This window comes from Brachionichthys hirsutus, chromosome 9 (assembly GCF_040956055.1).
Source record: "Brachionichthys hirsutus isolate HB-005 chromosome 9, CSIRO-AGI_Bhir_v1, whole genome shotgun sequence".
NCBI lineage: Eukaryota > Metazoa > Chordata > Actinopteri > Lophiiformes > Brachionichthyidae > Brachionichthys > Brachionichthys hirsutus.
In genome coordinates, this window is record NC_090905.1 from 11488980 (window position 1) to 11633158 (window position 144179).

The 144179-nt window shown below is 43.3% G+C and overlaps 7 protein-coding genes and 1 pseudogene across 7 annotated transcripts; 2 read left to right on the forward strand and 6 right to left on the reverse strand.

Moving 5' to 3' along the window:
- Positions 1-188: 188 nt before the first annotated feature.
- rai2 (retinoic acid induced 2) lies at positions 189-1757 on the reverse strand. Its single transcript, XM_068743869.1, has one exon. The coding sequence runs from the start codon at positions 1755-1757 to the stop codon at positions 189-191; it is 1569 nt and encodes a 522-aa protein (XP_068599970.1).
- Positions 1758-11462: 9705 nt separating this feature from the next.
- nhsa (Nance-Horan syndrome a (congenital cataracts and dental anomalies)) lies at positions 11463-55354 on the reverse strand. The gene is made up of 9 exons (XM_068743363.1): positions 55075-55354; positions 20979-21131; positions 20114-20247; positions 19448-19510; positions 17542-17734; positions 15862-15993; positions 12852-15686; positions 12141-12264; positions 11463-12066 (listed from the first exon to the last, which is right to left on the reverse strand). The coding sequence occupies exons 1-9, from the start codon at positions 55352-55354 to the stop codon at positions 11463-11465; spliced, it is 4518 nt and encodes a 1505-aa protein (XP_068599464.1).
- Positions 55355-59558: 4204 nt separating this feature from the next.
- reps2 (RALBP1 associated Eps domain containing 2) lies at positions 59559-72992 on the reverse strand. Its single transcript, XM_068743875.1, has 19 exons — positions 72813-72992; positions 69699-69822; positions 69094-69269; positions 68685-68793; positions 68166-68272; positions 67945-68086; positions 67794-67857; positions 67287-67455; positions 67133-67216; positions 66908-66953; positions 66574-66657; positions 66124-66172; positions 65914-66041; positions 65593-65645; positions 65384-65458; positions 62286-62372; positions 62022-62155; positions 60656-60761; positions 59559-59627 (listed from the first exon to the last, which is right to left on the reverse strand). The coding sequence occupies exons 1-19, from the start codon at positions 72990-72992 to the stop codon at positions 59559-59561; spliced, it is 1986 nt and encodes a 661-aa protein (XP_068599976.1).
- A 1994-nt stretch (positions 72993-74986) lies between these two features.
- Positions 74987-78516, forward strand: cltrn (collectrin, amino acid transport regulator). Its single transcript, XM_068743862.1, has 6 exons — positions 74987-75053; positions 75367-75425; positions 76543-76628; positions 76750-76866; positions 78101-78295; positions 78378-78516. The coding sequence occupies exons 1-6, from the start codon at positions 74987-74989 to the stop codon at positions 78514-78516; spliced, it is 663 nt and encodes a 220-aa protein (XP_068599963.1).
- Positions 78517-83141: 4625 nt separating this feature from the next.
- Positions 83142-97848, reverse strand: LOC137899541 (cadherin-24). The gene is made up of 14 exons (XM_068743579.1): positions 97797-97848; positions 96811-97052; positions 92034-92328; positions 90767-90886; positions 90256-90423; positions 88282-88463; positions 87519-87775; positions 87295-87431; positions 87017-87138; positions 85855-85972; positions 85446-85754; positions 85150-85342; positions 84672-85059; positions 83142-83957 (listed from the first exon to the last, which is right to left on the reverse strand). The coding sequence occupies exons 1-14, from the start codon at positions 97846-97848 to the stop codon at positions 83142-83144; spliced, it is 3399 nt and encodes a 1132-aa protein (XP_068599680.1).
- Positions 97849-103629: 5781 nt separating this feature from the next.
- LOC137899543 (proteasome subunit beta type-11-like) lies at positions 103630-105636 on the reverse strand. Its single transcript, XM_068743581.1, is given in 4 exon segments — positions 103630-104087; positions 104939-105180; positions 105182-105251; positions 105600-105636. Coding segments are annotated over 4 exon segments (807 nt in total).
- Positions 105637-106779: 1143 nt separating this feature from the next.
- LOC137899544 (protein sel-1 homolog 3-like) lies at positions 106780-114575 on the forward strand (annotated as a pseudogene).
- Positions 114576-121387: 6812 nt separating this feature from the next.
- On the reverse strand, positions 121388-126260 carry LOC137899110 (sodium-dependent phosphate transport protein 2B-like). Its single transcript, XM_068743122.1, has 12 exons — positions 126215-126260; positions 126001-126123; positions 124976-125104; positions 124695-124838; positions 124490-124601; positions 124205-124400; positions 124008-124103; positions 123594-123705; positions 122872-123039; positions 122482-122598; positions 122258-122382; positions 121388-121927 (listed from the first exon to the last, which is right to left on the reverse strand). Exons 1-12 carry the CDS (start codon positions 126258-126260, stop codon positions 121388-121390), a joined length of 1908 nt encoding a protein of 635 aa, XP_068599223.1.
- Between the last annotated feature and the right edge of the window lie 17919 nt (positions 126261-144179).

Consider the following 144179-nt stretch of genomic DNA (forward strand, 5'->3'; position numbering starts at 1 on the left):
GCCCACTGGAAACCGCCGTTCCACACGGCCATTTACAAGCCCGTCGAACCCGCGTTCGGATCCGCAGTCTGTTTCGACTGGACGTTGACGTGTTTAAGTTTGGTTTGATTACTGAATGTCCCCACATGTGTTTTATGTTACACCATCTGGAGGGATTACCACCCCCCCCCCCCCTCTGCTGAGTGCTTTCACTTCCTTGGTAGCAGTGCTGCGAGTTTCTGCTTCTTCATGGGAAGGAAGTGGATCTCTTGCGAGCTGACCTTCTTCAGTTTGATAGCTCTGCTTTTAGAGACCTTCTTAAGCGTGATGTTGGGGTCGTTCTGCTCCCCCTGGGATGACAGCGGCACGCCGTAGAGCTTCTGGCTGCCATCTCGTTTGATGGAAAAGTTCTTGGTGGAAACCCCCGAAAGTCCTTTTATCTTCCCACAAAGGATGGCAGGGATGGCGTCCTTCACCGAGACAATAACCTTGGCCGTCTGCGAAGTGCTGACTATCTCAAGGTTTCCGGCTCGGCTGAGGGATGCTTCCTGACTCCGGGAACTCGACCCGCCGGTGCTGCTGTCCAGCACCCATCTATGCTGCCTGCTGAACTCCAGCGATGCCAAACTGCCCAGGAGTTTTGAATCCAGACTCTGGGTACATTCAACACCCAGAGACAAAGATGTTCCGCCAGTTTCTTGACCAGAATGGAAAACTGCTTCTCTGTCTGACTGAACACGCCGTTTCCTCACACCAGGCACCGACAAGTCAAGAACCCCGTCCGGTTGTGGACTGAGGTACTCCTGTTTCAGTTTGACGGGACACGCTCTGACAGAAAGGTCCAGCGCCTGTCCTTCATCGAGAGGAAGTGGGGATGGGGAGATGCTCTGTAACTGGAACAACGGCAAACATCTGCTTGAAGACAAAAGAGAGGAAGCGTCTTTTGGACAAGTCTGAGTGCTCTTACTCGCAGTGCTAACTGCTTTTGGCACGTTCCCCTTTGAGTCCTCCGTCTGCCGGACAGGAATAGGGAGGGGAAGCGGGACAGGTAGAGGCACTGGCAGGGGGATGATGACGGGATAGGGAACCAGTAGAGTGGCAGGGGGGACTAACGGTGCCAGAGGGGAGGTGTAGGAAGGTGCGAGGGGAGGTAGAGGGAAGAAGGTAGAGCCTGGAGACTGGCACGCCGACGAACCCGCCTGAGACGGAAAGAGATCCTGAATGATGGCGGCGAAAGCCGGATTCTGCAGCAGAGAGAGCAGATTAGCATCCTGTGTCTGTCCTACTGTCTTCTGGTCACCTGCTTGAGGTAAACCCAGCGTCAACGGACTCTGACACAGGACATTGTTCTGGAGAGGCAGCTGAGGGCAGTTAGTGGTCTGAGGGATTACAGCAGGATTTACGTGCTGGATGACCTGCTGATCCAAGACCAGGGGAAGTGACACTGGGCTTTGGCCTGTCAGCAAGTACGGCGCCGCCCCCAGTTGGCCGAGCTGAGGCCCGGCTGCTCCGGCCATCTGGAGGTGGATGGGCAGCACCAATGGGCTCTCTCCCAGGCACACAGGGTGTAAGACTGTTGCGGCAACCTTAAGCGCCACACCTCCCGTCGGTTCAGCAGCGGGAGGTCCCACCAGCCCCGCCGCGCTGCTGCTACAGGAATCAGCAGGAAAGGGCGGATCCACTCCATGCTCCACCTTATTGGGGGGTTCTCCTCCAACCTCGGCGCTGGACACATCAGTCTGAGAACGTGTCAGAGACACATCGCCGCTACCCTCCATGGTTCAGTTTGAAGAGTCGGTCCAAATCCTCATCAAGTGCTAGTGACAGGTCTCATCCATTATTCTTTGAAGCGACCCTAAAACACAGGAAACAAAATGTTAACCACCTTAAAGATCTGTAGCCGGAACGGCGCACAGTTGTTTGGCTTCCCTGGAATTTGGCCTTTACGCCATTTGAAGGACGTTTGCTCCGTGTTGTGTCTAATGAAGCTCAGATAAATGCGGGCGTCCTTGATTCGTAGCGTTTCAATAAATCACTCTCTGAGGTATAAACACAGTATACTACTGTATACTCCGTGTACTGAGCCCGCTCATTAAGGTCTGTTAAAAAGTGAGCGACTATATACAGTAATAAACCCTGAATCAAATCTGAACTTGTGGCCGTCTGGCAATCAGTTGTTTCTTCATGACCTCACTGGACACACAAAAACATAATTCTACATATCGTCAGCTTCAATGTGGCGCAAACGTCTGTCAGTCACAGTTTTATTTTCCTGAAGGTGCCGAATGCAGCAATCAGCGGTTTCTGTGTCTGCTTGAATGACTTGTTTGTCCGTTAATGTCTGTGGGAATGAAACACCCTCTGCTTGTGCACACCCACGTGTGTGAAACTCCACACCTCCAGGCTGTAACACAGGCTCTCTATAGTAAATGATGTCAAATCTGAGGCCAGTTTAAGAGAACTGTGATGTCATCAGTATGACATCATCAACTTTTAAAAAGCTCCTTTAGCAGCACAGAGGTCTAAAAGATGAGAGGAGCTCTCCTGTATAAAATTAGTGGCACAGCCCTTTAATAACGTCTCACAATGGTTCATTCAGGTTTGTTGTGTAGCTTTCCACTGTTGGTAAAAGATTCCCACTGTGGAATTGGAAAAACCAAAATACAGGATTGAAATGCATGAGTGGGAATTAAAACTCACCCTAGACAAATAATTAGAGTAAACTTGAGGAGGGGGGGGGGGGGTCTGTCGACAGATCCGTCAATAAAGTTTACAGCTGCAGCCGAGAAAGAAAACAAAAGAGACTAATAGGTACTCAGCGGGACAATGACCGAAGCATCAGGGCATGTGTGCTTTTAGAGTTCTCACAACAAAGCCAACATGGCTCCACCCCATAATCCAGCTCTACGCGAGATCTTTACTCGTTTTCCTGCCCCGTGTCCATCTCTTCAAAGGTTTTATCAAAGATCCCTCAGACAGTTTATAGAGAATAAATGGAAACGCATTCTGTAAATGCTTCCCATTGTTCCCCTCCTCCACTTGAAGTGTGTTCATCCGGGGGGGGGGGGGTAATACACCATACCCAGCTGAAGGTACCCGAGAACATCAAAGGCTGCAAGACGGGTTTATGATCGATCACCGATCCATTCATGCATCTATCGCTCCAGTGCTGCATCTCTGTCACGTTGCTCTTAAATCTAAAATCTTTTTTTGTCATTGCTGATGGAAATACAGTACAGTACACACACACACACACACACACACACACACACACACACACGTCCTGGTTGTCAGCTCTGATCGATGGTGACACTCCTCCTGCGTGTCTGTCTATACTTCCTACTGATGAAAGCAGCAAGGAGCCACTTTAAAACAGCCTCAAATAAAACAACCAAGTAAACTAAATTAAATTCACGCATGTAGCGAGACGCTTCTTTCTGCGAGCAGCCTTCATGTGGTGTGGGGTTGCCTCACTGAGCGGCGAGGAGGAGCTCAGTGAGGCTTTTATATGGTTCTGAGACTTTGTAATATGGTTCTGATGGATCACACTGGGGGGGGGGGGGTTCTACAGCCAGCCGTTAACCTTGTTGTTGCCTTACACATGGGGAAACGTCTGGGAAGTGTGTGCGCGGGGGGGGGGGGGGGGGGGGGGTTAGCAAAACATAAACGTGCTAAAACATATATTTTAAGAGCTCAATGAAAGATGGTGCTGTTGTAGCTTCAGGCTTCTGTTCATCGTCTCGCCGGTTCTCAGAGCAGCAGGCCGACAGGCCGCGGCCGTCTGTATGAACAACACACACACACACACACACGCATGAAGAAATCTCCTTCATCAGAGCTCCTCTTCAGATCACTAATACCACCGTTAGGAGGACGTGAGCCCCACTAACATCGCGGGTCATGAGGTCTGCGGCACGATAAACCCTCGCTGACCGATATGAAAGAAGTCTTTCTTGGTTGATAATCCTCTTCTGTCACAGACGAGTAGTTTGACACAAAGTCTGTCAGGCACAAAGACGACAAATAAGATAAACTCAATCTAATGGTCTCTCTTAGTTAAGCTGTCAGGATGAAGAAATAGCAAGCGCTTTACTCCGGGCCTTCAGATCAGCAGCCCCGATGCTCGCCGCCAGCGTGAGGCGCCGCCGTCCTCCACTTCCATCACGAGAGCACAGCGTCAAACAGACGAGCAGCAGGAGCGGGAAGTTCAGCCAGCGGTCGTCTTTGTGTCGTCCCTGTTTACACCGTGTGACGGTGCACGCTTGCTTCGTCTCGGCGTTGTCACGGAGAGGGAAGGCCGACGACGGAGGTCACATGAGCGTCAACAGACATCTTGCCGATGTCCAAAACAGTCTGTTTAATCTTTCTTTTCTGGGACGGGTTCAAAGACAAACTCCTCTGGGTAAATCCGACGCCTTTCAAACAGTCCAGTCAGGCCAATAGGGGACTGCTAAGACGCCACCCCATAAATAACTGTCGGTTAAACTTGCCCATCTCCCCAAATCCAGCTCATTAACAGATTTAGACGTTCCCTTTATCGAATTATGACGGGTTATAAATAGCACCAGTGTGTTTGACATGAGCTAATGTTGGAAACGTGCAACAGAAATGCAATCGTGTTGTAGTTGTTGAATGGATGCAGATAAGGCAGAGCAGCACACCCAGCACTGCTCACGGCTTCATCTGTAAGAGGTTAATGTTCGCCAGCCAGTAACGTCTAATTGACTAAATAGCAAGAAGAGACCCGACACGGAGCCAAATGAAATCCCTCCCCTGTCCCCGTTACTGTAATCATTCCCACATTTCCTTTTTTCCTCCGTGCCTCATTGATGGAATGTATGCTTTACTGAGTCAATAGCGGAGAGAAAACAACAAGGCCTTGACTCCAGTTTAGAGCAGTCGAAACGCGTCAGGAAAAGCTCACTAGAATATTCCCTTGGTTTAGGTTTGATTTAGAGCTCGGAGAGAACAGAGCAGCACGGATGGAGCACGGATGACGATCTAAAGGTCGTCACCCTCAACGCCCCTATGCTCCAATAGCCAATTACATCTCATTATGGGGACACCTGGAGCAGAATTCATGAGCTGCACATCCTTAGGCAGATGCTGGCCGCGCTCACATCACGCAGAATTGCTTTAATTCAGCCGGTCCAGCTGATCTCAGTACTCAGTCAAATATAATGAATAATTGAACACTGCTAATTTGTTTATCCATGATTATGACTACTGCACGGTCATCTCACGGAAGTAAAACAACTGAACGGGTTCCATGAATACCGATGGGAGGACGCGTCCTGGGCCAGAATAGACCCCAATCAATTTTGATTGATCTGAATAAAGGGGAGGATGAAGGCTTCGGGGAATGATTTGGCTTTGAATAATGGATGAATCTTGATGGAAAACAATCTGGCATATTTAGGGTCTTGGTATCTCTATGAGTTTTCTGTGTGGGTCCAGATACAGATGTGGAGCTACGAGATGTACATGGTGTTGTTGTTTAACATCCAGTCACATTCAATTATGGATATATGGCAAAGAGTTGATCTTATATAGAATGTGATTACATTTAAAAACAAAATCAGATTCATAGCCTATATGTTTATACTAAGGCTTAAAATATTGAATCGTGTACTTTAAATATATGTATGTAATTACGTTACGGGCCTTCTAGGGAAAATGAATATTTATTTTAAGGTTGCTGTAATAAATCTACAATTTCCCTCAGTAAAATCAGAATGAAAAAAGATTAGAAACAAAAACAGCAGCAGATTAGCATATCGATTTGTCTACCCATTCGTCATAAATCTAGAGCTATTGTCTTACGCCGGTGACGTCATAGCACATGTAACAGGACAATAATGTAAGCAAATGTCCAGATTTTTAAAAATCGATGCATTTAAATGTCTCGGCCGTCCCACCCACGCACAAACACGCACAAACACGCACAAACACACCACGGGCCCGGTCACCGGACGGCCGGTTCGCCCCGGGCAGCGGGCGCGTCACGGATGAGCGTCTCCGTAGCGCACGGAGGGGGCTGCGGGCGCGTCACGCAGGGCAGAGAGGCTTCACGTTGAACTGGCGTGTATTTAAAATAAAAAGCTGACAGGCGACACAAGCTGTCGCAATAGCGAAATAATTACCAAATGAATTCACGTGCACATTTGTGAGCGCGTTAATATTTCGTGTCTGAGAGGCGCTGGAGGCGCGCTCGATCAGCCGCTTTCATCTCCTTCCTTCAGCGTCATTCTCCTATAAAACGGCAGCATTTACTCACCTATCAAGCAGACGAGCGCGTTAGCAGCCCGTCAGACCGGCGGGCCTCTCCCCGGAATCAGTAAATGACGGCCGTAATTCTTTACAATAAATAGATACGGCTTCTATTTATCTCTTTAATGCGGCGCAGTCGCAGCGACTCCAGACTGAAGCTGCGCGCGCAGCCGCGTCGGCGGGTCCTCCCCCCTCCCGTCGACGCCAGACTGTCAGAAAACAAGAAATATAGAAAATAATAAAAATAATAGGTAAAATCCTAACATAAAACCATCTTTATATCTGATTATGTCATCTCTGTTGAGGTCGGGACCCTCACAAGTTCAAAGGGTCCTCACCTTACCTCAGGACAAGGAGGTAAAATACTAATGTTTGAACTAAAGGGTTCATTTATCAAGCTTTCCTCCTGTATTTACATTCGTGTTAAAATTTGCCATATAATTGGGTTTAAATGGATATAGCTTCTCCAAGGCAACATGGGTATCCTTACGGTCTCCAAATTACAGACCGGTATAATGTGTCCCGTGTTATTAAATAATTTTGCATAAATGAAGATGTGACATTTTGCTGGTTTCTGTGGGAGGAGCATAGTAATAGATGGCATGTGATTCCATTTCATCCTTTTATTTCTTTAATAGTACTCTCGGCGGTATCAGCCTGGTGACATATGACAGAAGGAGAAGAGAATAGACTTTGGCAGCTGTGGATGGAGGTCTGGTGGTGACGGGCCCGGCTGAGCAGGATCCCTTGGGTATCCATATCAGTCCTCGCCAGCCTGGGGCTGTGCCTCGGGCCACGGGCCCCCGGGGCCTCTTATTGTTCCGCAGGGAGTCTGTTTAATGCACTAATGAGCCTCACAATACACCCTGGTGTCCTGGTGCTGACGTTAGTGCGGTTTCCTCCTCAGCGGCTCTACCCCCACCCTGCCAGCATTATGACATTTTTATGGAAATTAATTCTATGTGAATTGGAGAATGTGACATTAAAAAAAATTCAAATGTGATGATTGAATAATCGTCATTGTTTACCACTAGTCTCTTAATATGAATTCAACACAACGATATAGAATTGCATTTACTATACTTATACATATAAATTCGTAATCTGGAGGCCGTTTGATTGCTTATTGCATTTGGGGGTTGGGTTACTGGGTTGGGATTAGAGACCCTCCCAAGGGTTATCAATAATCCTGGACCCTTCTGACTCAGAAATAATCTCGCTGCACCCCTCAGATGACTGAAAATATCAGCATGACAAAGTAAATATTGGGAAGGCAGCGACTCTGAATGAAGTCCAGTAAAATAAACAGTGCACACAATGAAAAGGCATGAGAGGCATCAGCTGTGAAGGCTTGAGGGGCTCAATTAGAGCAGTAACTATGAACTGAGATGATGAAGTGCTCTACCTCTGGATTGGGTAGAATAAACACAAATCAGCATGAAGGCCTTTGTTTTCTGCACAAACATATATCCCAGACAGACGGGTGAACGGTCGTCTGCAAATGTTGACTTCAATTCCATTTATTTTGTCAACAGGCTTCACGACAAATAGTCAGACGAAAATATCATAGCTGTAAACTTAATTAACGTCGATTAATTTGTATAACTGAATTGAAAATGTAAAAAAAAGTGCACAAACTCCAAGTTGTTTAAAAGCCCTCCCCCCCCAAAAGTATGAATATTTTTATTACTATTACTGTAAATGACACTAGCTACCTGATAACTTCCCCTTGCATTTGTAACAAGCGCTGAGCAGCTGTGTTTGCTGTTTTTGATTTTTGTCTTTCATCCATTCTTCATACTCAGACAATGATAAAACGAAGTTGGGCTGACTTCCTTTTGAGGACTGTACAATATCTTCAGTGCTTTGTTGAGAGCTGCAGAGTACAAAGCGTTTCGCACCACTCAGAGTCCAACGATGGCAGAAAGACGTCTCCGTTGTCATCCGGCTTCAAAGCCAGCTGTCTTTGTCTGACCTTAAATCAGCCTTTTCCCATTTGTTCTCCACATTGTGATGCATCCCATATTTTTCTACTAAGAGTGAAAACACTTGATTTCTGCACCACCGAGCACTTATGCCAAGGCATTATGGTACTTGAGATCTGGGTCACAGTCAGTGTGCTTTTTTCATGGGTACCCACTCGGGCTGCCAAACAGTCCCAAGCTCTGTTTACCTTTCCCCCCCCTCTTCTCTTACAATCTCTGCTCTGTTTACATAAACCAACCGAGAACAAGGAGTTTTTTGTCCATTTTCTCGCCTGCCTGACATTAGCCAGAGCAACAAAGAGAATTCACACCGACTTTGGATCTGGATCCTGAGCATGAAAGTGATATAACACATGCATAGCTGGAGCTGAGCCTTAGATGGAAACTGGTTCAGATGAAATCTTAAAGAATCGTCATCTGTGTTTTTTTTCTCTGTGACTGAGTAGCTTCATCAAAATTCACCAGAAGAGTTTAACGTGAACTGAGCTGAATGGGCGCCCTCTAGTGGCCATCTCAAGTCAATGCAGCTACGTATTCTTCAATGAACTGTATAAGAGTTTATTATTTAATCTAATAGGATGATTAAATATGAATATATGAATAGGCCCCCGACATGGCAACACTATTTTGCATGATACAGGAATTTCCCTGCGATGCCAACAATATATTTTTATTTCCAAACATTGTATATATTGCATGGCTTTCTGATGATATCCACGGATGAACAGACGATAAAAGGGACGACGACTCCTGTGAAGATTGCAATGGTTCTTGGGGTTAGGTCTTTGTGTCATATTTACTTCAAAAGAGAAAAACTAGGGATTGTTCTTCGTATTCCTAGGTGCCGGTACTGGTGCATTTATTAGAGGTGGCTGAAATGAACAAATTTGAGCTATTATGATGCTTTCCAATGTGTTTGAACTTCTGTTTAAAATAAAATCCTAGAACATAACGTAATTTCAGCTGTAAAATAGTGGAATACAGGCAGAAAGCAACATGTATAAATACTTCAGGTACGTGTCACAGGGGGAGTCGAGTAACACGTGGCGTATTCTCATTATGTATTTATTACGTCACCCTCAACCTAAGGACAATGCCCATCACTGACGCGGAGCCATTTTCAAAGCAATCACATTTATTTGTCTCATTTAAAAACATTTTCTAAGCAGCCTGTGCTGCTGCTGCAGAACTCGGCTTCGATTCGGTTTACACAATGCTTACTAAAAAAATAAATACGAGACAAGTGTTTCACAACTCAAAAATATACAAAGGTCTGAAATTAATGTAAACTCTGAAACTTTTTTTTTGTACACAAAGAAACAATTCAACAACCGTTGACACAGTTCCAAAACTCATCGTATTTACAGGTTTTTATACAAAAGAAATACACAAAGTGGATACCTATGGAGGGCAATCTGGAGTGAAATGCAACTAGTACCATGCGCCACGCTGTAAATCTTCTTTAATAGTGTTTTCATGAACGCTTCAGTCAAGTAAATGAGAGGAGAAAAAGAGTTCGATGCCATTCTAGTATGTGCATGTTCTAGCCTTTGGCAGAAGCATCTGTTCCACTCCTGAGTGTACTCAGAGAGTGGATATTATCGAAGGAAAGTCAAACAGCTCCATGTAAAGATCTACAAATATCTCTCCAGGTACAGCAAGAGACAAATGAAACTTCACAAACATCAGTGTATCAGTGCAAAAAGGAGAATAATGGGAAATACAAAAGGTTGGAATGATGGTTTACAGACGAACCCTTTGTGTACCCTGTTCTGTGACATTGCTTTAGTACGGAGAACCATTAAGGCCAAAATTAAGCTATTTACAGAGCGTACCGAGGGACAACGACTGCCTTCACTTTGCATAATAGTTATTAGAGTTACTGCAGCAATCCTGCAGTAAACACCATGTACTTGGCATTATGGTGAATCAGGGTCAAAACTAAAACCTCATTTGTAGCTTATAATGGTTCTTGTCAGCCTTTAATGACATTATGGTGTTGCTTTCCTATTTGTCTCTGCAACCATTGTCTGAAATAAGATTTAAAGTTTGTCCCTTACAGGCAAAATAGGCATCTGGCCAGGTATAAAACATAAATAGAGCTTTTAATGTTTGTTTGTTTTGCAAGACTGTGAAAGGCTAGAGCTCAAAGGGGAATTAAATAGAAGTGCATATGTAAAAAAAATAAAAATAAATGAACAGCAGCAAACGCTACTTCCCTAAATCCGTAACTTGCTCCGTATTTAACACCACGGCCTCCATCTGAACCCAAACGTCTCACAAACACTTGCTGAGGCCCAACTAAGCTGCTTCGTCACTTGCTGAGTAAAATAAGGCATATTAGATCCTGCTGAACACGTTCCACAATCCCTCCTCGCACCACGTCAGCAAACCAGGAAAGACCATTGTTACATTTATGTTGAAAAACACAAACATCTTGTTTCACAACCTCCGACCTTTTTGACCACTTTGCATGTCAACCTGCAATTTCTGTCTCTTGTTTACATTAGAGCTTGGCTTTGACATTTCATCTCATCTCGAGAGTTATTCTTCTTATTGCATGAGAATGAAACGACGTTCGAGTAAGTAACGATTTAAAACGCTTGTGTAAAATATGAATTGATGCATTGAGGCTTTACATTTATTTCCGCTGTTTCTCACAGTGTTAGTCCTGATGTTCTGGATTTAAAATAATCTGTGTAACTGGCTTCAAGAGATGCAAAAGTGTGTCTGGTTGCATAGGTATTCACAGAATACATAGTTAATCCAATATATTTAAGAAGCTAAAAAAAATGTTTTATTTTGTATTCTAAAAGATAAATCAGAGAGCAGACCTGTTCGGATTAAACGTTGGGCTGAAGGAAGGCAACCATTGGAGTGTGGTACAGGGCCAGGAACTAATATAAAGGTTTTATGGGACCATGAAGGGGTTAACTAGAGTAATGTTCTGCTCATCATTTGTATTTGATCCTATTGTTTCTACAGAATGCATGTCTGGGTCCCTCTTCCTCATGTTAAGTGTTCTATCAGGATAATATTTATAAAAAATCTATGTATAAAATAGCTTGGAACCCAGGTGACAGTATCAAAAGGAAACAGCGTTAAACTCTGCTCCAATCACTAAATTCATGATTATTGATAACATAGTTTGACAAACTCATTCTGGTCCATTTGTGATTTTTTTTTTTGTAAACTATCCAAATAATTTCAACGCTTCTACTCTGTCTTCTATGTGGAGCCCTGTGATGAACGGTCGTCATGAGGACTTCCATCCGAGTTCTCCGTCTCTCCCTCAGAGATGGCTTGCATGGGCGCAGAGAAAAGTCTGCCGCGCATGCCGTAGCGGCTGCTGTTGGCGGGCGGGGGGATTCTGGAGCGGCCCTGCCTGGAAGCAGCAGCAGGAGAGGTCAAGGACTTTGGGGAGAAGCTCTCAGCGCTGGCTTTGGGGTAGGGGCTGTAGAGCTGATCTGGTCCTGGTGGATGCAGGGGGGATGCGGAGTCTTCAGGCTGTCTGGGAGACTCTTCCAGGGAGTCTCCAGGAGCTTTAGGAGTGATGGGACTTTTGAGAATCTCTGTAGCAGACATGCGGTAGCTCGAGTCGGAGCGGCTGCCCTTTTTCAGCAGCAGCAGTTTGAACTCCTCGTTGGAGGTGCTGGACTTCTTTACATTTCTGTAGATAGACCCGCTGACCCTCTGCGGGCCGGGTGGGGTCGCCGTGGAGACTGGGGAGCTCACGGCGCTGCTGGGTGGCGTGTTCCCCGACGAGGCACCGAGGCGGTTCCTCATGCCCACCTCAGCAGAATCCTTCCTGCCCAACACTTTCCTTTTAGACCTGAAGATGAAGAAATGCAGCTCAGAGTCTACATGCAGAGCGAACATAAGGATGCCGCCGGTCAGACTGCTCACCTGTGTATCATAGCAAACAGATCCTCGGTGGTTCGAGACTTGGTGGGGGACAGAAACACGCCGTCATCCTCCGGCTTTGACTCATCGCTCAGAGCAGACACAGCGTTATCGGCGGACTTAAAGTCTGCAGGAAGAAATATACCAATGATTAACTTGTGATCATTTTCATTGCTGATCAATAACAATGTGATTCTTTTTATGTCGGAGATGTAAGTCTGTTTAGTGGCCAAAAGATCTTCGGCTAAAACTGACATTAAGGACAAAACGTAGCACAATGTGAAAATTGGTCTCAGGGAATTTTGTTTGCTTTCACAATGAATTACTTTAAAGAGCAAACTGCTATAAAACATATTTTATGCAAACCCTTGAATCCTTTCAAATTTGTCAAGACTGTAAAAATGTTTTACTTTGATATTTACTTACGGTATTTAATCATGAACATTTCCTGGTGCAGCGAAATAATACTGCTGCCCAGTATTCGGGGGGCTTCTAGAACAATCTTGAGAACTGATTGATCGCCCCTCTACATCAATGTAACTGTTGATCTGATCCCTGAAAGGCATTGCTACTGACTTCGACCCCAAAGAGAGAGTTGGCCAGGAGTCCAGAGAGGAAGCTACATATGCTTGTGTGCTCAGAACCAGTCCAGAACCTGGAGGGTCGTCACCTTTGCATGCTTGACCTCCAATAAGAGAAAGACTCGCTCTCTACCTTTACTGAAGTATTCCTCCGTCTCTGCCGTGGACTCCTCGTGGCCGTCCTGGGAGGCACTTTGAGCTGAAACACCCGACGACTCGCTTGATGTTTCTGCTTCTGGGATACTTTCATTACTGATTGAACTCATCATCTCTGATTGTCCTTCAGTAGCAGGCACTTTAGGAGGACTGCTGGGTTCCTCTGGTGAACTGTGCTGGCCCGAGAGCGGAGGTTGTGTCTCACACGGCTCTACTTCAAATGGCTCAGGCGTTTGCTGCTGTAAAGGCTCTGTTGACGGGGGCCTTTGGCAGACAGGGGCCCCCGGAGACTCTCTGCACACCTGTCCTTCTTGACAAGTGGCGCTCCCTGGGATGTCTAACGATGGCTCCGACTGCGGCATGAAAGCAGCCTTACTCTCAAAGGGAGCGTCTCTGTCCTGATTGGTCCACTGTTCGCACTGAGGTGTTGGTTCTCCATCTGCAAGCTCTTCGTTTGAGGTAAACATGGATTCAGACGAGCCCTCTGAGGACGCGCGATGCTGATGTGAGTTGTGTAACAGAGGACTCTTCAGCTCGAAGGATTTGCAACCAGAAAGTGTGCTGACTATGTTCACAGCGGGACACGTGGAGGTTTTTTTGTCCTCACGACTTCCTTCGGGATCCTTGCTGATAGATCGGAGCTGCACTGAGCTGAGCGCCGCAGGCGTGATGGACATGGAATGGACATTAAACGAATGTGAGCTAGGTGGCGCTGCAGCGCCGGCTGACGCTGCTTCTTTACATTTATTTTGGTGGAGGTTTTGAATGTGGGGCCGGTAAGTTGAGGCCTTGTTAGCGACATTCTGAAAAGCACATAAGTTGAGGTGTGAAGGAGGAATTATCGGTAGCTCCAGGTCTCGTTTCGAGTCGGTTCCATCCCTACACGGGAGTGGCTGCAGTGACAGCGACGAGAGGGACGACTTCCTCTCGGGGACTTTGGGCTTTCTCTTTCCCCTGGATGGTGACAGCGGTCCAGGAAAGAAGGCAGAGGGGAGAGACGAGGTGGGGGTTTCGGACTGACTGGAGTAACCGCTGGACGGGCTGGCCAGGCCCGCCAGCGTCTCTGGCGACGCCAGCTTGAAGTCTCCCTCTACCGATGGCAGTGAGGGGGTGGTGGCTCTGGAGCCAGGCTGCGACGTCTGAGACTCGGAGCTCTCCTGTGACTTGACGCATTCAATAACAGTGGTACCCGTCGCCGTGCTGGAGTTTGATAAAGATCGATAAGGATCACTGGATTTTAAATCGTTCAGCAACCACAGATCTGCATAGTCTGACTGTACAACCCCTTCATCCTTAAAGGAATGAGCATCTGTGCAGCTAAACGCACCCAGATCTGGTAGGACAGAGTCTCCCACCCCCCAAACCACAAGGGGCTCTCGGACAACTGAAGAGTTTTCTAAAAGTGTGGGGGAACCGGACAAAACCAGTTTCAGGTCCCTCTCCTTGGAAGACCGTGGGAGTTGCTGCCCGCATGAAATCTTTGGTTGGGTCTTGTCAGGGATGTTTCCCTCGCTGCATATTTTTCTTAAGGACGAGCTCCTCTTAGGTGGACACGGCTTCGCCTTCTGCTTCCGTAACGAGAGGCAGTTTCTTCCCAGAGTCACGCGACGACTTAGGTCGGATAGGCCACAATCGGCGCCGGGTTCTGCATAGTTGTAAGTGAAGCTTTTGCTGCCTTGTAGCCCACAGTCAAAGTGCATGGATGTGTAGTACCCCTCGGTGTCAACGGAGTAGTGCGAGACGGTGTCGGCTTTCTCTGACGGAGGCTTGTCGGAGAAGCTGCTCTCACAGGTGGCCATGCTGGTGAAGCTGGGACAGCCCAGGCTGCTCTCCGCCTCTCTGCTCGGCTCAGGGCTGAAGCCCTGCGAGCGAGGAGGGCCCGGGTGCGGGTATCCCCACTCCCTCTCTATAGGAGTGCTGACTCCTGCGTCCTCTAATATATCCATGGCTGTGGAGGAGAAGGAGCCCGTCCGCTGGGCCCTGAGGCCCTGGTACTGGTCCAGCGTGAAGCTGGTCTGGTCATCGCTGTGGTGGGTGGCGGCGTTTAGGGAGAGCTCAGAGTCGCAGTGGGAGGAGCCTGTCAGCGGTGGCGAGGCTGCTGGAAGGATTGTTTCTGAGGTCTGTGAGGGGCAGGTGGAGCTGCTCCCACTCCAGTTACCACTTGAAGACTGGTGGTCGTCCTTGTGGTCCACCGGGCCTCCCAGAACCCCTGCGACGGAGACGGAGTGGACGGGGCTACTGAAGGTGTCTGAGCTGGATGAGATCTCACAGCTGCCCATGTCGACATTCCTCGGCAGCTGGGATCTGGTCCTCGCCATCCAGCTGCACTCTGGGCTTTCCGACAGCTGCTTGTACTTCAGGCCCAACTGGAGTTCGGACATGGCCTGGTCGTCTGTGCTCTCTTCATCTTTAAGAAGCAACTGTCCAGGTCCAGACAGGAAGTTCCCAGTGTCAAAGCGGGAGGTCTCATCGTCGCTCTCATTATGTCCGTTGTCTATAATCCGGTTCCCGTCTCGGGGAAGACTCCTGGAGCGCAGGTGTGCGTCCACCGAGGAGGCAAACATGGCGGCGGCGCTGTCCGGCAGATACGAGATGTTGCCTGCAGAATAGGAAAGAGAAAGGGAGAGTCCCTGGCCTCTCTGGGATCTGATCCGTCTCCTAGATGGCGCTCCTGAGATCAGAAAGTCTTCTGTCTGACAGCCTGAGTCTCTGGTGCTGAGATGGCCGGCCAGCTCCTCGCCGGAAGGCGTGATGTCAAGACTGGCATGAACAATCACCGTCCGGTCTCTAGAGCCAGGGGAGTCATCAGAGTCTGAAGGAAGCACACAAAACAACAAATATCTCAACTGCTGTGATGTGATTTATGTTGTCGTTGTTTGACGCTGATCTCTTCATTAACATTAACATTAAATTACCTTCAGTCTGAGCTAACTGTCAGGTAAGCTGAGTGTTTGTCTCATAAATGCACACGACAGTAAGTCACATACCTAGATCTCGGTGCACTTGTCTGGGAATGCCGGCGACAGTCCTCCGTCTCCTCAGCTTCCTCCTCCTCTGAAGAACCGACTGTGAATGAACTAGTGAGCAGCGCACACTAGCATCTCTGTCAAAGCCAACCCCTGCAACGGAGAAGGGTACATCTGAAGAATCTTTGTCTGGTGGCTGCTGCAGCCGTCCCTTCTTTAACTGCCTCGTTGTCTCATGAAGAATATCTGCAGAGATCTGATTATTGTCTGATTATCTGAACGCAGTAGGCAATCTAATGCTGTTGGATTAAAATGTTGAGCTGTCACAGTATGAAAGTAGAGTACAGAAATAAATAAAATATACAGTGGAATGTATTACCCCAGAAAGGACCCTGAACTAAGGTAAAAATCATGTTCACTTCCTCTTCAGTTTTGTTGTTTCATCCTTTCCTGCCTTTCACCACCCAACAAAACGGTCACGTGATTTAAGCACCATAGCAATCTCTGGACTTGACTCTCAATGTGCCCCTAAACCGTGCCTTACTCAGCCAAAGTAGGCGCATAACTCTTCCTCTGAGTCACTGAGTCACTGTGTGCAACGCAAATGAATTAAATAACATTGCGCAACACTTTTCAACACTTTGGGGAAAAAACACTAATTGGCATTCGGATCACATTGTCTCACAATCCCATGCACAAAGCTTTGAAGCGCGAGCCGGCTAACCGGCCACAGAACATGACTTGCACACTGAGAAGACTGTCTGCGGGAACATGATCAAAAGGACGAGAGTTCAATCACTGCAAAAAAAAAAAAAAATTTGCAATGACAAATGAGAATGAAGAAAACTCAACCCGACAACTTTTCAGCGTGAATTTCAGCAAAGAGAGCAGCAGGGCGTTTGTTTGGTAACTTCTGTCTTCTTTTAGTGTACGGTAAATAGCAAACAGACAATGTTAAGCAAACACTAGATTAGATTGATGCCACGCGCAGGTCTGAGCTTACTGGTTAGACTGGAAACAGGGAGACACAGCAAACACGGCTTTGTCAAGCAGCTGCTTGATTTAGAGTTTGGCTCTAAACCTAAATATTTATCTGCACGGTGACTTCCCTTGAGACTGGGCCTGGGGTAGTTTTGTCATTTACCTGATTGACTATAGGCTTCCTCTAACTGAGGTGCTGCTTTGCTGTCGTTTGTATTTTGTGTAAGAGGCTGACCAGGCAAAGAGCTTTCTTTTACAAGCTTGTAGCTCTAGTTTTGTAAGATTATTTTCTTAAAATTAAATGTCTGCTTGTCTGTTCTTGACTGCAACTCAAAACAAAACACACAATTGAAAAAATATTTTCCGTGGATGAGCTGGGTCATAGCATGCGACTTCATCTGAGGTTAATTTATAAATCTAAAACGTGCTCGGTTGCGGTTGGACACTTTTGGACAGAACGGGCTAAATGTTTTCACTTGACCTCGCTGTGAACCTCAGTTCTTGTTATGCTTTCTCAATATTCCCATTTATCTGCAGGGAAGAAAACAAACAAGAGTTTGTCCTAAAATACTTAAAAAAAAAATATATATATAGAACAGTTAGAAACAGCTGACACCGCTGAGGGAAAGACTAACAAAGCAGTTTCAGAAATCTGTGCCACATCAAATTCATATCATAATTAGTGTATCACGAGATAAAACAGTGAATGCTTTCAATTACCGGTCACATTAATGGGGATGAGACATGAGTTGATGACTTGAGAATTGCTTTTCATTCTCTCTTCTGGGGTCGGCAGTGGCAGGGCTTTAGACCAGTTAGTCTGCTTGTCCAAGGTGGAGGGGGTGTTAGGGATGGGGAACTTAGACCAGTGGCCTATAGCCACCCCGTCAGGGTCTGGGTCAGAGGGCAGAGCCTGCAACAGATGGATATTTGCATGGTTATGGTGTTGAGGTTAGGTGGCATTACATGAGAAATAGTACAGAAGAGTTAGGAATGATCAAACTCAGTTCCTGTAGCGTAAATGTGTCGAGTGAAGTGATGTCAGGCAGGTATTCTAAACATGGTCATCTGGGAAAGAAGATGAAGGCTACATGCGGGTATTTTATGAAACTGCAGAGCAGTGACAACCCACACACACACACACACACACACACACACTCTTCCAGGAGCTCCGTTTCATGTTGGAGTCAAAGACATCACTCAGAGATTAAAATAAAAAGCATGCTTTAAGAAGAGAATGGAAAGCACAGGGAGAAACAACTCAGTTGGTTTCATGCAAAAAAGAAAAGAAAAGATTTGCAACATTATTCAAGAGGCATCTGGAGTTTTTCCAGTTTCAGAAACACAAAAAACCCGACGGTCTGACAGAGCATTTAAAGACATATCACTCAACACATGACAGGATAAATCATCATTCTGCTTGAAGACTAAGGCGTCTCCCTCCCTCAACAGCTACAGCCTTGGGCAGAAATATAAAAAAACGGTGTAAACAGTCATTTCTAGTCTCAAGACTTGTTTGCTCTTGAGTTCATGGTCTGACAGTCTGTGGCACCTAACCATAAACCGGAGTCTGCTGCACGAAAACAACACGACGGAAATGCTTCACGACAGCATTCCAGTGAGCAGCAGCTCACGCATGGATGCAGTCCTCCCCTCTGATCCTCCCTAACTCCCCCATCCCTCCTCAAACTTTCAAAATTGAATACTGTAGGTGACCTTTCAGGGTTTTCTCTCCCTGTTGAACAAATTTAAACAGCTCTTACCTTCGGCGTCCTATAAAGAGCCACATGTGAAACTGGGAGTGATTCCCTGGCTAAACTGGTTCATACTTCCACAACCCCGACAACCTTCCACCCCCCATTTAAAGCCAGCTCGGAGCCTTTGTGCTCTCTGTTCCCAGCAGACCAATGAGACACTGACAAAACCCCAGCCACAAAAGAAAACCGGTTTCCTTGGAGACTTCTCTCAACTAGTAGAAAAAAAAAAAATCAAAGGAAGAGCCTTTACAGCGGAGTTGACAACACAGAGGAAGTTTTAGAGGCGACTCTGTGAGGAAGGATGACAGGAAGGAAAGAAGAGAAGACCGTGTTTGGAGTCTGGCTTTGAGATCAGGCTTATTTCTGTCTCATGCTCTGCATTAGAACGATATATTCAGAGACAAAGCGCCACACTGAGAGAAACTATGCGCTCTCTCACGAATGGGTGCATGGAGGAAACCGCTGCACAGATGCATCATGGGTAATGGCAAACTACCAGAAGTTGACCCTATCATCAGAGAAACGCTGACTGCTGTGACTGTGGTTCACACAAACACATTCCTCGCATACGTGCAAAACTTAAAGTCCGTCTTTCCCGTCAAGCCCAAACAACAGCGACTGTCTGCGGGCACAAATGTGTGACGTGCCCCATGTGGATGAAACGTAAAGTGCTGCTTCAGTTTCACAGCAAACATGTTGTCAAAGGATGAAACCGGCAGAGACCATCTGCATCAGGAGGGCATGCATTTCAAAAGAGGCTCATGTGTAGGCTACAAGTCAGACAAAGGAGAACAGGCGAGGTGTTAAAAGGTGCAGGAGGGAAGGAGGGAAGGAGGGAAGGAGGGAAGGAGGGAAGGAGGGACCACTACCTTTCTGCTCCAGGGAGAGAAGCGGCAACATTCGGTAGGGGATGAGGAGCGGTTGGATTCAAACTAAATACAGGGTGAAAAAAACAACACAAAAACAGAAACGAACATGTTCAACTTAAACACGCAATCAAAAAGACAATGATGCGGCGGCAGACGTCGGATGGGACGTGTGAGCTGGAGAAACACGGGCGGGCTCATAACGACGATAAGATGAACGTTTAAGAAACTTCATTCATTTATTATTTATTTTACACACATTCCACTGACCCTTTACCTGAGTTTGTGCTAAATGAGTCGTTGCATCTTTAACGAGACTCTCTGGCTGCTTGAAGGGGAAAAATATAAACGTCACATCAAGTATATGAAAATCTGTCAAGAGAAAATTCACAATTCCTTTTGCTCAAAATGTAAACATTAAAAATGAACTCAACTCATTCAGTTTTAGTCCATTATTTGTTATCTATTTAAGGCAGTGAGATGAAGGAGAAACTGTTTGAACTCTTGACCAGTTGAAATGATAAGACTAATTACTAAGGACTGTTGGCTCCATCTGTCTGACCTGCTGACTTGCATTAACTAGCTCCCTGGCTTCCTAAGCATCACGAGTACAACACGTGGAGGAAAACTCGTCAGAATCCAAACACAGTACGATGTCAATCATCTCACCGTTGCCAGGTTTATGCCCCTCTTCTCTTGCCTCTGGGGGGTATTTGGGGAGGGGTACAGTGGCATCGGAGGCAATGCCGAGATGGATATTGTTACTCTCCTCTCCCTGCAGTCTGTTCGTCTCCTCTCGTGGTCTGCAGACAGGACAAGCTCACTGTGTCACCACCAGCCACATGAAAGGAGACTATTCACATTATATTATGTAAGACAAAAGTTTATTTTCGATAACTTGCTGATAGTAATCACATGCCACCGGTCAGGATGGTGGCAATGCCAGATATCTCTGTTCAACATGGGCCTGACTCTTTCAAATAAAAAAATCCAGAAAAAGAACACTGGAAATATTGAACTGTATCAACAGCACGGTCACAGATACGTACTGGTTGGACCGCACTTATGATTATTTATGTTTATGCCTGTAAAGGAGTATTTTAAGATCCATCCATCCATTTTCTTGTAGATGAGATGATCGCTTCCGGCTGCTTTTCTGCTTTGTGGGTCACGGTTGTTGTTGCTGGAGCCAGCTGACTAACCGAGAACCTTCTTGCCACCGTGCCATCAATTTTAAAGATCATTAAATCAAATCATTATACTGTATATCTTTCAACCAGGATGTAGTTACAACAACAGTCCAGCAGAGGGCAGAAGGACCCCAGAAAGACCAGGACCCTTCTGGTCAGATGCATCTATCCCAGTGGTGGCTTTTAAATAAATTTAAATTAAGTAGAAAAAAACCTCTAAATAAAGTTATGAGCTGATTACTTAGGAAGGACAGACAGAGAGGGAGGGAAAGCCTTCTTTGTAGCAAACGCTTGGAGTTCCTTCTGTGCTGTGGTCACACTGAGTGACAGGGGGGGGGCCTCACCTCGGTGCTGGGCCCACAGGCTGACATTGGCTTGCCCGTGGAGCTCTTCTACACATGCTGGCCGTGTGGACGGGTGGAAAATGTTTCTCTGCTGGTGCCAGGGAGCTTGGTAATGTGCCGTCAGCTTACTCTCCACATCCAGGTTCGACACCGCTGTCAGATAGAGGGAAACAACGAGGTCAGACGACCACTGAAGGAAAGCCAGCTCTGGTAACAAACAAGGGGTCAATAAAAGCAATAAACAGTCTTAACATACCAGGAGAGTATTTATGTGGAACCGTGGAGTATTTGCCAGGTCCCTTAACCCCTCAGTGACAACTCTGATCAGCTACAATACTGTGCATGCTAAAAAGAGCACGGTAAAGGACCTTGCTTTCATGATGTGGGGCCTGCTGAGCCACACAGGTTTGGGTAAGGAGGCCTTTAAATTTCCGAGATGCTTGCGGTGATGTTCTCTGGTTAAGATCATTAAGCTGAACCACATTGTCTCAGATAAATGTAACTCATGAGCTTTCTATGAGAGACGATGTGCTGCCATGGGAGCAGCTGAGCTTCAAAAATCTACTGGGATCCCAGAATCCCAAAATAAAAGTCTCATGTTAGAACTGTAATGTGAGAAAGAGGATAATCTGAGCCCATGCTGGCAGGACAACGGCATGTTTACTAATGTAATGCTATTAGCTGCAGCTAAACAATAGAAAGTAACCTGACGCTTCGACTTTCATCATCTACACACTGACCTGCACCTGGACTAATCTCACTGCCGCCTCACACACATCCTCACGTTGCAGAGGGAGCTGCTCAGCTATCAGGTTCCTTATGATACATGCAGACACTGGATGAGGGCTGGAAGTTAAGTCCTGATGCACTATGGAGATCTGAATGTGTGGTATTGATTTTAAAAAGCTACTGACCTGGCATACATGCTAAGGTGTTTTCATCTGCTCACTTCAAAAATGATGCCGTGTGAAGGCAAATCTCCGAACACAAAAACACAACACAGCACGCTCTGGTTAATTTGCTCAGCCAGAAGCTAACAATTGATTCTGTTTTGCTAAAAAAAAAAAGGAAGACAAAATTCAGCTGCTGATCACAGCTATCAGGGGTCAGGGAGAGAAAGGGCAGCGCCACACTGAAGTTCAGCCTGTTGCTGCTCAAACTCCATAGGGTTGGTAGTTTGGTAGAAGCACGATGAATGTGCCGCCTTTCATAGTGCCATGCGTGTAATCTCCAGGAGAGGCGGCGTGTTTATCTACCACCCGGAGACAAGTTGACGTTTTCCATAAAAACAGCCCAGTGACCCGAAGGCCCTCTGTGGCGACCCCGCTGACCTGAAACATGCCCTGTGTTCTGTCTCCGCTCCACTTTGGACGATGCTAGTGAGCCAATCAGACAGCAGATACATGCATGTGGAGCAGCTCTGCTTTTTTTTGGTTCTTTGCGATGCTTTGTCATGCTTTGTGCTCATGTGCTCTTCACAGCGCTATAGATAATTAAGTCCATGAGAAAAAAACGTCCGCTTAAATGCACATTTCCCCAATTGTCTAACTAAGTAGATGTGCGGTGAGCCGCTGACCCACATGATAAGTAACCAGTGATGTTAGATACGAACCCATGTTTGCCAGCCTCTGGCTCCCTGCTGAGAAACGAACTCTTGGCCTTTCTCTGACGCCCTCAACGTCTCCAGTAAACACAAAAACTCATCTGACAACAATAACAGCAAGTGGGACACTGACTGTGCTCTCTGGGCCCGAGTCCATTTTACTCTCGCTGCTTTTGTCTCACAGACCCATCAGTACTTCCTTTCTCATTGGTCAAATGTGTGACTTTTGTTTGAGTGGGGTTGTGCATGCACGACATGTCATGAGAGGAGACATGTGGGGAAAAGTCAGCTGGTAGCCCAAATGAGGCCAAAGAAAACACACGGTTCCGCCTTCAAGCATCTCATTGACCTCTTGCTCAGTTTCATTTTCTCTCTTTAGCGTGGCTGCAATTGGCCAAAACGAGCCACATGGCCTCAGAAGAGAAGAACAACTTTCAACGAGTCTTGCTTTGATAGATTTCCTGCAACACTTTCTTTTTCCATGCTTTTTAAAATGCCACACGTCTTTATTCTTCTTCCTCGTGATTCCCAAACAGAGTCATCCTGTGAACTTTACCTGGAAGGTGAAATGAAGCACTACAGTATATCATCCACACCGTGACACAACCCATCAATCACCCCTCCTCTTCCTCTTCATCTGGAGAAGGATCATCCCCTCCGATAACCACTGCTATAAGCCTTGCCAGCAGGCCCGCAGGCCAAGGGGGGGTCTGCATCCTCAGACTACCGCTGCCTTGTAATTTAGTCAATGCTGGCTCAGACAGGGGCCAAGCCAAACACCCACATCTACACACACCTACAATTTACCATCAGCCTGGGAAAACACAGCTACAGATGCCCAACATTAGGATGCAATTCTTCTGAACTCCTTAGAGTGGACAGACAGTTGGTATGCAAAAGACCCTTGCAAGAAATAAAGGGGCAATTAAAAGAAATGCATGAAAACTGAAGAAAAATAAGCACAAAAATTCGTTTTGAAAGATTTGTTATTCAAGAGCAAAACTCACTGAACAGAAATTGTAACAGCTGGGTGTCTGCCGGTAAGGATTCTACAGCTGGGAAATATTTAAACTTAACAGGTTTGTCCATCGAAGCAAACACAATCTGAAGAACATTTCCTCTCATCACCGCTCAAACAAAGTGCAGACGTTGTTGTCTAGCTGCTGTCCAGCTGCCGTGGTCGAGGTCGGACTGTGAGTTGGACATAGAGAGCAATAAGAAATGGGCAATGCATGCAGCTCGATGAGAGCCACAGTAAGTTGCACAGTACCTTGGGATGTGAGTGCAAGGCAGCATCTTAGAGCCATGGCAGAGGTGCGTGGTTTCAACTCAGAGACAGTCATCATTCAGTGTTTCCCCATCAGCTGTATCAATGCTAATCCTGTGTCTATCATGTCTTTGAAGCCGTGTCCCTCGGCTCTACTCCCACACTGACCCGCGGATCCACTGAAACATCTGTTCACACTCCTCCCCCCCCCCCTGTCCTCATCCCTTCACCCTCACAGCGCTGGGTACAGATGGTCTAACCAGGCCCTGACTTCAGCTACCACTAATCTGTTTATGGTGTGCTAGAGGAGGGAGGAGTGTTGATCCAAACCACTGAAACAACAACGACCACTCACCCCAGGATGCAGAGGAATGCCCAAAGACGTGACAGTAAGTGAGTGTTACTGTATTCCAGCATCAGTGTGTTATTTGTCATTGAGTCTCGGGTTGACTGATATACTCTGAACAATGCTGTATATTAAAGACAATCACATCTAGAAAGCGCTAAACCTAAAAAAAGCAGAACTCCACAATAATATCCAGATACATTTCACTCCACTCGACAGTGCAAAAAAATATAAATCTAATGATAAAATAAAAGTAGCTCACCTGAATCGGGCAAATGAAGGATGCAAATAGATAACCCCCAAAAAAACTGAAGACAGCTTGTTGTACGTCCCCTCTGAGCTGTGATTAGTAAAACACAAAGAGCAGAGACCCAAAGCCAGCATCTCCTCGGTAATCCACTGGGAGCAAATATCCTCCTAGCGGATAGCGATGCTGCTGCCGCACCAGACCGTTTACACCCAGAGCAGAGCTGAGGGCTGTAAAATAACGCAAATGAGTGTTTTCATGTGCAGCCAGTCAGCTGCTTTTATGGATAAACACTGAACTATTGTTTCTATGTGACAATAAAATACCAGGATACTTATTAATACAAGTATAAATCTGATCAATCAATCTTTTTTAGAGAGGAAGCATACACAGTAAATATATAAGACAAAGAACTTTCTATTAATCGTCAATCACAATTAATGATTCAAGTATACGAGTGTTATCTTGACTCTTGTTTTTTTTTAACATTGAACCAAACAGTTTCTGAGAGCATAAAATGCTCATTGTGTTTATTTAAATGCAGAAATGCACTTTAAAACATGCAAAGGGGAATGATAGATGTAACTATGGGTGAGGAACTAGACCTCATTGCTTCGCTATGCGTTCATGCCACCACACCTTTTCAAACGCCTACCCTCTTCTCACCTGGAGCTCTGTGAAGTGGGATAGCAGGTGGGGTCCGTAACCTCTGCTTGGAATGTGATGCTGGGAACTCGGAGGCCTTTTTTGGGGGGGGGGGGTAACCATTGTTGCCCGCCTCTCAGCTGCCTGTAGCTACCCCAGCAGGGCTGGTAAGCTGTAATCAAACCACTGGTGGGGTTTCTGAAGCGCTTTACTGTCTACCCACACCACTAATTTAAATATTGGCTAAAGACAGAATAAAATAGCATCTCCCCCCCCCCAATTACGCTAGATGATTCTATTTATTTTCTCAAAGAAACTTACGTAAAAGGATTAGATCACAGAGCATGAAAATAATCCGGTGGGAGAAGTTCCTGGTTTAATTAAAGGCTGATAGTATTTCCTGACTCGAGGTCACAACGTCAGCCACAAGCCCACACAGAAAAAGCCTTCTGGTGGTTTCACTCTATCAATCTCCTAGGCATTTCCTTTCTTTAGACTCCCAGATCAATACCTGATACTGTATGTAATCCCTGGCAGTAATACAAATCTTACCAAAAGATTTATTTGTTACCTGAGATTTACTCCAAAGAACATACAAAGTACATGTAGGCGCTACATGAATAGCACAACTCGGAAGACACTCCGACCGTAACCCAAAAGTCCACTTTATTTTATTTAAGACCTCCTAAATCACACACACAGCCCTGCAACCGTAAATGCCAAATTCACAGCCAATTAATTACTTAATCAATTAATTAAAAGACAATTTACCCCCCAGAATGGTTTTTAAAATTTAAGTCTGGTGGATTCAGACGTTTACTTGGTTCGAATGCAAATTGTACAACCTCATAAATGCCAACCTCAAAAACATAGTATATCATACCTTTTTTAAAATATCAAGATCTGAGCATTACTCTGTGAGAAATGAAGGAAAATATAATGTTGGAGAGAATCAGTGAAATTTAATGGGTTCCATTCCAGCCAAATCCTCCCACCAAGTTTCATGGAGGAGGTATCCAAAGGAGAAACATTCCAACACACATCACAAATGGTTCGTGACACACTCCAACATCTTTCTAATATTTATCTTTTTCCTTTCCAGACGCACAATGCTTAAACAACTCTAATAATTGCATTGGATAATATCTGAAAGCAAACAGATGGGACACTTCCTCCTGCTGAAATCCTCCAGCACGGCAGAAAAGGAGCAGCGTTCATCTGAGGCCCTCCTCAGCTGCTTCATATTATAACTACAAAGTTGAACAGCAGACTGTGGCGACTTTGAAATACTTTCCATTTGGAAACCTCCAGAAGGGAACGTATTGCTGCGTGGGCAGGATGCCAGCAGAAGATCTCTCGCTTTGATGAGGGGAAAGCGGAGATTCTGAGTTATGAAATACGGAGAATGTGTTAAGCGGCGGCTGAAATGTCGGACATGCTTGGAAACACCTCTTTGTAAAGATTTAACAGCACATGTTTATAAGACTGTGTGGTGTGCTTTACAGCCCAGTAATGAGCAGCAACACGGTTACATCATCAGAACGCGTTTACGTGAACGTAACTTTACATTTGCTCATGTTTCCGAGTTTGTCCTTGTCATCAAATCATATGAAAGCAGAGCTATCTGGAGGAACCAAAGTAAAACCGGATTCACTTACAAACAGGAATCTGCTAATGCGTGGGCAAAGGTGACTCTACAGGTTGGTCTTGTTCTCTGCAGAAAATGAAATACATACTTAAAGCTGCATATACTGTAAATTACTGCGAAAAAAAAAAATTCAAAGGAGTCATCATGACTCGTTAATAATATACCACAGACTGCAGTTTGCTGCAGGACATTTGTCTTTTAGCTCATAATTCTGGTTTTATGGCCCACAGCCTGAATGTTTTGGCTCACTCTCACAATACAAGCTGCTTTCGGTGAACAGCTCTGACGGCATCATGTGTTAGCAGCCAGGTAAGGAACCACAGCGATGGATTTATTATCAGCAAGAGACAAGCGGGTTCTCATCGGTCTGTGATACAGAACAAACCTTAATAATGTGTATTTTTCCTCAGCCATTGATGATAATTAGCTGTTACTCATGGCCGCTAATTTCCCATCTTTGTTGTGTGCTTAGGGAAAGCCAGATATGCAGTGAGTGATGATGAAGGAGCTGATATCCCAGCACTCAACACACAGCAAAGATTGGCTTTGTTAAAGCTGCGTGTTTCCCCCCCCTCCTCTAAGAAGCCTTGCAGAACAAGTACTACAAACTACATTTGTGTGGCCTTCCTCTGAAACTGTAAACTATGTCGACATCGGTATTGATGTTCAGCTCTGCTCCACACGGCTCTATTCAGGTGCAGCAGCTTGAGATCATGAACTATTTTCCAGCGCTTGTGGAAGTTTCCCCAACAACTAAAACAGCAACTAATGATCTTTTCTTTTTTTACTGATTAATCTTATGGACATAGGCCAAAGCCAGAGAGAGAATAAGCCTCAAAATAACAAAAGACTGACTATGACGACACGTGATAATTAAAAAAATAGTTTGCAACAAGTTTCGTGCCAACTAATCACAACAGAATGAGTCAATGACTTGAACAGAAACATTTTCCACTCTAATTAAATTTGGATTTATCTGCCCGAGTGAAAGCAAAGATGAAATTCTCTGTGGCGTTTACGGCAAACAGATATGGTCTGCCTAAAATAAGGCGTTCAATCCATTCCAGCTGGGCTCATGTTTACCAGCATCTGCTCTTTTGATCCAAAGTCAATAAACACTGAAAAGTAAACAGACAAACAAAAACAGTGAATGATGATGAGTCCTCGCTAGCAGTGATGGTCATTTAATTTCCCACTCTTTATGTGGACACTCATCGTGGGGGTCAGGGCCCATATTCAGCACCGTTTTACCTCCTGACCTCTCGTCACCTCATTGTTAGGTCTGCATACAGACTGGGAGGTCAGCTCACAGCAGTAAAGACTGAATAAACACTAAATAAATCACTGCTTCGTCTACTCGCCCTCTTCAATGCCAAAGTAAAAACTGCATGCTGGTTTTTCCATACTCACGGATAAAACCACCATCTTCTTTTAAATACTGATTTTTACAATAATAGGTGTGTGAATGAATAAAAATGAAATTCTTGGCAATAATGCTGAACAAAAGCCGTTCTTGTTAATGCAGTACTTATAGGAAAAACAGAGGAAAACGTCCTCTGAAGTACAAATAAATTCCTTCAGCCCTTAAATCAGCACGGAGTTCATTTTACTGCTTCACCTGAGTTCTATAGAAGCCTTTGGGGGCTGCAGCACGCCCTCTCATATCACATCGTTTAACAAGCTCTGAGGTATTGGGCTGCAATGGCTCTCCTGCTGAGATTGGCCCGGGTCCCTGCTTTCTCCAGAGCTTTGAAGCACTCGCAGTCTCCCAGCCTCAGCTGAGGAGGAAGGGGTGTGTCTGGGACAGCCCCCCCCCCCCCTGTAAAAGCACTCTGGGATTCCATGCCCTGCAGGTAAACCTGGCCTATTAGTCTCACAAGTAAAAATGTGTGCCCTTTGACCTCCTGCTTTTGTTAAGTATACACTCCCTTCTCACAGGTACTCCAGAAAGGAAGGGACTTAAGTAGGAGTGTAAAACCAGGAAAAAAAAAACCTGTTCATGGAAGTAAAATTACTGTTAACCTCAAGGAGGAAGAAAATGAATCCTTGAAGCTATAAAGTAATGTGAGCAGCGTCCGCGTGGTCAGAGCTGTTAACAGCCGTTAGCTGCAGTTACAAAAGGTGAAACAGTCGTGTTTCTTCTGTGGTCAAACGGGATGAACGGCCCACGACTGAAATGACCTTTCAGCGGGTTCAGAGGTAGGAGAAACAAAACAAAAGAGGCAGAGGAGATTAATCATTCATCAGCAACATGCCTCACTGAACCTTTCGTTCCTGCGTGTTACTCGTGAGCTGTGAGATCAAGCTGGAACTTTGCTGCAGACATTCTGTAATTTAAAAACACAACCACGTGCACGAAGCTGCTACTCAGTAACTGGTGACAAACAGAAAACACAACACCTGGACGCTGAAACTGAAGCCGATCGGTGGAGTCAGCCATGAAGAAGGCTCATCAATCATCTCGGGGTAAAAAGACGATTGTAGGCATAATTCCTTCTCTATCAAGGTAGTTAGCTGGTGAAAGGCTAACGACTCTGCCTCATTTGTAATCAGAATATGATGTATCCTTGACAAGTTGAACGTCTTCAAACACATTGTATAACAAAAATGCTTCAGCATGATACATCCTCTAAAACGGCTCAAAGTGTTCAGCAGTTATTTTACTGGCGAAACCTCTGACTTGCAGACAGCGAGAAGAAAGAGAAGTTGTCGCAGGTGATGCAGAGGAGGTGTGAATCGAACGCGACTAAAACATCTGCGTACAAGTGCATTTCCGACATCCTTCAAAGCAGTGCTGACTGACAAACCCACCGCATCGTGCCTTGTACACAAAAGAGATCACTCAACAACAGAAACACTGCTAGTGTTGTGTGCAGCCGCTCATTCATCAGCTTGTTATTCAGAGTGTGGAAGGCTGAAGGGTCAAAGGGTAAACGTCTGAACGTCTCTCCAGAGTCCCAAACAAAGTCACAGAGGTTATAGGAAGAACTGATGCTCCACTAGACGCGTATGCATATGTGTAAATATCGGTCTGCAGCTATATGTGCACAGCGGCACTTAATCACAGTTTGGAGAAGCATCTAACGTTTGGACAGGATCTTTGTGACGTGACTCAGTGAAGACAAGCAGACTGTTATGTAAGTGTCTGAACTGCTTAATCACAACAGGGTTTCACAAGAGAGTAAACACTGGCTGTGTGACCATGAGACTCTGGTTTCATCAGTTTATTTATCACATGGCGCACAATAAGCAGAACAGACTGTGAATTTAGGGAACAAACGAATAAAAAAAGACACCCAGACATGAATGAAGGCGTGGTTCGGAAAGAAGACAACGAGAGGAGAATATTTGCTGGATGACGACACAGGAAAACTCTCTCTCACTGACAAATATGGTCAGACTGAGGCCATTTTCATAGCCCAGTGACCTGTGTGTATCCGGAGGAGTGGCATTAAGCTGAGCTGGCAGGGCTGAGGTTTGGCCATCCGACGCACATCTCTGCCTGATGGTATCCGGCTCAGAGAGAGAATAAACTACAGGACTGTCTGGTTGAACACAAAGCCACATCTGGCAGGAAGAATGGATATACAGGGAGCTAACCCAGCAGCCCGTCCACTGGAAACAGTGGAGAAGCTCAGGCCACACCAGGTCCTTGTGGTTTCCACAACAACGGCCAAATAGCCCTCAAACACACAAACTGTTCAATAAAGTGTTTGAGTCATTTAGGCAGAAAATCCACCAAAAGAAAAAAAGGTGGAATCAGTGTTTATTAAAAAGGCCAATGAGAAGTTAAGACAAAACCTTGCGACTGCCTCCCAGGACACACTAGGAAGGGACCATATCTTCCTATTGGTATCTTTGCTTAGTCAGCATCGGAGATAATTCTGGTATGAACTACTTTCCCCATTGAATGCGTGCAACACAACATGTGTCCTGTCCTGCAGTCTCACCCATTTTACACGGACCTGGCTTCAGCTCTGTTCCTGCCTCTGCTGCCAGCTTCAAGTAGAAACAACAATGTCCTCACGCCGTTTTTGTCTACGGAGCAGTCAGGTTGAATGTCAGCCAATGACATAAAAAGAAGCCACTGTGCTTCATAAAGCTGGAATCACCATGGAAATGGGCACATATGCATGCTGATAGGGCATGCGCTTCAACTTCTCATTAAACCTCAGTCGTGGAAACAAAACTCAATTACGGCCCAGCAGTGAACCGCGAGTCTGCAGATGTGTCTGAACAGCACTTTACAAAAATCAGGTATTGCAAAAGCTCAGACGTCAGAAGAAGATGAACAAGAAAACACACAATACATTGGTTGCAGTAAGTTATTAGGGGTGGGGGGGTTTCACGTCAGTGAATGTGAATAAAAGGTTTAGTCCTTTTCTTTGGTCCACAGAGAAAATACAATCTGCCACAATATGTAGTGAGCCTGGAGTCATGCATCTTCACCTCCCTCTCTTATCTCGCTGGCCTGTGTCCTGGAGATTTTCATTAGCAGGACTTTGCAGGTTCCAACCTCTGACAGAACTCAGCTCACGTTCTGGCAGCCTTTCACTGATTGCATCTCTTTCCTGAGGGAGTTCATAGAAAAATAAAGATATGGTCCTGAATAAAGGCCGTGAAAGAAAGCAGGCCCAACTAAAGAAGAGCCTACCGCCCCTGAGGGCCTCTTTCATGTAAGTGCCTCCTGAATGGCCGCCTGAGGCCTGGATGCCAATAAGTATTATGATGACAATCATGCTGGCCACTGGCCGTACTGCTACGAGGGACAGATGGCATCAGGCCGAAAGAGCAGATATTCTTTACGGCTGTGAAACAGAAGCCGAAGAGCAGCTATGGCTGACAGAGTTTGTATTTCTACAAAATGCACCGACTTCCATTCTCTCACACTGTTGATGTATTTTAGGAGACACAGCGGGTCTCTTTGTCCTCCTGGGATCTGCCATTATGCTCATCTGCACCCATCATTAAACTGCAGTTGCAGCAATTTGGTAATGATGGGTCTTGCTGTTATGTCATAATGCAAAATGAGTGGGTCCAGTCAATGACGTTGTAGCCTTGATGCACTCGAGTGGCGTGTGGCGGCAGCTTTACGTAAGTCAGAGCTCAAGAAAGTGTAGCCCCAAGACCTGCTACAGGAAGAGATTTGCTTCCAGTGATGCATTATTGATTGTATGTCTAATATACCTACTGCATGTACTGGATGCTATAGGTAGATGTACATGGACCCCACCTTTCATGGTTTGGGTTCGGAAAGGCTGATGTTGGGCAGCGCGGTGGCACAATGGATAGCGCAGTTATGGCACAGCAAGAAGGTGACAGGTTCAAATCCAGCTTGGGGCCTTTCTGTGAGGGATTTGCATATTCTCTCCGTGTCTCTGTGGGTTCTCTCTGGGTTCCAATGCTAATGCTAATGGATAATGGATGACCCACAAAGCATCCTGGGCTGGATGTATATAGTATGAATTAGATTTTTAAAGGTTTTTACCTCTACAGGTGGAAATAAGGGATATGATTATGGATGACAACGAGCAGTAGCAGCTCAGGACCACAATAACGTTTGTTTTAGAGCAAAACAACCCCTAAACAATAGACAGAGAACGCGGCCTCGAGCACACTGCTTCTGCATGTGGAAAAATGTCAAGACCTGCTTTGTATAGACAAATATATATATATATATTCAGGTGCAGAACTTTTAAGAGGAAGTTGATGTTTCAGTCTCCCCTTCAGCCCCAGAACCCAAACTAACCCAGACCACATTACCTCACATCATCTGGCCTGCAGGCCGACTGGCAAATTACTCCACCAAACAGCTCGCTGCGAGTATAACCATCGTTATAACACATTTAACAAATCTTTAAGAGCCGATAGTAAAAGCTACCCCTGTCTTTATTTATGTATGCCTTTCATAAATGTTAGCGGTGGATTGTTTTCCTTCTCTGCTCAGTCATGGGTGTGTGTGTCCTCCAACCAATATGGGTGGTTATATACATGAGACCACCGGCACGCAGAGGCGGTGAAGGGAAAGTTATCTTCATGCTGTTTCTCATTGTCCCACCAGATGGATTCTCGCCACAGACTGCAGTCAGAGACAGACCAAACGACGAGTTAGACTGAGGCTAAACCTGCCTTCACAAATCCCAGGAACAAATTTCAGCCCCATTTTCAGCCCTGCTCACATCCACATCCAGTGGTGCAAAGTCAGCATGAATACTGAGCTATAAAATTACATTTTCCAGCAACGGTACAGAAATTCAAACAAAAACCAAATTGTGAAGCAGAGCGTGTGTCATAAAGATAATAAATGAACCTGAGCTGTTATCGCTATTGCTGGAGCCTTTCAAGTCCCACAATGGAAACACACTGTATTTCCTGTAATTTAACACATGATCTCTGTTTGAGCAAAAGCACAGCAAAAAAAAGGCACATTTTCAGGGAAAGTGGGGCCATAATCATAACAAGCAAGTTGGGCTCTTACTCATAAAGCACCTGTGGGAGCTGCAGCAAAGCAATAAAAACACACAAGCCCTTAAATCTGCTCCACATCACTCTTGAGGTCCATGCCCCAAAGAGCAAAATAAGGCTCAAAACAAAACATCTGCTTGCTGCATGTTGTTGCTATCGATGCCCCGGTTCCCAGAGGAGTCTGTGAAAATATGGAATTTAACTTCCCTACTCCTCTGCGTGCAAAGGAGGATTCTCTCTCCAGCTGAAAAAACAGCTCTAGCAGCATATCGTGTTTTGTGAGGGTGGGTCAGTGATAAAGTAGTGTTCTAGACTACAGTATACCTGTATTGTACAACAGAGGAACATATATTATGGAGTTCAAATATTCCCATTAACATTAATGTGGTCAGAAATACTGTATCTTGGATCCTCTGTTGCATTTTCCCAAAATAACAATTTTGAAGAAAGAAAATGTTATGAATTGGGAATTGCATTTGAATCTAACCGAGGACATCCAGCTCCCCTGTATTTGTTTGTATTGTGTGTAATTTTTAACAATATCAAGATCAATTTTTAATTCATTTTTTAGTTTTCATGAGTTTTACTGACACATAATACAAAGGACAATAAATTAAACACTTAATCCAATCAAAGAGAAAAAGTTTGGATCTTAGCCTATTAACAACATGAACGTCATTTGATCCTAATTAAAACCGTAATTTGAATGAATTGAACGAATAATAGTTTAGCATTAGTAAAGACGTAATCAGAAAGAACGACTTACCATAACATGCACAGCACATGGATTCATGGCTGATGGTGAATTCACACAGAAACAAAAAGGTAAATGTATGGCAGCCCAGGAGGACCATATGAAGACACACTTGCTTCATAGAGTGATAAATTGTCTTGTGCAGCAGAGGAGCATATGCAGCCATAAACACTACACCGCCGACTGCCATCACATCTCCAGCTCACACCAGAGGGGAGGCTCGTGCTGAGTTACAGAGCGCCACCAGCACTGCAGTTACATGTTTCTGCTGTAGGCATTTCCATGGAACTGCTGAGGAAGCAACATGGGATCCATGAAGGCCTCTGGGATCTGAGAGTGACTCTACCAGTCCGGTCTGTCATGCAGTGAAACTAAGCCCCCTCCACAAACAACTGGCCATCCTTTAAACATGGCCCACGGCAACCTAACTGCCTGCCTGCCTAAATATCAGAAGTCACGCAGAAGCCTGAGATTTAAATCATCCCAAGGTGAACCTTATCTGAGCAGCTGCAACGTACTTTATAGAGCCATATAGAGTTTCCAGAGGGGGGGGCTATTCCCATAGAGGTACTGTTTCATTTGGATTTAGATGTTCCTTGCCTTTTGTTTATGTTTAACTCCATCTAATCGCCTGTATGCCTGACGGAATGTCCACCATACACACTGGGAGCATGAGTATTTCCTTTAGCATGTAGTAATTACAATCTAGGCCATGAAAACTAGGCCAGTCTATGTTATAATACATGTTTCAGCAGCAGTGGAATGCACTTACTCATCAACTTATCTACTCTTTAAGCCCAATAACCCTCAAACGAACATTATGAATTTGCAGTTTGAGTGAAATTCAAGTGAAGCCATTAGCAACGAAAACATTCTGGCCTCTTCAACCACGTCATCACACAAAGTTAAAACAGCTAATATGTTAGCAGACAATATTAGCTTTCATTGGATGCTGTAATTGTGGCCATCTACTCATTCAATCCACTCTCATAGCTCCTTTTAGCTCTGCTTTGGGCCTCCATCAGTGGCTGCTCTCTAACGGCTAAATGCCACCAGCTCATCACATAACTTGCTTTGTCTGCTGTTTCGGCTACCAGCATACAGTGGATCTATCAGTCTTTTACCTCGGCCACCTGCAGTGATTGGGAAAGTGGCTGAAGAAAGCAGATTCATTATTCGAAAGCTCAACAGAAATTCTGAAAAATAAGCTTCACAGTGTGACTAATCTCGGGACAAAGGGATGGAAAAGACACTCGCCTTAAGAAGCAAACTCATCACCATGGAGTCGATATCTGGAAGCTGACTCATTCAGATTTAGAATTTTGTTGGACAGCCAGATTTCAAAAGAACCAATGAAGAAGAGCGATTGTGTCTCTTTGTGTGCATGAGATGCGTGCACGTGTTTGTGTAAGGAGCTGAGAAATGGAAGATGCTCTTGGAGAGATGGGGTTTTGGTTTCGTCTGCACAGAACAGGCAGAGTGCAGGAGAGGACTGCGAGCATCAAAGTTTGGCACACGGACTTATGTTTGTGTTTCCTTTTTCTTTCATCTGCCGATCAGCTGCTCCTTCCCTCTCTCTCTGCGTGATCTGAGGCTTTCCTTGCCTTATATAGAAAACGCTCAGTCCACTCAGAGCAGGTCTTAACGTGAACTCGGCCTCGGAGGATTCTCCCAGCGGCTCGGCCTGTCCCTTCCCATAATACAGGCATTAGGATAAAATAGGCACAGGGGGCCGCTAAAGGGAAAGAAGGGCATCTATAAAAGGCAGAGAACTGTGTGGATCAGCAGGGAGAATGGAATTTCTTCATTACTTTCTCCACCTCCTTAAGAGCTCTACTCTGCCTTATCTTTGTGCTCACCAGAACCGGCTGACCTCTCTGGTTTTTCGTGGCTGAATATCTGGTAGCTTTTGTATACTGTTTGCACATTAACTGAAATGTGTAAACCACCACTTGTGTCATTATAAATTTAAATCTGTCAGCCACACAGCATTTTGTTGACAAACATCTCAGTTGTCGTTAAACACACACTGGGTTATAATGAATTCCACGGTGCAGGATTTTTACGCCTACTGGGCGAAGCTTGGACCGCTCAGCGCAGTCTAACCACTTATTTCTGCAGAGCGGGCCCAGCCAAAGGCCAAACCCTGAGAGCAAAAAGGCCACAAGTCTGCTGGAAGCCATGTCTCAAGTACACAACAGTTTCAACATCATTCAAGACGTTCAGTGCTGAGAGCCTTCAGAGACGGACAGCTTTATAAACAGCGGAGACCACGAGCAACAAATGTTCTCTCTCTAAAAAACTGACAAGCAAAGTTTAGCCTCCAAGTCGGTCGAGGTTCGGGTGGAACCATGTTGATGTAAGCCTATTCCCACATGGTTTCTGTTTCATCCACACCGGTTCACATCCAACAGAAGAAACACAGCTCTGACCTCTCCACATTGATCTCCTTGATCACAGACCACTTACTGGACCAACATTTGGACAGTGCTGCAGCCAGGAATGAACACAATCCTGCAGTCACGATCAAATCCACGCGTTAACACCTCCCCAGCATACACACACTTCTCAGTTAGTGAGGTTAGCACTTTATCTCTAAATAAAACACACACTAGTGAAAAGAAAAAAACTTAGCATCCAAAGATTCACACATTTCAAGTACAGCATTATATAAATTAATACACTTGCATTGAAACACTGGGCAATCACAGGCTAGACCCATTTAAGCCACGGTGAACACATAAAAAGTAATTTTAAGTTATTTCGTATTTCACTCACTGAAGTTCAAACTACAAGCATCAGAAATATGCAATGAGATCCAGTGCATGGAAATGGTTCTTCCAGACTCATCCCATAATAGGCGAAAACAAACAAAACATGCTGGCATGTGGGAAGCAACTATGATGCAACCCACTATGTCTCTACATGTTCTGTGCAGCAGGATGTTGGGAATTGAGCTATTGTTATTTCCTGTCTGCTACAGGTTTGGCTAATATTAACTGCAGTTTTTTTTCCTTGTGTCTGTATTTGTTCATGCGAAGATTCTCATGAAAGAAAAACCTCTTTAACGCTGACCGACCTTGAAATGCTCGGTTAACTTTTCGCCCTCGGATCTTTTCCAATTTCTTTTTGATGAGGTTGCATCTTACAGTCCTTTTGCATGTCAAAACTCTATTCGGTGTTAACATAGAGGAATCAAAAGTATGTAAATATAAACTGATACTATCAAATATGTAGGATGGAGGCCTCATCCCAGTCAGTGAAACATTCGAACTGACACCAAGGGCAAATGACCTCAGATTATATATATATATATATACTTTCACTGCATGTGTGTAGATTTGAACGGCCCTCAGGCCTGAGTAAACTTGGCTCTGTCTTTTAGTCATTGCACCGTGCTCAATTTCTGGTTTGTAAAGGATTACGGGAATTCTTCAACACTATGAGGTTACTAAAGTAATGGATTAGGGTTGTGTTCATGAATTAGGGGATATTTTCTGAACAAGCTCACACTGGCCATTTTTAGCTTTGCTCATGTTTCAAACACACATTCAACTTGCTAGAAAGTACCTCAGAGGAGAACACGCTCTGCCAAGAGGTGATGAAGTCACCGCAGACCCTTCCCTGTTGACGTTATGTAAGAGAAAGCCGGGAGCAAAACCTTCTAACAACATTCAAACCTTCTTCTCTGAAATGTCAGCAATGAATTATCAATTCATTAGCAGCTGATTGATGGCTTATAACTGTTTTATTACTACATTACATGCAAATAAAAGCCTCTTTTATTGACAGTAAAAAATGATTATCTTTGTTTTTCTTTGTTTATGCTGATGTATGTATGTGTGCTGATTATTTTTGAAGCTTCAACACTTGCAGCTCCACCCATGCCCACTGTGGACTCAAAAGATGCACCGCTCTCTGCGCTACAAACACACTATCACCGCCACGTGTAGCTATTGGCTAGAAGTGCGTGGTATACTAGCCAATAGCGTAGCGGTGCATTGTTTGTGTGTGTGTGTGTGTGTTCAGTGCTCCCCCCTAAATCTGCTGTGGGGTAAGTGGGGGGGGGGGGGGGGGGGGGGGGGGGGCATGGAGAGGGGGAGACTCGCTCAAAACAGAGCCGACCTCAATACTGAAGCCAACCAAGCAAAATGATTTTATTTTGTTCGCCTTTCATTGCCCTTCCTCATTTAGGGATGCAATTTGTCCAATGCAGCAGCACATCCTAATCCACTGTTGCTCATAGTGAATTATCATCTCTGCCTCATCGTTTCTGTCACTAGTAGTGACTTTTTCTCTCTTTATGAGCAACACAATTCTGCAAAGAAAGGAATTCACATTTTTCTGTAGTCACAGAGTCATTATCTCTATCAGCACATATACTGGTCCAGCCTAAACTGGACAGGCAGCATTAGCTCAACTAGACTGACTGCACCACTCTTGAAGATTTGCTCACTCCAATCCAGAATTTGCATGAATCCTGACCAGAGTTTTCTCCGTTCCTCTCCAGCATGGATGACCCTATAACTTGTCTGTGAGAGCAATCCTTACAGACTAAACCATAGGTAGGTTCTTGTAAGTAGCAGCTAGAGTAGTCTGGCTACAATTACACCCACCTTCATTTCAAAATGGGTGCTTTAACGGACAGATGTAATTTTGACTGCCCTTCCAGCTTAATATGAATGCTAACTTCTGCTTGAATCCCACTGCCTGTTTATTCACCCCAGCGTTTAAACTCATCTGCTCCTATCACATTACAGACTTGTCCTAGTTTTTCCTGATAGGTCTTCCATGCCCTTTGATCAAAAGTTGTATGAAGACAAAATATAACTGACGTCATCAGATGCAACATATAATATATATTGATATGGCTGCAAGAGGAACATCTCAACCCATCTGTGAAGTATGACCCACTCAGTACAGTGGAGCTTAGAACTAACAATCTAAACTTGCACTAACACATGTACTTTTCTTGATGACTCCCAAATGGTTGATTTGCTGTGGCTCACAGGACAAGCCGAAAGTACAGTAGTAATAGTAGTAATTACCAGTATTATAGCACTCTATAATACTGGTAATTACGCTTTAATATTCAAACTGTGTGCATTTGTAACTGTGACATATTTCCACAAATTCTCAAGATACCATAAACTTTAAAGCCTTTTTTTGTTCGTTTTAACCACAATTTATTTGAGCAATTTAAAGTGTTAGAATAGAATAGAATAGAATAGAATAGAATATAAAGCCTTTATTGTCATGGCATAGTAGCTACACAATGAGATTAGGAGTGCAGCTCCGAACAGTGCATGCAGAAAGATTGACCAGTATTTAGCATATGTTACCGTATTGTTCCATGAATCTTAAACTGCAGTCTTTGATTTTTTTAGCAACGGTGCATCCTTGAAGACTCGGGAGAAAGACTGATTTAAGGCAGCATCACCCAAAGCCAAGGATTAGGCTTCTTTCAGAAGTTGCAGAGGGTTGAATGCATATATGGTGGGTGTGCGTTAGTGCAGGCGGGGTTTCCGGACGAGGTAAAAGATGTCCTTCCTCCACATGTGAAACATCCCAGACTCGGCAGCTGCCACTCAGTAATGCATGACCACCGACCCCTCCCATTATATGAGATTTTAATTTGTGAAAAGACTCATTGGTTTGTTTGTGCAGAGGGTTCCACATAAACAGTATCTAGGGATGTCTAACGTCACTTCACTTCCAAGAATCAGAAAATGCTCATTAAGTCATTAATCTGCTTCCTGGTGTCCATGGTCCTCACACGCAGCAAACACAGAAACACAAGAATGAATGAGCAAACCATAAATATTTGATAGCCGGCAGACGCCTCTCTCCGTTCGTTCTCCGTTATCCTTCTTGTGTGGTCACAAGGCAGCTCAGGAGAACTGCAGGAATGCCAGAGGCAAGGAAAGCCAACAATGCTTTTAGAGTCACCAGGATCTTGTATACAAGCCACTTGTGCAGTTCCTGTGGTTCTGTGTGCGCTTAATAATCTCCTTTCAAAGAAGAGGCACACAAAGATAAGGAATTTTAATTGCCACAGGTTCAACTGTCACTATAATGAGCTGGGTTAAGACTCAAGCCAGAGGAAATGTAGAAAAAGAGAAGATGGATTAAACTGAAAAAGAAAAAAGCTTAACAAAGTAAGACATTCAGCAAGAAGTACAACCATTAGAGACAGTCCCGCGTCCATAAAATGAACATCCAACAGAGCGTGGGAATGATCCTGGGAAGTGACGGTGATTTGTTAGGCTCCACTGGCCATGATATCACAGCAGGGTGAAGCTGGCTCAAAAAGAACACTCACAGAGAGATGAGGAAGATGGAGTGAGAGACCGACGGAGAGACCGACGGAGAGAGACGAAGAGAAGTCGAGGGAAGATGAATGGTAATTTGTTCTCCACAGTCTGACGGTGATTTCTGAGATGGCAGAGACATCAACTCCATAGCTGAGGCAGAGTGACGTCACTGCAAGCTGCAAGTTCAACCCACCCTGGCAAGCCCGGCTGGAAACTAGTAACTCGACCGAGCCGCTGCATCCCGGGCTTTTGCTGCAGCTCCTATCACCAAGAAGAGGATTTTCAGAATCAAATTATAAATATAAGGTGTTAAAAAGCAGCCATCTCAGTGCTATTAGGTTATAACAACATCCAGGTTATTAATGTTATTGCTACAGTAGATCCTGTTTGAAGTTATACAGTAGCCGTTGATTTACAAGCTACGCAAATTGCGTCAGTTTCACTTTACTACCGCACTTTTTTTTTGTCTGTTTATGACACGTTTTTACGGCATACCAGAAAGCGAGCGAGGGAATCGAGTGTACGGCAGTTTCTGCGGTCTCACCCACGATGTCTACCAAGAATAAATTGTCTCTTTCTCCCCCTGACTTACAGTATCACGACGCAGCATAAAATACTTATGGTAATTTAGCATTCGCCCATTTACGACCAAATCGGCTTACGGCTGATCCCTCGGAGCCCGTTGTGGTCCTAAGTCGACGACCTCCTGCACATTAGTATGTTTGCATGGTCAAGACCTAATCTTTAATGGTAAAGGAATAGTTATGACACTTTCATATCTCTATGCTGCTAAATAATAAAAATATAATAATAATAATACAACTTTTAGACTGTTCCTTTAATAATCCAATCTGATTATTTTAAATGCTGCTAAAATCTAGTGTGTGTGTGTGTGTGTGTGGGGGGGGGGTATAATAATTATTACATATTTGAAATAAGTTTAAGTATTTATAGTTCTATATCTGTGCAATTTAGTAGATATGAATTGAAATACAGGCAACTTGGGTCAGTGAATTCAAACCCAAACAGACCAGATGTCACTTGTGCCTGTGTGGGCGGGGCTCCTGATTGAGATTGAATATTAATAAGGAAGAGGGTTTTTGCACATGCTTTGTCTTTGCCCCAATAAGGTTTACCAGCAGTGACACCAAACTTCACAGGGAATAAAGTGTGTCACATAAACCGAGATACCCTTCAATGAGGGGATTAGGGGCAACCAGTGTCCCAGATTAAAGAGATTGCCCTGAGCTACATATAAATGTATATGTATTATTGTATTGTATTATAGTACAATGTTGCTATAGCGTTAGCTTTGAAACTGTATCTCAGTTCTAAACATCGACATAAACCAGGAGAGAGTTCGTCTTGTTGTTCATCGTCATTAATTAAAAAGAAAATATATCATAAATGCTTTGACAAGAAAACACATGTCTAATAGAGAATTCATAAGAAGGTATATAAGACGTTGTCAGGTGGAAGGATGTGATGCTAAGATCATCAGGGATCAATAAGACTCAGGGTGTGTGGCTGTAGATGTTGCTACCTCAAGATGATATAGAGCCGATTCTCTGATCACATGGTTTAAGGTGAGATTGAGGCCTGCTATGCTGATTTTTCTCGTCTAATTCCTGACAGCAGATGCTTAACTAGTCCAGATCTGATGTGTGTTTATTTTCACACTGAACTTCACAGTAACTGTGGTTGAGACATGTCCGTCCGGAGGAACATCCCATGTTGTTTATGGAGGGAAATGAGGACTGAGGTTTAGGCTTGTCACTCTCTTTGGTGTGAAAACAGTGTATTTGTGGTGTGATCTCTGACAAGAAACACAAAGTGACCTCATCACAACTCCTGTTTCCTCTGTTTTGCTATCAGCTCTGTGACCTTGTATAAGTGTCCAGATGGGATGTTGTTACATCTGTGCTCAGAGAAATGCATCCTCTGTCACGCCTCTCTTCCTTTGCCCTGAGGGCTTTGGGAATGTCTGTAGGGTGACTCAACCTTTTGAGCAACAACAACAACAACAACAAAAAAAGAAGAAATCTAAAAAAAATCTGACAGGAACAAACAGGCCTGAAGCTACTTATGCAGACAAATCCCACAGCGTCATCAAAGAGAGATTAAATAAAACATCATAATCCAGGGGATGAAATGAAAATGCAAAATCATTGCAGTGACACGTTTGTTGCTCTGTCACCATACCAATAACAGTCAGGATTTAAATAAGGCTTCAAACAGTGGATATTTGACCATCCTCACATGTTCCTGTTATATGTGAAATTCCTGTGCGCCGGCCCTGACCTCCTTTTTGACATCTTATCATAAAAGTCTCCTCTGACGGTCTGCTGAAAGCATTCTTTGTGTCAGTGATCACCGCCCTCCCACAGACATCCTCCCATGTCAACGTAGGCCACACACCATCACAAAACTAGTCAGCAACAATCCACGCTGTCACTGCCTGCAAGCAAATGTGTTTCAATACAGGGACAATGTTAATAACATTAACTTCATGAATTAGTCATCCCCAAAATGCCATTGTTTTACATTTTCAGCCATTACTAATGCTGTTTAAACTCTTTTCATGCTTTTACCCTGGCTGCGGTTTGTTCAGACATCGAGTTTCTGTAGCAGAAAAATATTTTTTCTACTGAGCAAGTAACCATAATCGGCTTCACAGATTGTCCCGGCCACTGAGAGGCTGTGATTAATCTCCTAATTACTGAAAAATCTTAGTTGCAAAATGGGTAAAAATAACCAGGGTACTCTTGTGAAGGAGAATGAGAGGCAATATGAAAACACAGTTTGCATGCCCAAAGCTCCTGACTGACTACATCCAGAATAGACAGACTTTTTAATTCATGCCGCTCATAATTTCATTGTACTTGCATTTCATTTCATAAAAGCCACGGGGATGGCACCTGGTCCAAATTAAGGTCATTAAAATGCAATGAGTGTGTGTATTTTCACAATGGGTAGCCACAGTGGGACTCAAACCCCTGACCCTGGGTCAGTGCCATCCACCAGTGAGAAACAAAGGCCCATGTCGCACATATACGTTTCACAGATGGAGAACATGGAAGCAGCTGCCCTGTGCCCTTCAAGGAAGAAGCTCGGCATAGTTCTTACTTAAAGCATGACTGACTGCGCATGACATCACCAGAGAGGCATGCATCCTTGTGTATTGCTATCAGAACTGTATTGTTGTCTGTTGAGAGGAATCTGATGACTCAATTCTACAACATCGTAGAAGCGCTCAGAGAGGTGACTAGGGATGGAGGGGTCGCTGATGGACTAATCCATAAACTAAGGCTGAAATCGTAATGATTTATGTGATCCATCATTGTCACAACTATTCAGTGTGAAATGTGATTGGACTTGGTCGTGTTATGCGATATGATTAAAAGGAACTGAAAGCTTCAGTCAAATGGCGACAGCTTGTAGACCTTTTTCTCCAACCACAGCTTATATTTAAATTTTACATTATTTTGAATATCCTATTTTGTGGACATAGATCAGGAGTGAATGAGTCTGTGATTTAGGTCCATGCAACATGTTGTTTAAATTTAAATGTCACCTATGATACATTTTTGCCTCTGCCAAGGAGGCAAAAATTACTATTTGTTGTTTGTCGGATTATTTGTCAGGATCAACTCTTGGAGAGATTCTGTTAAACTTGGTGAAAAGATGGGGCATGGGTGAGTCGTGTCTAGGGCTGTTCAGTCTGGGTGGAGGTTATGAGCTCAACAGAGTACTATTCTAGTCGGAGACAGTTTCACTCCCTAACATGAAGTCATAAATTAAAAGGTGATTTACGCATGAGGGGGGGGTTTAACCTTAGGGGTAAATCACTCTTGGATACCTTTGACTTGGATCATTCCAAACATATCAGATTTCACAGCAGAGGTCATAAAAAAAAAAGCAGTGGAGAAAAAGAACTAGTCAAGTGAATGTTGGGAAATCATTCTGTATAAAACTAACACATCATTAAAAAAAAAAACAGTGGTGCAATGCACAGATGAGTCCAGCGTTCACCTCAACGTGTCGCGCCTTGCTCAGATCGTGTTTAAACCAAGAGATCAGACACTTGTAATCTCCATTGTCCCGTCCTGGTAGACAGGGTCCTATCATGGCCCACTTTAACAAGCATGGCCATCTGCAGAGTCACAGATGGTCCCGACACTGTCTCCCATGTTCACACATTTAGATAGAGGGTTAACCTGATACGGGATGAAAAAAAGAAAACACACACACAGAGTGAGAGTGAAGAAAACTCCTGCTTTTGATAACTCACCACAAGCCACAGACTGGTATGCAGTTTATTATTTTTTAATGTCCGGAATAACAGGGCAGCTATTTTTCCACACCGTATCTACACCTCCATCAAAGCCCTCTGATTTCAACCTGCATATGCTTTTGATCACGTGTTATTCTCATCTGTAAAACTGAAGTCATGTTTCATCCACCTTTATACACGGCACTGCTATTAAAGCAAACAAAACAAGTACAACTCTCCCACCTCAGGATCCAGTCAGGCCAAAGCACCAGGAACGATCATTTACTGGAGAAAACAAAAATAACTACACCTTTATGATGAATACACAATATGTGGGTAATAAATGTGGGTTTTCTGGTGGCATTTAGTTTATGAGTGGACAAATCACGACCCACCACTACATTTCTTTCTTTAGACACAGTGCAACCAAGGTAACTGTCTAGACATGCAGTTAATGGAGAGACTTAAAACTGACAGCCTCATTCAAACAGGTGCCGTGGTGAAGATCTTTGTTGCTGATTGGCCCTAGTGTGATGAAACTACTGGGCGGCATACCCAGCATGGGAGCTGTGACCTTGAACTCATGTTGAGGTGAAATTGGAGGCTGGGGGGGGGGGGGGGGGGGGACCATGAGCTCTGATGTGTGAGTGCGGCCTCGCTTTGTGTCCTTCAATGTAGAGGTAATGACTCCAACAAAACTTCCCAGCAGCCCGCCAGCTGGCATGCAGCTCACCAGCACAAAAGATCTGCAAAGTAGGCCTTCATCCCGACGCCAGTCTGCTTCAGCATGGCAGCCGCTCAAGCCCTGCTTTCCAATTCATTTGCACCAGCACTTTTATGTCTGGATCTTAGTCTGAATACACTTTGCAATTATTTACAGGCTGGTGGAGATTCTGGGGAGCGGTTCATGCTTGGACGTATCATTCAACTTGAGTTTTCGAGTCTCATAAAGGCCTGGAATGAAGACGCAATGGGAAAGGCAAGTAGCAGGACAAGCTTCGCAAATGCAGATGATAATATGCCAATTCTAATTTTCATAAAAGTGAAAAAATTAATCCACAAATCAGGGTAACGAATAGCATCAACAGTCTACCTCCCTGAAGTTCTGACACACGAGGCCAACGACCGGTTGTCAAGCAATGTTTGAGGTTAACATTGACAGCCCGAGTTTAGTTGTTTACCCCACACTGTTGGCAATATTGCTTGTCAGCCAAATGAGACTAAATTAGATGCGGAACACATTCATGAGAGAAATTACTCTTTTATTTTTCATTTATCAACTTAAAAACAGAAAAAAAGGAAAATAAGGATGTGCAGAAAGCTCTTCCGTTGGTGTGAAGATGATGAACACTGCTTTATCATAACAGCAATAGCTGACAAACAAAGCCTTCCATGTTCCTGTCTGCTTTTAACTGCTGAGCACAGACTACCTACCACAAGCTGCTGTTATGGCGAGCTCTGGCCTCACGAGTGGAGGATCAACATGCTGTGTCTATCATTCTAAACTCTTGTGGTGCAATCAAGGATAATAACCCTGTCGCTGAGGCTGAGCCGATGTAAGAGTCGTCTACATTGTCACCTAGTTCCTTCGTCAGTTTGATGTGTATGAAGTCCAGACTGAGAGAAAATATCATGCAGCAGTTGTAGTTTCCCGAAAACACATTGATACACATCGTGATTAAGGACTAATTGGCCATTTGATGATGTAATCAAACTCTGTGAAGAAACAAATACGAAGCCAGCAGCATCCAAAGAAACCATGCTTAATTTTTTACTGACTCACTCCAATCACCCCGTCTTTAGGTCTTTAGTCAAACCTCAGCAGCGCTTTTAGTTGGTAGGCACTCATTATTTTTATTAAGAGGCGTATAAAATTGGTCTTGTTAAACGCAAGCCTCACACTGTATGCAATTGTTCAGAGATATAAGAGGGTTGGAAAGCAAATGTGAACATTACACACACATTGAGAAGCCCTACACACGCTGATGTGTGGTTATAGTTTTTCTGAGCTTTCTTTTTCCTGAAGATACCACGGCTGACAGCAAATAGATGGGACTAATCAGCTGGTAACAACACAGCAACACCTTCAGGAACTTTCCCCCCATCAGTTCAGTGACGCAATCGACCAGCAGTCCTTGCGTTTCCCATAAATGCCTCATCATGATGAGCTATTTCTAAAAACTAATTCTCCAGGGTCGGACAGTAAAAGTCAAAGCCCAAGTTTAGTTACTAAAACAGATTAAGGCAAATAAATACCAAAATATAGTCAAACTAGAACACGAAAGTGAATGTCTCAACATTACACACGGGGAAACAAAAAAGAACGCTGTGCTTTGTATCATCGATAAATGCCTTTAATGGTCTCACTTTTGTCATTTCAGCTGTGTTTAGATTCACGATTTAAACTGCCGCCCACAGCAATCAAGACTAACAAAAACAACAAGAAAGCTCAGAAGGTTTGCAGGAAATCCTACGTTTCTGCTCCACTCTAAAGTGTCCCTCTATATCCCTTTATTACGAATGTGTGTCCTCCAGAGAATACAAAGGAAGCAACATAAAAAGAAACATGACAATATCATTCTACATATGACTGCTGCTCATTTGGCAAGAGTGGAAACCCAAGGAAAATGCTCATTTGATTTATTCAAAATTGTATACTTGAAAATGAAGCATAAAGTCCAACAGCACATTGGCTTGATGCCTGATGCAAAAGGCTGCCAAGAAAGGACTGGGCAAACCATCAGAGATGTCCAACAGCAGCTATTATGGAAAATGTAAAACTGGATTTGTCCCAGATATTACTTTATTTTTATTTTCTCACAAGTTCACGTTATAGGAATATGAAAACACTCTTTATCAGTAATACACATTCATGCACATGACTTGACGTGTATTTCTGGGCATGTAAAGTGTACAGTAAACATGGGTGTGGTTCGTTGTGGTATAATTACACAATTGTTTCATAGTAAGACTACTACTACTCCAGAATGTTTTGGAGACATAATGCCATGGCGTGTTTGAATCACAAGAGTTGGAGTCTGAGGATTTAAGCATTGATTCACCTTCATTATAGAAAGGCAACAACACAACATGCAGTACATGTTTTCAGTACTCAGATGTCAGTGGAAGTTCCCTTCAAGTCACAACTCCTCATTGAGCGCTGAGGGTACACCCTTTAGATCGGTAACCAGAGCGGCCTTCTGGGTGTGAATCTATTTCTTGATAACAAGTTGGATGGCAAGCTAGAATTTCCTGTTTTCTCATAAGCAAATATCTAATTGCAGAATGAGCTGTGTGCAGTGGAACAGTCACAATAAAAAGTAAAGGAATTTACTTAGAAATGAAATTATTGATTTGACCTAAGTTCAGCAAGTCCAAAGAAAACTGAAAACCCTAAATGAAAAACTGTACTTTCCTAGAACTCCCTGTGCAGTCAATTATATATTAGCAGTAAGAAAGCAAATCAAATATTATCCTATGTAAAAATATCAAGAGTAGCACCAATGAATTCTAGGTTGACTGGTGGCAAGTAAATGTTGAAATCAGACGACTGCCAACTAAATACCAGAATATAATGAAGAGCAGGTTCTCTATTTGTATTACAAAGCACTTTTTGCTGCCAGAGCAGGATGGTCTCTGCTCAGAGGGGCTGTTGGGAGTGGTCTGGCTGAACATCAAAATTGCAAACTGGTAAAAGAGGGATGACTTTGAGAAAGAGTCCCAGAATTTCAGAGATGCTTGTCAGAGGAGGAGAAGTGTATAAAAAAAATGCCTGGGGGAGCATGCACAGAAATTACTGGCTAGGATAAACGATAACTGGATGGCATTAAAATGTCCCGGAGGAGGATATAAAGGAGGGAGGAACAAAAGCCAGTGAGGGTGAACTTACGTGTGCTCCAAAGCACAATGAGCCTGCTGAAGGAGAGGCTTTCCTGTCCAGGAAAGCTTGTGTGAGGGCCTCAGGTCATTCTCAGTGCCACAATTACTACCATCTGGAGCATTAAAATTATGCACATCTGGAACAAAAATCACTGAATGAAATCTTCACTGGGAAAAATATGAAAGAGTGAACTGAGTAAAATTTCCTGACCTGCAAAGAGATGATTGCTTTATTATGTGAGATCGAAGTTAGAAAATGAAACATTCTTTGAGGGAAGGTTAACGTCTGCACTCAGATCAGTGATGCTCATTCACAGACACTCCTCTCATCTGCTACATATGGCCTTGCAATCACTAAAAGCAAGATGAGTGAGTGCTTACAGGATGGAACAGATAAGTCCATGAAGGGACGTTCTGGTCCCTAATGGCAATAGTGTGAGGAGAGCTGTATGCCACCAACACAAAACGTACCATTGGAGATGGTGTCTTCTCTCTGAGGCGGTTGAGATGGAGTTCATTGTTCTTACTGAGTGTCAATCAAGTTAGGAATATAAACATCAAACTCACGTCTGTAAATATGATGAGGAATGATGGGAAAACAGCTTTCCTGTCTCTGAAAAACCTTTTAAATCATTCACCTATCAGCATGGGATGTTGTGTGTACTTGGGTCATACAAATACTGAACTGTAAAGATGACAAGTTGTGGATTTATGGGCAGTTCCATGCCAGATAAACTTTTGGCTGGATGCAGGGAATTAGACTAGAGTCTGAATTCCGTAGACTAGAGTCTGGCTAGCTGCTTCCCAGTTTAATATTGTCCTTTAGCGCTACCGAAGAAGATGTCATTACAACTCAAAACTATTGTAGATCATCTTCTATCTTGAATGAAATGATTACAAATGAAAACCTAATGGCAGGATTTTTTACGTGAAAAGAAATCCAACAGGTCTGAACCGAACTCAATCCAATCTACAGGTGCTTTTTTTTCATCACTTGTGTGAATGTAGGATGATTGATGAAGACTCTCTTTGATCTAGGAAGACTCAACCCAGCTTATCGTCTGGCTCATGCACATGAGGAGAGGTGAGAGCAGTTCACATTCCAGTCAAATCCCAGTCTAAACACCTGCATGAAAAAGACGACAAATTCATTTCCTTCCTGTTCAAACAGTCGTCTTCGCTCACATTTTCCCACCACACAGCAATTTACACCTTGAGTTTGTCTAAATGATAAAAGAGAATAACGTTTATCATTTAGATAAGAATTTCAATTTGAATATTGATATTACTTAAACATTTGACAACAATATCTAACTTCCTACACACAACAAGAAGTGGACTTACCTCATAAGGTTTTTTATATATAGTAGTAATTCATTCTTTGTGTCGCAGGTCTTTTATTTCTCATTTTACTTATTTATTTCTCCTACAACATCGTGAGGCAGTTTCTTATGTGGAGAAAATACTTGTACAAGATTTTTTTAATCTCCTCTTCTTGAAAAGATCCTGAGATGAGTCTTAAGGTTTCCATTGCGTAATATTTAAGTCTCTCTTTGTGATGAGGAGGGATGAGGAAGGTGGGAGATCGTATCGACTGAGTGAGAAAACCCATGCAGGTGGCCTGAAATGCTTCTGGCAAGTGGCCGTGAGACAAAAACCAGCTGAAAACAGCTTAGCCCTCTGAGCTGTCAATAGTTCTAAACTAAAGGTTTCCACGGAGAAGAATGTGGCGCAGGGGGCATACATTTCATGCTACAGAAAAGTTAGCTTACTTTGAAGTTTCATGTGTATTTATTTTTTAGATTTGGCAAAAATATTTTGCTCTGGCATTAAGAATAATAGCTCTGTGTGGGTTCAGACAGACGGCTGAGCAGATGCTTTAAACTTTAAAGCAAGAACAGATGAGCTCAGACCGATCTTTATTCCTAAACATTACGAGAAGGTTTTGTAATTATTTGTTTTTGGTAAAGTTGTGAAGCAGCAACCATTTACAGATACCGCAGGTCATGATAGGTCAAAATACAACCAGCACCACAACATGAAATTGTTTGCCTATAGTTCAAGTGTTCAGCATTTAGAGATAAGATTTAAGACGGAGACCTCTTCTGAAACAGAAAACATGCAGACGCTGTCATGCAGCTGTTGACTGACAACCTGGATTGGAGGACTTTGTTTAGCTAACTGAGTTGACTTTGACAGTTTAATCATGCCTGGCCTTCGAGGGGCTTTTTCCTGGTCCACTGACCTGTTGCTATTCTGTATCATGTCAAACATTAAAGCCACTCTAATTGGCTAGTCAAGTCTTCAGAGGTTGGGTGATAAGCAAGATGGGGGGGTGTGTCAGTGTTTGCTCTCTTGTGTTATAAAAGGGTGTGTTAGAAGGGAGGGGGGGGGGGGGTTGGAGGTCAGCAGGCGTTCGAGTTCAGGGGAGTGGATCCATGATGACTTTACCCCACACCTCCTCTTCAAGACATACTTGAATTGTGTTCCTAAGCCCTCAGTCCCTCACTCAGGAGTGAATAAAGAGAGACAAATGCGTAGGAATGTCATTCAGTAAGTATCAGTGTGTGTATGAGAGGCAGGCACTCGCCTCAGGGCAGGGAGATAGCTTATCACGGTGTCAAGAAGAAATAATCCAGCGCCACCAACAACGAAGTCGAGCTTTACCCCCTCTGGAGGAACCCAGCGTTACAAAAACAGGAATCTTTTGTGTGTACATTCCAGTGCAAGACAAACAACCTCAACACCTATGATACTGAAAATAGACAGAACATCATCAGAGGGATTTTAAATGAGTGCATAGACACCCACCAGCTGAAGCACTTGCTCCCATGGAGGGTCCCACCACAGGAATGTAAAGTGTAATCACTCACACATTTCTCTCATGCAAAGCAATGAAAACCCTTCACCTTAATTTTAACAAAATGTCTCCTTTCATAAACAAACATAGGCTCCAGTTCCCCTCTCCACCTCGCGTAACACCAGCTATCCAGACCAATTTAGGAAGCACGTGTGGGTTGGAAAGTCACAGAAGAGCAGGCAAGAACTGTGGTTTCCTGGTCTCTGTTTTTTTTTTTTTTTTTTGGAATGCTTGACTTGACAGAATGGATCAGAAGGAACCGTTCCTATCAGAGGCAGAGTAATTCACCACGGGCTGAGGTGAGACACACACAAAGTAAACAGACTCCAGCGAAACCTTGAGTTCAACTCGACAGAAACGCAACACTTCCCATTTCAAAGTCAAATCACTGGCATAAAATAACTTGCTTAAAGTAAAATATTTATACAAGCACATCAAGTTACAATACCCAATAATCAACAACGCTATTAGATTGTTCATAGAGAGACACTTTATTTATACTGTGGCATGAAAAATGTAAAAGTTAGAGAACTGAATTTAGCCACAAGATGTACCAGATTTTAAAGGGCTGCATCACGGTTTAGCCCTTTTCAGGGTCTGACTGGGAGGTGGGGGGGAGGTGCCGGAATAAATGAGCAAGTCTTTGAAATGTGCTCTATAATTAGCAGGAGTACAATATAAACTGCAGGTTGTCCAGACCTGCAGAAATATGCTTGGGTTTCTGAAAATGAAAGAGAAAAGATAAGTTGGTGGTCTCCAACCAAGATCTAATATCCATTGGCACATTCCTTTCTTTAGAGTGAACGATATAAAGTTTGGTTTAATTTACGGAGAAAAACGTAATACTGGCGGCATTCGTTTATTTTTAACTCAACTATTTCAGAATAAAAAGGAATCACTGAACACTACCGGCAACTGATGAAACTCTGCTGTGTATCCTAACATGGACCTCAGATGGAGTGCGCATTGACTCTTTGTTGCAGCCTCACTTAATAAATCAAAGTCGCAGTAATGGGCGGTGGGTCAATGGAATGCAGAGTAGTTGGACTGTCAGCAGGCTAATATGTTATCCTGGTTTAACTTGCTCTAGTGGAGTTTATAGGAGCATACACGACATGTTAGATCAGGCCACGAGGATCACAGAGCTGCACAAATGTCACACTGCAGACATGGAGGACTGGCTCTGGTTTACAGTAACAGCAAGAGACAGAAAGGATAGTAACTACTGAATAACATGGACCTCAGTAAATATGATCTCATCTATATGCGCAGTTTTAGTCAAATATTATTCAAGCAAGCAGAAATGCACAGTGGAATGCATAAAGCACATTTCAGCAAGTGAGAAACTGTAATTATTGCAAGCTATTCTCGAATGTCACGTCAGAAGTGATAAGCATCAAGCAAGGTATTACATAATTTAAGTTCTTTGAGCTCAAACATTTCAGCTACAACTACAGTTTGACAGCAAACTTTATTAGTCAGCTGGTTAAATAGTGTGTGCTCTCAGAACAAAATCTCCTAACGCATGAAGGAATTGTGAGTTCTGTACAATTGACCAACCTTATTTTTGATAGCGGCAATATAAAAACAGAGTGTTATCCAAAGATAAGATATGATCCTGGTGGTTGTTTTATGTGATGTCATTTGCAAACACTTTTACTTAGTGCTCGGATATAATTTTTTAATGAGCATTATTATCAACATATATATAACATTTATGTTACATGTCTCTGCATCACTTGAATTTGATTTGTAGGTAACAGTTTCTACATTTTCAACATGGTCTTGCCTCCATGCAGATAATCAATATTGTGGAAAAATAAATACAAAATTCACCACCTTTCAACAAATAAAAGCTCAGCAACTTCAAATCAAATTCAAGCATTGTAATCAATTCATTACTGAAACACAATTGTGCATAAGGTATGTAATTATGATATTATAACTGAAAACATGTTTCATCACTTTCAACTACATACTTGGAACACACGGCCTGCAACACTGAGGCTAATACTGAAGCAAGATGGGTTTAATGAAATCCTTGTTTTGTAACAATAATGAGCTAACACGGTAGATTTGTCCTTTTCCCTATCTGGCATTGTAAGACTGGTTCAGTCTGTATGAGGAATGTGTTGTCCTGCCAGCCATGTGCTCTCGGATCTGAAAAGTCAGAGAGCCACTCGCCGCCACAACTATTACAGCTCCCCCCTCCAACGTGAGCCAGTGTAACTTAAAACCCAGCGGAGTGCTCTAATGTTGGACTGCACTATAGGGCCCGGTCGAGCTGAGGAAGTCCCATGGTAGTCAAACACAGACAGTGACGGGGTGTCACAAGAGAGCTGTCCAAACAGGGCTGAGGGATACATGCCAGACTCATGGGTGTGTAAATACGTGTTGAAGTATGTGTGGGGGTGCGGATAACAGGCCGGGGAAGTGCAAGAAGAGCTTTTTTGGAATGGATTTAGAGGGATTACCAAACATAGTGAGCTTCAAAGTTTTCATTTCCAGAGACACATTTGTTTGCTGTTTGTTTCTTTAGTCTTATTTAGCCGGAGACTATAGTATAGAAACCCATTGTAATCAATTCTGGACCGGAGAAGTGTCACTGTTCGACAAATGGATGTCTCCGAAGCTGGTTTTGTTGATATATAATATAAATCGTGAACAGAAAACTATTATACAGAATTGTTACTCGCTCCAGCTCTTCCAACACTAAGGCTTACAGCGGCAGCACCTCCCCAGTGGATCCAAATCATCTCCTATAAGATCCAACACACCTGCAGCTGTGTTCTTCAGAAGCCCATCCCCACCTTCTGAGCCTACAATACATCGACCTGGGTCATTTACACTAATTGTCATTCAGATGAGGGAGGGTTTTGTTGTTTAAAGCTGCCCCTGAATCTATTAATATGAAAAGCACAATTAAGACTAATTAGACCTTTCCAGGATAAAAGGGGTTTATCTGCCAGCCTTGCATGCAAGACCTCCCGTGCAGCCACATGTGGACCAAAGGGATTAGATATCACCCCAACATATCGGTCCTGGGTTGTAGAGTGTTAGAGCCTTGCTCAGAGAGGAGCACACTTGCAGATATGAAGCGATGGAGCCTCTTCAGATAAGGCTCAAGCAGCAGGATACGACCAGCATGCACATCCGTACTGCAGCTCACTGTGTCTGCGTTTACCCCAAAAATGAACAGGCGAGGAAAACTATTCAGCAAAATTATCCTCAACCAAGATCTATAAAATGCTGGCAAAATCCTGGGGGGGGGGCTGGAGGCAACCCGACATCAGAGCATCACGTTTAACTTGGATAAAGCAAGGTAGAAGACAGAGAGACAGCTGCACCTGGCAGAAGACATGATCAGTGTTTCACTTAGGAATAGGCTGTTTTCATAAATGAAATTGGAGGGAGAAACGCGATGTGCGTCATAAACAAAGTTAGCTGTAATTTCGCTGTCATAAAAGCCTTGAAACGGTGACCGGCATGCTGGAGGAGCCGATTACTCAGAGTCTACTGCTGTAATAGCCGAGTGGCTGCCGGGCTCAACTCCAGGCTGTCATAATACGCTCCTCTGCTGCTCGGGGAGTTCGCGACAGGATGATGAATTAACAGCTCGCGTCTACGGATACAACGGAGAAAAAAAGTTGTGCGTAAAAGTTGTGCGTAAAAGTGAAATCGTCTCGATAAACTCACCGTGTGCGCTGTGGACACTCACCAATGACTTTACCGCACTTTAAAGCACTTTCAGGTGGTTTTGTAATAATGCGTAATAACTGCGTTAACGTTACTCACGCACTGCCTCCTGTTTGGGGTCCAGCCCGGAGCAGGTCAGCTGAAGTAGGGTGATCTTACTCTGCAGCCCCTTGACCCGCTGGCTGGTGGATGTCAGGTCGTGTTCCAACTCCTGGAAGACGGAGCAGGCGTGTCTGGCCAGGTCCGACAGCTGGCGCAAGGTCCGCGACAGAGCCACATTACTGATGGAGACCAGATCCTCGTAATGCAGACCCTCCTCGTTTGGGATTTGATACCTGCACATCAAACGAGGCTCCACGAGTCGTTTGGCAAAGGGCATGTTGCTGTGGACCGGGGAATAAATCCAACAAAAGTGACCCAAGAGTGAGCAGAAAGCGCGTCTCCCTTCTCGCCCCCTGGTCCAGCCTGTCTGAGTTCAGCCGCTCCTGATGCCCCCCATCCTTTCATTTGTTAGAGAGGACTGTGCGGCTCCTGGCTGATGCGCCGGGTCATCTGCTGACTTGCGCTGCTGGTGTGTTTTTCACTGCTCCAAAGTAGAGGTGGTTTTTAAAAAAAAGAAAAAAAAAGAAAAGGCTGGTGCAAAAACCTGGAGCAGAGAATCAGGGCTGAACTGGATCAGGACTGACGAGCCGGCCAACAAAACACCTGGAACACTTCAGAGAGGGACACCGCAAAGGCGTCACACCAGAACTCAAACGACATGTTATTGATCATTAGTCAATTAAAGAAAACCAATTAGCCACAAATATGTGACATGATGAATGATCAAGGTCATTTTTAATCAAAGAAAAAAGAACAAACGGGATCCATCCCTTTTATTTGGTTCCAAATGTGGAGAAACAATGATTTTGGACAGAAATCATTCTGTTTTTTGTGTGTGAACAGGACAAAAAAAAGACATTTTAATATGTTATCAAGGTCACTGTGATGGAAATGTTTTACCATTTGACCAAATAATTAATTACTCAAACTACAATGAGCAGATTTATTGGAATAATGCTTGCTTGTTTCCTTCTTTCTCCCCAAATCTTATTTTTTAGACCACACAGAGAGCTCATGTAACATATTCTGGACAAGCGTCTATGATATAAACTGTGGATCCTCGTGTGTTATTGGTGGAAGTGGAAGATTACTTTGACGGTTTACTCACAGACAATCTTGGGACAGTTAGAGTAAATTTGGCTGGGTATCCGGATAAGCAATCTCTGTGGTATAATATGTAATTTGATAAAAATTTGAATAGAGTTACTCCAAAAACATTTACATTTACAAGGCAGTAATATTCTATTAATTCTTACGCTATGATGAAACAGTAAAGATTTCTGTTTTTGAATCTTTGCCCTCACCTCTGTATGCAGGCCTGACATTCACATAATTTGCTGAATGGGTGTTTAGCTAAATCCTACCATCTGACAGAGCCAGAATTGGCAGAGGTGACAGCCTAAAAGCCCTTCCTGTCGGCGAACTAATGTCCACACCAGAAGTGCAACATTTGCAAAGCCCAGCCTGGGACAAAGGAGAGACGAGAGGAACAGCGTATGTCGTCATCTTTGAGTAATGGTGCTGCAACAAAAGGTCTAACTTTAACGGACAAAAGCTGCTAATCTTTGTTGTGAGAAGGGTCGGCTTTGACTATCAGATACAGGGGGCGTTGCAAGTCATTTAGAAACCCAGCGCACATTACATAGTGATGTGCAGTGATTTCAAAATAGAGAATACAATACATTTTCCATTCAATTTCAGACTAATTTAGAGCTCCTGGCATCTTCAAAAAGAAATCTGGCCATGACTATGTACTGTCTGAGATACAGATTAACACCGAGCTCTGTAGAGGTCCAATTCTGTCCCTGAGGACGGTTTCTATTTATGTCTGAGAACTAAATATCATTCTCTCCAGCGACACAAATCAATAATAGGACTAACCACATAGGTAATAATCCTCTTCCTGCATGTGTGAGGTGGTAATTATATCAAACTGGTGTTTACTTGAGACAACACATGGCTGACACATATAGTTTGCTCATTGTGTGCAGCTGCCATCTTGAAATGCAAACCAAATATTTTTTAAGTGGTATTTTTTTAGTTCAGTGAGCCCTTTTTTTTATTCTGGTTTAATTAATATGCACCGCCAGCGGATGTATAATGAAATACAGCTGTCTGGCATCCCACGTCTGTCTCCCAGACTCGGCTCGTTGACTTCAGCTCATTCATTTTCTCAGATGTGGGAGCGACATATTATTCCATAATGCCAGAGCAGCGCAGGATAAGGCACAGTTCGGCTTCGGTTTTCCTTGGATCCATTTAATTTTACTCTTGAGAAATATGTGATTTCAATCTGCCAAAAGAACTCAGCCCATACTTGTCTTTTGGTTCCTCAGCTTGCCTCGATAAAGTCGTGCAAAATCCTTCACATCCTGAAAATGATTTATGTTCTGCTATTTCCTGGAAATGAGAGGACAAAAAAAAAAAAAACACCATCCATGCAAAACTCAACAGAGCTAAGAGTTGAAAGTCATTCTAGCAGCTTCTAACATGCTCTCTGTGACTATGCAAAATTTAATATTAGGTCTATTGTTTAATTAGATAACACGTCAGCATAAAACATTTACTACTCAGCATTCAATACAAAGTACGGCTGAATGTTTTTAATTCAATGTTTTGATGGGGCTCGATATGGAGTCAGAAGATGACTTAAGTTTGTGAGATTTATTCAAGAATGTCTGCACAAAAAATCTTATGACAATCCATCCAATAGCTTCACTCAAACCCACATTTGTCAGGGTCAGGATGGAGCTTCATGTGAAGTCGAGGGCTCAACAAAGTCACGAGGATGCATTGTCTGAAAATGGGTGATTGCACTGCATTCTCAAAGACAAGTCGCTAGCAAAGGATAACAAGCAGAATGTTAATGCAGCATTTATCACTTGGAAAAATAATTGCTCCGTAAGAGTACTTGTATGAGGCGTAGATTCGAATGCACCACGAATCAGAGAGAGAGAAGTTAGTGTGAAGTGTCTCAATGATGACGAGCGCCAAGTGTGTCAGCCGATATTTTTGGAAGTTGTGTTGCAGGTTCTGGGAACACAGCCATCAGTTGTGATCTTCTGGGCCCACGGTTGTTACGTCTGTCGGAGAACGCACAGCTGTGATGTGAGGGCCAGTGGGTTACGACTGCAGTCTGATCTGCCTTGCTCTCTGATAGCAAGGGTATGATATTGTCTTATAACAAGTCGAAAGCCAAGTTCCAACGCCACCTTCCTTTGGGCCTTAAATGTTAGGGAGCGGTTGGAATTCCAGAGTAGATTTCTCTGCTTTCAGGGAAGCATCTCAAATTTGAGGGACTCTTAATTTCTGGAAACCTCTCAGTGCATGAAAAGGCTGTGTTGTATCTTTACACGGCATTAAAACAATGCTATTAATATTAAAAAAATCCACTTGCATGTCTTATATCAAAAAGACTCAACAAAATCAATGACAAAAAAATAAAGACAACTTTATTGATTCGGTTGATTACTGCCCCAGTCCAGTGCTCTGTTGTGTATGATTTAAGGTGAATTTCCTGTCCGATGCTAGCATAATTTTAGCATGCAATACCAAGTATGTCATCATGTGCTACATTTAGCATCATGAACTGTCACATCTTTGCATAGACAAAATTGAAACAACGCAAGCTTGTACTTGGTTTGAAATCTATCTCACAAAAAATAATAATAATAGGAGAACAGTGTACTCATTTCCCTTTAATTGTTTTCTGGCTGACACACTGTCTTAGTTTTAATGGTTCTAATTGCTGCAGTAGGGAAACAAGTCATCATACTATTGTATGGCGGAAACAGTTTCTAGACTGAAAATGGAGCAAAGTAAAACATTTTTTTTTTTATAAATCCATTATCAAAGTGCCCTCATTCCAGTGTCAGTGCTACAGTTTGATATCAGACAATCAAACATTGTGTGCAGGCTTGCAATCTGCAGCCAGATTAAATTGAATTATATTTAATGTGGTTTTTAAGACATAAAGCAGCTACAATTCATTTTAGTTCAAGACATCAAATCACGGAAATGATCTGTGGCGTCATGACTTGTGTTAGACCACACATGGGTAAATGCTTTCCATCAATAGACTGAAAACCTCACATGATTTAAGAGTCCCATCTTTAACACACTGCATTACAGAGAGGAAATATGTGCACAAACTATTAAATGCATTATAATCGACCAAAGTTTCACAGAGCATCAAAAAAGAAAAATAATTTAGAACTCCACAGTGAAAAACAGAGTATTTTACATGTGCATATCATACAGTGATTAAAAATGAAAGGTTTAATCTTGGAAAGCATGAATAAAAGTATTACAGTAACATTTTCATGTTGGATCACGTCCATGATCGTCCCCTTTTCAACCTTTTTTCTGTTTTATGATGCACATGACAAAAAGACAACTTTCTGGTTTTTGGCTGAAACATTCGCTGCTTGATAGAGATGTGTTCCAGTGAGACACAAGTAACGCTCCCATCAAGACCCGAGTCACGTGGAGGCCAGAGGCCGCTGCAGCTCCAGCTGAGACTCCAGGCTGATCCTCTCCTGGTGAACCACCTGCAACCGAAGCAAGACACCCAGAATGCTCTCTAATCACTGCACAGAACATACAACATGCAGTTTGGCAATTTGGTTTGTTTCATGTTCTTTCATGTCTACAACTTCATATTTCTATATAATCATTAAAGTTATCACAACTCCACTTTTTCCTCTTTAGATATTAAAAGCCAGACACATACCTTGTAGAGCTCACTGAGCATCATTCTAATAAATATCTTTGATTATCTGGGTAAGGTTGAGGGTTTGTTTGGAAGCCACAGAAAAGGTGAGTCGATTTATTGTTCATAATAAAAGGATGTTTCAGCATGAAGGCAGCAAGAAAAGTGAAAAGCCAACAAATTTAAAGTGTCCCTGATTGTGATGCTGGGGGAAAAGGTCACTTTAGCCTAGCAGCCTTCATTTAGTTCACATGTTGCTTTATTTTTAAGAGCGAGGTTCATCCAGCCTCACGTTTCTCCTCACACACCCTGGTGCAGTTGGATGCCTGACCAGTCAGAGCTCTATTTTGAAAGACAGTTGTGGATTCTGTGGCTGTTTGGTATTCCAACAAGGCCAGATTCTATAAAAAGACGCATATGCCTTCCTCTGCAGAATTCCACACATGCATTGATAGTGTAGAATTGAAGCAAGCAAATGACATCCCAGATTAGCAGATTACCAAGCAGCGACGGGGAGAGCAATGCCACAATAGCAAAATAAACCTGGCTTCCAATCAAACGGCATATTTGAACTCTGATATTCGTATCTGTTTGTCTCTGATGTGCTGCATGTGAGTGGGGCGGATTCACTCTTGGATTTACGAGGAGAATGACAGGCACGCAGCATGTGTTCCAACTGTGATCGTGTGTCGCGGGCAGATCCCCAAAGCAAACAGCCAGGCCTGTGCCATGAGGTCAGCCACGAGGGATTGGTGGCAGAGCAACTAAGCACTCTTTTATGAAAATGTCAACTTTATTATTTTATTTTTTTTACACACAATCAAAAGCTATGAAATGGTGTTAACGGCTGAATAAACGATGGCTGACCTTGAGTTGCTGCTGGAGCTCACTATTCAGACGTGTCAGCACCGCGTTAGCTTCCTTGTTTTTCCGGATTGCCATCTGGATCTCCCGCTTCTGTCTGGATGGCAGCCTGAGAGTGAAAGTTAGCCATTTTACACAGCTTTTAAATTCAACTTTGAGATTGCTGAACTGACCTTGTAGAAAGAGAATGACTTAAATAAACACGAGAATGAATGCAAACTGAATTCCAGAGCTATCTCCATTACTTTCAGCGCTTGGTTCTAACCATCATGTTTGGAGATGGGATTAAAGTTAATCTCTGAAACAATGGAAACTGAAATGAGCAGACAAAAGTAACGGGATTTTACATCGACTCTCCAGCCGGCATTCCTTCTCTTATTGATGCTCGACTTCTACCTCGCCGACAGCCTCAACCAGCCGTCTAGTCAATACGGAGACAGAGGCACACATGCTGGAAGCATTATGGGTTAGGATGCGGCTGAATGCCTGTGAAATGCCCCTATCTGAATACCATTCAGGTGTTATTTATCACATTACGATTCTTACATTAGTGCTTAAAGGTCCCTTATTATGAAAAACTCACTTTTTCCATTTTTCTACACTATGATGGTGATTTTGGGCCATTATCGACAAAAAAATAGCTAAATAAACCATCCAGTCAATCCTGCGTAGGTCTGTAATCACTTACTGAAACGCTTCTGGGATGAAATCTCTCTTACTGTGACGTCACAGTACGAAAACGTGCACATGCATGCACATTATAGTTTAGTTTTCAGAGGCCTTTCTGACAGAGCTGTTTGAGACAGAAATGACGGACGCTGTCCTGCAAGCATCTGTTTGCTATTTTGACCAAAGACTCAGTCACATACATTTCATATAAGTGTCCGGGAACTGCGTTAACTTGTGGAAAAAGGGTAGAATACGGAATCTTTAAATCTGAATCAAGGAGATTATTTTTTATCTACCTCGGCCTGGATGACTGGGAACCTACACAGACTTAAATCGGACATGTTTCCATTTGAAGACAATGCAGCAAGTTGTTACCACACCACTGACAGATTGATACCTAAAGTTTATGTGTCTACATGTTACAGTCGACTTCATTTGTAGTTTTCTTCCTACTACAGGTCAGAATTCATTCTCCTTGGAGATCTGTGTTGCTTTCGTCGAAATGCAATGTCAGTATCTTTTTAAATGTTTAAATAGCAATGTTCACTAGCAAGGTTCTAACTTTGTCTTTCTGCTACTCAGTTAAAATTCCAAATATCCAAAGCCACTCCAGAGATGTGCAGAAAAAAAAAGGAAACTGGAAACACTGATCTAATACAAAAATAAACAATGGCATTTTACAACTTAAGAGCGAACCTACTTCTGAGCAGGTTTGGCAGTGGGAGGAAATGGCATGCCAGGGGGAGGCATTGCCTCCAGGTTCTGGGCATCTGGGTGATGCTTCCTGCGGGCCGGTTTCTGTGGTGCCTGACTGTAAGAAGCTCCAATCATATCCTGAGGAAGGTTATCATAAAATGGAAATCAAAATAAAATAAAACGATCGTCCGCACTCCAAAAGGAGACGCAGGCACCCTTGACATAAAGCCGACAGGAGTGTCTCGCGTCTACAGCAGCAAATACAGACCTGCTTTGAAGCATTTGTCAGGTCTTCAGTACTCGGTCCAAAACGAGAGCACGGACCCCGTTCCTCAGGTTTCATAGTGCTCTCCTCCTGCAACAAAAGCAAATGCCCGAGTAAAATTCAACAACACAATGAAATTGCTGGGACATTGGCCACATTGCCTCAAGTATATAATAATAGATATCTCCCAAAAAGACGGTTGATGTCAAGAAGCTGCTAAAGAGGCAGGATGAAGCGCGCATGCCCTGCCCTGGCTGTAAATGAGTATCTTCCCTAGAAGGATCAAGATCTAGTGCTCTCCAAGCGTGGCTTCCTGCGTCCTCGGGGGGGCCGCCATGATGGATTACCTTGCTTTTTATTGCATCGTCTTGTTGCGTTTCAGCCATTATTCTCTTCTAGGCATAATGTATGGTGTATCTGCACCTGCTTTCATTCAGGAGGGGTGAAACATGCAAGCGCCTGAAGACGGGTCCTCATATACAGTTCAATTTCTTAAGTTTAGCTTCTCTGCAATTCCACAGGAAAGGTTGCGAACTTTGAAGGCGCTACTTACTAGTCAGCACCTTCTGGACCTTTTCTGCACTCCATCATTTCCCCATCTGTTAATGCTGCATTTAGTGGCTATGCTCCACTAACTTCTAAGTGCTGCTGTCGCCATTGTGGTGGCACTTGAATGCCTGGGTTCTCCTGATGGTTTGAGCAAGCCAGTGCTGCTTCTGCAGACTGCACCCAAGAAACCTTAAAAATCCATCCTACCGAGCAACGCAAGCAGTCAAAAATAAATGACCCTGAGATTCACTGCTCCGTTGGATGGGAAACACAACCACAGCATGGAAACGTAAAAAAAACAAAAGAGGTACAGTAGTCGATGCCACAGTGGCTGAAAACCACGGCAGCATGTGTGGGCAACACCAGCCGACGTCAGAGCTGTTTCACAGCAGCAGAGAACGAGAGTTGCTGTTATAGTCGCATCTAAGGTCTTTGCGACTGGCCTAACTTACCTGATATGAAGTGACTAGATTATGAACTAAAGCTCCAGAAGAGTTTCAACAAAGAGGGACAGAGGAGGCGACTCTGATGCTTTCCAACTCTCTGTCTGCATGGATTTACAACTTAGTACATCTATGGCAAATGTTTTCGGTGGCCTGGAGCAGACGGCGGGCCTGGGTGAGTGGGTAGCAGTGGGACTGATAGAAATGTGCATGCAACTCTTCAGTTCCCGGGGAAAGAAAATAGAGATGATTAAGTACCGGCTGCATGAATATCACTCCTAACTGTCTGCCCAGTGTCGCACCAAATGCACTGCGGTTTCTCCTGCTGTGGTCACTGGGAAACTATGTAGTTTGGGAAAAGCAAAGTGAAGAGAAGAGAAGGGAAGGGAAGATAAGCAACTGGAAGAGAAGTATGGAGAAGGGAAATAACGTTTAGGTTAACTGCAGAGAAGACGTGAACTAGAATGCAATTAGAAAAAGTGTTGCAGGAGTCTATCCCAGCTTGCTACGGTTGAGAGGCGGGGCACACCCCGGATGCATCGCGGGGCCACGCAGAGAACAGACAATAATTCACGCACACACTCACACCAACGGACAATTTGGAGTGACCAATTCCCCTAAATTACATGTTGTTGGAAGGATTGGAACCCGGTACCTACAGCGCTAACCACTGCGCCACAGTTAAAGTCAAAAGGTGCACAGTAGAATGCATCCTACACATCTGTTAAGGTTGCCTGGCGAAGCTCCACCCATTCAAAATATGTTGTTTCTGTCATTGTAAAATATTTCCCTATAAAGCAGACAGGATCAGAGAAAATATAAGGTTAAAAAAAAAAACCTGGATCAATCCCTTTATATGATCGGCACTAAATTTGACCTGGCTCTTCCTTGCCACATGCCTCTAACAAATTGTCAATTAGGTTTGAAATTGAATTCTGCCTCTCTTCAACGTCCAATAACTCCAGAACACAAAAAAATGGTAGGAACACCTTTGTTTGCCTGACGAAAGAAGATACTTTAATCTTTCATTTGGCATGTTCGGTGTTTGCATAGTCATCGTAAAGAATATTATGTGCGTCTTGAAAAATAGGGCGAAATGAGCAGAAACTGCTGACATTGCATGAGTTAACGTTGCACAGGTCAGTTATGTCTGGGGAAAAGTGGCTGCTTTGAGTTTAATTAGTTGCCACGGTTGGGATCATCCACTCTCTTTGGTTTTAATAAAGATTAAGAAAAACATCTTGTTGGAAGAAAGACTGATGGCGAGACTACACAGACAATAGTTACAGAGAGGAAGAGACCAAACCACTAAAGGAGGAATAAAGAAGATGAGCGGAGCCAGAATGCTTTAATTAAATTAGGAAGTGTGGTAACCTTTGACCTTAAATTTTTATCTGATCAGACAAAGAGAAGTCAGACTCCTTATGTATGACATAAGCAAAACAAAACAAAGACAAGACTGAACAACCAGGAAGCTCTTAAATATGAATGTGACGAGCATCACTAGATTCTATTTATGTCTGAGGCTGATTTCAGGAAGGATCCGGAGGTTAAAATTAAAATTATTTTCATACTTCACTCATTCAGTTAGCTTCATTAATATTGGTTTATTTTATGTTGATTATCTGATATGAACAAATATTAGAACATACTGCTCAGAACTGATTTGACATTGTAAAACTGACCACTTAAAACTAGATCCTAAAACATAAATGGAAACAGGCCTGGCACGTATTCCAGTCACGGCTATTATTATGAGACTGGATGGCTGTGTTGGGCGACAGGGGACAAGGATAAACCAAAATGAAGCAGTAAAACATGTCAGGAAAGACAAATGGAGGACGAAGAGGTTGAAAGTGCAGAGGGAAAGAAAATGCGTTGCATTCACTGGCCCTTTGATGAACGCCGCCGTCACAACCATTCGTGTGTTGGAATTGAGTCCCGTATATTTTACATAGATGACATTGGGGGACACGCTTATGACACGTGGGAGAGGAGGGCGAAGATGAAGGAGTGGAAAGCCTGAATTTGTATCTTTTCAATTTTGTTGCTTACTGAAGAAACTTACTGAAAAACATATAAAAGCAGATCATCAGAGTTCAGTCTCACCTCTTCTCTAAAGTGACCGAAGTCAGCAAAGTTTGGCTGCTGCGTTTTCTCTGCAGCGTTCATAAAATGAGAAACCTGAAAGACAGAGAGCAAGCAGGCGCCGATCCCACGTTTGTGAAGCTGCAGTTCAAGGGAACAATAAAAAGCTTTGTTCGCCTGCTATAAGAGAACAGCAGCATGTACGGCTGCCCTCATCTCAGCAGGCTTACCTGTGAATTTGATGGTCTCGGTGGGAGGGCTGGCAACCATCCACACTTCACCCCTAAAATAAAATAAAACAAAATAACACTGCCTGTTAAGCCATATATTTAGGCAGTTCAATTCTTAAGCTAAATAAAGCACTCGTATTTTCATAAGCAGACACAGACTCGCTCCTGTGTGATCTCCTGAATGAAAGAACCCACCTATCTCAACTTCCCCTTATCATTTCCCATGAAAGAAGAACTGTCATAAACAAAACACAACAGGTGTGAAAACAGGCCCAAGTGGGTAATGGTGTGTAAGCCAGCCGCCAGTCGTACCTGGAGCGCCCTGCTGGAGGAGCTTGTTGAGGTCCAGGGAGGAAGCCCTGGAATGGGTCTTCTGGGGTCGAGGCGGAGGCGTCGGAGGCTCCTCCGCTCTCTTCATGGCGTCCTCAAAAGACGTGCTGGAGTAGGACCTGCAGGTGCAGAAACAACAAGTCGGGGGTTAAATGAGCAAAACAGGATTGTGTTCTTGACAGTTTGTATAATCTGTTTCACCTCGGTCGAGTTCTAGTCCTCATCTGTGGGTCCAGGTCCTGAGGCGGTTCTGTGAGGTGGGGGGATCGTTAAAGTGAGCAAAGCGTCAGACCGCTGGCTTTTATGTTGGAAAATGAGAAGCAGCTACTTCCTAATTTCACATCTGTAAAGTAACAGAGATTTAGAATATATAACCTTCACTCCGCATGGTTTCCCGTGTGTCAGGTGGCGAGGACCCATTACTGATTTTTTTATTTAAATCATGTGATTTTCTTTACATGTGCAAAAAAATGCTAGACTAATGTTTTTATTGGAATATACCAATCCATCCTGATGCACACGAAATACTGTCGTTTCACAGTTTCACAGTGAAGGCACTGATGGTATCTGCGGTACATGAAGTTTCTTTGTACGGCAGCAAAGTCGTCACTTTCAAACATTCCCCCACATCAGGGGAAGTCTCGAAATCACCTGGTCTCATAGGAAAAGCGGCGAGCTGTAGAACGCGCTTATCTTGAGATGGCGCCCCCCTCTTCACGCCTCCATCTTTCGCCACTGAAACGCAAACATCGGCAAGGAGAATAGGACTTGATTATGAACAGCAATCATTAAAAAATACAAAATAAAAATCAATGAATATACAATCATAAAGTATACACTAATTAAAAACCAATACCGGTAGTTTTCAAGACACATTCTCATTTGAACTTTAAAATTCAAAACTAAAGATGTATATTTTGTGATTTTTCTCTGTATTTTGAGTATTGTATTATTATTGTATATAACAGGAATTTACATTGTTTACCTGGTTCCTCGTTCAGTTCCTGCTTTGTTGGGGCCACACTTGGATCCTAAAACAAAAATAAGGGTCTGTTTTATTACCTATAATCGCACATTACTGCTGGAAAAAAATGTCAATGTGTTTTCAGGAGGTTTTGCCCTAAGACGAACACGCTTGACAGGGCAGGAACAGGCTTATGTTTAGCCTAACAGCGCCGCCTAGAGGCGGTGAAGATGAATCATCACCCACTGCTTTAGAAACTGACAGCTTCTGATTTACCGTCTGACCAGGCCTCAGTTCCGCATCCTCAAACACAATGAGAGGCTCCGCACCCTGCCAAAAAGCACAGTTTTAATTTTCTTGTGAAGACAGAATGTTTCAGACTCGCGTCTATTGTCCTCACCTGAGGGGAGTCCGGTACATTCTCCTCCTGCAGGATGAACCCGGGCTGCAGGGTCAGAGGAAGGGTTTCTGGGAGGGGGTAGCCATTCTTACGAGCCACAATCAGGTGAAAGGCTGTGCAGAACTCAGAGAAAGTGAGAGCGCCATCTCTGTCCGCATCGCTCAACTCCCTTAAAAATGAGTTCAGACTTTTAAAAACATCTAGAACCTGAGCGTTGAGATTTAGAAGTACTCCTAAAGCAATAATCCCGATGACTGATGTTATCTGGAATGATTGATTTTTTTAGAGTGTATTTTTATTTTATACTCTCATTTGGGAAAAAACTGCTATTTCCTTGAAGGAAAAAGTAAAATAAGAATTGATCAATAATAATAATACACTAACGAAAGACTATAGGTTAGCAACCTCCTTGAGACTCAGCATTAAATATAACTTTAACTTGCTGGACAATAAGCATATGGATACTGTCAACTAGCTTATCTCATGTGACTGGCGGTCAGCACTCACCAGATGTGGGACAGCTCCGGTATTGGCAGCTTGGACTTTGTGAAAAAGCTCTTTGCAATGGCCCCTAGAGAAGAGTGACGAAGCATTGGCTGTTTGAACGTGACCTTTCCTGTTATAAAAAGGTTCAGCAGAAGGGGGGGGGGGGGCGTACCCAGGATGAGGGCGCCCAGGTCAGGCTGCAGGATCCTGAACTGATTGGTGTAATACTCCAGCTGCTCCTCTGTGATCCTCCAGGGGTCATCCTCAGAATAACAAACTGTGTCCTGCTCCTCGAGCCTCTCTGATGAGGAGGCCTGGGGAGAACACAGAGTTAGATGAGCTTTTAAAAGATTGTAAAAAAAAAAGAAGAATAAATAAATAAACTGGCCTTACCTGAACCATCACAGGAGGCTCCACAGTGGGTTTGGTCCCGTAGTGGCTGGGCGAGGATCTTTTTAGTGGCTGAAAGATCGTCCGTGAGGACCGTTTGCTTTCGTAAGCTAAAGATAGAAGGGAAAAAATATATATATATATTGGAGGAGGAGAAACACACATGCATTGATTTCCTCCTGATCTAAGGGATTTAAAGATCTGAAGACAAGGAGAGTGAAAAGAGATGAGGGAGGAACCAGAGCTGCAGTTAAAGCTCGAGTTTCCTTTCAATTCTGTAGTGCAACATGTGTAGTAACAAGTCGTTATACTTGAGTCAAAAAAATATATAAAAAAAAAAAACACATTTCAAAGTAAAGAAAACAACATCGAAAGGTTTCTCCCTGAAAGCCAATACTCGGATTCCTCTGGCCTGACCCGTAAGACTAAAACAAAAAAACAAACAAGGTGTACTTAAAGACTGCTCTGTTGATAGAAGGCAGCCTTTTCCCATGAGATCAGGTGATTCAAACATTTGCTTACCGGTCTGTGAGTCAGCCCCGTTTCTTTGCTTGCCGTGCAGGCAGCTGCGGCAGGCCAGAGGGGAGTCGGGCGGCGAGCTGCGGGGCGATCGTGGCGGGGACCGAGGTTCCTTCGGGGACAGGATAGTTTTTACTTTTCACAAACTCACAGAACAACAATTCACTTCAGGAAGTAGCGAAAACGCAAAAACGTCACAATGCAAAAGCCCAAAGTACATGTACAATGTCAGCTAAAACTGAATACATTGATTATTCAGAATGGTTAACGGCAATATTGTTGATAAATACAGCTCATTATGAATTACACAACGTCAGTTGCTCAACAGTCTGAGGACACGTTAGATGACGTTGACCCTGTTTGCACCTTTCAGCACCAGTGGAGCCTCTGTGAACTCTCATCCCAAGCTCACCTTCTTTTCTACATTTGTCTCCAGGTGTCTGAAGGCGCTCCTGTCGGCCGGGGTCCTGGAGACGGAGCCAGGCGAGGCCCCACATTGAGCCCCCTGACCATCTGCGCTCGGAGGGACGGCTGAGTATCGCATCTCTGGTTCAATCTTCAACCCAACAAACCTTGGCAGAGGTAGATCTGAAGGGAGACTTCTTTCAGATTCCTTTTTAATTCCTTTTTATTTTATATTGGAATTGTTTCTTTTCTTTTTCAAATATTACAATGTGCAAAAATACTTGTACTTTTTTTTTTTTTGTACGATACATCTAGGATCAATCGGGTTGTTTTATTCTGCTGAGGCGAGCTGCTGCTGAATCACACTGCTGTGAAAATGAACCTTCTGAATGCATTTTTTCCTCATCATCTTGCTGCCTCGGTGGAAAACAGATTTGCTCATTGTTCGGGGTGTGACTGATTGTATGCTCTTCTAATGAGGGCAAACCCACTTAACCCTTTTCCATGCGACTCCCCTTTCATCCAGATTAGACCAAATCCTGCCATGTTAAGATAATCTCCTGATCCCCTTTTGCTCTTGTAGAACGCCTCCTCTCGTAGCAGCGGACTTACTGACTGTCACACTCTCCATGTGGACGGGAAGACCGGCCTGGGAGGCGGCGAGCAGCTTCAGGGCCACAAAGAACTGAGGAGTACCAAAGTAGCCCAGACGCTTTGCTCCACACACCTCAGTCACCTGAAAGACAAGAGTAGCATCTTTTTTTTGAAACGACAGCGGTGGGAAAATGTCATCCTTCCTATTTCCTACAACACCTGTAATCTGTGTTATTTAACATTAACACAGATTACAGGTTCTGCTCGCAGAATAAAAGCTACGTGAAGAATCATCAGGGCAGTTGGTTTGGTTCATTCAGTACTCTTTTGGATTACGACATCTGCTTTGGGGGAGCAAAGCGGATTAGGATTACACAGGATAATGAAATAAATATGTCCCAAAAATATAGATAAAATAAAATAGAGGAACCTTTTTGAACAAAACGTCTGCTTAGAGCCGAGTTTATTGTTGGGTTCATGTGAATCTCCTCTGACTAAAATGTATGGGGCTGATAATTGCATTAATGATGACCATCATTAATCTTTGTTAGGGATTTCATCTGATATAAAAACAAAACACTTTGGTATTCTCCATTGTGGCCCTTCAGATTCAGATACGGAGGCCCCCCTGGGGGCCTCGATGCCGGGTGTCCTAATGTCTGTCGAGGCTGATGCTGGACACACAGACGCTCTCTTGCAGTGTGGGCCTTCGTGTGAGGTGGTGGGAGTGGAATGCATCTGAAAACCCATTTAAACGCTTGCCTTTGCTGCTGGTTGACGCTGAGCCGGGGTGATTTCATTAAACGTTAACTGTATATACTAGAGGTATCTAAGAAGATTATTAGTAGGACTCATCATCATCCCTACAAAATCCAAAGTGTAAACTGAAATGTGGTTTTACCGGCTTAGCAAGCAGACGGGCGAATCCTGTGACTGTCAGTGGAAAAGTAAAGGTGTGAATACGATAACAAAATAAATAAAAAAATAAGTCACCAAACAGGCAGCTGATCTGATTAAATTTAAATTGAGCAGGTAAGGTAGAACTATCTAACAGGTGGAGTGAACTGCATTGTGTTCATCCAGCAGCTTTCATAGGCAGATCCACAACAACTAAAAGCCAATAAGAGGCAGCGCCAACGTTGAACGTTCGGTCTGCAGCGCTGGCGAGTTTGCCCGAGGTCACAAGGTGTTTATTTCAGGCACGCCGGTGAAGGCCGTGAGGGAAGTTATTTAAGGAAGACGTCATCACGTCATCACCGGAATGATTCTCTGGACATGAATAAATGACACATTCCCACACCTGAGGAAATAAAACATGGGGCGCTATTGGTCCTGGATGTGAAAACACCAGCAGAGCAGACACAGAAAGTAATATGTTGATCACAACCACACCTTGGGCAAGCAGACGGGCTCCACAGCGAAGTGTGTCAACATTAAGCTGCTCTAGTCAGAAGTTACACACCAGAGTCCTGCATCTTCAGCCCGACTCATCGAGTAGCAGAATCACGAGACGACTGATCGCACACGCCGAGTAGCTGACACACAAAACAAAACACACCAACGATGAACCGCGTGGCAGAAAACTCCCCTTGTTTCAACAAATAGCAAAGAGTATTTACAGTAAAAACCAAATCGGGTGAAATCCCAACACGACTTTTAATGTTGCGCCAGCTCGTGCAGGAAACGCGTCATTTAGGACGCCGCTGATACCATTGGGCATTTTTTGACCCAGAAGCCAGCTCTGAGCCCAAGAGCGATCGTGCAGGCATCCTGCAGCCCCCCCAAGCACACAGCTCAGAAGGCCGCATGTCAATCACTCCCATGCGGTGGTGGCGTTGGTCCAGGATGGACAGGAAGGAAGCAGAGCTCCATGCCAAACTTCCTGACACCCACACAGAGACACAATGGGCAGCGATGGCCGGGAGCAGGCCCAAGGGGGTGTGATCGAGACGTGAACGGAGGGCAGCGACCTGCTGTACTTGTCTGAGCTGGAAAAATATGTTGATATGCCTGCGGTGGGTCAGCAAAATGATGTTTATGGCTACCATGTGTGGAAAAACGGGGCCTACAAAACAAGAATTACTGCTAAAGGTTGCTCGATTATGATATAAATTAATTGCTGACAAATTTGATAGTTGATCAAAGTATTGTTGAAATCAATTGTCATTTCCAGGTTCCAGCTGAACTGTGAGGTTTAAATGAAAGCGGATTCTTGAGGACGTTTGCTTGACAAAACAAGCTCAGTGTCATTGTGATTTAAAAAACAACTAATTTTAACAGACTCAAGAGTCACACTAACTGACATAATGATTACTTCCAACCAAATCTGTTTGCTTGTTGCTTTGTCAGCAGCATTTATAAAAATAAATAAATACTGAACATCGCTGAACGGATTTCCATGAACCTTGGTGGGACAATTTGGCGCATGTGCAGACAAAAGGCTGAATCCAGTATTTGTTTTCTTTCCAATTTAAATCATTTTACATTTCTTATGGGATTATTCATTGGTTTTGATGAAAAAACTAAACAAAAAAAGACCTCACACTTATCAGGGGGGCTTGGTGGATAATTCACTTCATGGGCTGAAATACAAAAAGGGTGGCTCTTCAATTTAGGAAGATTTTGCAGACGTCTCTCTGGCAGGTGGCAGACTAAATTACAACGCCACAATTTCTGTCCACAGTCGTAAACAAATGACAACAAACAAACAAACAAACAACGGCAAAACGGATGACCTTGACTTGAAATGCAAACATGGTATCCATGTGGGAGCTGACCTCCAATTAGACTCTAAATTAAGCCCCGAGTCGAGGTGTAAGACATGGATTTCCCTCTATGTGGATGAAACTGTGCTGTCACACAGTCACAGCTGATGCAGTGTGGGTAGGTGTGTTAAACCTCTGATCCCCACACACACCTACACACGCACACACACACACACACACACACACACACACACACACACACACACACACACACACACCGTATAGCAAGAGGCGCTGGAGAGGCCAGCCTGCACGTTGGCGGTCAGCAGCTGCAGGCTCAGCCCTTTACGCATGGTGACATGTGATGATCAGGCGGACGCGGATGTGCGTTGCGGCGCGTTGCGGCGCGGTGCGGCGCGGCGCTCACCTTATGCAGGGCTTCGGGCGGCAGCTGAGACGCCTTGAACAGCTCCGCCACTTTGCTGGACGACAGTTTCCCCGAAGTGTCCGCCTGGCACAGGCTGTGCAGCCCCGAGTAATACCGCTGCTCGTGTTCATTCAGGGAGATGAAACTCCCCGCAGACGCCGCGCCGGGTTCCTGATCCATTCCTGCCGCATGGATGGACACGCTGGAGCCGAACTACACGCGCGCAGATCGATGCATGGCGCAGCAAACGCCGGCTCCTGTTTCCATTTGGCAGCACCTCCGGCTGGAGTAGTAAATATTCTCTGAGGCAAATCTGGCCGCTCGGACCAGACGGATCCACTCTTGCTGCCTGACAGCCGGTTGTAGCAGTACCGAGAGGCGCCTGCAGGGGCGGTAGAGAGCAGGAAGAAGAGGGAGTTATTGTCTTTGGAATAAAAGGCCTGCTTTGTTTTAACACCCCATAATAAAGAAACAACTGTCTGTGACATTTAACTGTCTGATTTCTGTCAAGTCAAGTGTTTGGACTATATGTATAAAAAGAAAGATTCATATGAGCTTCCGCTCACTGATAAAGAGAAATCCATGCTCAAGGAAAACCTTTAAATATGTAATTGTCCACGAAAATACAATTTGGAAGCTTAAAAATTCACACAGGTCAATAATGATGCAAGAAGTATTCAGATTATACATTCAAGTAAAAGTACCAACATGTTACATGTAAGAATACTCCATTACAAGTAAAAAAAAACAAAAAAAAAACAATTGCACTGCGTTTTATCCAAACACGCACATTAAATTCCAAAAATCTTTGAACAGAGGGTAAAACGTCCCTTTTGATTGATATATCTCAACATATTATATAATATTAAACTGTATATAATAGTGATGATAATAAATAGTATTTCACTGCCGTCAGTGCAACAGAACCAATGACTCAATTTGAAACCAGTGAGTTATTTAAGACAACTGAACTTATAACTTATACACAACTCATAGTTCTGTATTTGGTAAACTAATTATAGTAAATTAATAAATAAATGCTACTCCTCATAAGTGTCTTAATAAATAACCTGGATGCTGCTGCCCTCATCTGGCCAGAAAACAAATGTACAATCTGTGGCATCGCAGCAAAGCGAAGGAAATGAAGTAAATTATATTGCTTTTATCTTAGATGCCACAGCAAACCAAGCAAATATTATTTTTCCAAATCACATTGGGGGCCCCAGGGATTCTGGAGATGCTCATTTCACCATACTCGCTGTATGGAAGCATTTTATATTTGTAATGTTTTTCTGTTTGTTTTCTCTCTCTCTCGAGTTAAGATAGATCATCATCATCTATCTAACTGGCACAATTAAGCTCAGTTGGTAATTAGGGAGTAAGTGACGTACAGCTGCACATAAAAAAAGGTGCATATTTGGCACATTAACAGAATTGTGCGGTCCCGTGTGTGCTATGCTGGGTCATTGTGTTCTGAAGCTGGAACAGACACAGAAACCATTTAATTTGCCCTGCCAGGTATGCAGCTGCTGGTTTTTATCTTATCTAAAGAGCAGATATGTTCGGACGCTTCTGTCTTACAAACTAAAGTCATGACTCCTTCATAGAAATGTATCCGAGATCCGTGAAATACATGCCATTGAACTGGTCGGTAAGGCATGCCTGCTGGGATTTGACTGACAATCTTATGCCATGGTGCTCAAGACTTTCTGCTTGTTTTGTGTTGTAAAGAAACACAGAGCAGTGTTCCTGCTGTTTAAAAGGGTTTGGCTGAAGACTGCTGAGGCTGTCAGGTGTGAAAGTCAAATTACAGTACTACAAAACTACCGTCCGGCTGCATGGCACACCGGACGGTTACATACTGTTCTGTTCTGAGCAAGCATCAGAAGGCTGAGACGTTGCCTTTTTCTCTGTGTGTGACGTCGATCATATTAGCAGACCTCTCTGGGTCCTTGGGGATTCAAACCAACAGCAGCACACACTTAACCCCTCCCATGCTGTGGCGAGGGGGAGCTGCCCAGCTGATAGGACTTTCTAAAAAAGAGGACGGCTCTCTCAGGTGTTTTCTGGCTTAACCATTAAACCGAGGCTTTTTCCACTGGTCTGCTGACCTGAAATCACTGAGCACTGGGAGTTTCACGCCAGCTTTTCATTGTTCTACTTCCCTTGGGGAGATGTTGGAAAAGATCCTTTTCCTTGTCTGCTTGTCATCTGCTCTGGCAGAGCCCCTTTGTCAACCAGGTACGTGGCAACATGTAATAACCTTTACCCTTCTTGGTTAAATCTTTTGCATTTACATATTTCTACAGAGATACCGTCAGTAAACACAGATACTGTGACGCCGGCGGTATAATCATTGCTCTTTGCTGCCTGTTCAGAGTGGAACGCTGCTTCTAGTCTGACAAAGTCGGATTAGAGGCGTAATAACTCAGAACAATGACTTCCACTTTAAAATACATGCCGGCCTTTATGTCAAACTGTGTGTGACTTTTTGAGGAACTAACTGAAGACGCTTCCATGAACCTAACCTCACAGTGAAGTATTTTATCTGCAGATGCAGTAGAAGGCTACAGAGTACGACTCAGCATTAGAGGTGCTCTGGGACATCAAGCTGTATGTATATATATTTTTTTACCTCTGCCAAGGAGGTTATGTTTTTACCGCTGTTTCTCTTTGTCTGTCTGTTAGAAACATAACTCAAAATGTTACTGACAGATCTTGATGGAATTTACAGGAAATGTTGGGAATGTTATCAGGAACAGATGCAAACATTTTGGTAATGATCCAGAACAGATCCTGGATCCTGGATTGATTTGGAGTTAACGTTGCAGTAAAAGCACTGAATTTCATCTGGATTGGATCAGGATTGCGGAGATTATCAAGATCTTTCTAAAAATGGTGTTACACTTTCATTTCGGCCTACTGAATATTAGACATAGAGATTTCCAACAAGTATCGTCTTATAGTGGTGGCAATTCCACATCCGAACATGCCAACAGATGTGTTCTATCTTTAATACCTGAGGACAGATCCAGTTGAAATCGGGGTAAATTCTCACAACAAAACAAAAAGTTTGTTTTTGGACCCTTTCAATAGTATCTCTCTTATTTCCTCCACAAAGGAAGTTCTGTTTTTTGCTGGCCTTTACCAAGACGCTGTGGAATTACTAGTGGGCAATTGGATTTGTTGTATCTTCAAAATCTGTGGATCCAGATCCAGAAGAACCCGCCATTATGTGTGTGCTGAAAACTAAACTAAACTAAGAATGATATCAATGTGAATCCAATTTCTAAAGGTTTCTTTTCATGGTTAAGGAATCTAAAAATATAGATACAATAAATGTAAAACAATAATCTTTGGTGTAAATCACGATAAATAGGGGGACTGAGCTGCTTGGCGGAGGTCTGTGCTCTCCACGTGCTTTTCTAGATAAAAATTCAGCCACCTGCACAAAACCATCAAAGCCTCTGGTCATAAATAACGCGATTGAAGCTCAGTTCTGACTGTTCAACACGTCGTTTACGATCATCTGATTATTCATACAATTGTCTGCCCTTACTTTTTCTGATTGATAATTGACACACTATACGAATAGTAAATTGTTACTATTTGCCACGATTCATTCCGGTGATGTCTGGTAGCTTTCTCAAAGCACAAGGTTCATCTGGTCATCAGTTAACCTTAAAGTCTTCTGCAGGAAGGACATATATGCTCTGTGTTGTCGTTGCAGTATGCTTGGAATGAAAATGAGATGTTCCTTTTTCGGGCGACGCTGGCTTTTGCCATGAGGAATCACCTCGGCGATCAGGACTTTCAGTAAGAAAACTGTTTGCATTTGATTTAGTGAAACAATGAAGTTCAAGGACTTATTCGTGGAGCTGAAAGATGACCTTCCTGAACACCGATGGAGGCTTATTGTCTTGTGGGACTTCACCAGAGTGTCAAACATCATGGTGTGTGACGAGACTCCCAGGGTGACGTTCTGGTTTGTGGTGACATCGCCGCTGAACGCTTCTGTCCTTGTCGATAAAGACGATGTGGAGCAGGCTGTGAGGTAAGCTGCAAAAGATGAACGCTGACTACAGGGAGGCACAGAATCAAGAGAGGATTTTCCACAGCTACACAAATAGAATCGTTCAAGACGCCAATGATTCCATTTGGAGAACAGATGCTCACTCATTATAGGACTTTACCCTGCTTAACCAGGTAAAACAAAACTGTCTGACTTTTACAATGAAGTGACAATTATGGAATAATGGTAAAAATGGAAACACAATTAAACAGTAGTTATAAAGGCGACAGCACAGCGACGAAGCACGGCAATATTAACTTCAGCAGCGGTGCTGTTTTTATACAATACTGAGATAGGTATGAATGACACAAAAGCAACTTCACAGATTTCTGCGACACTTGGTAGAATAATATTTCATGGTTCAGAATAGACTACTTTTACTTTGTGGAGAGTTTGGGTCAAAGGAGCACATATCTATTAATTAGGTTGATGGGTTGTTTTTAATCAACTTTTTTTTCTCACGGAATAATGCACTGACTTTGGTGAAAAATACAAATCAGGCATGGTTAAACCCAGAAAGAAATGTTTTCATCAGAGGCATCCCGCTCTGATAGTGACGTTTAGGGCCACGCGGTTCTGATATCTGTGTGTATTTTCTTGAAACAGGCAAAATCATCGAGTTCCAGCAAAATAATTCATTGGATTTGTGGTTTTATTAATAAATTGAGTTTTATTTTTTATTTTTTTTACCAGTTACCAGTAAATATTATTTCAGACTTAGGGTAAGTGGGTGTAGAAAGTGTTTGTACTTTTTTCACCAGGCTTCAGTGTATTTGATTGGATTAATTTTCCCTGACCCGGGATCCTGACAGGGTTTAGACCAGGCATGGGCAAACTAAGGCCCAAGGGCCATATACGGCCCGTTGGGCTTTTTAATCCGGTCCGCCAAACTTTATATCAAATTATATTATTAAATAAAATGTTATTATAATTAAACCTCATTCCTTTTCCCTGTAATGCTACCTGTAAACGGCCAAATACTTTTACATGCCATTTATATTAGCTCACACAGATACTCCATCCATCCCTTCCTGGCCCGGCCTCTCTGTAAAATTTTAGAACCCGTTTTGGCCTGCGAGTCAAAAAGTTTGCCCACTTCTGGTTTAGATCCTCCGGGGTTACGGTGACATTACTCCTTGTTCCAATCTTACACATGCGGCAGACTTGAGAACAGCCAGTGTTCCTAACTGAATGTATTTATTTATCCTTGCAACAGAAAGTCCCGGCATCGCATCAACAGCGCCTTCCTGCTGTCCGATCAGACTCTGGAGTTTATCGGCATCATGCCCACCCTAGCGGTTCCGGTTGAACCCGACATCCCTCCATGGCTCATTGCGTTCGGGGTGGTTACGGGTGCCGTGTGTGCCGGCCTCATCGTTGGGATGCTGTCCGTTGTGATCCGAAATATTTGGTACGCGTAATGATCATGGGAGAATTCCATCCGTCATCTGGTAGGCAATATTACTGACATGTTTTTTTTACCCTTCCTCCAGCAACAAGGCCAAGAGAACGTACGACGAGGATGATGACGACGACGACGACGACAAGCTGAACGCGTCGGAAAGTATTCCGACTTACGATGGAGTTTACAACATATCCTTCTCGGATGAAGAGAGATTCACCGAAATGTAAAACACGACTAATTCTAGAGCTGCTCAGGTGGACTTCAATCCATCATCTGCAGAATCACAAGGTCGATGTTTAAATGATTTCATAGGTTCATGATTATGTTTCTTTCTGAACATTTGTGCATTCTTACATTCGTGGTTCTTTTATAACTTTTCTCCTTGCAAAAACATTTTCTGTGTCCTTCTGTGTGAGTTTGTGCACAGCAAAAGAACTCTGCCGAGTGTATTGATAATTTAGCCTTCTGGATTTAGATTGTCTCCAAACATTGATGGATGGAAACACGGATCTGGTTTCATGCAGGCAGGAGCTCTTAGAAAACTTAAATATCTTTCTGTGAGGCAGAAACTAAATCTACATTTGTAGAGTACTGCTTTATTCGTCAATGAGTACCATTTGCTAGAGTAGAGATAATTATTTTCTATATTTAACTTGAATACCGGTAATGTAATCGATTAAGTCCTGAGGTGGCGTCTGCTGCTCGATGTCTGCTCCTGCTGCCATCCTTGTTTCTTCTGTTGCTGCTGTACCGGCGTCCCAAAATGAAATGCTGTCACAGTTTATGACTAATTCCAGCGCTCCAGTTCATTATCACAGTGGCTGGACTCATCGGGGCAGCATCATCGGCGATCGGAGAATCGGTGTTTGATGCTTTTATTTTCCCTTTATCTCAAAGATGTGATTTTAAAGGAGGCGTGTAGGAGTAAATCAATTTCTCTTGATTCTGTTGTGTGCTTATGCTCACATGACGCTTTAGCTCTAATCACTACTGATGCAAAATGTCAAGATTTATATCCAGGCTGTTGTGTAAATGTGGTCTGTCTGACTTTACTGCCTCCTCTAATGCATTTGGAATATTGGAGTAGTGCACATTCATTTTTGTTCTGCCTCCATGTCTGCAGCTGGCAGATCTCCTGGCATCTCTGTTTTTTTTGTAATCTAAGCCGATCTTTAGCACTAGTTTATTATTAAGTCAGTGGTAATCACATAAAGCCCAGACTGGCGTAAACAGTTCCTGTAAGCCTCTGGTGTCTCATTCATGCTCCCTGCCAGAGACGTTGACTGGACTCTGATGCAGTCGGTCAGCATTATGGATCGATCATGTCAGGCCAGTCAGTGTCTCTCTCTGACCCGGGAACCCTCGAGACAACAGATCATCAATCACATCAGTGAACGCATTTGATTGGCACAGGTACCGCAGCAGCAACTATTACGCTATATATTATTATATAACAATATGAAAGCATGATATGATAATGATAATGATTCCAGAAAAATACGTATGACGACAGAAAGCAGTTGTCTGGATTCAGGTATTTAGAAGAGGAGAGAATTAAGGATTTGTCAAAGACATACGATGTAATAATTTGTTATTATTTAACAAAATTGATGAAATTAACAGATTTTGTTTTAAGTGGGTCGGATACTTTCTCTGTAGGCTGACAAAGGATTATTTGGAGGTAATTATTCAGCCAATAACACAAGTGTGTGTGTGTGTATGTGTGCCTTGAGTATGCTGTTGAATCATCTGAATTTAGCTCCGAGGGCATGAACCTAAATGAGCGTTTGTTGAAGTCATATACTGTATGTTTTCTAGAAATGTTTTTTTTTGCATGCTGTCATGCGAAGGTAAACAAATGTTCTCATCACATTGTGCTCATAAAATATCAAAGGCTTGCAACATTGTTCTCATAAAAAAAAAAAAAATTTACTTATTCAAATAGTTAAAGTGAGATTTTGTTTCTTAGATGCCCTCTAGAACTTTTTGCTGAGGATCCCACATTTATATTCTTGTAATCACCGTATCGTACACAGACGCTGAATGTTGCAGCACAAACCGCCCGATGCTTCTGCTGCTCTGGTTGACAGTGCTGCCAGCGTTTTTGACATGTGATCCCTCGAAACAAAACCGTTTTGACTTGCAAGCCCACATCTTTCCACGTCTAATGACTGCGCCCAATGCAATCGAGAAGGAATTTTATTTCGCCTTTGTTTAATGTCATTGCTTTTTAGACACCATAAAAAGCCTTCCAGTGATTCTCACAGACTCAAAACAGATTTGTGAAGAAGGCATTTTTTATCAAAAACAACAACTTATTTAAAATAAACTGATAACTATTGGAAAACCAGTTAGGCACTGTCCACAAGTCATTAGACGGAAAAGGAGAGATTTTTTTTGAAGTGCCTTAAAATGATATTTTATTATTGAAATGGTACAACTGACATTTATCAGTGAGTGAAGGTGGACAGAGAATTTTTAGGTTACATTTTAAATCTTTATGTAAGAATGTTTTTTATACAGAACCCAAACTGGCGTCTCCACGATGTGAGAACATTTTGTCATTCTGTGTTTTTGGTCAACCTTTTCACCTTTTTCTGACAGCCCCCCTCTTCCTCACAGTTTTTAATTAGACATGAGCGTCACCATCGGCTCAGAGCAGCATCACAAAGATCAAAATGAATTGGTTTTGTCTTTTAATAAATGAAACATGACATTCATTTTAAATGATTTTTGGTGTCTTGTCTTTTTTTGTTCTTTTTTTTTTACTACCAGTATTTTAATCTGAAGTGTACACACGCTATTTCCCCTGCTGTTATCCCACTATTGAACTTTAGGTGGCCCCATTGTACTGTCAGCCTCTCTTGCTGGCCAAACGGTGTCATCCTCCACTCCATAGCCTTTAAATGACTTTTCACACAATTTCACAAATATTTCTATTTCTATTCTATTTTGGTCCAAGTTGTTGTTGTTGTTGTTGTTTGCTGCAGACAGTGGTTCACGTTTGGACTCGACATTTAGATTACCGTTAAAGTAAACATGTCCCTGATCTCCTGGTGTGGACGTATGATATAGGATACGTACAATGTTTGTGCAGCGATCCTTATTACCAAACACGCAGCGTTATCTGCTGCTCCCTTTCATCTGCATTTCATGCTCCTGCCGGAGGACTTCTATCCGCCGAAGGCACATGTGTTAAACTCAAGGCCCCGGGGCCAAATGTGGCCCTCCAAGTCATTTTTTGTGGCCCGCGAGAGCTGTGTGCAGACATTTGTTTTTGTAAAATGCTGCATCTGTCACACATGTTCTTAATATGTGTTAATGTGTTAATTTATTCCCATCATAAACTTTGGTTCATACTTATGATTTTTCTCATTTACAGTATGGCTTTATCTCTAACAATTTTTAAGTTACAACCTTTTCAAAAAGTGATATCAAAACTGAATATTTTATTGTAATTACTGTGGCGGCTAAAGAGTTAAATATAAAAATAAATCATTATTTAACCAGATGTTAAGGAGTAGTTACATTTATTTTACATTAAATGACATTACATTTAGTTACATTTTTACTGTGTTAAGGTTTACATTTGGCTTTTGGAGGGCAAACATAATGCTAATGTGGCCCTTGGAGAAAATGAGTTTGACACCCCTGGACTTAGGCCTCATTCTTCTTGTCAGGATGCCAAAGACTCTCTGTCACATTCAGTTTGAAACCATCACCAAGCTTATTAGAGGGGCAGCTGATTAAGCCTCTCACTGTAGAGGAAGACAGAAAGTGGGAATAACTGCAGAAAGCCAAAAACACTTTATTGTATTAATGAAATAATGCCATTATTTTAATAACTAATCCTGATACCGTCATTAGACTTGACTCATTGGCATCGTTCGTTATACAATCTTGAAATGGTTATTTTTTTTGCTGCTGCTGCTGCTGCTGCATTCTGGCTTCGTCATAAGAACAATGTCTGTGTCCTACATCGCAGAACGGCTGTTGACTAATTTTGTCTCAAAGCGTGGGCGATGAAAAAGCCTTTGGAGAGAACACTAGACAAGCAGATGCAAACGATCAGTCAATTAGAAATAATGTGGGTGAAATTATGGGGGGGGGGCATTGTATATTGTATATTTCAAGTCTGCAGCAGTTTAATAAGTGCAAATACAACGTTTAATTTCCTGTGTTCCATCAAATATGCCCCTGCACTCGTGACAATAACCACCGAAGCAGAAGTTGATATTTATCTACATATGGACATTATTTACTGGATTTTTCACAACACCTTCGACGGTGACAATGCAACTGCGTGCAAATTGCATAGTGAGCAGGTTGCTGCAGGAAAGGATGAATGTACACATCGACTCTGTGAGCAAGGAGCAGACTCTACAAACATTAACTCAACTCTCCAACCCAGGATGCAAATGTTTCCTTCGTTTCCCTTCCAGCGAGCCCTTCCCCGAGTTAACTATCAATATTAAGTATCACAACTGTGCTCAATATTTGATGAGGCCTATTTTCTAACAATGCAGCTCTCAGGGCCCGGAATCAATATTTAAAATAATAAAATAATTTTTTCACAACGTTAGCTTTGGAAGTCCCCGTGCATTATTCATATCACTAACAAGAGTGGTGTGAAAAGTGACAGATTCCATATACACTTCATAAACACAGTGGAGGTGAAAGCTATGAGCTGTGCACTGAATCCACCAAGGATCTGAACTTTTTCTTGGCGGGGGGCGGGGGGGCAAGTGGATTTCTGTCAGGCTGTGTATTTTTCCACCCCTGCTGTTTAAAAAAAAAATCCGGTGCTGTTGAGATATTTCTCTTCTCTCTTAAATGTTTCTTTCATGGCAGTCTAGAAATCCCATTTCAGATGTTCCTTCTCTTTGCCCTCCTTTTCTTTATGCGTCTTGTCCAGAGCATTCCCCGCAGTCTCTCTTCCTCCACCTCCTCCTCCTTTCTCCTCCTCCCTCTCTCTGATGATCTCCACCAGCCTCTGGAACTTCTGGTTTAGCTCCTCCATCCCTCCAACCACACTCCCATCATCCTTCTCTCCATCGCTTTCCAGCGAACTAAGTGACTCAGCCCTCGAGTCGCGACCCTCAAACTCATAAGTCTGCAGTGAGTCGTAGGGCGGCTGTGACAGGTCAAAGGTCACCTGATCCAGACGAATATTCAAGAGGTCTTCCATGCGGAGGGGCTGAGGGTTGGCGGGATCCGCTCTCACAGCCTCTACCCCGCATGCCCAGCCGCTGTTGCTACCAAACACCCCTCCAGGTAAGGGCAAAGGCTGCGGGGTCAAATCCTCCCTCTGGAGTCTGGACATGTTCAGTAGCTGCACTCCCCGAGGGTACAACCCGCTACTGCCCCCTGTGCTGTTGGGATTCAGCGAGCCCACGATGCTGTACCTGTCTCCTGCCAGGTACACAGGGAGGCTTGCAGGGTTTGAATCATTCTGTTCTGAAACAGAGCGAATGGAGGAGTCAGTGTCGATGTCATCTAAAGTGCAGCTGGTGTCTCCAGTGCTGATCTGAGTCTGCGATGACCCCGGGCGTCCGTCCTGCTGGTTTGACAAGGAGCTGGTGTGACTAACGCACAACAACTCGCTCGGGCCACAGTGAGTCAGATTTAGAGCGCCAGCCGGCGTCGATTCTGCGTCTGATAGATCTGCCTGTAAAAGACGCAAATGCGAGGATAAATGTACAGAAGGCAAAAAAAAAAAAGATGCCATGTTAATTATTTCAGTTTATGTTCATACATGAAATACAACTGAAGAGACGAATGGAATTATTTCCTGCACGAAAGCGCTATCTGAATTGATATGGGTCAAATGAGGGACTTTGAAGTTTTTAAAATGCTCATTCATTCATCTGAACTTCACCTGACTTTGACACTCTTTTGTGACAGCGCTTGATTTTTTTATAGTGACCGCTGGAGTGTGACAGGACAGTTGGGAGAGAGGAACGATGACATGGACCTGGGCCGTATCGGGCTGCTGCGGTAAACTCTACGTGGAATACAGACAGTATGAGCATATTAATTCACATCGCATGAATATACTATCTGAAACCAAGTTAAAACCTTTGGATGTCAAAAATGCAGGAGCATTAAATGTCAGCAAATTGGTTGATGACACCCTAAAACGGTCTCTTTTGTTGTTTTGCATGCTTCACATGTGTAGTTAGCTAATCAGGATTCAAACATCTGAATCAGATATGATTACAGATGGCGGGTGCCACAGTCGCCGTCGAGCCCCTGATGATTCCTGCTGGCGCATACTTAGGACCAGAGAGCGCTACTATTATTTACTGATGCAAACCGTTGCGGTTTTATCTGCTGCCTTATAAAGGCTGCGCATATTCATCTGTTGGTGTTGTAATCTGACCTTTGCCTGACCGTCCTTCTCTTTCGTGTCAGCAGCGTTGGCTTCGCACCCTTCAGTTCTGTCAGTGACTTTGCTCTTTGCCGCAATGTGTTCAGCTTCGCAACAGCCAGCGTTCATTTCAGTGGAGCGCGGCAGAGGCTCAAAGGTGCTCTGGCTCTGGATGACAAGGGGATTGCCAACGCGACCTCCAGTCAGCTGTGTTAGCTGCAGCCCCGCTTCCAGAGGCCCGGCTGGATAATCTCTGAGAACAGGAAGTGTGTGGATGCCGTAGTACAGCCGTCCATAGAGGGGAGCGGAGCCCGGCCGCTGCTGAGGGTCCAGGACGGGGTGCGGGTTACGACTCCAGCTGTATGTCCTGGCCCTGGGGGGGTTCTGCTGGGTGTACCATCTGTGCCAAGAGAGAAATGTCAGAGAAGCAGTCAGTCACACGCGAGCATGCCCCCCCCCCATCGCAACACTTGTCTTTGAGGCAGCTCACATGTTTCTGCTGTTGTGCATGTGCTGTATTCTGTGCATGCTCTGCAGCGCTGTGATGTCAAACGCCGCCGTGTCTGCTTCCCCTCCCCCCTCGTCATCATAGGATATGATGTTCTCCCTGACATCATCCTCCTCCAAGGTTGAGTGGGAGTCTCGCTTCTGATGGCGCAGTGACAGCGAGAGCGCACACACCACTAAAGGCCAAAGACGAGACACATGACCACACACCCTTCAGAAAAAACAACAACAACCTGACCCCCCCCCCCCCCGACTACATAGGGACGCAGTCAAACCTACCCAGCAGAGTGGTGACGCATGCCAGCATGGCCAGTAAAGTGACCAAACTGAATATGAGCGATGTTGAGCCAGACGGTACGGGGAGACAAACCATGTGTCTCTCCCACCTCCTGTCCCTCTGCCTGCCCCTGTCCTCCGTCTGCATCCCCCCCCGCAGACAGGGGCAAATGGTCACAGTGACCGTGCCCGTGTTGGTCAGGCCCGAGGCGCCGTCGCGCAGCACGATGGGCACGTAGAGGGTGAGTAAGGACGAGGCGAAGCTAGAGAGGGGCTCCAAGGCCGACTGGAGCACCAGGCTGGCCGTCACACCTGATAACATGAAACAAGGTCAGAGCACAGAAACACCGGCAACAACTGCTGCCATGTCTCTATGTTGAGCATGAAAATGATTATTAGAGCTCTTGGTGACCTCCACTTTCTCTAACGGTGAGGTTGAGGGCGGAGCTCGACTCTGGAAGGACGTTGAAATGGACCGGGACGTCCTGATCTCCCTGGTCCCTGTCAATCGCTCGCAGAACCTGAACGACCTGCAGAGACACAGCAGTTTCAAACCTCTATGTCCTACAGAAATATGAGAATGGGTTATTAAACGCATTCTCTGGGGAACTATTGGTGCACCATGAGATGAAGAACAACAAGTGGACTTAAACAGAAGAACTCATTTGAATAAAATCAGCTTTTTTTCTTTGAGAGCTGCACAAAGTGTTACGTTTCCTCGCTGTCTGGTTTACTGACTGGTGGTTTACTGACTGAGTTTACAAGCATAAAAAGCTTTTTATGCTTGTAATATTAAGAAAATATTCCTCCTGTTTTCTTTCCTTCAACAATGTTTTTGAGAAGGTTGGAATTACGATATTTGCACGTAACAAAAGCCTGTCTGAGAATAAAACATGTGTGATCATGTCTCATGTGCTTTTTAAATTGTGTTAAGCACTAAATGTGCTTTTTAAATTGTGTCAAGTACTTTTTTAATTATTTATTATATTGATGTTTTTATTTAATGATTAGGATGCTTTAGCTAATTCTGAAAAAAATCCCCTTGAGGCAAGAGCAGCATAAAAAGCACACAGCAGGGGGCATTCTAGAGGCCAAAAGCCTGGAGTTCCAAACTTGAAAGGACGGAGGAAACTCTTGAAAGGAAACACATTCCATTTTCAGCTCCTGAAAGAAACATCTTCAGAGAGCTGCTGAGGTCGGCAGCTTTACGCCAAACAATTACACCGTGTGAACCCTGACTGTGTGAGACCTTGAACGTGTAAAAGAACAGAGAATATTAATTAAAAAGAGATACTGACTGATGTATTTCAAAAGATTTAAATACTCAATGTAGTTACACTGAATCTCATCTCAAATATGGGCAGCATGTCTGCACTGAGTCTACTGTTTAGGGTGTAATCTTTTGTCATAATGAGGAATATTAAAATATGATTATTGTAAGACTTGAATAGAGCCAGGGACATTGGCCTATTCAGAAAATCATGGGAATACGGCTGCGCATGTGAAATCAGTGACTGTCATTGACAGTTTTTTTAATTCAACATCAATCTCATGAAAGCAAACCCAGAACAGACCTGACCGGGGGCACTGGAGTCACATAAAGACGTTCTGTACTGCCTGTCCAACTCTGGTGCATTGTCATTCTGGTCTAGCGTCTCTATGGCAACCACAACCCTTGACACAAGATTTGGATTATCTGAAATAACAAGAAAATGACAATATCGGAAAAATTATCAATGAATTTCCATCATTTTGACTCTCCGTCATGGATTTCTGACACCCCCGGCGGTGCTCTCTGTGAAATATGGCTGGGGCAAGTTCTGCCGCTTATTGCACCCGAGGGTTGACATACCCCTCTGTGTGGCGATGATAGTGATGTTATGCCACTGCTCCTCCTCGCGGTCCAACTCCATCACTGTGCTGATAATGCCCGTGTCAGAGGCGATGCGGAACAGAGCCTCCGGGTCCGACTGGGGGTCGATGGAGTACCTGAGATATCACGAGTACAGCAAGGAAAGATACAGCGAACACAGCCCAGGGGGAGTAAATGAGTGGGTGATGGTGTAAAGCAACTACCTGATGTTGGTGCTCTGTCCTGTGTCTGGGTCCACAGCGTAGACTCCGCCTACAGAGCAGATAGGGGGGCAGTTCTCCGACACATCCAGGTGGTAGCGAGACTCGGAGAACTGCGGCGGCTCGTCAGCATTGAGGATCATGACCCGCACTGTTGCCCGGTCCTTAAAAGGACCGTTCCTCAGGTACCGGGCATCGACTGTAGGGTTAGCAACCTCCACAGACAAAGTGTACGAGCTGCAGCTCTCATAGTCCAGAAGCTGCAAAGATAGAGCAGCTTCATGAAGGTCCCATATGAGTCAGAAGTACTGCATGTCCAAATTAGATCTCTGCTTTCATATCATTTGGGTAATCAATAACCGACCTTCTTCGCTCTGCAACCGATCGATTTGAGATTTCACTTCGTAGTAATTGTTTTTCGATAATCAACCCTGTAGCATGATCCTCAGGGGGCAGATTCACGCTGGCTCCCTTTAGCGTGACCGCTAAATCTTTCATCTTTCACACCAGCTGCCTATTACTTAATTGTTAATCATTATTCTTACGCTGAGCTCTGGGAGTGTGAACCTGTCAGCAACCCAATGGTTTGTGTGGAGTAATGAAATCTTTACATGCCCCCCCCCCAAAAAAATCATTTTGATTGAAGCATATTCATGAATCTCCTGAAATGTCACACATGAGATCTTTTTTCCTCATTAAGGAAGAAAACCTTCCTAATGAACTAAAGCTGCTTTAAGCGCAGGTTGCCGCTGACAACGTCACTCACCTTGTTCAGCACAATGACAGCCTCTCTGTCTCTCCCACTTATATTGAATATCTCAGCCTCCTCAGCATCTAGGATGGCAAAGTCCAGCGCTGCATTGTCTCCCACGTCGGGATCAGAGGCAGAGACACGGCCGACCTCAACGCCTGGAGCCGCGAGCTCAGATATGGAGAAGGTCCACGCACCTCCACAGAGGTAAACAGAGAATAAAACTGATCTGAGTGCTGTGGGAAAACGCAGGCCGCTCTCTGGCTGGGTGTGACATCCGCGAGGTTGTCATTCACAGAATGCACGTGGCTGTTTTAGTTTGTGTTCACAGCACTGATTATACGTCATCTTTATGCTGCTCTTACTTGCGTTACCATTTGCATGCACAAAGTAACTATTCCACTGATACAACTAGGCTGTAAAGAGCAAATGTTTAATATACGCGAGTGAATCCTCATGAGAAGCGCTCGTGTAATTTCAGGAACGCTCAACATTAGCACACACGGACCCATTCATTCTCCCCTCCCACACAAAGCCCAGACTCATTTTCCAGCTACGGCCGTCCGTTGAATTAACGACTGTGCACATGATAATAAAGACTCGATTGATTCATTAATGTAACATCTTGTTTACTAGGCATTTAAGCGTTTAGCTCTACCGACTTTTATGTTAACCATGGGACTATTTGAAATTGTCATTTAGCTTAAAGCAAGAGCTCCTCTGAATTTGTCTTTTGTCGCTGCTACATTAGGGCTGGCGTTGGCTGCAAAACCTGCGAGTCGTGTTTTTGGTTCGTTATTTTATTCATTACTAGTCAATACTTATCTGACACATTTTCTTAGCAAACTCAGATCACTGAATAGTAAACTGAAAAAAAGCCAGTCAGCAACATGAATTGAATGTTGTGGTGCCAAAATGCCTATGGCACTGCAAATGGAATATCCTCGGCCTTTGAGCCGTTGGTTAAATAAATTAGGCAACTGAAGACATTAATTTGGGCTTTTTTCATAGACATCTTTGAAGATTAAACGCTTAATAATGAAGCGAATGTTTGCGGCTGGAGATGCAGCACAGCAACAAACTGCACACTCAAAGCAGTTCATTTCAATCACAGCGGCGCTACCTTACTGATCATGAATCATTTAAATTCCCCACATTATGGAGCCAAATTCAAAACCACACCTCTTGCATTCAAAGAGCAAACTAAATGAGCTGTTTGCTTGAACTGTGACATTATTGTCAAACAGGAAATAATGATCTGGAGTAGAGATGGCGAGGCGGGGAGCATATCGTCACATAAATATAAATAAATAGCAAGCTGCTGCATTTGGAAACATTAAATTGCTCCTATGCAGCGCCGTATAGCTGCACAATATATCAACAAGAGGTAAAGGCTTTAAAACATTTAAATGTAAGGGGGTGGGGTGGGTGGATGGAGTTTAAAGACACCAAAGGAGAGACGCAGTATATGTCTCAAAGACACAATCTGCAGTGATTTTTACTGTCTATTGAAGCAGAAAGCACTGAACTTTAAGATGAAATATTAATAGCATAGAACGGGGAAAAGCTTGGATAAGAAAAAGCAAACATGATCTTTCACTTTTGCACGTCAGGGCCGAGTCCATTTGAAGGGACCAAACGGGAGGGTTTATGTGAATGTTAATGCATCTCGTCCTGTCAAAGGTTATCTTATTCCCACTGAAGTCAAAAACTATGATTAGGATGAGTGGATCAAAAAAATAAAAAAAATAAAAAGTGTCATTCATGACTGACAGGCTGTTTAGCTGCTTGAGCGTTCATATCTTTATCTTCCAGCTGTCAAGTCGACTAAAACCCAAAGGAGATGCCAAATATCAGAATGCTGTCACAAATGCCTTTGCAAGTTCTTTAATCACTTCAATCTAAACACACACACACACACACGCTGCACTCCTACGGAGATTGAAAGCAGCAAGAGTGAAGTGGTGACATGATAACAGCGGCGCTTACTCCTCCTGAAGTGAGGGGGGTTGTCGTTGACATCACTCAGCTTCACAGTGACGGTTGTAGTCCCCGATAATCCGCCCAGATGCCCTCCCATGTCTTTGGCCTGGAGGACGACCAGATACTCATCCCGAGTCTCACGGTCCATGTCAGGTACCGCTGTCCGCAGGACGCCTGGCGGGGAAAGCGTGACGTGAATCAAAAATCACAACGGCGGGAGATTTTTACAGCGACAGGTCGTCTCTGGAGATTACCGTCAAAGCGAGCCAGATGCTCGAACAAGTTAGACCAAGAATATTGAAAAATAGATGGCACGAGGCCTCTTCGCTCTCTGAACGGATCATATAAGGTGTGAGTTAAACTGTTCTTAAGCACATTGGACATATCCTGGCAAAGATACGACAAATGATTTCTAACTACCGCTGAGATTTATGTGTCTGGTGTAATCATCGGCTGCAGGGGCATTTCACAGTGTGTACGCTTTAAGGGGATGTGTAGTGCTGAACTGTGAGCAGACCTGTCTGAGGATCCACAGAGAAGAAGTCCTGGCCCTGGGTAATGGCATAAACCAGCCGGGCGCTGTTTCCATATGCTGGATCATCAGCATCGCTGGCTGTAACTTGGATTATAGATGTGCCTGTAAAAGAGAGGAGGTGACGAAGGTGATAAATCAAAGGCAACGCTCAAAGTACGGAGGTTTAAGATGGTGTCTGGTGCACGAGTTTAAAATGATACTTCCCGCAAAGGCTGTCTATTGAATACCAAGTACTTACATCTGCAGGATTAAAAGGATAATGCACTTCTCTGCTGTAGATCCGTATTTGCAGGATCTTCAAAGCCTTCATCTCAGAGACAAAATGCTGTATGACTAAATGCCCTGTTTTCCTGTTGCGCAATTGAATCTCTGAAGCCCTGCCAGAAGCAGTGTGTTTAGCCCCAATCTGGCAAAAAAGTTTGTTTGTCTGAAAGATGCTGAAACTATATTTGAACAGCAGGGAAGAAAATAATGCTGCAGCTGTAAAGGCGCAGCTACAATGATTCATGAATAAACAACTCCTTCTACAGCTGCTTTTATAATCGACGAATTGTAGCCGTCCTTTCTAAAGCCGTTGCATGACACTACGCTCTCATAATGTTTTGTATAGATGTTAAATAAAGCATTTTTCTTGGGCTATTTTCTGACAGTTTAAACAAAGATGTTAATACTAAAAATTATTTTATATTAAAAAAATATTCCACTCCTGAATTTCTATGATGTGGAGAGAAGAAAGTAATCGATAATCTGAAGTCACAGCTTTATTGGGTAATTTGCAAGCATGGGCTGGAAGGAAGCGGAATCTCCATTACAAATTACGAGATATACTTAACAAATTATATCTTAACCTTAACTGCGCATCTCAAGTGTCTTTTTGAGGTTGTGCTCTTCCTCCCAGCAGCTTCACTTTGGTGCTGAAACGCACTCGATTTCCTATCTGGTCTTCACAAATAAATTCACAGTTGGCATAAAAATGATAAAACAAATAGCAAATGTCGGGTAACTTCAAACCACTCCTCTGTGGCTTAAAGCAATGCAGATGAAACAGTGAAATAAAGCAGGATGCAGCAGAGATTCAGATGTAGAAATGCTATAAATACAGGAGACACTTGATGTGGTCGAACTGGTTACGGCAGAAAAAACAACAACCTAGCAGCCATTACTGTAAGCTAAATAAATCACTACCAACATTTTACAGCCACCTCTAGAGACATCCTGAGAGTGCTGTCGGTGCTTTAGTGCTCTATACCTATGTTGGCCATCTCCGGCACCATGGCAACGTATGGTTCACTGGGGAAAACAGGTGGGTTGTCATTGATGTCCTGCACTCTGATGATGAACTCCGAGGAGGGCTCCAATGCGCGGCCAGTCTGGCGGTCTGTTGACGTTGCAGTGAGTCGGTATTGATCCTTCTCCTCACGGTCGAGAGACTTGGTGACATGTATGTTGCCTGTGTTGCTGTCAATGACAAACACAGAGCCCACGCCCTCTCCCGCCAACATGTACTTAGTGTGGCCGTCCCCTTTGTCCATATCTGTGTGCAGCTGGGGGGAAAAAAAAATGTCATCAGAGAAAATGACTGTAGCATCTTCAAGCAGCATGCACCTGCAAGGCACTCTGTGCAGGTATCACAGTAACACGCATGCGTTTCTCAGGCAGCTACTGCGACACGGTGAAATGTGAAATGGGCGATTCATATGAAGATGCAGGCAAGCCAGTGAATCTGACTTAAACAGCACCAGGTGTGGAAGATAAATGGGACCAGGGTGGGTACTGATGCATACAGCTAATTAACTCAGTGGACCAATCATGCCATTAGGGATTTGTTCAGGGCAAAACCACATCATTGTGGACAGTGGCCCTTGCACAGTGTGCTATACACGCATGTTCACAGATGCATTCCGCTAACATAGCAGCACAAATCGCCGTCTCTTCCATCCATCTGTCCCTTTCTCCCTTTTTTTTCGAATCCGTCTGCCCAACTTTCCCGCTCCCTTTAAACCATCCTCACCCAGCCCTTGTGTTTGTGTCTTCTCATCAAGATGCTTAGGTTAAACAGAATGCCCGTCTGCTCAGATTCCCCTTTAATGGCAGAGAGGATATTCGTGTGAGCAGAAAGGTAAAAGGCCAAACACACAAAAATAGAAAGCTAAAGAGATTAGTCAGCCTTCATCACACCGAGCTTTCTGACCACGGCCCTTCGCATGTCCGTCGCCCTCAGGCACCGCGCACACATTCATAATCCACAAGTCTTACTCACAGCCTCTGCCGTGGACCTCAGAACCTCGACTCAAATCAATTTAGAATTTTAACTGCAACAATAACTCTTGGGCAAATTTCCACAAAACCATTTTAAACAAATATCCAATCTGTTGCACAAGATTTGTCCGTGCAGCAGAGAAAAGAAGAAATGTAATTGGTCACATAATGAAGCAAATGAGTCAAATCATTTGTTTGGTTTAGACAGCTGTCTACTGGAAAGTGGCTTTACTCTCCAGCACGAAGCCGGCTACCAACATATGCTTCTGACAGTCACATGGCTGAGCAGAGACCAGGAGAAAATATAGATTAGTGTATATTGTGTGTGTGTGTGTGTGTGTCTTGGAGGATAAAGTTGGGGATTATAGAAACTCACGATAGCACACCCTACAAATTGCTAGATAAGGGACTCAGAGTTTTTCTTTATTCATCCCTCTCTCCCTTTCTTCCTTAAAGCTAGCTTTGATTTTGATCCCACACTTCACCACGAGAGACATCTTTGTCAAAGTCTGTGCCTATCTGCCTCCCCTGCCCCCCCCCCCCCCCCCCACCCCCCCCGCCCCTCCCAACCCTCTCCATTTCCATCCTTCTAGCGCTCCTCTCTTTACCGTCTAATTGCTGGCTCAGTCCTGCTGTGCTTCAGTCAGCATGGAAAGACACTCTCACAGCGGGGAGGAAATTTATCCGCTCTGCACAAAGAAGGCAAGAAAGAGGAAATCGTCTCCTTAACTGTTTCTGCCTCTTCCTCTTCTACATGCAATCTGAATTTCCTTCCTTCAATCACGCGCTGCATCCCACCTCCGAGTTCCTACCTACTTCATAAGACCCTCTTCGACAGCCCAGAGTCTTCCTCTTTCGCTGTGTTTTGGACTGTTGATCAAAGCCTGCACAGATAATGTGTCCAGATTGAGCTCCCTCTGAGAGAAGAGATGCTTCAAAACCCGCTCACGACGCAGGGATGCTTTACTGCAAAGATATCAGAATCACAACTATGTCTGTAGGAGAGTGAGCTGCCTCGTGATTGCTTTAACACCCCTCCCTGACTGTATCAGTAACAACCAGAGAGGCAGATTAAACATTCATGAGGTGTATACTAAACTGGTATGAATCCAATCTCGACTGCCACAATAAAGTATACTGCTATACCTACAAAGTGGTTGGCAGCATTCCCTGTTAGCGCTCCAGCTGATATAATCCTCTGAGTATGTTGTAGATGCCAGCAGCTGCATTAGCGTGGAACTCCTGCCTATGAGCTGCTACAAGCAAACTCCCCCGAGGGATCGGAATGGTTCAGGTGTGTGATAGGATTAAATCATCTGACACACTCTTCATGCAGAGACATCGACAGCAGATGAAGGATGCTGGTGACTAGAACATCTGAAGTATGTGATACGACATGTGGCTGGTCTGCTGTAATGGATGAATGATCAAAATAAGAACACACGCATCTAAATATCCAAAGTGCAGCCTTTGCCCGGTCTCTGCGTCGCTGACCTTTGGACCATCACTGATAGTGTCTGTCACGCTCATAACGCCTCAACTTCTGTGTGAACTAAAACATCCTAACTCAGCTCGATTTGTTCAGATGCAGATGATTTAGGAATCTGCCAGACAAACATACGAAGATGAAAAGAAAACTGGAGGAAACATCCGACAGAAGGTTCCGCTCTGAGCTGAACATAAACACAGACACACTTCGGCACAGCAGAAAGCTTAAAGGGTACAGTTGGTATGTTGGCGCCATTGAGCTGCATTGAGTGAATGAACAAGAATAATATAAACTAAGAATCTGCTTCCCTTACACCAGCAGATTACCGCTAGTATTTTGGATCACATGGAAAGAAGCTGAATGAAAATTTGCTTGCATTTTCTTTTTATGATTTTTAAATAGATAAATTCTAGCAGATAAAAACAGTTTATTTATTCTGGCATGCTTTTACTGGAATAACCTCCAATCTGCAATTTGTTCAACTTTGACTGAAATACATCTAAAACCCAAATTATTACCTTGTTGGACAAGAGGGTGTTACAGCTCTAATCCTAATTATTTTAAGTACTGCAGAGGTTAAAAAGGGGGCAGCTAAAGTGTTTTCTTTAAGGTTCATAATTAATAATTCGGCGACCGCTGCCAGCAGTCCCGTAGGAGGCCAATTAGCAGATTAATCTACAATAAAACTATAAAGTTCTGTACCGCTGACTTCAGCTGTCAGGATACCGATATGTCTAGACCACAAGCTAATATGCTAAAGCACAGCCCGGCAAAAGGATGAATGCTAACAGGGTCATAAACATAAATGTAAGATATTACTTCCTAAAGAATGCATCTGGGCCTGTGGAGCTCAGTCCTACGTTGAATGACCCCCGAAATAGAAATCAATACAATTAGAATGTATCTTCTATATTTATAAAAGTGCCTGGGATCATGCCCCCCCCCCCCACAGATCACCATTATAAGAGGCATTATAAAAATGTGCCTTTGTCTGCGAGCCGATAACCGGTATGACACTCACTTTCCTGCGACCAAATAAAGGCGCGCTTTGTGAGTTGACGCATTCATCGACTGGAGGAGCTTGGTATCGACACGCTGTGAGCGCCTGCAGGTCGTGGCAGCTAGGGGTGCGTGTCAGCACAAGGTTAGGTTAGCGAGACTGAAAAATAAGTGGAGGGAGTCAAAGAAAAACCAGACACCACCCGTCGCCCCACCCACATCATTAGTGGCAGCTTCTAGACGTGGATCGTCCTATTATTTTGTGGCCCTGCTCTGTGTTTATAGCCCTGAGAGATAAGCTGCCACCAGAACCAGCTCCACGACCAACTTGCTTCACAATCTGTGAACAAAACCTCTGCTCAGAATATGTGGATCAGCTGGACATGAGCGAGGAACAAGAGCCGAGGCAGCAGCAAACGTACACCCAGTCAAGTTTGGCGGAATCACATGGCAAAAATGGGCCGAAAGCCACAGCTAGACACACTTTACTTGAGTTTAGAGATGAATTCCACATGTTGTTTCCATTGATATCATTAGCCAGCAACAATCAATCATAATAAAAATGCATTGGCTTCATAAAGTGATTTTCTGGACACTCAAAGAAGCTTTATAGGCTTTTCAATATCGTACTAACATGGTGCAATGTACAATGTAAGACTTTTCCCAAATGCGGTCTCAAGAATGCAAAACAGCATCTCATGACTGTTATACCAGGATCTAAAAAAAAATGTTTTGTGATCGCAACTGCAATACAGTCAATTACTATGCTTTGTATCACAAAATGTAAATCCACAGTGTGGCGAGCAGAGCAACACAGAAACAAGCAGAAACCGTGACCGTAACTTTACGGGCTACGCTCAGGAAAGAACTTTATCTCAGATGAGTAGGTGTCATGATTGAGTGTGGTGTGCAGTCGCCAGTTACATCCCTGGAGGGGGAAAAGGCTAGGCAGACACAGTGAGCGAGTGTCTGAGGGTTAGCGAGCACACGCAGAAGCAAAATGAGAAAGGAAGTGAATGCAACTGAGTTAAAGAGACTATCATCGTGCTCTTGTCTGCACAGTGCCTCATGAATACATTCATCTGTGAAATGCATAAATGAATGCACTGAGTGGAATATAGTTTGTTTTGCACAAATTGAATTACTCTCCCTAGAAAGTGTGCTTGATGCGTTGGGAAAAATTGCATCCATATTCTTGAAAACGAGGCACAAACAATTATAATAAAATAATAAGATGCGGCCCATTCAACATGACGACTGGCTCGTGACGGCATCTCACCCGTCCAATGAGCACGGGCTCTGGTCCTCTGTACTCCTCGATCACGAAGAACTGGTTCCAGAGCCAGCTCCTCCGGAGGCGAGGCCGACGCGCCGCCCGCCGAAGGTGTGGCCCTGACCCACCCTCGTCAGAATCTGTGACCCGATTGAAGCGAGGCCATGCTCCCTCAGGCGGAGCGCTAATGGGACTCGTCTCCAAATGGATTTCAGGCTGGAGAACATACTCTTCCTCTGAACTCTGCACTGGACGGGCAGCATTAATTACACCTTCAGTGTTTCCATTAGTGAAATTGCTTCTTTTCTCGCGGTGCAGAGCGAGTTCAGGGTTGCGTTTCCGTATCGGAGGTGTGGCAGCCGACGGCAGATACTGAACTGTGCTTGTTTGTCTCATTAGGCTGCCTTTAAAGTCAAAATTATCAGCGTTGTTGCCCTTCAGTCTTTGGCTTTTGTTCAAAATTCTGCCTTGGCCTTGCTCAAAAAGGCTTCTGGCCCCTGAAAGGCCAATTCTTTGCCCGTCACAGAGTAACAGAAAGAGAAGCACAAGAAGAGCTGCCATTGCGAGGGCTAATTGATCACCCTGCTTCAAGGATTAACCGATGGACGGCTGATCAGAGGGGGGGATTTCATGCCGGACCATCTTGTCCTGAGATCCTGCACGTCTCCTGCTTTCAGTCTCTTCTGCCCGGGACCAGTCTTGGCGTCACCTTCTTTTCTTACTTGTTTCCATGTGAAACACCTGAGAAAAGACACCAAATGAGAAACACAAATGCAGAAAGTACGGCCTGATATCTTGAGAGGAGAATTCCTTTCATGCCAGATGTTATTCATAAGACACTTCATATCTATATTGCCATTGTTGTTGTGAGTGAATCCTGCTATTGATCACTCGGGTATTTTCAGAGAATTGAGTGTGGCCTTTAAAATGTTCCGTTAATTTGGAGCCAGAGGGCCTGGCAATGTGGCGACGCTCAGGTTCTTGTCTCACACCTTGTCTGGACATCAGGTGATGGATGTCGTGCCTAAAGACGGCCTCCTCCATGCCTCAGTAGTGAAAGGAAGCTCCCCTTAAGAGATTAATTAGTCTCATAAATAATCCAATCAATTACTTGTCCCCATTTCCCAAAAGTTTAATGATCTGAATTTCATTTCGTATTTGAGTCAGATCCTGGCAATTGATCTTTGAAATTTGCCGAACTGAAGTGTCAGCAGATTAACGCCAGTGAAAGTGTGTAATCACAGTTTTTACATCCACATTTTACTTGCATCCATCTTTCTGCCTCAGTGTGCTCTGCAATGAATGTCAATACTCTGACGTCTGTTTTTCACCTTTATGCACGCGGGGAGACGTGAATGATCTAATAAACAAACTCCGCTCAGCAGTGCGTGAGTCACGGGCACACAGAGACGCAGTCTGGAGAGGTCTATAGTGAAATAATGAAAGGTTTCACTTTGTAAAAAAAAAGAAAGAAAAGATCCTTAACGTCTGAAGAGCGTAAATCAGAGTGACTCTTCTGAGGTCTGACTGACAAAAGTGAAACATTTGATTGGACTGATTTAAATGTAAATAAGCACAGGCCTTGATGACGCTGGTATGATATATGGGCCGCGACATTTCATGATATGTCCGAATTAATTTGCTTCATAAGAGTGGAAGGACCCTTGAAAATCAGATGTATGCTCTTTGTCATTCCAGATAATGACATACTTTCTAACAAGTACAACAGAGTGGGTTTGAGCATTTCATCGCAAATACTAGTAATAGTAATTATTAATCTCTTTAATTTTTCTTCCCTTTCCAACTGAACTATATCTGTACAAAACACAGTACGTAATGAATCATGTTCAGCTTTTGCATGTATTTCCTCATCATCTTAAATTTCACGATATACAAGAAATGGCTCCTGCAGAAGACTTTTGTCTTCCTGCGTATTAGCATAGACTGATCTTACAGCTTACATTCCTCTCTCTCTCTCTCTCGCTTTGCTTCCAAGCCATGTTGCCAGCAGTGCATGTCATTCACTGTTGTTTGAAGTCTTTAGAGTATCAGCGCCTATGAGATGTGTGTGTGTGTGTGTGTGTGTGTGTGTGTGTGTGTGTGTGTGTGTGTGTGAAATGGAAAGGCAGGGAAAGAGGATGAAAGCGTGAGGACGATTTGCCGTTTGCCGGCTCAGGATGGAATGATGAGTGGTGACATAGCCTGCAAATTGCAAATCGCTGTTTCAGTCTGCACTTCCCTCTGCATCGAGTCGCCTCACTGCAATAAAGCTATTTCATTTTTATTAAAAATAGCCTGTGCATGTCAGGCCTTTTACATAGGGAAAATGGGCGATGGAGGCAGAGAGGGAAGAGGTTGGGGGGGGGGGGGGTGATGGTGGCGATGTACAAGGGTGGCTGGACTGCTTTTAACAGACGAGACGTGGACAGATTTTGCTATATTTGAACATTTGTCATTTTCTCCCACTGCCATTCCTTCGAGTGCTTTTAGACTTCTCATCCCATCTCAATGCCTCGCCCCTGCTCAGCGCACACGTGGACATCTCTCAAGTCTTTCCAAATCAGACTTGTAAGGAGCGTATCAGCACATCAGTCACCTCATTGTAATCAACTCTGGACGGACAGCCCGACATGCAGCGATACGTCAGTCAGTGTGAGGGCTGTGCTGAGCAGGTTTTTAGCCTCATAGGGACAGGAATCCTCAGTGTCTGTCCCGTCTCTGGCAAACTATTCATTCCAGTTTCACCAAACTTTCCAGCAACATTTCAGCCATAAGATGCAGCTGTGGCTTTTGTGATATCTTGAATATAATACTAATTTTAGTTTTAGTGTTGTTGTTATGTTTGTGACGCGTTATTTACGGCCTGAAAGCTCGTCATTCTCTCTATAGCGTTACATCCATCCCTCCAGGCTGAGCGCAGGAATGGAGGACAATGTCCATTTGTCTCTGTTTGCATATTCCTGAGACAGACGATCATTTCTTCTGAGACATCACAGTATATTTTCAACAACGAATGACAGTACATTTTTTTTAGACAGCACATCTTCCCCTTGGTCTCCATCCGCACGCACGCACGCACGCACGCACCCACGTCATTAGCATGCCCAGCAGATGAACACCAACGTGCCCGGAGCGTGACCCTGCCATGTTAGATCAAGCCAGGAAAATGACCTGCTTGCTGTACTTAATGTGATTTACGCACCTGGTCTAATTATTATAATGAACACAACGTCTTATTAATGTTGTTGTTTTTAAGTGTTGAGGTCTAGGGACCCCAGAGAATCTGCCGTGTCCGCGTCAGAACGCACGCGGCAGGTGAGTATACCGCGACTATACACCGAGCGCGCCCGCGCGTAAAAAACACACAACGCCGTTACCTTGCCGAATTTGAAATGGAGCAAATGCGTTATCCGTCACATTTCAGTCATTAAAAATGACCGTGTGTGTGTGTTTTTTTTCTTCTTCTCCAAACTCATCATCTCGGGCGCGTTTTTATTCCGCAGCTTGCGCAGACGTTCTTGCGCAAAGCGGGTTCGCTCCAAACTGGCGGTGAAACACTTAGAAAGCGCCGAACCGTGGCTAATCCTCCAGAAATGATGAAGTGAATGATGAAGAAGAGGAAGCAGAAGAGTGGAAACTTGTCTGCTTCACTCCAATGAACTAGCGAGTCGTGATGATGAAAGTCTTTTAGTGGAGGAGATGGTGCTTACCGCGCGTCCGCTGCTCCGGTGGCGCCGTGGTTTAACGGAGCTGAAATGATCCAACGTGGGAAGAGATGCCGAGGTTCATCTGAGCCCAACGAGGGGTCTGTCCATTCTCTCCCCTCCCTCTCTCTCTCTCTCTCTAACCCTCCTTCCTCTCTCTTTGCTGATCCCCATTAGTTTTTAACTACATCATAAAGACGATGGACACCAGCCATGCCCACTGTGTGATCACAATGGCATGCCCATACTGATATTAATACTAATTAAAAGGTCTCACTTTAAACAAAGCATAGCTGTCATTTTGATGAATCATATTTATTATCATAGCTTTAAATTCTTCAACACTTCCTGGTTAGGCTGCATCATTCCCTTGAAGCAGTGTCCTGTGAAAAATGCAGCCAGCCTGTAGAATCATCCTCTATATGTTAACATAGAAACTCGACCAGAAAATTGCAAACCAAGGATGCATTAAATAGAAAATTTCACCATTAATATCCCAGAGTCACTAAAGATGATGTAACATACCCCCTCCTTCCCCATTTAGTTAAATATATTTCTTTAATGTGTTTTTCTTGGAAATTGATCTCCAGCTTAATATACACTACATTTCTGTAATACAGTGTCATTAAATCTTGAGTTTTTGGAGCTACTTTAAGAAAACTATATTGCTATTTGCATCACTGAATATCATAATGCACGTTCGTTCCGTTACTTGTGTTGTTTCTAATGCTCTGTGATTATTGCAGTGTCCATTCAAGATCTGACAAGACTGGGCATTTTCAGGCAGGCATGGCCATTTATTGCAATATTTCAATCATTAATATATGCATGACACTATATTATTTCAAATTGACTCATTCAGGGATTGTTGTTTGAAGCAGCATGCTTTTCATTTTAAGATACAGCAGTTTATCCCACAAGCAGAAATCCCGTCTCTGTATTTGACCCATCTCTGACAAACAATTGGCTTCCATTACGATGCCATGGGGAGCAAATTCAGGTTCAGCTCAAGGAACCTTCTAGCAGGGCTGGAAATGGAACCGCGATCAGGTAGTTTGAGATCGACCTGGGCGGCGCCCTGAGGTCGTTTTCACTGTCGCCTCACAGCAAGCATCTTTTAGGTTTGATTGCCAATCTGCGGTGTTTCTGTGTGGCGTTTCAGTGCTGAGGTTCCCTCCGGGTACTTCGGCTTCCTACCCCGATGCAATAACATGCAATTTTGGTGAGCTGGTGACTTTTAATTTCCTGTTGGTGTGAATGTGAGTGTGAATGGTTGTGTGACTGTGTTAGCAACCACCTCTCACTCGGTGATGCAAAGGACAAGTGGTATGGATTGATGGATGGATCACCCATATTTGATTTTGATATTTTACCACATATAATTTCATACCTCATTAAATAAACTGTTTGGGATATTTGAGTACAGATTTGATGTTTTAGTGATGACGAGGAGCAGAATCGAGTGCGTCGAACATGTGGATGCTTCCTGTGCATCCTTGAGTTCTGACTGGGAAACAAGGGCTTTTAAACAAGACGACTGTTCATTAATGTGACTATAGAAACAAGCTGGCAACCCTAAGGTCACCCCTCAGATATTTAATATCCAGCTGCGTGGGATACAACACACAGCTGAATACATGCCAAAACGGCTGTGCGAACACAGAGCACAGCCAAACTGGAATATCTTCAAAGCTTGCCAAGGCGAATTTAAAACAAAAAGGATGTATGTATTGATGTAACATAGAAAGCAGGGTCTGTGACATTTTACTTTTTCATTAAACTCCAGCGAAGTTTCTTTCGTCTCTGTGGAGTTTGTATCGAGGCTGGCAACATTGAAGAAGATGCTTTAAAGAGAGCGAGCAAAGAAAACTCCAACGCCCACAACGAGTTCCAGCTCATGGCAGGCTCAATAATAACCATCCTGGCGTTTCTCAGTCTCAGAAATCATTCTGCCGTTGCCAGTATTTAAAGCACCAAATTGGTTTCCACTTGTTTTTGTGTGTGTGTGTGTGTGGGTTTTTTTTTTCCTTGCTCAATAGCTCTGTCATTAATGACTTTCCAAAGATGGGAATTATGGATGAGGCTGGGGACGAAGGGAGGCTTTCCCCCCCTCTTAGTTGCTTCTGCAGTCAGTGATGCAGCAGTTCTAGCATGCGTTCGGAAAAATGCCCGACTCTGATGTTTCACTGGAGATGCGCTTTAGTTTCTGTCATAAAGGACAGCACACTGTAAGTGCACATACAGCACATGCACAGAGCAGCATTATTAAGTGAAATTAAGCGTATCAGCGTGAACCACAACATCACGCACAGCCGCATTTTTGGCTTTAGCATGGCCCATATGCTCTACAGTTTCCTCCCATATGCTGACTGGCTACCCTTCACACATTAAAAATTCATCACCAGACTTCAAATACCTTGACTGAAGTTTTAAAAGGCAGCAGGGATGAGCATGACTAGCTCTATATACCATCTTCCCTTACATCCTTCACAGCCATTGTCTCTTCAATAATTACTATTATGATTAATTTGCTAGCAGACTGCTCAAACAGAAAGGCAAGGCGAGTTCAGCCAAATTTCATTTACTCATTAATTTGTCGAAGTATCAAAGAAAAGCCAGACACACTCTGACAGCAGACACAATTCAGGTTTCAACTGCTGTAACTTTTCTTTTCCCCGTTTCTGTTTCTGTTGCTACTGCGACACCTCCTTTCTTCCTTTCATACTAGACAACACACCGTGACCTTCGGGCTCCAGCCGTTTTAGATTTTTGGACCGTTTCGGACCATTCGTTTGGGCTTCCCTCTGTAAATTAAACAGTTGCAAGAGAAGGTTGTAATTAGCTCTTCCACTCGAAATGATTCATTATGTCTTCAAGTCTAAATCCAAATGTCAGCCAGCGGTGGTGCTGTTAGAATTCATTTTATCATCGGTGCAAACAAAGCATCAGCAGTTTGCTAGATGGAATGATATGCATGCCCAAAACATTTGAGAAATAGCCCGGAGGATACAACTGCCTGTCCTGTTCATTAATTTAGTATCTGCGGCAAATGTGCCATCATGTCTCCTCAAAATACTCCCCAATGTGTTTTGCCCGTGTCATTTCTGTTTGTTTCATGTCATTACTCTGACAAAGTTTCCTCCCGTCTTTCCTTTCTCTGTTGTCTCTGCTTTGCTCTGTAATATTCCTCTTTTAAGTCCTCCCTGCTCCTGCGAGTCCATCCTTTTGAGGTGACGTGATATATTTCCACACAATTTCCTAAGTATGCATCCCTGTGTGTGGCTCGGTGCACAGCCTATCTGGCTATTGATGTGGCTTCTGCCACTGTCAGTCCCCACTGTACTGCTTGGTCCAAAACTGAATAGGCATAGGGTGATCCTGAGCCTATGGAGAAGAGCATTCCCTGCAGGCGAATGCCATCACTGCACACATAGTGCAGATTGGGTCCATAGGAGCTCCCGGTTTTTCTAGCATAGCTCTGTTGACCACTAAGGGCTGGAGAAGAGAGCCGAGTCGGTGTACCCTCTGGCTCTTCTCCGTCCCACCCACACAATGTGGCAGCCACACACAGATCCGTTCCTTTAAATGACATGTGTCAAACTCAAGGCCCGGGGGCCAAATGTGGCCCTCCAAGTCATTTTTTGTGTCCCGCCAGAGCTGTGTGCAGACATTTGTTTTTGTAAAATGCTGCATAAGTCACACATCAGCCCACATGTCTTGGTTGTTCTGCAGTTCTGCCCCTCTCAACTGTGACAAAAGAGTTTTGAACAAAGTTAATGCCATAACTTGTGTTGGATGATATTTTTCTTTCTTTATTATTTTATATTATTTACTTGAATAAGTTTGATTATTGATCGATGGAGTAGTGTGGTTTTCTTAACCTGATCAATTGAAAGGATTTATGTTATAATAACAGCAATAATCTATCCATATATTTTTACAACTATACAATTGAATATGCAATGTTTGTAACTGAAGTAGTGAACTGATCAAACGGAAAAATTCAGCAACATGGCAACAACAATAGCAACACGCTGCAGTCAGGAAATGAATAAACTGCTGGCGGTGACTATTGAAAGTTATTTGAACTTGTTATTTTTTCCAGCATGTGCTGACATGTTGATCCCGGCTACAAATGGTGCTCAGGATCAGAACTGGACAGCTCCACAGGTAGTGGGATACATATGGAGCTGTCCAGTGCTGATCCTGAATGTGAACTTCAGCTCTGGACAGCTCCATATGTAGCCGGCTACATACGGCGCTCAGGATCAGCACTGGACAGCTCCATAGGTAGTCGGCTATTGGAGCTGTCCAGTGCTGATCCTGAAAGTGACATCTTTTCCACTACATTAAGTTACATTTTTTGTTACTGTGTACGGTTTACATTTGGCCTTTGGAGGGCAAACATAATTGGAGAAAATGAGTTTGACACCTTGCTTTAAATGGATGAAGCATGTGGGAAAGAAGTTTGGCAGCTCCCCATGTGGATAACTGACGCCCGTGATGGAGTTGGTAGAGCCGTAGTTACCGAGCCAGACACCGTTCCCAAAAGGGACAGTCGGCAGAAGTACCTGAAGTGGTACCCACTAAGTGGCTGTGAATGGGCAGGATCTTCCGGGAGGCTGGACATGCCACGAGTCCAGAGCAACTGGAACGAGTGGCTGCTGCAGCCCTGAAACATGAAGGCCAGAGTGGTGGTGCCATGAGACGTGGGGAAAGGCAGAGGGGAAGACTGGGAGGAGGCTGGAAAGGGACGATAAGATGGAATCTTGACGTGACTCAGCACTGGAGCTCAGGATGGTGTAGATCTGACCAAACTGGATCGGACTTTCACTCAGGTACTCTGTGACGGGTATATAAAAACTAAAGCGACTTGTGCTCTGGCTGAAGGTCAAACCACACACATTGTTGCTGCTGGTGTTTTCCCCAACGTGCAAAAAACAGCATTCAGGGTTAAGTCTGTCCAGAAAAAAGTCCTGGAAAATTACAAACGTTCTGTAAAGGCATTAAAAACAACAATCATTGATGTTGAGCATTTTTGTACGTCACATATTTACTCAGGGTAACTCACGCAGAGTCACACTGGCTCACAATGCGACACACGCCATTCTAGACGTTTGTTAATCATTTTACCATATCTACACAAAAAAAGCATTTGCTCAGTAAAGTGGCTGATGTGCAGTTCTTTATCAGAGGTGAAATGTCTGATCCGATCGTACACAAGTCGAAACAACTGCTTTGAATTCATCTGTGAAGTCTTTTTTCTTGTAAAACCAAAACATTTATTGTTTCATGCCTCGATGCTTTCTCTGTTATTTTTGTTCTTGCAGAATGAAATCAGAGAAAAATAGGAAAATCCAACATCAGATTCATGAAACATGCACCGACTCTCAATTCTGTCCTACTCTGAGAGATTACCGATGAAATTGAAACCGTTTTTTCCCCCCCAAGCCAACACGTTTGATCTTGAATTGGATATGCGATATTACAGTATAAAGTCCATACGCCCTGAGAGACACAGGCCGTATGACTATATCACGCAAACCACAAATGAAAGTTGGCAGGAAAGGATAAACTGAGACTCCAGACAAAGAAAGGAAAAGGAAAAGAAACTCCCTCTAAGGGCATTTCTCCTGCAGGTATAAAACAACTTTACTGAATTAAGTTTAATAAAAGTTTCACGGATTTCATAAAAGCTGAAAAAAATAAATAAATCTTATTTTCAAGTAGTATGCGCTTTGAGATCCTGGACAGAAAAACACAGCGTGCAAATGGATCACCAGTGTATTTAAAGCTGTGCTTTTAGAGATAAGAAGACTAAATTCAACCGAATCCAGTACAAGAACAAGATATTGAATACTCAAACTGATAAATGTAATTGTTTCTTATAAATATGCTTTAATTCTGAATTTGATGTTTCTAAAAATTTGTGACAGATTCATGTTTTTCATTGTGTTTAATCATATTGTTTCTTTTAACAGAGGGTTTGTTTGGCAGAGACAACACACTAATGGTTGAAGTTTTTAAAGCACTCTGAAGACCTGCTGGTGTAAAGCAGCAGAATGTGTCTTCCTAGTCTTCAACTGGAGCTGTGGCAGAAAATAAAGTTCTTGTGTGTGCACCTTACACTGAGATATAATCTCTGAGTGATACCAGATAACGGAGATAATTCAACATGCTGTCCAATTTTTCTCAAATTAGTGATGCTGTCAGATAAATTCTGTGTCTTACAATTTCATCGGGTTTGACTCAGCTCCTGACAAAGTGGCGGATGGCTCCACGGCAGCACCAGTGCCCCAGGCCATGTCAGCTTGCAGTGGAGGCAGTTGTTTCTACATTAAAGAAGACAGATGAGGTGGTATTCACCAGGAAACGGATCAGCCATACGGCCCGAGTCCAAAGAATCTACCAGGTGCTTCTCAGATTGCCTCCGTCCATTCTTTATCAACAAGACTTTTTCAACAGTCACCAATTATGTACACCATCTGAGTAACGACACCAGTGAACCCAGGACATACCATGACTCCATGTTAAGCATATATGAAGTGCTGCTGATTAAGCCGTCCTTCACGGTCCGATCATCGGATGTGGCAGATGAATGGAAACCGTCAGTGTCCGACCCTTAATCACATTTATACATATTTGCAGAATCTCAACTTTACCAGTAATAATACAGTAATTCTTTTTACTTTTTATATGCACACAGTTATGCTAAAGTTCCCACTGGCTGGTACTGGTGAGCGTTTTGGAGTGGTCAGCAGGTCGCGTCCCTTTAGCGACAGGGACCCGGAGAGAAGCCGTCTTCATGCTGCAACAGAGCCCAGGATGGATTGGTGTAAAGTTCAACTAAACAGCATGCCAAGATCTCCAGCAGAGTCTCCAAACGCTCCGTTTCATGTGTAAAAATAGCAGCATGTGTGGACCGTAAGACAGTGTAGAGGTGTACAGTAAAAGTAAATAGGGTGAGCAGCCCACCAGTGGGTTGTGCTGCTGTCAGCAGGCTAACGGGCCACAGGTGACCCCAGACCCCGGTACTGGCAGGTGAAACACATTCCACTTTCAGTTTTACTCCACTGTCATTACAGATGGATTTACAAGCTTCATAAAGCCTCTCCACTCTACCATGTAAGCTCTTTTTTTTTCCACCGGTCAATACCAGACAGAAAGGTCAGTCATTTTTAGCAAATATTGCTGTTTTCATTTCAGCCTCACGCGTCACCGGTCACACCAAAAAGGATTTGTCAAATTATGCTTTGTTGTCACCTTATCAGTGTGGGGGGGGGGGTGTCTAACCTACCGACACGGCGTCACAAAAAAAAACTCGGCGGGATCATCCATCATGTGGATAGGAACTGTTCCGATGCAGCTCGCAGATGAAGGAGGGTCACAGCAGCAGTGTGGGCATGGACCTGATACCCACCTGATACCAGTTTATGGGATGAGAGTGGGTGTGAGTGATTCCGTGTGTCCTGTGAGACTGTAGAACGAACTGCGTTATGTATTAATAAAGAGCGTTGGATCACCTGTGGTAAACTATATGGCTGTCATGTCCCCTGTGTAGGGGGGGGGGTCATAATTCAGGCACGTGCGACAAGAAGGAAAAGATGAAGCTTTCCGAGCCAATGTGGAGCTGCCCCTGTGGACATGGATTGATTAGACGGGCTACATCCAGAACTCAAAGGTCTGGACCCTCCCTGTGGTTCACAGAGCATCTTTATGTCATCCTTTCCCTTCAGAGTTTCTTTTGGTGTTTTTTTTTTCCCCGTTTGATGTCCTTTTTGAACAGCTGTAAGATCTTGAAAGACGGTCGCGTTCCAGCTGGGAAACTCCAGGCGATAGCAACGTGTACCGCAATTTGGAGTCGTTCACAGCCCAGCAGGTTGGGGTTTTTTTTTCCAGTTTTTTTTTCTGTGTGTTGAGCTCTTGCATTATTATGTCTGACTTTCAGGTGCTGCTGAATGTTTTCGACTTTTTAAGTGTTCAATTGTGTCAGTTTTCCTCGGTTAATTTTGTGAAATAAGAAAAAAAAAAACACAGAAGTCGTCCGAGTTTGAGGGAATATCTTGTAGATTTCAGGGCAGTGTCCGTTACGGCATGGATGGACACGTCGTGATCGAGGAGGACAGTACACGCCAGGCATTCAGGGATATGTTGGACCAACTACTGGATTCAATAGCCTCAGTAAAAACTCAAAAGTGGTCAAGGAGCCACAAACCCAGGATAAATGCTTTGTTGCTACTATGATTTTGATTATGATGATGATGATTATAATAATAATAATAACAATAATTATTATTAGTATTATTAGAACTCCCTGATATTTTAACTTATCTTCAAAACAAATGGAAAATGTTCTTCCTATTATTCAGGACAGGACATTGTTTTTCTATAGTGTAACAATAGATAGTAATTTCTCCTCAGTTAACTACAGAATTGTTAAATTATTATTCATCTAATAAAGAAGGCAGCGCGGTGGTGCAGTGAGTATTGCGGTTGCCTCACAGCAAGAAGGTTCTCGGTTCAATTCCACTTCGGGCCTTTCTGTGCAGAGTTTGTATGTTCTCCTTTTGCCTTTGTGGGTTCTCTCCGGGCTCTCCAGCTTCCTCCCACCTCCAAAAAACATATAACATAGTTGAATGGACAAATTGACCGTGAGCGTGAATGGTTGTTTGTCTTTCTATGTGGCCCTGCGTTAAACTGGCAACTTATCCAGGGTGTACCCCGCCAGTCAACTGGGATCGACTCCAGCGTAAACAGCGACAGGCATCCGGATAAGCGGCTGAAGACGAGATGATTACTGATTGTCTCGCCGTCAGGAAAATGAATGAATGAAGCTAATAAAGATTCAGCTTTTCAACCTCCCATGCTTGACTGACGTGTCTCAGATAGTCTTCAGTCTTGTTATGAGATGTCTGATGCGCTGCTGCAGATAAGAGACAGAGAGAGCAATCAGTCCAACAAGAAAACCACAGTGATAACTAAGCCCTGTCTTACTGGCTTCATTCCCTGAAGCACTTCCTCGCTCTCTGTCGCCCTACTGCCACGTACAGATCAAACAACGAGATGAAACGTTTGGATTGTGTCTGTGGAAGGAGCGCCAACTTAACAAAAACAGCTTCTTTCACGCTTCAGTCGGAATGGACAGATATTCGAGCAATATCAGTCTCTGCAGCAATACGCAGTGTATATATCTGCAGTACACAGATGGACAGACTTTTAGATAAAAGTGTAAGTGAGTTAACTGACATGTTGAATGTTGAAGAAATCTCCACTTCAGACAGATTTCCTGTTTGCCTGTGGTACAGTGGTACCTCGACTTACGAATGTCCCTACATCCGAAATTTTCAGGTTACGAAGTTTCTGAATGGGAAAATATTGCCTCTTGTTACGGAAGCATTTCAGGATACGAGGTGAACTCTGGGAGCGGCGAATAGCGCTATTCGCCGCTCCCAGAGTTCACCGAACGTAAACAAACTTGTAGCTGCTCTGCCATCTGCCTGGCAACCCGTTGCGTATGCGTGTATCTCAGCATGCTATTCGTGTCCCCCTCGTGTCACCCGGAAAAAGTGTTGACAAGTCCGGCTATTGCTCATTATGATGACGTCTGCCTCGCACATTTCCGACGGATTGTCAAAAGCCGGCAAAAGCAGACGTCATCGGATCAGTTTTTCAAGAAACGCGAGGCAGAAAACACCGCAAAGGACCAGTAAACAAAGAGGACAAAAAGTAACAGCTAACAGGTAGATTAATATTTAAAAAAATATCATAATGTAGCGTCCGTCGGACGCTGGAATAAGCACACGACGGGTAACTCTCTGTGTGTGTGGGTGCCGCGGGGAGGAGGAGAACGGGAGAGCTGCGGGAGCTACGCAGCTCTCCCGTTCTCCTCCTCCCCGCGGCACCCACACACACACACACCGCCCCTCCTCCCTGGATGCCTTTGCGGACTCTCTGCAGCGTAGGAATAATGAACACTCCTAAAACATGAACCGTTACAATACTTTTGCGGGGCTTGGAACGGATTAGTGCATTTACATTCAAAATGCGTCTCTACTTACGAAGTTTTCACGTTACGAGGTTAGTCCCGGAACGGATTAAATTCGTAAGCTGAGGTACCACTGTATAATGAAATAAGCTGTTTCAAATGAAAAGAGGTCCATGAAGACAACACAAAGACGTCATTGTCTGCTCTAGCTTGAATGGGCAGCAAATGCACTGAGAAACGATTGTGATGAGGTTTATTAGTGAAACTGAATATGTTTGCCGCATTTGGAGCTGAACATTGATAATGCTTTCATTTTACTTTGACTGTTGTAAATTTAAAGTTGTCAAGGAATCTGTTTACTTGTTCCTGGTAACATTTTAGTGAATATCGACAAGCAAATTTGCACCATTCAGTCCAAAATAGACATTATGATAGCTCATAAGACGTGTGGCACCATTAAATCCTATCTATCTCCGTCAGAGTCACAACTGTTCCACAAAACCAGCAATGCTTTGTGGGACAGACATGAGACTAGAGATGATGGTACAAATACAGCACTTTTAGCAATTGTGCTAAGCTAATGGGTTCATAAGTTTACTTCATTTAATTGGCTTTTAGAAAACCCATTAGCTTGGAGAGTGCTATTTTCCCTCTCCAATAAGTTTTTATTGAACTAAATGGCATGTAGTTGTGAAATAAATGCCAGGGGTAAGTAAAAAAATAAAGGAGGAGAAGCAGCGTGTGTGTGTAGGGGTGGGGGGGGGCATCTCAAGATCCAGCGAGGTAATGATTAGCTCACCAGCAGCTCAACAATTGAGAAGCAATCGAGAGGATTTAAAAAGCCTCACAAGGAGACAAATGATGATTTTCAATCCTGAAATTCCGAGCTGAAAGAGCAGATGAGGGATCTCAGGTGTGTTTGCGTTAATCCTACTTCCAGTTGCCTGTTAGGATGAGTGGACGCATCCAGTGTCAGGAGAAGTCAATAAAACCTTTGTCTATTATCTCTAGGAGCGTCTGGGAATGATGCTTTACTGGGGACGACGTGGAGTTTTAAAAGACCTGGTGAGGGCAACAAGAAGCGCTATGCAGATGAAGGATCCATCAATGATGAACGACTGCGCCGTCCTACTGATGAATGTTCGGTGTGATTATAAAGTCTCAGCCCATTTTACAATTCAGTGGAACGCTGGATGCTTTTGTGTGTGTGTGTGTGTTTCTATGTTTTGACATTTATTGATTCACTGATTGATGCTGATTCCTGCAGGGACCGGGAGTAAAAAAGGGACTACACCCGAGGTTTTCATCTGCTGCAGAGAGCTGCTGCGATTCTACGTGTGCACGCATCGTCATCAGTCCACCAGTTTACACAATGCATTAACTACACCAGTGTGCTTTCCTTGCTTTAGGGCTCAATTAATGCCTTGAATGGTTTGGGATGGCACTGTGTGGGGTGATACTGAAGGACCATAAAAATGCGCTCAAATATTACGGACAAGCTGCGTTAAAAGGAAGCGATGATGGCATGTTTAAACCTGGGAGTCGATCATCTCACTGGGAATTACCCTGACAGCCCTCAGAGCAATGATCTTCGGGACACACACACACTTTGTCAAAATTTTCTTTTATCACTCACCAGGCATGATGATTCAGTTTCTGTGTGATTGACAGACGGCTGCATTCCAGCAGTTTCCAAACGCATGGTCAGTGATGGCCGTTTGGTACCTTTCGACAGGACGACCTGGAAGGAGCGTGTCAGGATGCAGAGAGGACCGTGATCTAAGAGGCTTTCATTAGCTTGGCGGAGAAAGCTTCGGTATGGGCTGTTGCTCCGTAGCCCGCAGCTCATGTGGCATCTAATTTCAGTGACAGTAGTTAATTCAAGGTCAGAACCTAGTATTTGCATATCTAAAAATAAGAGCCCGTGTGACTGCATCGTCGTCTGGTGCAGAGATAACTGCTTACCATTGTTCCTTTTGGCGTCTTATGAATTTAAAGAAGCTCCTGATGCAGCTAAAGAGGCTTTTATTTAGAATGACTTCAACAAATCACAAACTATTTTTAGATGATCTTCAAATATTTTCCGTTATAATCCATAATTCATAGCCCATTCTTCACCCTCCGTAACAGGATGTTTAAAAAAAACGGTCTGTGAACAGGGACACCTTGGATTTATGATCACAGAGGCCACCTCCAGGGCTTTCGGTAGGGACATTAATTTCAATTACTTTTCAATTGCCCCCGTGTAATCATTTTCTCCGGTCTTGACTATTTGTTTGCTTCTTCGCATTTGCTTTATTGTGTTGGGAACAGACAGAAGACTCCTGTGAATTATTTCTCGGCAGCTGAATCGGGTCTGGGCTTGGCCCAGAGCAAGGCTGCCCACCTGTGCACGGTTAAATAAATGTTGTTTTTCTACTCTTAACCCTTTGTGCCTGTCCTCAGCACTCTTCTAATTTCCAGCACAAGTGAAGTTTGAAATCGATATCTTATAAATGGTAGTCATTGGACTCCTGGACGTAGCATGGTGACCTACCCGCCCAACTCCCCAGTTGAAATAAGAAAGCCGAGCCGGAGGGAAATGGTTAGCAGTTGATGACCATCATCACTGCTGATGTCATTCTCCGAAATACAGGAGCCGAACCTCAGCCATGCTTGCCAGCGGAGATATCACAACTACTCTGCATCAAACCACGATCCCGATCCATCTGGTGAGCGCCTCTCGTTTCACTTGGATTTAACCCCTCCCTCCTCCCATTGATCAGACACAAAGTCTTTATCTTCCTTTATGGCTTTGTTGAACCGACGCCGTCCGTCTGGCACACGAGAAGGGTCAGGCCATCTCGATGTATGTCAGAGCAGCTTCAGCAGGCAGCCCTCAGGTGACAGATTTACTTGTGCTATCATCTCATCACCCTATGATAAACGTAATTAAATTTCCACGGACTCGGGCCCACTGCAATAAAAACAACAAACACTATTATAAAGTGTTATTATTTGGAGACTTTCCCGCTGAACAGCCCATCACACCCGGTTATGATTTTCTTTTCACATGGACCCGCAGGAAATGCACAACTTGGTTGTTTTGGCACATCAAGGACACGCTCTTCCTCCGAGCGTCCGCAGCTTGTTTAATCTGTTACAGCATGACGAGGACGACATTGTGGCGAAGAAGATCTTACTACGGGGCTCTTGAAACCGTCTGTCTGTCTGTCGACAACATAGCAGATGTTTTCGTGCTCAGGCGTCTAGAGATTGAGGATGAAGCGATTTCTCCCTGTTTGCTTGGAGTTCAGATGGGAAAAAAGCCTTGAGGAGAATGACTCAAACCAGCACACCGCTCCTGTTGGTAGGTATAAAGGAATATTTCTGTACGTTGCAGGGAGAAATGTTCAACACTCTGCAAGCTGCTGTCTCACAGTTTATCATCCTTCTTTGATATTTGACCCAACTTTAATAATTGAAAAACTTTAGTCATGAATAAGACATTAAAAACACTATAGTGCTCCTCTGAGCAAGAGAATGGTGATTTATTTAGAGTTTTCCTCCTATCTCTCTATAGGCACATGCAGCCCTTTCCTCTACTACCTCTGTCATTGCTGTCATTCTGACATTGCGGACCCGTCTTGCTAAGTAATTCTGACCTCCTCTAGTGGGTCCTTTTGCACACAAGGTGGTGCAATTTCCCCATATACCACTTTATTACACATCGCTCCGGCTTGCCCAGTCACACGCTAGATTAATCTGTGTAATCGTGTTTGTCTTTTGTGACAAGCTCCCTCTGTTCATCCTCATCATCTGCAAATGAACACAGAACAAAGGATCGCTGGTCACCGCGTGGTCGCACTGAGGGCAAGGACGTCACCGGTCAGCCGTGACGGCATTGAACTTGAATAGACAGCAGCATGGCATCATGGGAAGAACCGACAGTGAGGTGTGGAATCAATTGCTTATGATCCCTGAATGGGGAACAGTGGCTCCAGCAGGCAGGGGAGGATTTTGCCGTGACTATGTCGGGCATGGGTTTCTGTGCATTTGGGACCTCTATCATCTCTTATGACATTGAACACCCAGCTCAGTGAACCAGCGGCCACAGCAAAGCCCCAGACGCGGCGTATTGTTAAAGCATACATTTAGAGGATGACTTAGAGCTACTCATGGGCACAATTGCTCTCTGGAGGTATGTGACTCATTTCAAGTTACAGGAAGGAGAAAACTGCTGATCAGAATGTGAATCTCGACCAGCAACCTTTATTCTGTTATTTTGTTTTGTGGACAATTTAACGCTTGTCATGTGGTTCGGTTTATATAGTCTTTTGGACGCTGTGCCAAAGAGGGACGAGCAAAACCTTTTGTTATTGGGAGTTCCAGAAGCGACGTTCTAATAGATCAGCTATTGAAACTTGTACCCGGCCCTACCGCTGACATGCCAGTGATAAGTATCTCACAGGACACTGGACCTGCAACAGAAGCATGCAGAGCGCCGACATAGCTTGTCCAAGGCCAGCGCAAAAAGGGATTCCTGAGGTTATTGATTTAGTCTCTTGCAGCACAGGTTCCGTTGGCCGACACGTGAAATAAGAGAAGCTTTCAGCCATCACGATGGGCGACAACTGCAACAGAAGTTTGTTCACAAAGGATAACTTTCTATAGCAATGGGAGATAACTCAAATGAATCTTTAGAGCCCTTGCTAGGATATCAGTCAAAAGTAATGATTCTCAGTGTTGCCGCGTCAACAAAGTTAACATAATTGGCCTTATCTTATCAAAGCGTCTTTGAGTTCTAAGAAAAGCGCTATATAAATAAAATGTATTATTATTATTATTATTATCTCTTGAGGGATTTAGTCTCTGTGGCTGCCAGCAGATATGAAGAATGGGCCGTGTTACTCAGTGATGAACATTTATTTACAGCCGGGTGACGTGCTATGATGCGCAGTTTATAGCACGGAGCTGTCATTAGTGAAATAAGGAGTTTTGCAGTGCAAACAGCACCATGTGGGGCTCCGTCAGTATAGAGCGAGGTCGGTGTGTAATTTGGAGGCAAAAATAATGATAGCCAGCGTAAATGAAATGAAATGAATGGTGTAAAAAAAAAAAACATGTTTTTTTTTTACACCACCAACAAATGCGAGAAGTTGTACGTGAAGGCCTATGTGTCATCGCTTTGAAATGATCCAAGACCAAGCGTCAATTGTATTCATGCTGTCACGCCGACAGATCGGGTTTTACTGCACATACAGATATGTACTAGCAATCTTCTTTTCTAACCATCAGAAAGCCAGCCGTTAAATGCATTTCCCAAAATGTTGAACTATTCCTTTAAAACAGAATCAGCAGCACACATCAGCTGCGGTTTGTTTTCCGAAGCACATCTACCCTACCCGGATATTCTCCGGACAGCTGCTCTCACACCTGTTCCAGTTACTGACCGACATCACTCTTGTCCTTTGACAGATTCATTTAACTGATTTACTGACCGTACACACATTCCTCCAGGATTTTTTTAGCCAGTCACAGTTTGATATGTCAGAATGCTCGTAAATCTTTATCCCCAAAAGTTCAGGCAAACCACAAAACCTGTCTGTGAATTTACTTGAATAAATTTGATTATTGATCGATGGAGTAGTGTGGTTTTCTTAACCTGATCAATTGAAAGGATTTATGTTATAATAGCAGCAATAGTCTATCCATATATTTTTACAACTATACAATTGAATATGCAATGTTTGTAACTTAAGTAGTGAACTGATCAAACGGAAAAATTCAGCAACATGGCAACAACAATAGCAACACGCTGCAGTCAGGAGATTAATAATCTGCTGGCGGTGACTATTGAAAGTTATTTGAACTTTTTTGTTTTTTCCAGCATGTGCTGAAATGTTGATCACGGCTACAAATGGTGCTCAGGATCAGCACTGGACAGCTCCACAGGTAGTCGGATACATATGGAGCTGTCCAGTGCTGATTCTGAAAGTGACGTCTTTTCTTCAGCATTGACTCGGGGAATGTTCTTTATCTTGCCCACTTCGGTTATTTTTTTTGGTTTGCACATGTCCATGACAAGACAAGGTGGTGGCTTTTGGGTTTAGCTTTGATTTTATATCGATTATCTATGTTCCTGCATGATGATTGAATTTGAATGGAACCTTTCCACGTTATTAGACGTAATTTATTCCCATCACAAACTTTGGTTCATACTTATGATTTTTCTCATTTACAGTATGGCTTTATCTCTAACAATTTCTAAGTTACGACCTTTTCAAAAAGTGATATAAAAACAGAATATTTTATGGTAATTACTGTGGCGGCTAAAGAGTTTCTGCTTTCCTGTGTTTCTTCTATTCTTGTTGAATTTAACGCTCATCTTCAGAATATTTGTTTAAAACAACTAATATTTAATCTGTGCAAGTTTTGTGGCTTCAAACCACACACACACACTTACAATCATGTCAATGAGCTGAGCAGTGTTTGTGCACAAAACTACAATTAGTCTGACAGCCCAGCTGCAAACATCTGGACATTCAGCACCACACATCAGAGTGGAAACAACTTACAGGCTTTAATTAGCGGTTGCTATTTCTGTCTTAATGAGGAGGCAGCTCCCATCTGCTGGCGAGACTCGAAGAAGGACAAAAGCATAGTAGTAAAATAAATGGCCCGGATGTGGACAGTGTTGCGTCACGCAACTGTAATAGCACTGTACCAAAAACAGCTTGTTTATCAGGGGAGTGGAAAACACCCCAACAAAGGAAAAACCTCATTAATGATAACTTTGCTTTCCTTAACTCGGGTTCTACTCTTTCATAATTTGCTAACATTTCATAATAGCTGCAGGCTTTATTAAATCACAAGCAAGTCAAAGAAACCTACCAAGATATTTTGTTGTTAGATGGTATTTATTAATTGGTAATCAATTCATTTTTATTTGTATAGTGCCAGGAAGTTATGTTAAATAAATATTGATTTTCTTGTAGGCGAGAAACGTCTGGTCTGTAGCCGCCTTGTCAGCCTTGCGGGTGTTGCTGGAGCAAAGACACACATAGACAGACCATTCAAGCACACACTCACACCTACAGACAATTTGGAGTGATCAATTACCTAATTGGCATGCTTATGGAGGCGGGAGGAAACCGGAGAACCCACGCAGACACGGGGAGAACATACAAACTCAGCACAGAAAGGCCTTGAATCTGGAACCTTCTTGCTGTGAGGCAACAGTACTAACCACTGCGCCACCATGCCACCCCTCCATCAATACTACATGAAAACTAGATAAAAGTGCTTTTATTTATTACTAGTGCAGAAATAAACCTTGTGTTTACAGTTTTATTCATAGGACTAAGCTCAACGGGGAGCGAATATTAATATAAATAATGAAGGTAGGTCCTTTGATCTTGCTGGAGAGGGCTGGTCAGATTCTTCTGCATTTGAATGTAAAATATGTCTATATTTAACTCTGGGATGTGAAATGTTTTAGAGATGCTGCACTGTGGAAGAGGTTTTTTGCACTCTGTATCAACAGCTTAGAATGATACAGAAGCTAGGACTGACTCATGGTCAAATGTTATCAGGCAAAAAAAAGTACTGAATGTTCTCACATGTTACACAGTGTGTACGGCAACCCTCGAGGGAAAACGTGTCACTGCCCATAATAACAACTGGGGAGGAATTCTGTCCACACGGAATCATTTTATTGAGTTTTATTGCAATTACTGGCAGTTTGTACGCAGTGTTTCAGGGCGCTGTGAAACAGCACATTTAATTTTTTACGGCAGTGTACAAAATTCAAAGTGTTGGTGGATTATCAAGTACAGTACTTTCTAAAACGCGACTAGTATCAGTGGCATTAGCAATCGCCGCTGAAAACAGTAGCGCAAAATGTTGTACGCTATTAACATGATAAAACATCAACCATGTCAATCATTGGCTGAGCGATCACATGACAGGACATGGAACGTGCCTCTGCTGATATGCTATGAAGGTTCAAACAGAGAACCTACTGTAGTCTGGCATTAAGTTACTCTTTAAAACCGATGAACTCGACTGAAAGGAATGTTCTAATTTACTGGGTGCAATAATTCAGTTTTTAGAACAAGGGTGATGAATGAAACAACTGGAAAGCAGCACTCAGAGCTGAGGCGTCGATATCCGTGTGATCAGTGACCTTTACTCATGACAATGTGATGAGTCAGTATTCAGGCCAGTAGAAGGATATTCAGCTTGGCTTACTGTGAATGTGGATGTCAGGAAAAGACAATTTAGCTGCCTTAGGAAAGGCTGGTGCGATCACTTTGGTTGGTAGCAATGGGCTGTAACTCATCAGCCAGTACTAATTAGAACTGCTGCAGAACTATCAATAAGCTCATAATAAAAGAGAGTTAACTGGGTCTTCCATGCACTGCTGCCACCACCATTTGTGCATGATGCACATAAAGCCAAAGCAAATTATGCAATAATTCATTTATATTTTTAGATTTAGAACGTCCCTAGATTGAAATTCTGCACCAAGTGTTAAGAAACAGGCAATAAAACAAAACAAAAACAAGGCGGTGCATCATATCAGTTCCTTGTTTTTCTCTGCCCTACATTTGAATCCTCCTACACAGGTGCGCTCACTCATTTTGCCTGCTTTGACTCCCTCTCAGGCTTGTGTGGGTGGGATTGATTGACAGCTCTCTGACTCTGTTGTTGGTTTGTTCCACCAGTTTATAAATGAAAAGCCACGTCTGGTTGTGTGTCGGCCTGATGGAAGTGCTCTAAGACTTGAGGAGCGAGGTCTTATCACACCTCAAGTGGAAAGTCCCGTGTGGGAGTGCACAGAATTTTTATGTGTGGCCATATATCTTTTTCAGTTTTCAATATTCAGTGGTTGCTTTGATAATTGTTGGTTGCTACATAACAGAAGAGAAACAAACCCTTAAGATGCTCTATACAATAAAATAGTTTGATTTAAACCTGATGCTTTGATGTGTGATTTCTAGACATCACAAAAAAAAGATTAGATTGTTATAATGTATTCTGTTTGTGTCTGACACTGGATCTGATTCCAAATATATAGCCTTAATGATGAATTAAGGTATCTCAAGGCCTGGGAAGAGGAGAAGCTATCTTGGCGGCATGGCAACCTGGGGGGGAGAGGGGGATGTGTTTTTGCTCGAAAAATACTATTGTTACGCTACTTCTTTCTCTCCCTTCCTTGGAGAATAAAAACACACACTTTTCAGATCAATATCGTCAACAAAGGTGGATGTGGAGCTTGTGTTTAGTCCCTGGCTGTGCATTCCAGAAGACAGAGTTCTGGCAGCTGCTTTAGGAATAGTTCATATAAATAGAGGTAATGTGAAAAGGAGTGTTCATAATGTCAATCTGACATAATTATGACCTTCAAAGTTTTAGCGTGTGATGGTACATGGACTGCTTCACGCAGGCAGCACATTGTTACAGTTTTACTACCACAAGTTATTTTAATATTTTTATTGATTTAATTAATTCTCATCAGCGTGTGTTCCTGTTCACACATCCTACTCCCTTGATGGTTCTTGTCTGACCTCGGCAGCACACGGCGACCTTGCTGGTGAGGCAGAGATTCCCGCAGGCTAAATCATCTTGCTCCTCCGGCCTGTCAATCTGGAGAAACTATCCCTGAACAGAGGAGGGGGGTGGCAGCCCTTCACCTTATGGATGCTAATGACTCCCGACGAGTCATTAGTGAGGTTTTAATGACTCCGGATGAGTCTTATTGTCCTGGTGGTTTCGGTCCTTTCTTTGTTTTCTACTCGAACAGGAGTAAAAGTATCTGGACTCTCTGCCAGTCATTTAGAACCGAATAAAACAGATAGATAACCTGTATTGTCCCATAGAAACATGTGTCTTCACAGTCTGTCATTTGTACAACATAAAACAGAGTACACAATGCATCACCAACATACAAGTAAATACACACATGGTGAACATACACCACCACACATTTAACAACAAAAACACATACAGAACATCATCACACTCAGGAGGGCTGGGGCTTACTCCTGGTAAAATAAAATTACTGTCCAAAGGCAAATCACATATAAATGCAAGAATTTATATGCTGCATATTTTAGCTGTTACTGGTAACCAGTTAATTTTTTATTATGTAAATCACATGGATGACCAGTAAAACTGCAGCTAAATATCTGAATACTTCATAAACATTCCAGACTAAAGGCTGGAACGTGACTGTGAGGTTCAGCAAACTGGCCGAGGCCTGAAGACAGAGGGAGGGAAAAGAAGACAGGGTGACGAAGGGAATGAGGCACAGGTGTGGCGATCAGAGCAGGTGTGGCAATCAGAGGGAAAGAGGTCAGACACAGAACCCAGGAAATAATGCAACACATAAAGGCAGAGCATGGAAGCAAAAAATATCAGAACAAACACAAACATAACAAAATGTAAAGGAACTGAATAAAAAGACAAAACTACGCTTTAAAAATAGCAAATTTTTAATTTACATATATTATAAAATCTTAAATACAGAAGGATAGCAAATGTTTTAAATGTGAGATCAATTTTTTTTAGAATTGAATGTTCAAAGTTGAAATTAAAACCAAAAAGTCTCTCACGCATATCATAAAAATATATATATAAAAATAAATTTGAAACCGCCCATGGTTACATAATGGCAGATGCTGAGTCTGAGCCTTGAAGTGAAAACATCATAAAATACATATTACATATCCATATACAGCATGTATGTTCGTATACTACAACATTCCTACTACAGTTTACTTTAGTTCTTGGTGCATCATCCGACAGAAGGGAATCATCAGTGTAGCACAACCTGAGAAGTAATGAACAAATGTGTACTATTTACAGTATTGCAGTAAGTGCAGCTTACACATCCATATTTAACAAAACATTAAAACTGCGTTACATGAACTGGCACTGCTGTATCGCCATCCTGTGTCATTGCTGGATTATCATACATCTCCATACTCTTCTTGCTGTCCTTCCTCATCTTTATATCCTCATCTTTTCTGCAGCACTTGCAGTACCTGCAGCAACAGTGTCTGTGGCAGAAGCCCATAGTGGAGGTCACCACGGCATCCCAGGGTGCCATGGAATGCAGGGGCCGGGGGAAATAGTCCCAGGTTTGCAGGAACTTGGGTAGGAAGCGGGGGCACTTAGACTGCATGATATTGACAACAATTATAAAGACAATCAACACTATAAGAGGCACGCCGACGCCAACCAGGACCTTCCAACCAGCCACCGACAGGCCGAATACACTCAGGGGCAAAATCAAGAAGCACAAAATGAGGTAGACAACGGCAAACCAGCGATATTTGGCTGTTCGGTTCCCCAACCCTCGGGCCAGCCTGATTGGCACCCGCATGCAGGGGATCGGATACCACAGTAAAATACCCATGATGTTGAAGAAGAAATGGCAAAGTGCAATCTAGAAAAGAAGAAGACATTCAGATTCATAATGCTGGCATGTTGGATTTTAGAAGCAGTTTAACGCAACAACATGCTAACATTATGCCCATTTGCAGTAAAACACCGTCGAGGATGATGGAAGTGTCGCGTGTTTTCTGAAAATATTTGGTTCCAAAGGAGAGAAAAAGTCGCAGAATCACCAAGATTCATCCTCTGGGTAACATTAATTATTTTATTCAGGATATTTAAAGAGTGGGTGAAGACCGTCTTCACCATCTACAGAGTGGCAAACGCATGATATGACCCTAAACAAGTAGGCTATACGTGGAAAATGTGTGTTTCATCTCACCTGCAGAGAGTTGGCCAGTGTTTCCCCAGGGCTAGCCATGGCAGCAAGTATAGCGGTTGTCGTTGTACCAATATTTGACCCCAGCGTGAGGGGATAGGCCCTTTCCAGGCTAATGACACCGATACCTGGTGAATTAAGGTTGAAATCGTGCAAATCATGGTAAGATTAATGTGGAAGAAAAACCTAAAGAAATCAACCAAATCATTACATGAATTATGGCTTACCAACAAGAGGAGTGATGGCTGAGGTGAAGACGGAGCTGCTCTGAACGATGAAGGTCATCCCCGCTCCCACCATAATTGCAATATAGCCAGTAACCCAGCCAAAGGGGAAGGGGAAGTCTGCAGCGAAACAAAAAACACAGGAGGTGAGCGCAGAGTGACGGCACGCATAACGACATCATGGCAAACAAAGAGTTTGAGGAAAGCAGTATTTGTGCCTGAGCTTCTGTCACACAGCAGGACTGGTGGATCTGGAGGCGAGCCAGAAGCAACAGGGAGGCTGTACCTGTGCTGCTCATCAAGCATCACCACGGAGGTCGGATGTGCTGACTATCAAACAGGCTTGCAAAAGCCATAAAACCGGACATTCACTGTTGTTTGTTTTTATCTGACCTGTGTTGAGGATCTTCTTGATGACCACTGCCACCTGTCCCTTCAGCATGGAGTTGAGCAGCTTGACGATGAGGATGAGGCAGGTGCAGAGGGTCAGCAGAGACAAAGCCAGCAGAATGAGGCCCACTGCCAGGTCTGGCAAATTAGCATTAACGAAGATGTGCCTGCCTGTAATGGACGGTCAAAGAGATAATTGGCATGAAAGTGTCCCCTCAGCGCTCGCATTATGTGACAGCTAAACATAGCCTCGTATGGATTACTCAATCTTGAGCCTCCTCTGATAAGAGGAGCTGATAAAACAGCACTTTGAAGGGGAAAAAGTGTCTTTCGGTCGCAATTTGCAAACAAACGACCGGCGTGTATAACTTAAGAAACGTTTCTGATTTTATCAATCTGAAAATCAAATGTCTTGAACTTTTAAAACAAAGCACAAAACTAATTCACTTTAACTTGGGGGCAGAATAAAAGCACAGATCCATCTGTGGTTATGTGGCATTTAACAAAACTGCATGAATAGAGCTATTGAGGAGATGGAAGGGCCAGGGGAGGGTTGAGCCGAGTCACGTTAAAGACATAAGGGTAGTCATTGTCCAAAAATCAGAGGTCTGGATGAAGGACATTGTTGTGTCTCCTATTTCACTGTGCTTCAGAGGATTGGGTGATTTGATTAGTAAGCATTCTTTAGTTTAGCCATAGGTATTCACTGCTGGAGGCGTACTTACATTTCTCTATGTTCTCCGTCCAACTAGCGTTAATCTGGGCCCAGGACTGGTTTCCTTCCGTCCAGCACACTGAATCCCCAGAGCAGTTTGCCACAGTGATATTCTGCAAGTACTGTGAAAAGAAAAGGCAAAAACAGCTTTAAATACAAGTGCTAATAACTAAGAAGTCAATGCAGCGGTAATAATCTCTTAATGGTTATGTGTAACATTCCACTTTTTGTGAAACGACACACACCGGGTATGTGTGATCTAATGAAAGAGCGACTGTGGTCGCAGCAGAAAGACAATATCAGTCATTAACAGAAAAGAAGCAGGTAAACACAACTGTATCACATGTTTTTACTGCTCCAGGGTTTCGTTCACCGTTCAAACTCATAATTAATGCATGTGATGCAGTTCTTGGTGCTTTCCTACCTTGTGGGTTTTTGTTTTGCACCATATTTTGATCAGGCTCAAGTTTTTGGCTGCTGGATCACCAGTTGCAATATCAGAGATAACAGATTTGTCCAGCTAAGAGAGCAGAAATATATATTAAAAAAAACACATATAAAAAACAAACAAACTCCATTTTAGTGCATCTTTCATGATGATTTCAAAGTGAGTGACTCTACCTCGATGATGGAGTTGGTGAGAGGGTCTGTGATCACGTTGAGTAGGTCGGGGGCATTTTCACCAGTCTGGATGTTGAAGGATTTGATTAAGAGGTGGGTGAGTTTGTACAGGACACCGGTGGCGACTTCCAGGGGCAGAAAAACAAACACAGACAGCCAGTTGAAGAAGTCGTGGACTGTGGCACCAGCAAAAGCCCTGGAAGTAACGGAGGTAGTTAATAGAGGTACATTGATCCTCTGCAGCGATACTGTGCTGATACTTCCTGATCACATGCTCTCATTTACCTCCGGAACTCGTTTCTGTCTCCTGCCTGCATCATAGCCACTATAGTGTTGGTAACCGATGTTCCGATGTTGGCGCCCATGATGATCGGCACGGCAGACTGGACATCCAGCACTGCGGAACGTCAACGGCATTCAACGGATGTGTTGTCATTGGAAGCGGATGCAGGCATCTTCCATATGCTGACCGGCGTATGTGTCTACTTACAACCAGAGGACACCATGCTGACCACAATAGAGGAGGAGGTGCTGGAACTCTGCACCAGCACTGTGACTAACACGCCAATCACCAGCCCAGCCACAGGGTTGGACAATATGACATTGTCCTGGAAGATGTCACCCGCTGCCTTACCTGTAGACGCAAACACCCCAAGGCTAGAATCACAACACTTCACACAATTGAGATAACGCGCAGGCATTATCACGCCAATAAAGTCAATGTGCAGTGATGGGCGGCGATAAAGACTCAATTCAGTGAACTGGTTTTACCTCCAACTAACTGGAAGGCAGAGCTGAGAACATCCAGAGAGCAAATAAACAGGTAGAGAAGTCCAACCAGCAGAATGGCCTTCACGATGGCGGTCAGCACTCTCATCATCTTCCCTTTCGTGTCCAGCTCTGTGAAGAGGAATAAAGGCCTGATTCAGAGTCACCTGGCAAGCGCCAATGGCGAGTAAATCACAGAGGTTCTCCACCAACACTGGCGGGTAAACGTTTCCACCATTGGGACGTGCAACTGCTTCTTGGGACGCTTGTGCACCTTAAACACACACACACACAGCCAAACACACACTTGTAAAATGAAAATAAGGTGATGAAAAATAAGATGGAGGAGAGACACCTTCAAGAAGGACGCTCTGCGCTTCATGGGAGTTTGGTGATAAAGCAGTACCAAGAGACCGTCTGCAGTTTGATGCAGCGTCATGCTCAGTGTGTCGCCAGCATGGCAACGAAAAGCATCGACACAACCCGCTGATTATCGTAAATAAGACGATGAAACTGGAAAACACTGGTATGTCAGTGTGATCTCCAGAGATCAGGGAGTATGATCCAACAAAGGTCCTATAGTGTTGAGGCACCAGGGTTCTGACAGAACCAGGAGACCAGACTGCATGGACTGTGAGTTGAGAGAGAGGAGCCACATGAGCAGGATGTAGATGAAATAATGAAGGTTCTACTGTTCCGGTCAGTGACCCATGCCTGTCGTGATCGTAGATCGATTTATTTTACTTTATTTATCTCCTGTTGAGTTGAACTCCAGTTGAATTCCTGAATTGTACTCAGCATTGCATTCAGCATAACACTTTATCTCAATGAAATGTATGGAAACTTATTATATATGGAACAAACACGCAAAAAAACAAAAATGTATTATTCTGTCCAGTAAAAATATTCTTGGTCGGTGTATTTTTTCATCTACCAGTCCACTTGGCGGGGGGGGGGGGGGCAAAAAGCTACTTTCGCACCCTGGATGGGCGCCTTTGCAGTGCAGGGAGGATGCTGAGCTGCCTCACCTGACCACTTGACCCCAGTGTCTTTGAGCTCTGGCAGATTCCAGGGATCTTCCTCCTCCTTCATCAGGTCCGTGGTGGAATAAGCTGGCAGGATGTTCACATCTTTAGCCGGGGTGTTGTCATCTAACCGAGGGCAGACAAGATGGCTTATCAGATTGATTTTGGCAATAAAACAATCTGAGGTGGTCGAACACTCCAAGTGATAAGAACCTACCAAGAGAGGCAGAGGAATCATTCCCCACTTCAGGTCTTGGAGCCATGACTGTCTGGATGATGAAAGCATTCCAATGAATACATAAAGACCTCATTACTTTCAGTTATATTAGCGACAAAGGCTGAATTGTGAAAGTGGGCAAAACATGAGATTCACTGAAGAAGAAATCACTTCAAAAATAAAATTAGGATTACAATCCAATGATTTAATCTACCAAAACTCTGTGTCGTAGTTCCAATATAACAAACAACATAAATAAAACAATTGTAAACCAGCAGTTTGACAGGGCGGTGATACTGAAATGAATCTTCAATGTGTACAACTAATATAGATTTATTACTAATTACTGTTGTGGTTATCACAAGAATAAAAAAATCTGCAAGTGCTCCAAGTTTCCTGCTGATCATTAATGTTGCGTGTGGACGGGCATGTGGGACACTCACCTGCAGCGGAGCGCTCGGAGCGGTGAGTAGGAGGCTTCACCTGGTTCACCTGTCTCGCCTGAGGCTGCGCGCAGCTTTTATACCGCCGCATCACACACACACACACACGCGCGCACACGCACACACACAGGCTGCGGCCGCACAAAGCACAAAGTTCAAAGGTTGCACACACACGTGTAGCGTACTAGTGGCTGTAAGGTGCGCGGGGGGTCGCAGTCTGATCTTAAAACGTTAACGATTAAAACTAGAGAGCGCAGCACTGCGTCAGCAACAAAGTTTGAAACAAGTTTAAAACAATATTATTGAGTTAAAGAAGACGCCCTCTAGTGGTACAAGAGAAGACTAAGGGACATACTTGATAATCTCTCCAGGGGAATTCAACTCTAAAATCCAGCAATTATCAAAATTTACCTCAAATGTTTTCAACAGATCTTGATGATGTATCTGACCCGTCAGGTTTTGGTGGTGATCTGGATCCGGAATTACTTTAAACATTCTTTACAATTGCAGGACAGGCAATTATTTGTTTTGAAATATGTCACAACATTATACCTATAATGCTGGGATTAGATTTATTTTACAGTAACATTCCCATTCAGACCTAGAAAACTTCAGCCTGATCTGAATGCAAGTAATGCTTCACTTCTATGAAATAACACAGGCTGTAACGGATCAAATCATATCTGAAGCTGCGCCGATTCAGTTGAACTATCTTCATAAGTTTCTGATCTAGACCCTGACGGTAGCCACTATCAGGGAGATATAGTTAAAGTTGAAACTAATAGTTTGACTGGCTCCTACGGACATGTTTTTATGGTCAAGGAGTCATATAACGAGGGTCGAACTGTCTTGCTTTTAGGTGCAGAGGCATAAACGGCCTGGCCTGTTCTCTGTGCTCTCTAAGTTGGTAGATATTGCTCTATGCAATATTACTCATCTCCTGGTAATTCAGCAGTTCTCCATCACTTTGTTGTTATATATTTCAAGGAATTGTCCAATTTAAATGTCTTTATTTAATTTTATTCAAACACCTTTTATTTGTCTGATTGAGGAATACAAAAAAACACTTCACAGATCTTCATGAAACTTGGTGGGATGGGTGGGTGTACACAGAGGAGCTGACATGCATTTTCCGAGCTGCATGTGAAATCGGTGTCAACATAAGTGCATGTATTTTTAAACACACACACACACACGTCTTTATGTGCCCACCTTTATTGCTTATTAGTCAAACTTTATAGTGGGAGATATTACTGTAACAATCTGGCATGCTGCATCTAGAATAAACTGTGCGAGTAGGAGTAAATGATTAAGCTAGAATGATTTCAGTCACTCCCAAAATGTAATAAAATAATCACTTTATGTTCAATTTTGTGCTTATAAAAATAAAGGTTCACCAGGTTCATCCAACAGAATCAAATCCTTGGTTACATGAAGGATGATAAAAAAAATTCTGTAGACAGGCGTGATGACACAGTATTTGCTTATTTGACACGAAATATTAGAGGACCGTGTGAGACCTTTGAGCTTGTCTGGGCGTCCTGCAGAGGAATACCCACAAAGTGTTTTTCCAAAACGAACGGCCAATATGCCGACTGACTTGAGGGCAGGAGGGTTTTACAGTGCTGTTGCGGCCCAGAAAGAAGGTTCTGGACTCAAATCCAGACTGATTCTGTCCAGTGTCACCCCTCGTCTCACCCGCTGTCAGCTGGGGGGGTAGACTGAAGCCCCTCTCTGACCTGACAAGTGTTTATATGATCTTCAATATGAACAACAACTCACAGCTAACAATCATTACACAGAACTACTTAACTACTATATGGGCAATTATATAATCACAGGGATGGGTAACAGTATTGAGCAAAACAACTCCACCTACAACTGAAACATTCAAATGGAGTCTGAACTCGGCCAGCTGTTTGCTAATCACACAACACAATGCAACAACTCTAATGCCCCCAGTAATTAACACTCAAACTCCGAGTTCTACAGTATGTACGGCAAAAACATCTGCAATAGTATGATTATAGAGTAACATATAAGTTAAACATCCGTGAGAGGCCCGGCTTTGAATACTAAGTTTATGCATTCCCCCCCCCCTCATTTCCTCTTTTTTTGTCTCTCTTTTTTGCATGTTTAAAAATACAAAATGGAACATATATCAAATATTCAGAGGTTATATTCAATTTTTCTTACGGACAAAAGAGTGCCTGAACAAACTGTTGCCGCCACCATACACAAAATATCGTACTCATGTGTATACATGTTGAATGTGCTTACTTCCTTCCAGAATATTTTTCTACTTTTGTGTCCACCTAAAAGACTTGAAGGCCTTTTTTATGACTATTAATAACAGATTATTTATTGTAATGATGTTGTGAAATGAAATTTTTATTAAATCTTTCATTAATGTATAACTACATGTCCACAGCCGTATTTATGAGCTGTAAATTATTTTACAGATAAACAACATAAAAGACAGATACAGTACATAATTGATAATATATTATATCCATTTACCATGAATTACTGATGATTGATTGATTGCACAAACCCCCAGAGGCTGTGTGTCGCTGCACTTATGGTCACATTATGTGAAATCGGCAGCTGATTGGTTCTTGTGTTGACCCTGACTCTGTGTTCACACAATCTGTGCATGAGCCCAGCTTGACTAAAGATCGACCGCCGTGCACAGGAGTAGACGTGTCTTGAAGTAATTTCATTTTTACAGTCCTCCTGGTAATTTATTGACTAACCCTTCGGTGAGGCAGTATGCCCCCCCCCCCCCCCCCCCCCCCCCGTGTACTTTCAGGAGATCCGACATATGATGAAGACATCAGCTGAGGTTTACATTCGACCTTTGGAATGCTATAATGCTATCCACCCACACATTCATCAAGATATCTTTTTTTTTTTTTACTTTCAAGCTCAGAACAACCTTTTAAAAACACCTTCAGCCGTGTCTTTATTTTATGACCTACTATATATGCAAGACTTGCTTGAAATTTAAAAGCACTATTTCTCATAAAAAGCAGTCGACAAAGGCTCCTTTGCCTCATGTAATAAATCAGTGCATGTTTTGTATTTGTTTGGTGTTTTAGGGTATGAGAGTCAAGTGACTGAGGGGAAGCCACATATTTACCATGCTGGAGCAGTTCACAGAGCTGTACAAGCTGTACAAGCTGCTTGACTCCTTGTTGCTGTGTGGGGTTGCCCTGCAGTACTACACTTTAAGTATCTGAGGTAATCCATAAAACAATAAAGCTCAGCTGCTAGAACTTGTCCAAACTGGTTGGCTGTCTGAAGGTGGTGACATAAGCATGTTACAATTTGAAATGTTGATGTAATGACAGAACTTGAGGATGAGAACTCTTCCCACAGGTTTGGCTGTGGTTTCGTAAACAATGAATGATAATGCCATGTTTTATTTTTTTATTTTCCCTGAAATATATATATATACTTTTTCTGCCCTTGTGCAGCATAGAAAGTCCTTTATGTTTCTGATGAAATTATGGGGAATTACGTCAGAATGAATTTAATAAAGTTAATATTTGAGGTGACAATGCAACACGATTCCTGTTTATGTCCTGTAAACAGCCTAAATGTGCTGCTGTTGCATCAGGCCTGCTAACTCCACATTTCGAGACTATGATTTCAGAGACTATAGACTATAGTGTGTTATTGTAAAATATATATGCATGATTTATTACAGCACAAAGGTGGTGCATTCATTCTTATTCTGTGGCTCTTCCTGACTCCTTCATGGGGAAACTTTGAACCCCAAATCAGTCACATTCCTGTGTAGCACCTTGTCCGACAGCCCTGCCACCCCCGTGGGGATGTGTGTGAACGACTGGATGTGTATGGCGTGTATTCATGAAGAGAAGCACTTCATGAATACACGCCATCCATTATTGTATTTTAATGAAGGATGAATAGAGCTTAAAAAAAAGAAATATCCCGTCATTAAATAGTTCAGATTAGAAAAAGGCATTGCTAAAAATACAGCAGCATGCAACCTTCAATAAGTGCATGATTTAAAAATACTTTAATGAATTCATCATGAACGGGATGCACTCGTAATCCGTTTTATAGTGTGACAGAAAAACTAAATGCGGTGACTAAAAGGAGAAGGTAAATTAATAATGAAGCAAATCAAACTCATCGTTTGTGGTCTTCGGCTGCTAAATGTAATTGTGAAAAGAAAACTCTGTAATCTTAAGATCCAGTGCATTCTGGAGGGCCTAAATGTGCTCAACATTGGACCTGCAGCACGTCATGGACGTGCACTCTCTTTTGACATGCAGCCTGTTCACTTTATATTAAGTCCATGGTATAGAAACACATAAAGCAGACTCTCAAAGGAGTCATCGATGAATAGAAGAGAATGGCTTAAATAGGTATTTTTTTGCAGATCGCGTTCTCTCACAGGACAGCTGTCGTTGTGTATCTGTCCACTAGGGAGCGCTGCTGCGATGCAGTCAGCTGTGAGCAGCTTTTTACATGAACCAGCAGATGGGGACAGATGAAAGCTGTTCGAGTCTCCATCTGAGGCAGAACCAGTCTTGAGTGATTTAGAATAATACAAATATAAACACGTTTTGTTTTTCTCCAATTGAAGTCATGCATAACATTGTTAATGCAGTGGATAGTCTTACCTTGCTGATAGAACAAAATAAAACACAAATAAATATAAAGCCAGGGGGAGCATATAAATAAATCTACTAAGATAATATAATGAAGTCGAATTTTGATATGCTAGTAATTTATTAAGTAATTACTCCTCTTCGCAAAAATTAATGTATGTTTGAGTCAACTACGTTTATTTGACAAGAGTTATCAGGTGACGTATCTCACTTTGTCAGTTAGACATAAATATAATCATGGTAATAAAAACTAAATAGCATTTTCTTTCTTTCCTAATGTACATGTACAACTTGTCATATAAAGAATAAACATTTTCACCTATTAATTACAATTTGATTGACATTTTGATGCCTTTGAAATGTACACATTTCAATAAAAAGAAGGGTCCTGAATAAATAGCGCCATTCCAGCATACAGGTGACCCGTAGCTGAATACCTTTTCCCAAAAATTAGAAAAATAAAAATATTATCATACACATGCATTTGATGTGTTAGCAAAGCCTCCTAAAAAAAGACTGAACAGTTTAAATGTATGGCCTGTTGATAGCTGTATCCACCTGCATTATAGCCTTTGTCAATTCCAGATGAAGGATGTACAGAAAAGATAGAGGGTTTAAAAAAACATTTTATGTTTTACTTTTACTTTAAAAATACTTTAAATATATAGTTAATACTATTACACTTGTACTTTTCTCACTGGTCCTTTGTCAGAGACTGGCTTTATGACTCAGAGGCTCCTCTGATGCAGCAGAGCTCTGAGGTCATGCATCAAGGCAGCCTATTGCTGCAGTTCATCTGATGCGAGGTGCTGCTCCCAGCTCAGCTCCACCTGCGTGTCAGACGCTACGTTCACAACACCTACACTTGGCCGACCTTGGTTATGATTGATAGGAAGCCCTGATTCATCAGTCTTCCACAGGCCAAGTGATGGGCAGCCATTCCTCATTCTTATCACACAACAGGGGGATGAAATATGAAGTGCTATTTTTACAGAGATGGTAAATCTTTCTACATGTTTTTCTAATCATTCTCAAAGAAAAGGAAACTGCTGATTTTGATTGTTTCCCACTGCTGCAGCACTTTCTAATAACGCATTGAGGGTGTTTGTTTTAATATTCATGCAATTTATCATAAAGAAATTAAGAGAAACTGATTAAATTCTGCCCCAACAATGTAAGACTTGAATGCACTCTTTTAGTTCCAAATATCTGAAGATGGGTCTTGGTTTAATTTAGATCCCATTTAATTTTGAGAGTGATCCGAATACAGGTACCTGTCTACAAAAAAATAAAAAAAAGAATCCAGATTTTTCCATTTACTTTTAATTGAGGCTTTAAAAAAAAATGCAATAAATTCACTCACCAAATATCACAGTCGTAAAGGGGGTCCAATGTGAACTATCATGCAAAATGTCTTCTGGATCTGATCCAGAATGAGATCCGGAGAAAATATTACATTTTAATATTAAACCCATTTATGGATTCAAAGATCACTAAACTCCGATGCACTTTTACTTTTTATGGCTGGTGGTGGTTTGTGCTCTCTGAGTTGCTTTTCTACAGTTGATCTATGAAATGTTCCATTTATCAGTGATGTACTTTTTTTTACCAATCCAATAATAACATTTTGTCACTTTCATTGCAGACACAGAGCAGAACCAAACGGTTTACACCCAGGAAATAAAACGTCTGCGATCCAAACATTTGAGCTGATGCCAGCGTCTTCCTGAGAGAGAAGCAGTAACACTAGAGGGGCCGACTGCTCGTGGCAGACACAGTAGTTCACTTCTGACAGGTAAGTTTGCTTTTTTTGCAGTCAGACAGCAGCACACTTCATCCTGCACAGGTCACAGCGAATTTGATGTCACTCCAGCTGCACACAATGTTCTCCACCACAGGCAGCGAGGCCTGCTGCAGCGCCTCAGGCATAGGACTGTCGACCCGAGGGGATAGAGCTGCTCACCAAACACATAAGTCATGTTTACTGTAAGTAAATAAATGATGCACATAAAATAATACAGCAGCACTGTTTACAAGGTCAATTATCTTTCTTGAAAACAAAAACCTATAGTCACACCAATGTAGTGCAATTTCTGACCAATATTTCCAATGATTGCAATACTTTTATTCATGCCACAGTTAGGCGAATAATACCTATTCCCATTTCTGCAGGATAACTGGACAGGTAGCAGCACTGAAGCATGAAACACATCTTCTTTATTGCACAGAAAAACACAGCACTTTATTTAAGACAAAAACATAACAAGTTTAATAATAACTTTATGTTTTAGAGTATGAAGTAGAAAAAAAGCTTCGATGCAGAGAACAAACTGCTCTTGGAGGGGAACAGTGTGGTTTTTGAGAATGAAAGCAGCTGAAGCAGAAATACAGAGTGGGTGAAGAAGAAAAGCAGAAAGGAAGTGGGAGTCATAGTAACTGCGATGAGAGTTTAGTGTCGTCAGCTGCGCTCGCTGTATGACAAGAAATACATTTTCTTTTTGTGCTAGCTTTGGGTTACTTTCAAGAGAAACAGTCCTGCAACAACTTTCTTTCCTTTAATAAGATTCCCGAAGGGGCCCACGCTCCTGCTGAATCTGGAGCCAATTCTTAGCACATCGCTCAGACGGCGTCCGTCCCTCCTGAGGGACACCAGGATCGCTCTCTGGAGGGGACAGAGTGCAGCTATAAATTTACCCATTTGGAAACAAATCAAATCAGTATTGCCTCAACAGATGAACAGGATTTACTGTATTTTTTTGTGGTCACGTTCACATAATTTCCCACACCATGCGCTGCATGAGGATTTATGCATGTTTGCATATAATTTCGCAATTGCAAGTGTGAAGAATTCAGATTAGGGCTGCAAAAGCAACCCCTCACAATGAATGCTGTTTATAGAACAATAACCTTTATATATAGGGTAAAACAAGAATCAATGGAATTATTATAATCGATTTTTATTTATTATTCAGGTGTTGAATCATTTGAGACAGTCCAGCATTGAACCACAGCGCCGTAGCATGGACAAACGCATCCTGAGGAAAACACAGCATTTTAGAACACAATATATTTCGAATTTATGATAAAATGGCTGAAAATAAATAAATGTAAATTTATATGAGTTGTTTATAACCCTTTTACTGACTTTTTTCCTCTGTAAGAATATTTCCATGAAGACATTGTTCTTCTAAATCGATATTTTCTCAGTGAAATACAGTTATCCTCAAAGGCAGGCCTGCGCTTTATTCAGTGGTCGCTCAAGACAGAGATAAATTGCCAGACCAGCCAGCGGCGTTTCGGGCCAAGTATATATCGCCCCGGGTTTTCAGATATGTCAAAACTTTGACTAGTGCAGCCTGGAGACTGAGGAAACACTGCCAATTAGACCTTTGAGACATAAATCATACACTTTACTGCTCTGTCACATCAAGTGGCCAATATTCAGTTACTGAAAGGATGAATATCAGTCTTCAATAGAAGGCGAAAAACAGTTTGAGTAAGTGCAGTATTTTATCACCATTAACCCAACAAAAGAGGGAAAAATGTGTTGCATGAACATGATCTGATCCGGATGAAGGCGCACAATATCCAGAATGTCTCCCAGTCCCATTCATTAATCATGTTTGTATTTTGAAACTACTTGCTGATGGCGTGATGAGAAGAATGATCAGGTTTATGAATATGAAGCTTCTACCAGAAGCAGCTCCTAGCATTAGCCTAGTAAAAAAAAAAAAGGTGTAATTTAATAAAGAGATTTTTGCATCAAACCAGCAACATATAATGTGCTCATTGGTTAAAGGCACGATCTGGTGCAGGTGCTACATTTGCACAATAAATCTCTCATGAATCAGGAAGTACATGAACCAAAGTTCAGCCTGGAGGACGGCCACTTTGAAGATGTTCTCTGCAGCACAAACAGGTTTCTGTTATAGTCAGCCTTTACTTCTTCTTCATTTTCCATTTGTAGCCATCATCATCGTCAGCTGTCACATTTTGAAAAAGCTCTCTCTCTCTCTGCTGTCTTTTCAACACTGCAGCACCTTCACTGCCTGAACGCTGATCATCTCAAATCAAATCCTCCAATCAGAAGGCTCTTAGAAATTGAAGTGAAGTCATCCTATCAGACTGTTTGATCTTCAGTGTGAGTAGTAGGACACACACACACACACACACACACACACACGCTTTGCACAGTTAAAACAGCTTGGGGTCAAATCGACCCCTGAGGAACACCAATGTGTTCAGCACACGTAAAAAGTATCATCATAATTTCATGTTTACTGAATTGAACCCATCAAATGAGGAAAGGTCATAAAATATGATGTTAAAAAATGGGGTCAAATTGACCACAAGTATAACAGGAGGGTTCAAGTAGTTTTAAATCCTGCTCTTTTAAGATTGAAACTCGTTACTCTTATCACTGCTCCTCATTGCACTCTAGATAAATGGGATATTTCAATCTAATTATTGCAGCAGAGGCCAGTTCGGAGTATTCTAGGAAAGATTCACTCGGCTATAAAAAGTGGAGCAAGTGACCTTTTTGTTTCAGGGAATGTCTTATTTCACAGTTAGATGCACATTCTTCTTCTGCTGAATTCACCAAATCACTGAGAGAGAAGTGGCCAATGTCAAATTCATATATCACCTTACATGAGAGCAATTATAATGCCGTTAAGCATTAATGCTCTTATGCACTGGGACATCACTTTACATTGGCAAGGACTTGGCACATTTAGCAGGTGGGGGTGATTTCCATTTCACCTGCAGGCAGTCATCTGATCAAAAGTGATATTTGAGTTTTGTTGTTGGGTTTAAGTCAGAGTTGGCATTTAATTTGTTTTGTTCTCAATCGGTGGTGATGTCATTGCCCAAATGAAGAGCAGGCATAAAGTAAATGTCTAAGAACAAAGAGGAGCGTCATTGATAACAGCGCAGCTACATTTACACCCCCTTTTGATGATCACCATCGGTACTTGAAGGAAACCTAAATCCAATTAAACTTGCCCTGCTCTGCATGGAGGAGCAGGAGATTTACTGACTCCTTTTCACTGTGGGTTTAACCATTTTTTATTTCACACTGCCTGATGGCCTTTACACCTCGAACCCCCACCGTCCAGTTTTTTACTGGTAATCAACTCCGTTTTGGCACCTCCAGGCTCCTGTGGCGACACTATGCAGTTTGATTCATGGCTGGCCCTTTTCTTTTTATACCTCCTCTTCCTCCCCTCTCCCCTACTGCCTAACGAAAACCTTGTTGGCCAGATTAAAAACAGTTTAGCCTGCTGCTGGCTTGTATCACAAAGCCATAAAAGCAAAGTGCTTTGGTCGTGTAAGGCAGAGGCCCCAGCGATTATCTCTGGCCCTTTAACTCACAAACCGACCATGGGTTCAGCTGCAAGGCCTCGATGTTACACGAGCATTTTATCCAGGACAGTGAAAATGAGATGAGCTGAATGTGGAAACCAGATATATTGCATCACAATGAAACGCATCGCAGCACCTGCAAAGCAGATCCGGGCTGCTGTGAGGGATAGTGATTCGGTTGCAAAGACGGAACAGCTCGGTGCCAACCAAAACGGCATCAACAGATGGAAATGAGTTTCCGTCATTCAATCTCTGCATGAACTTTTGGCACTAACTGTTCATTAGTTTGTCGAGGTGCCGCCTGGTTAGCGTCAAATTAAATTGAACCGAGCAGATCCATAATCAGGGCTCGAGACATCAAAAGCAAATCAACGTAATAAGGCTTAATCGCTAACTTTCTGATGGTTAATGACCCCAAAATTGACTGTCATCCCAGATTAGACAGGCCAATGCTTAACACTAACCTACCAGAGATGAAATGAAATCTGCTACTGAATGTTGCTTTCAAAGGGCTGTAGAGAAATTAGAAATAGACGAAAGAAGAACAAAGAAACACCAGACAGGGGAAACTGAGAGATGGCCTTTCGTCTCCTCTCCCACAGAGGCTTGGGTTTCTTGGCTGTGACTGATGGACAATAAAAAGGAAGCCCTGACTCTACCCCTCCATATTTTATAGTCACATCTTGTCATCATGTTCCTCTCTGTTTTCCTAAGATTTCAAATGCTGGTTAAACTTCAAATGAAATAAAGACCGCATACAGTTTTGTTCCAGACAGTCTTTGATTCTTAACATGCTTGTGTGGATGATTTAAAACTCACAGACTCAGAATCACAACACACATCTCGGATTGTTGATGTGCATCAATGTGATCCAGACTGAAATATCTAAAGCCTTTTGCTGAAGGTTTTTTCTTTTCTTTAAAAACAGAGAAGAAAAAAATGCCTTCCATTCATGGCTCCAAGATGATGGACATTACACATGCCTAATGCTAGCATGTTAGAGCCATCACTGTGGGCATGTTAGCGTGATTCATGCAGCTGTCAGGATGGTTTTAGCCGCTCTTATTTTGTAACGCTGGAAAGGAAAAGAAAGTGTTGAAGAGTATTTTGACAGACGCACTCTGTACTTACAAAAGAAGTCCTAATTATGACATATAATCTAATTTAATTATAAGCAGGATACGGCTGCTAATCAGCTGTAGGTAACCCTTAATGTAGGATAAATAGTCAGCAACATTTAAATCCGCTTTTATTTCCTCTTTGTTATGAGACATTTACAAATAAAAAATGTTAATTCATGGTGACTGCATTAACCTTAGCATGTCGACACCGCTCAGGCATCTCACCTTGAAAGGCTGATCTGACCTGCATGTTCAAGAGCAGCTATAACCTAATATAGAATATGCTTCATGGATATAAATGCATGCTTGTGAAATGCATCCAAATTGCTGGTGCCTGGTCAAAATCCCAGACCTTCAAAGAATACAGCCAAGGTCAAGATGTCAAAGTTTGTATACGACTGCAGGGCAATTACCAGATACAGAAGCAGGACCCGAATCTCTTTTTATTCCTCATAATTAAGAGGTTTTTCCCCCATTGATTAATCCACTGTACTTCTTTAATGATCTGCAGCAAGCTGTAAAAAAAAAAAAAACATTTGGCCAAATAAAGTAAAGAAATCACAACTTTCAACCCTTCATGTTTGGTCACTGTGAGTTTGTACATGTTAAATGTACCGCATGGTTTCACTTGAACATGGACAAATCTAACTTTCAAGGCTCTGTTTTTATTTCTCTGAATGTGTTAGGTTCATAATGCGGCCATTGACCAGCTTGAGCTCACTTCCCACTCCCACTGACACCTGCAACACCCCAGCAAATTGGCAGGCGGTGGTTTAATATACTGAGCTGTGAAGACTTCATAAATCTCACAAAAATAATTATTTATTGCACATGCATTTCAAAATAAAATGAAGAGGAATAGACATATAAGTGGGGGGGAAAGAACAGCGGAATAAAAAAAAAAAGGTACAGCCAGTGTTTTTGATAATAAAAAATGAAATGTGATATGTATTGCAAACGTCAAGCAGTTCCTGTGTCCCGTACACAGCTATATATTCTGCTGCCCATAAAATTAAAGAATGTTGGTAACCACAAAGTGAAAGTTTGTAATTCTAGATGGCCTTGCAGTCACATGGCCACAGCAACAGCATGTTAATGAAAGTGACATGTGCTCAGCTCATGCCGAAACCTGAGGCTTAAACAAATACATACAAATCACTGCCCAAGTGTGTCCAGCGGCTGCCTCCACAGTGCCCGGTCTCAGAGCCGAGAGAGCAGTGCCCAGTTCTTACAGGTAAATACACCTGTATGTTTATAATTTTATGCAAACATTAAATAAATACAGTCACAAAGTCGTTGACATAAAGTTGGAACTTTCTGACGGCTTGTGCTTCCAGAAGTTTAGAGCGACACACAAAGGGCTCTTTGTGTAACACCTAAGCATTCGCACATGCTCGCACACTGCAGGCCAACACACATACATTGTGCTACTTTAACGTTTGTAGCCACATTCAGGATTTGTGCAGCAAAAATTGACGTTTTCACAATGTAAATAGCAGATTTGGGATTTCTCATAAATATTTCAGTATCTCCTCTCCGGCTTCATGTCGTGTTTCCCCAGGTGGATTTATTTTCATTATTTTTAAAGAAGTGTGTGTGTGTGTGTGTGAGGGCCCATGTGCTAGTGATTTCTCCTCTGTGTACACTGGGTTGACAGAGGTTGGGTCTGGGCGCCCCAGTGCTGGCACCACCACTGTCGACAGGGGCCGGCTGAAACAGAGAAGCTGTGCTGGTTGCAGTTTGGCTGTGAGACGCTGAACAACATGCCATGCATCAGCCCGGACTCAGAGAAGACTGAGCTGGAGACACGACTCCGAGATCAAGAACAACTTCCCTCGAATCGGTTTACCAGATATGAGGCTGCAACAACCAGAATCTGTTGAGCTTAGCTTAGCTTAAAGACAGAAGCAAGTATAAACCGGTACTATAAATAGTGGCATTTGATTGCAAACAGCCCAGTCCAAATGAAGCCTATAAACACCTCTAAACCGAACTAAAGCGAGCCCTATGTTGTTACTATGAGAGTAAACCCATGGAGACGGACGTCAGTGCACCTGGGCGTGAAATAGTTCCATGCTTTACGTGAACACATTGTGGCTTTAATGCAGAGAAAACATGATGTAATATTTTAATTAGGGTGCTAAAATACTGGTTGGATTTTGCAACCTGCACGAAGACCCAGGATACGCTCATGCTGACCGAAGCTGAGCTGGCTCTGAGACACTAATGAAAAGCTAAGCTTCGCATTCAATAAAAAAAAAAAAACACATCCATATTTCAATAAACATGGATCCTTTCAAGTTTTAACGCTGCCTATAACATCACCTTTTTCCCATATCATTCCAGTGGCTCCATTTGACGTACGAGTCAGGTGCTGACTCTCGCCCGGACCTCTGGAGTCCAGGATGTTGCTGTCTGGCTCGTCCAGACAGAATTCACACAAAAACTTGCCGTGGCCCATTTGTCTTCTTACGGAGCCGTGGCAGTCGGATTCTTCGGAGCTTATGTAAGTCTTCGGGTGTGAGGAAAGAAGACGGGGAAATTCCTTCAAATCCCAGTGGACATGCACAAAATCATCTGATTAGTAAATGACACGCTGTCGGTCTGGGGGATGTTATGACAGGATCCATCCTTCAGGCCACTAAGCAGATGTTCTAAATTACAGCGGTATTAATCTTCTGTGTGAGCAGGGAGGAGAAGGTGTGAACAGCAACTTCCACTAAAGCCCTGGATTTATTACGAGGGTTATTGAGCTCATTTTCTAATAGCGGCTCATTTTAATGTAGTGCACTAACATTTAACGGGATCACAGACCGTTCATATTCCTGAATGCCGCTACGAGACGACAAATGAGGGATTGTGTGCCTTCACAGTGTCATTTTGGGACACTGTTTGTCTTCCTCTGCGTCGCAGCTTTTAATTTTTTGAAGCCCAAGCAGGATACTTAATCTCTGACTCATTTTCCAAGGCATCAGGGAACATATTTTTATTTAGCTTTTTATTTTAAAAGATCCTGGCAACAGGAAAAGGTCAGTGGAGGCCTGAGATCATCACAGTTAGCAGCTCCTGTGTTTGTGTGACCAATATTGGCTGTTTTATTGTCCATCCGTGCTTGTGTGTGTTTTTTGGGTGTTTTTTGGGTGTAAAGGTTCTGAGATAATATTTGGCCTTCAGAATAACAATCCTCTTGAGCAGCACATTGCGGATGTAATTGGGTGTTTGCTTTCGCGTCAGCCGGATTTCTGCAGAGTTTGTAAGGTGTCTATTTCTCTTTTAGAGCTGATTGTGGTCCCAACACTTGAAACTCAAGAAGGTCACGCTTGCTATTATTCGATCATTGTTGCAGGTGGCTGTTGCTCTGTGGAATACAACAATAGTCTCCAGTAGATGGCAGTAGTGGGTAACACTAAATGATATTCCAGCGCCAGAGAATATTCTAATTACTTAATAGTCAATCAAGGTAACATCTGATTAAAGCATATTCTCACAATACACTCAAAACCTAAAACACTAAATACAGTAATGTAATGATGCTTTACTATTTTAATGACATTAAGCCAATATTTTTCTCAGTTATCTTTATACTTGATAAACATTATACATATTATATATGTATATGTATGGACTAGTAAAGTACTTTTATGTTTTCTTCTTCTCCCTTTCCTTGAAATAAGGCTACACTGTCCCCGATGATGTTGTCTGGTACTGCAGTTCTAAATCCATTTCATCGACATTTATAATCTTTTAGAAACCTTCCACAAATATGGACGAGAGTGTGGATATAAGGTTCAATCCGTAGCTCTCTTCTTTAATGGTGAGCACATACAAGCCTGTTAGTGTCCAATTTATAACATACAATAGGATTTAGAATAAGATAATTTGTGGCACATGTTCTTATTGTAACTGATAAGATTTTGGTTTTCCAAACTATTTTGGATTTTGTTCGTAATCCGTACATTGTTAAAATTCATTGTAATCCCAATCATCACCACAATTTACAGGCAAGTACCTGAATGCAACACATTCCACTTTTAACCTGCCGGACTATTTTAGCCACTGGGAGCAGCGTAAACAATTGAATTCATAAATCTGTATCTGTATAGCTAATTGTTTACAGATGCATAGTAGCATTAAATTTCATGTGGAATTACCAACCTGTATGTTTGGCTGCATTTGGTTTTCAGAGGTTGTTGTAACAGTGAACAGTACGTTACAGATCATTCTAACAAAAACTAGGGGCTCAAAGACACCAAAATGCCCTTAAGAACTAATGTAAAATCATATATCTAATTGCATCACTATAATCCTTTTCATCGTATATTCATTTGATCTATTATGATATCAAACATCAGCTTTACGCTCATCAGGTGACGATACTTTCTTTCATGTTTCTCCAGCTAAATGTATTGGAGCTCACTGGAGAGACTTCCTGGCAGCAAGCATCCCATAATATTTCATATGAAAACATTGGAATTTAATACATGGAACACCGAGAAACCACGGTCTGTTTCACAGCTTTGATGCTCAATGAAATAAAACTCCACTCTTGTTTCTTGACACCTCTGGATTTCCATATGAAGAAATGAGGAGTTTAATGTCGCCATAAATCAATGTTTTATTCTATGGACAAAAGCACACAGAGGAAACGTGGACTTTTAGACATGTTACCAGGCACATTCTCCAGGTTCACGTTCTTCCAAGGCAGAAAATCTAGTTGACGCTGTTGGTAACTAAGATCAAAGAGCCGGTTGTTTTGGTATGAAGTCATCTCCAACAGTAATGAAATTGTCTCAGTGGGGGATCTGGTAACGGTTTAGCACAGATAACATTTTCTGACAGCATATCTGGACACAAAGATGTTATTTTAAAAATGCATTGAGCAGATGTCCTGTAATAACAATCAGCCTTAAAAAGGAAGGATATCCTAGCAGCAAACTTTTACAGTCTTTGATGGAATATAGAAAACTATAGAATTTCTTTTTATAATATTATTTTGTTTCCATCCTTTATCCCATTAAACGTTGTGTCGTCATGGGTTGGTGCATTGGTCTGTGGGTGTCTAACCCATGTTGAAATTGTTGACAGGGATCGTTTCCAGGAGGTCGCAGCAAAATGAAGATCATTTCATCACAGTGTAAACTAATAAAAGGTGGACAAACAACGGCTCCCGAGCACAATCAAACCTGACGACAAGCGACAGCAGAGCATTAGCTGCATTTCACAAATTAACATTTAGGTCTCCAGCAGGGCTAAAAGTCACATTTGAAAAGGCCACGAGTATTTCATGGAAGCGATTATGTGACTGGCCTGTGGCCCTGGTGAAGACCCTGACAGAGACAGGAGGTCAGAGGTCATCCAGACTATTAGCAGCATCATTATGGGGTTTCACTCCATTTAAATACTGCAGACAGAACCTAAGCTAGAACTAAAACAAAGACAAGATTAAGGCCCTCAAAGCTGTCAGCAACACGCACACACACACACACACACACACACACATACTCATATGTATGTGCTTGTTGCTTTAAGAGCATTAGCCACTTGCCATCATTCCGCCCCACTTCATTAGAGACCCATCTCTGCAGAGAGCGAGCTTCACGCCGCAGCTGAATACATACAATTTATTATAATCCTGTTGATCTCTGAGACGTTTGCTTGCGCTATAGCGAGCTTGATTTCCCAGATAACCCAGTTCACGGAGGCTCAGATGTGTGACAGAATCTGTTGGAAAGTAATCCGAGAAAAGATAACTATAAAGTGGTTGCTATAGAGTTGAGGGTTGAGTTGCAGCCGCCAGCTAACAGTTGTGCCATGTGATCGCACGATCCTCTTGATCCATCCTGATAATTTAAACAAATTAAGGGAAGTGAGGGTCCGCCATCTCTGTTGGCGTCGTTAGGAAGCTGAACTTTCCTATTGGTGCTCTGATGGGGGATGCTATGGTGATAGGACCTTCACCCGCCTCACTATTGCTTGTGCGTTGTCACATTTGGAAACACATATACACCCGTGCACACAGAGACGCCCCCCGCTCATACACACAAAGCCTGTGGAATGGTTTGTGACTGTAATGGCCCTTCCTTTGGGGGCACTTTCAATTGTTTGGTCATCGTCTCTATGCTCAGTGTGTCACAGTCAATAAAGCCACATTAGAGGAGACAGGAGGTGAGGGGTGAGGGGGCCAACACAGGGGGTTAGGACCTCTGCGTGGAGAGAATATAAAGTGATTAAAGCCTCCCAGTGTGGCATTCTCCTGCTATCACAGTTCCACAGAGGACGGGCTGTCACTGTGGCTCATTGTGAGGCCAATGACTCATTCCTACTCAAGGAACTCACTGGTAAAAAAAAAAAGTCCCAGAGATTTCAAAAAGTGGGGACCAAACTGAGCTGA

Coding starts and splice junctions, on each gene's coding strand:
- rai2 (XM_068743869.1), bottom strand. CDS start 1,757: ATGGAGGGTAGCGGCGATGTGTCTCTGACACGTTCTCAGACTGATGTG.
- nhsa (XM_068743363.1), bottom strand. CDS start 55,354: ATGCCCTTTGCCAAACGACTCGTGGAGCCTCGTTTGATGTGCAGGTAT. Junction 21,132..55,074: donor CCCCAAACAGGAGGCAGTGC/GTGAGTAACGTT, acceptor TCTATCTGACAG/CGGTGTCGAACCTGGATGTG. Junction 15,687..15,861: donor ACAAGTGCACCGAGATCTAG/GTATGTGACTTA, acceptor TGCTTCCTTCAG/ACTCTGATGACTCCCCTGGC.
- reps2 (XM_068743875.1), bottom strand. CDS start 72,992: ATGGATCAGGAACCCGGCGCGGCGTCTGCGGGGAGTTTCATCTCCCTG. Junction 68,273..68,684: donor CGGGGCTGACTCACAGACCG/GTAAGCAAATGT, acceptor TTCTATCTTTAG/CTTACGAAAGCAAACGGTCC. Junction 60,762..62,021: donor ACTGCCAAACCTGCTCAGAA/GTAGGTTCGCTC, acceptor TTTCACTCTCAG/GCTGCCATCCAGACAGAAGC.
- cltrn (XM_068743862.1), top strand. CDS start 74,987: ATGTTGGAAAAGATCCTTTTCCTTGTCTGCTTGTCATCTGCTCTGGCA. Junction 75,426..76,542: donor GTGCTCTGGGACATCAAGCT/GTATGTATATAT, acceptor TTGTCGTTGCAG/TATGCTTGGAATGAAAATGA. Junction 76,867..78,100: donor GATGTGGAGCAGGCTGTGAG/GTAAGCTGCAAA, acceptor TCCTTGCAACAG/AAAGTCCCGGCATCGCATCA.
- LOC137899541 (XM_068743579.1), bottom strand. CDS start 97,848: ATGGAGGAGGCCGTCTTTAGGCACGACATCCATCACCTGATGTCCAGA. Junction 87,432..87,518: donor GGACAGAGCACCAACATCAG/GTAGTTGCTTTA, acceptor GTGATATCTCAG/GTACTCCATCGACCCCCAGT. Junction 83,958..84,671: donor AGAAGGACGGTCAGGCAAAG/GTCAGATTACAA, acceptor CGTCTTTTACAG/GCAGATCTATCAGACGCAGA.
- LOC137899110 (XM_068743122.1), bottom strand. CDS start 126,260: ATGGCTCCAAGACCTGAAGTGGGGAATGATTCCTCTGCCTCTCTTG. Junction 126,124..126,214: donor TGATTCCTCTGCCTCTCTTG/GTAGGTTCTTAT, acceptor GCCCTCGGTTAG/ATGACAACACCCCGGCTAAA. Junction 123,706..124,007: donor GCAAAACAAAAACCCACAAG/GTAGGAAAGCAC, acceptor TTCTTTTCACAG/TACTTGCAGAATATCACTGT.